The sequence below is a fragment of the Cibotium barometz genome, chromosome 5 (genome assembly GCF_041138505.1).
Source record: "Cibotium barometz isolate CiBa-2024 chromosome 5, ASM4113850v1, whole genome shotgun sequence".
Lineage (NCBI taxonomy): Eukaryota > Viridiplantae > Streptophyta > Polypodiopsida > Cyatheales > Cibotiaceae > Cibotium > Cibotium barometz.
Window position 1 is genome coordinate 56,789,728 of NC_141050.1, and position 144,179 is coordinate 56,933,906.

A 144,179-nucleotide genomic window follows, 5' to 3' on the forward strand; every position below is an offset into this window, starting at 1 on the left:
ATAACGCGAGACTAAGAGCCAGTCAAATCAAAATAATCCTCCTCGCGTTATAGTGAATCGATCTACTACAACGGGAGGAGGGTTCTCCCGAATCTCTTACCTTTCCGTCTAGCAGTTTGGTGAGTCGATTCACCATAACACATAGAATAGTATTGAGATTCTAATGACTCGTCGTCTGCTTTACGCTGAATCGAATCACCATGACGGAGGGCAAACAGTCGAAGAGAAAACAACGGCAGGGGCAAACAGTCGAAGGAAAAACGAAACAATCAAGTATTATACAAGAAACACAAAACAATCAAGTAATACACTTTCATCACATTCTATGAGTGGGAATGGATGGAGACTGTCGTGTAGGAGGTGATTTAATTGACACCAATAAGAGGTGGATTATCGTGAATCCTTTGCCCTTTGGTCATGCGTTATGGTGAATTCACCATAACGCGAGTCTAAGGGCCAGTCAAAGCAAAACAATCCTCCTCGCGTTATAGTGAATCGATTTTCGCGAATCTCTTACGTTTGCCTTCTCCCTTGGTGATTCGATCCACCATAAGACATGGAGCTTATTGAGATTCTAATGGCCCGTCGTGTGCTTTAAGGTGAATCGAGTCACCACGGCAGAAGGCAAACAGTCGAAGAATAAACAATGGCACAGGGCAAACAGTCGAAGAAAAAACAAAACAAACAAGCAATATACAAGAAACTTACAAAACAATCAAGTATTATACAAAAACTTACATTTCTTGCTTGTGAATGGATGGAGACTGTCGTGCAGGTGTTGGAAAGTCGGCTCAGTACTGTGGCGGTAGTCGGAAGTCAGCTGGAGGCAAGCAGGAGGACGGACAAGGCAAAATCGATAAGAGGACGAAAAGGTGGCGTGATTAACGGCTTTGATTAGTCTTTAGAGCGAACACACGTGCTGGCGGGCTGCCAGGGCGACTAGGCGGCGCTAACGTGTCGTATAGCATTAAAAAGGGCTTTGATTAAACTTTATACCTTGTACACGTGCTAGGTACACGGCGGGATGCCACGTGGCATTCATGGAATGGCGGGTGAAAACGCGGCGCTGACGTGTCGCGTAGCATTAAAAGCGGATTTTGTAGGATACTCATCTCATTTATTGCCTCTTTTGCTAGGTACACGGCGGGATGCCACGTGGCAGTCATGGAATGGCGGTTGAAAACGTGGCGCTGACGTGTTGCGTAGCATTAAAGACGGATTTTCTAGGATACTCATCTCATTTATTGCCTCTCATTTATCCCACCAACGGCCTTCATCTCCATCAACGACTGACTATCTCCTCCAACCCTCCTTCATCAATCATCCTCCTGTATCCAACGTCAAAGACAAACCTCCAACCTCCTTCATCTCCATCTCCTGCGACGATTGTGTACAATTCGTTTTCCTGGTATTTTTATCTCCTTTGTGCTTTTTTCTTCTTTTGTTATTTCGTTGTTTTGGTTTCAGTCGTGGAGAACTTCTTGCTTTGTCTTTTCATCGCGTTAAGGTGAATTGAAAACCTATGACTCCTCGCGTTATGGTGAATTGACTGCGAAGTAGAGTATTTTAATTCTTTCGACACCTCCTCTCTCAGTATGGGTACTGGAGAACTATCTTTATTTTTAATTCAACATAACGTTAGAGGCGTTGCCAAAGGATGATAAAGTCGTCATATTGCGGTGAATCAATTCACCACAAAGCGAGCGAAGGTCCCATAGGAAGCACAATACTCCTCCTCGCATTATGGTGAATCGATTCACCATAACGCGAGAAGAGGTCCTTGACTTAGCTGCAATTTTATTTGCGTTAGGGAAAATAGATTCACTACAACGCGAGGAGGAATACCTGGATTCCTCTGGCATCTCCTCTCGCGTTATGTTGAATCCATTTACATTTTCTTCTTTTGTTATTTCGTTGTTTTGTTCAGTCGAGGAGAACTACTTGCTTTGTCTTTTCATCGCGTTAAGGTGAATTGAAAACCTATGACTCCTCGCCTTACGGTGAATTGACTGCGAAGAAGAGTATTTTAATTCGTTTGACACCTCCTCTCTCAGTATGGGTACTGGAGAACTATCTTTATTTTTAATTCACCATAACGTTAGAGGCGTTTCCAAAGGATGATAAAGTCGTCATATTGCGGTGAATCAATTCACCACAACGCGAGCGAAGGTCCCATAGGAAGCACAATACTCATCCTCGCATTATGGTGAATCGATTAAGAGGTCCTTGACTTAGCTGTGATTTTATTTGCGTTAGGGAAAATAGATTCACTACAATGCGAGGAGGAATACCTGCATTCCTCTGGCATCTCCTCTCGCGTTATGTTGAATCCATTTACACCACAGAGATTTGTTGTTTAAGATCGACTGTCTCTTGATTCATTGCCTGCACTAATATTTTCCATGTCTTTTCTACAGACTTGAATTCAGCCATGTCGCAAGTTCAAGTCGAATTTGATGTGGACGAAGAGATCAAAGAAACTCCTACAACTCTATTATATGACTTCCTGTACAAATGTCGACATCATGATTTGCACCCTGCAATTTCGTTGATGTTCAATAGCGATTTTTCTCTGGAGGAAACATTGTCTAGCCATCATGGATACTTCGAAGAGGCAAAGCAAGAGTTTGACGAGCTCACAAATGAAGAACCAATGATGATTGATGGGAAAAGTCACATTCATTTTAATCTCAAGGTTTCGCCGGATAAGAAGCAGAGGTTAAACAGGGATTGGCACAAGGTGCCATGTGACAAGAAGAGAGCCTTGCTTTGCCCTTTTCACAAAAGAAAGTGCCGCTTGATGGAATACTCCTACGCCTTCTTATGCTTCTTGCACATGAACGTGCAATTAACAGATGAAGAAGGTACAGAGCCGCTTGCAAAAATTGAAAGTGAAGACACGATTTCTCGTCAGGCAAGTCCCACCGCTGAGGATGCTGCTGAAGAGGAGGACACTCCTCATGTCATTGAGGAGTTCAATGTTGAAGAAGAGAGGAAGCTTAGTTCGGTGGTTGATATTGAGGCAGTTAGAGAACAAAACAGTGATGTAGGTCAGCTTGTGATTGAATCAGATGACTCCTCCCCCATTCCAACGCCATTACTCCCCTCCTACCAAGTAGGAGATTCAGAATATATATTGCTGACAGACATACAACGTGTATTTAACTTAAGGGAAGATCAGTGCATAGCTTTCATAGCCCAGAATCTGGAGGTCGATGACAATTTTGTAGATGATGATGGTATAGACAAGTACCTACTAGTGGATAGCCATATAAAAGACACTGAGTTCCTTTCTGCTGCAGCAACACTAAATATGATCTATGCTGATGCCCTTAGATATGAAGGAAAAGATGCCACAGAGGAAGAGCTACAAGAAGCAAGGGACAGATTGAATATCACCAACATGGGAGGGTGTAGGGATGTGCCAAACAAGTCAGCGGAAAACGTTCCTAGTTCGAGCACTAATTTATGGCAAGACGCCTTGCTTGAAGCAGATGAGAACCAAGAGGTTAGTTTTTTTTTGTTCTGGATTTGGCTTTATCAACTTTGTCCTGAAATGTTTGGTGATGTTGTTTCTGGCTAATGCTCCTTTATTTTTTCAGTTGGAAATATATGAAGACACATTCCTCAAACGTGCTTCAGGCAAGCGTATGGCGGGATTGGGCCACGATTCGACACTAGGAACATATATACACCGCCTAAAATTCCCTCAAATTGTGATATTCCACGCTAGCTACTCGAAGGACAACGCCAGTTTTCCTCTGATGGCGATAAAGACTTTATCCAGGTATTTAGGTGGCTACCACGTAAGGCTGAATGCAAACAAGGCAATACTTCTGGAGCGGCAAGCAGCTGTTCGAATTTTTGGAGAGGGACCTGGAGTATATTCGTTAAGATGTAAATATTATTTAACATATGCTGCTTACGGGTTGGCATGTGGAATCACAGATCCCAATCTGTTGAGTGATTGCGGGAAGAAGCATCTTCTTAGAACAGCAAGACCAATGGTCCCTCTTGTGCCATTAATAGAGGATGAAGAAGATGATGCAGAAACGTCAACAAAAAAGGCTCGGCTGGGGGAAGTCTCTGATCAAGATTAACAAATTTAGATTGTTCCAGTTTCTCAGAAGTTTCGTCATATTTCTCAATACTCTTCTTGTTTACCATTGCAAACTATGAAATGTATATATATTGGAAACATTTATATGGGACATAGATGAAAGCTTTTGTTCTTTTAAAATCTTTCTCAGTTACATCACTGTTTTACAATATATATTTCAATGATCAATTTTCTTCCACACTCTGCCCTGTCTTTGTCGTTGTCTTAGCCATTCAGCATGATTCTGCTTTCCCTGTGAGGAGACATATATTGAACGTCTCCGTTCAGCCTGAACCTTTCTTATTGCACATGACACAGCTGATTCAGCATGTTTGATCTTCACACGAGCCCTCACTTGAATCCGCCTATACCACCACTGACATAGTTGCTTCATGGGATTACTTTTCTTTATTCCTCCTCCATGTTGAGTGGCCCTTTGATAGGCACAACGTGCTTGCCAATGAGATCTTTCCATGCCTTGGGTAGACCAAATCCCAAGGCTTCCAAACTCTTCCGCAAAGAAGGTTCCATGTGCATGCAAAATGTGCTACAAATGCTCAACAACAACAAGACATTTAGTATCGTACAATATTTTTTGAACAACAAAAAATACTCAAAGCTGTAGGTTTTCAAGTAATAACCATGTATTGTGTCAAGTTTGTCGCACCCCATGCCTTTTCATAGCTAGTGTAGAACTCTGTCACAACTGCCTCAAATTTCTCAACATCCCCATCTTCAAACCTTGCTTTTTGCAACAAAGGTGCTAGGCGATCAAGCGCCAACCACGCTTTGGCCTTTGCCACCCTTGCTTGTCCTGAAGAGCCTCGGTCAGGTACAGCTGCATGAAGCTTCCTCCACACCTCAAAATCTGTACCCAGATGACCTCTCTGGGTATGATTAGATAAGAACTTTCTGGCTTTTGCACCTCCAAAACATGGTTTGCTAGGAACATTTCCGGTCTTCCCTGATCTTCTCAAGTCCTTCTCAATCTTCACTTGACCACAATGTAAACCTGCATCTGAAAGCACTTGCTCTATTTTTTTAATAGTTCTTTCACTCTCTACTGCTGGTTTCATATTCCATGAAAATTCGATGTACATGTAGACTAGTTTCTCAATTATTCTAACCAGCGCATGCAAAACACAAATATGAACTCTGATCAAAGGGATAGGAAGAATTGGATCCCAAGTAGGATCCACTCCTGGAGCATCACGATTTGGGGGTTCACGCCTATTACTGATTGCATTTGGGCATTTCCATTCTCTCTCTTTTCCTCCTTTGGAGACACCTCGTTCGGTCATACAATACAGGCAAGGATACTTGGCCATTGCTCCTTGGGAAATACCAAACATGCATTTCAAGGTTTTAAGATCTGCAGCCAGGTGCCATTCAACCTCATATTCACCATATCCTTCTACATAAAGCTTTTCGCCATTCGACTGCTGCTGGATAGTGGAAGGAAGCTCAGTCTGGTTGAAGTACCACTTCAGAATTTCATGGGTCTCTGTTGGAACCTGTTAACAACAACTATTAGATTGTCTACAACATCATAACAAGAGGATAGCAACATAATATTCTTTATTTAAAAATGGATAGCACGTCACCTCAAATGCAGCCAGCCACCAAATCTCATTTTCGGATTGTACACTAAAGTGCTTCTCATCAGCATTACTGATACTTGCATCCAAAGCTCTGTTCATTAAAGTAATGCTAACCCTTTCCAGCTTCTGTCCTTTGATCACCTCACTCTCATCAAGTTTCAAAACAAATTTCAGCCTTCCATTGCACTCATGTACACTGATGTCATAAAATTTCACCATAGCCATTTGTAATTTACGAACATCCATGATGAAATTGTTGAACTCAGTAAGCTCTATAATTTTCTGTTCCCCGCTCTTTTTAGTCACTGTCAATGTGCTAGACACGTGACAAGGCTCTCCAACAAGTTCGACCATTCCCAAGTTGAGAATATTTCGAGCTTTGTTTACGTGAAATGGTTTTGGAATGGGAATTACTGTCTTTTTTCCAAGCTTGCAATTGAAACCCTCTTTTACTTTATTAAACAACATCCTGTAAGACTTTGTGCTTATACCAGCCATGTCACATATACCTTGTGCATCTGCAGGCGTGAATGCTTCACTCACCTCTTGCAAGGATTGCTTTGCTATGTCTGATCGAAGTCTTGCAAACTTAGGATGCTGTATTGCTGACTCCATGATGTCTCTTGTCAGAACTTTGCCAAATATATCAGAACCTTGCTCTTTTGGACCCACAACATCTGTTACCATCCTGAAGCAACAACGATAGCTATTTCAGTCCACCATTCATCTAACTATACCACCCCCACACCCAATCCCTCATCTCCAAGAAAGGAACTAAAGATGAAAATGAAAGTGAGTGCTCAAAGAAATTTAAGCTCAAAGAAATTATAGATCCCAATACCTGCAAGCTTTTACACGACGCTTCCATTGGCCACCTCCAACATTGAGTTCTTCCAATGGTTTGATCTTTCTCTTGCGTAATCGAGCACCTAATGGCGTGTCTTTCAAATATTGCAATTTTCTGTTGAACTTTTCAAGTTGTTTTCGAAGGTGTGCATTCTCACTCTCCAATGTGAAATTGTTGATTTCTCGAACTGCCAAAATTTCATTCTTCTCCTTTATAGTGTCCTGCATCTTACAAATAGTCTGCTGCAAATGATCAAACTCTTTTTGTAACCCAGCACAAACTTTTGCCTTGTCCTCGTTTGAAGCTTGCAAAGCTGTTGTGATCGATGCCAAGTAAAAATTCGCACCTTCAAGCATTTTTATCCTGGCATCTCTATCACTCAAATGTCTTTCAAAGATACTTTGACATTGGCCAAACAGTCTTTTGCAATACCCAAGCAATCCATTTTCACCCTCACACACAAACTTGAAGAAACTTGTCAACCCAAAGAATGATGGAGATTGAGAGGAGGTTGGATCTGGTGGGTAAATACTACCATCCAACCAAAGGTCCATGTTTTTCTTTCCTTCATTTCGAAGCTCAGTAATGCGGGCTTCGCATGCTGGCCTAGACCAATTTCTTTTACAGCAGGGAGCATAATCGGGTTCTACTTGGAAGTGGATGTCCACCTTTTTCCTCTTTTGCTGCACAGGTTCCATTGCATTGTTCTGTGCTTTAACAACACCAAAAAGCATAATGAACTCACACTTTAACCAAAAAAAACCTTAGATATTACACTTATCTCCCGTGAAGAAGATTGCTTCATTAAAACCAAAAGACAACATCACTAAATAATACCTCCTTGTCCATCAAACAAACTTGTTGGTATCCTGGATGAACCCAAATGTACAGAGTACTTGTAAGCACAACCCTCACTTGAAAAAGGTAAGAAATGGAATTGTTATTCATGCACATGCAGGTATGGCGCATGAAAAACAAATACTTTTCCATCCTTTTTCAAAACTTGCCGCCTTGAGAAGAAGAGAAAATCAAAAACCTCCCGCTCAAAAAAACTCGGATTTGGAGTGGTAGTGGTTGTGCAATCGGGAAGACAATGAGGGAGACAATGCAAGATGATGGGTTGCAGGGACTAAGTTCGGTTAGCAGAGTTGGCTTCGTTACATTCAAAAGTGTAATGAAGAAAGAGAGTGGTGTCTTTTTTCAATAAAATAAGGCACCATAGTGGGAATAAAAAACTATACTCAAGATGCATTGTTTTGAATTAAAAAACACCCTACATGTCAGTTAATGGAATAAAGAACTCAAAAACGACGCACGTGCCCTCCAATATTATATGTGGATTTATTGGCTTGCTTTGTCCACATCACCATCCCAAGGGATCTCTTACAAGGCCCCTTTTTGAGTCCAAATTTTCCCTAATGCTTTTCCTTATTGGCCTATTTTACATACTTTTACTAAGCCTTCCGGATAGCCTCTTTAACTTGGTCATGAATAGAGCTAAAGTCTCTAGTAAATTCATCAGCAGCTTCTATAGTGTGGGAAAGACAAGTCATCGGAGTGGGAAGGATCTTTCCATACACTTTCTCAAGCAGTGCCTTTGTAGTGGCAGAGTGAGGAGTGTTATTGTAGGCAAATTGGAGAATATGTAAATATTTATCCCATTGCCTAGGCTATGATGAAACATAGGTTCTAAGAAGGTCTAGGATAGTGCTATTGGTCACTTCAGTCTGGCCATTGGATTCAGGGTGAAAAGCAGTAGAGAAATCTAATTTTGTGCCTAAATTATCAAACAATGTTCTCCAAAAATTGCTATAAAATTTAGAATCTCTATTTGACACAATGACTTTAGGCAAACCATGATGCACAAATATATGCTTTAAAAATAAATGAGCAGCTTGATGAGCAGTCAGTTTCTTTTTACATGCAATGAAATGAGCCTGTTTGCTAAATCTATCAACTACTATCCAAATCATGTCATTTTGATTAGCAGTAAGCGAAAAACTAGTTATAAAGTCCATTGAAATTTGCTCCCATGGTTCATTGGGAATTGGGCGTGGCATAAGTAATCCTTGAGTTTTCCCCTTATAGCTTTCAATCTTCTGGCAAGTCAAGTATTTGGCCACTAAATTGGCTATATCTTTCTTCATAGATGGTCAATAAAAGTCTTGGGAAACGGTCTCTAAAGTAGATGATACTCCTCTATGCCCTGTATATGGGGGTTGGTGCAACTCCTCCATATAACAGACTGTCTAAAAGGTCTCGTGATGCATAATCTCCTCTGAAAGAAGAGATATCCATCATGATAAGAGTAATCGGAGTGGGAAGTCCACCCATTATCTCTCATTTGGGTCCAAGTGTCTGAAAAGTCTGAGTCTTGATCATAAGAGTCTTTCATAGCATCGAAAGTCGAGCTATCTACAGCTGTGATGTGATGAACAATTGGTCGTCGACTAAGGACATCAGCTCGACTACTTTTTTTTTAGGCTGATAGAAAATAGTAGACTAGAAACTCTGAATAAAAGCAGCCCATTTGATGTGTTTATCAGATATCAAAGGCTGGGTGAGTAGGAGCCTCATCCTCTGCTGGTCTGTTTTAATGATGAATTTTGATCCCATCAAATAGTGTTTCCAAATATTTAGGGCATGGACTACATCAGTCAATTCTTTGTCACAAGTGTTGTACTTGCGCTTGGGGATCTAAGTTTCCTACTCTCAAATGCTATGGGGTGACCATCTTGCATTATTACTTCCCCTATGCCTGTACCACTAGCATCAGTCACACAACAATAAAGAAAGGTCTAGCAAAGTCTGGTAATTACAAAACTAGTGATTTAGTGAGTGCCTCTTTTAAAGCATTAAAAGATTTTTCCTATTTATCAGTCCACACATACTTGTTTGTTTTCTTTAAAAGAAAAGTGAGATAATGAGAAATGTAAGCAAAATTCTTTACAAAACGTCTATAGTAACTGCACAAATCAAGAAATGATCGAAGTTCATGAACATCTTTGGGTCTCGGCCAAGTCACTATAGTCTCCATCTTTTTGGGATCCACACGAATACCATCAGCAAAAACAATGTGACCAAGGTATTCAATCTCTGTGTCTCAAAGAAAGAGCTCTTCTCAGGATTGAGATACACCTCATTCTCTTTTAAGAGATTAAACACTATCTCCATATTTTTCTCATGCTCAACAATTCTATCAATGAATACAAGAATATCATCGAAGAAAGCTACCACAAAGTTCTGATATTTGAGGAAGATGTGGTTCATCATGCGGCTTAAAGTAGCCGGAGCATTAGTGAGTCCAAAGGGCATCACTAAGAACTCATAATGACATGTCTGCGTCCTGAAAGCAGTCTTGTATATATCTTCCTCTATCATCCTCACTTGGTGGTATCTGGATTTTAGGTCTATTTTACTGAATACCTTTGCTCCTCACAATCTATCTAGAAGATCGTCCTGAAAGTAGTCTTGTATATATCTTCCTCTATCATCCTCACTTGGTGGTATCTGGATTTTAGGTCTATTTTACTGAACACCTTTGCTCCTCACAATCTATTTAGAAGATCGTCCACTCGAGGACTAGGATATCTATTTTCTATTGTGATTTTATTCAGGGCTTCGGAAGATTGTCGATCTTCTTACTTTCTGATTTGTTGCTTTCTTTGTTCTTGAATCGACCAAAGTTACGGCACCATCCTTGAGTCCTATCAAAAGATTTAGATGAAGAAACTTGCTTTTGAGATTTAAAAGGACGGAATTCCTGGGTAACACGATTCTCCTTCAGAACATTATTCTTTCTCTCACAATTAATGGCTAAAGAGATTGTGGAACTGAGAGAATGCGGATGGAACATGTTCACTTCGGCCCTAATGTGAGGTTTCAATCCCACTATAAACTTTCTCTTCTGGTCCTTCTCATGCACTTTCTCAATGGCTTTAAGTTGTAGGAGAACCTACCAAAACTTGTCCACATACATTTGCACGGTCTCTTTCTCCAACTGACATAAGCCCCTACTCCTGGCCTTGTATTGTGGTGGCAAAAAGTTTTTCTTAATTGCCTTTTGAAATTCTTTCCAAGAACGAGGCTTATGATGACCTGTCTTGGTAGCATTCCACTACAACGCAGCTCCTTCTATAAGATGATTAGCAACACATTTGACTTTATCTTTTTCAGAGAAGTCTTCCCCAGAAAAGTAGTCATCTAACTGACTAAGCCAAGAGAGAACTAACTTGGCATCCTTCTTCCCACCATAAGTTTGGAAGGAAAAGGCCTTCCGACTAATCTTCTTCTCCCTTCTAGAATCCTGGGCACTCTAAGGGTAGCCTCCACCGTACGCCGGATTTCAACAACTGAGAATCAGACTCCTCCCCTCTACTCCTCTTTCTCAACTTTCTCTCCAACTTCTCCCTCTTTTCCCTCTCCTGTAAAATACGAGCTTGAAGAGCTAGCAACTGTTCCTCCACAGTTGGGGGTTGAAGATTCATTGTAACAGGGGTAATGAAGTCGAGAGATAGAGAAATTGATTAATTTATGATAGAAATAATTTAGCAAAGATGATAAATGATGATAATACTTATCAATGAACCTAAAATTTGCAAAGAGTCAAGTTGATTCGAGATTCAAGCGCACCGATGATACTCGTATTCTCTCGAACAATACCATCGAGAGATATCAGTAACCACACACACTTGCTCGGCTGCTGCAAAGAATTTGTTAAAGCTTTTGATTTGTCCAAAATTGCCAAATGAATTTTTGAAAGCTTTGACAATTAAAATTTTCTTTTTCCCTCGGGGCGTTGCGGAGAGCCTTGGCAAGAAGAAAAGATTAATTTTCAGCAAATCTATAATTCTGCAGACCTTTAGAAATTAGCCTGAAGCCTCCATGTGCATGTGCTCTCTTGGTTTGGCTTGGAAAGCTTTGAAAGGGTTGAAATTGGAAATATTTGAAAACCTTAAGATTTGAATGGTGTGAAAAGACTTGAGGTGATAAAACCTTAAGATTAGCTTTTAGCTAATTTTTCCTTCACGAAAACACCGCAGTGCAGCCATGAGGATGGAGAAAAACAGCCGGCCCTTAATTATGCGTTTATCTGATGCTGGAGCTCTTCAATTTTTGAGAACAAGAGCTTGGGTTTTGCTTGATGTTGATTAGATCTGTACGGTTGGATCAGTGTGAGATGCACTACTGAAGAAAACCGCTTATTATCAAAGAGGCGTGGTTTTTAGGCTCCCTCTAGGTGGTTTTGCATGTATTCAATGCCTTGCCCAAACCATACAAGCTTGAGACCTTTGATTTTCTTCTTTCCACCATATACAAAGCCTTTGACCTTCATGAAATGCTTTTGCCCAATAAGATACCTTCTCTTTGAGTGTGGTTGGCTCTAATACCACTGTCAGGAACTTGCCACACAAAAGAGAATCAAAGTACGAAAATTGCACATAATAATCACGAATAAATATTCAACTCCAAACAAATAACACATTTAGACATATTAAAAATTGACATGGAAATAAACATGGAAGATAAAGCATAGACTTGAAGACTATGCGTAAAATAAACATCACCATCAATCAACAAGGATTGGGTTAAATCTTCCCCTCATGCATGCTGTTGGCTCCTTGCACGACATGAGTATTTTATCATGTATTCCTTAAAACAGCCCTTGAGCCAATCGTGAAGCTTTTGCCAAAAATAGGGCTCTTTTTACAAAAATAATCAATCCTTCTAGAGGATGTTCACACACATCTAGTGTGTACCAAAAACAATAGTGAACCTCTAGTTCACACGCACTACACCCGTGCACATCGGGGTGCATAAATATATGAGTACAAATAAATGGCACAAGGCCAACCAACAATAATGAAGTATAACTCATAAATGTTGAGATGATGTAAACGCCCACGCACATGACAAAATTCACACGACACCTCATTTGGTGACCCTCGCGCGTGCAACACCTCGTTGTTCGGTGACCCTTGCACACTCATGCCTATGCAACACCTCGTTTTGTGACCCTCGCACAAGTACAACGCCTCATTCGGCATTCTCGTACTCATCACCTATAGTCAACAAGTCAACATGTTAGGTGAGGCAATCAAACACCAATATCAACAACACTAGCATGCGTACACATGGCATCACCCAATCACAGCATACATAGCATAGACCCACAAAGCATATGCCAATCACACTTACAATGTAGTATTTAATATGACATCACTCATGATACTAATTGCAAGCATGGCACAATGGTGGGATGGGCATCCCCAGACCATAGAGGGCTTATAATGTAACATCCCTCTTGCTTGGGTTAGCAACTGACCTCAGTTGCGTATTTGATACGAGTGTATTAATTCATTACATGTGCGAAAAAACCGCTCAAGCATCCAACGAGCATCTTCTCTCGGATTGGTTCTTGAAGGTCAAAAGATATCTGTTATAAACATTGCCATTTCTAGTAGTAGTCTGCTCTCATGGTCAATAATATCATCACGTATTAATTGCTCTTCAATCATCATTAACTAGCTCTGGAGGTTCTTCATAAACAGGATGAGTAGGGATTGGTCCTTTAAAGGGTCTCAATAGACTAATATAAAAAGAGTTATTGTTACATGCTCGTAATGCCGCTACATGCGTTACCACAGGAGGGGACGGCCTCTGGCTCACCACCCAACCATAGAGGAAGAATGAGGATTGCCCCTCATCCCCCACGCTATATAGTGTGTGGCCTATCGTCCACACTAGCCTGGCCGCCCATGACTCCACATGGGCGTCCTCTCCCACTGAACCCCGGACATGGCCATCCGGTCTGCCGTCGGTCATCACAGGCATTACAACCTACGTGACATTACCCCCCCTTAAGAAGAGTTTTCGTCCTCGAAAACAAACAGGGAAAATCGCTTGGAAATTGCACTACGGTGTTCCCAAGTAGCTGATTCCTTGTCTCTGTCCTTCCATTTAACTAGTACCTCAAGGTACAGTGTATGGCAGGTTTTGTCGATCTCGATACCCAAGAATCCTTTCCGGTTCATGTGGTATCCTTGGTGGAGTGATCAATTCCACCAAAATATCTAGAGAAACTACGTTCTCTAACCCGTGAACTGATTTCTTCAGTTTACTAACATAGAAGACAGGATGAACTTGAGAACTCTCCGGTAACTCAAGTTTGTAGGCTACGTCCCCAATCTTCTTAAGGACCTTGAAAGGACCGCAACATCTAGGAGAAAGTTTATCACACTTTCCCATTTTCATGGTTTCTGATTGCGCAGGAACCTTGAGGAATACAAAGTCACCTTCTGCAAAGGTCACCTTTCTACGTCCTTTATCCGCATAAGTTTTAGCGCGATCCTGAGCGCTACGAATGCTCTCACGTGCGGCTCTGAGCATATCATTCATATCTTCAAGGAAATCCTTAACAGATTGAATCTTCTCCTTTTCTAGGCCTATAGCCATCGGAGATCTCGGCTGAAAACCATACATCAACATGAATGGTGTAAAGCCAGTTGTTGAATGCTTGGAGCTGTTATAAGCAAACTCCAATATGGGCAAGTACTTTTCCCAATTTGATTTCTTCTTACTTACATAAGAATGCAACATATCCTCGAGTATTTGGTTAACCCTTTCCGTTTGACCATCAGACTGTGTATGGTCCGCCGTACTCATACTCAGAGTAGTATCCAACTTTTTGAAGATTTCCCTTCAAAAATGACTGTTGAACTTTCTATCTCTATCCGACACTATATCTGCGGGCAAGCCACATAGCTTGTAGAGATGTTCAATAAAAAGTTTTTCCAACTCTGGCGTTTTTACTGTTTTCTTGGTGGCAATAAATTTTGCCATCTTGGTTACCCTTACACACTACTTAGACCGAGTCATTCCCTCAACTTGTCGTGGGTAAACCGGTGATGAAATCCATGGAAATGCTTTCCCATTTCCCTTGAGGAATGCTTAAAGGATGGAGCAAGCCCCTAACCTTTAGCCTTTCATGCTTATTGACCTGACACTTATTGCATTGCAGCACATAAGTCTGGACGTCCTTGAACAAACTAGGCCAATAAAATTGTCGTTTGACTAGTGCATAGGTCTTTTGTATCCCAGGATGACCCACACTTGGACTATCATGACTTTGTTTAAGAATTTGGACCCGAAAGTCACCAATAGTTGGTACACATACTCTACCCTTGTAAAGTAAGTACCCGTTCGTCAATGGAGTAATTAGCATATTTCTCCCACGTGTCCGGTCGAGCTCGAGCTATGGGCAATCCGACGTGCCATTACAGGATAAAGAGTTTCCGTCCTCGAAAACTGGGGAAGTTAAGCAAATGTCTAGTAGTACTCACACGCAAGCCGTGATTTGGTATTTCAACCAAAACCCCAAGGCAAATTTCATGCCTTGATTTTGCATTATGTCATTAGCACAGAAGCTAATGTACTGGAGAGCACTCTAGTAGCGCAAGTTCTCAGACTATGCTACTAGATATTTGTAGACTACGCTACCATGTTGCATCACCAACTTGTTAAAACTTCTCCTTGGAAAGCTCTACGGCCATAGGAGAAATAAACTAGAGCCAATCTAATCATGCATCACAAGGATTAGTTCCAAAGTTGAGAGATACTTTCTCTCTTAGAGTAACATCTTTGCACAAGCATATGCTCTAGAATCTTGTTGAGTTTCTAACTACCATCAATCTACGGATGGTTAAACTCCACTCTAACTTAGAGTAAATGTAACTTTTTGAAGATTTCCCTTCAAATATAACAATCAAACTTCCTATCTCTTATGCCATACTATATATGCGGGCAGACCATATAGTATGTGGAGATGTTTGATAAAGATTCTTGACCACTACGGGTGTTTGGAGTTAATCCAATCACTTACAACTCTTTGTTGCTATTACCAGACACATCCCTTCAAGTATTGTCTGGACTCACACAACTATTCGAGTTTATGTGATATTTGAGGATATTTTCCTTTCCCTCAAGAAAGGTTTTTGTCCTCAAACACTCGACTCTCAAGCGGACTACGCGCTAGTGTCATAGGTCCAAGAACAAATGTAGACCGTGTTTAATATCATATGTTATATTCTTGAGTCCTTCCAAGAAAATTTTAAACATCTTGCAACGAAGATGTGGTATAGTGTCTACGCACATATGGTGGTACTATTGATAAACTGCTTTGCAACAGTACAGTGGTTTCACACTTGTAACAAAATGCTTCATTGTTGCATATTATTACCCTTCATAAGCGGTTACACACTTATGAATCTTTTGGGTGGGTTGTACCATCTATCAAGAAAAATTTGAAACTACTAATAACCACATTATCAATCCACAGATAATGACTGAGCTTGCTACGAAGCCATAGGTTGCTAGATAATTGATGGTAATTACACAAGTCCAATGTCTCATTACATCATACATTCAATATAAATGCAAACATCACAGTACTTCGTGATGATGAACTTAGGAATTTCATCCTATCCCTGTTTGGTGTTGGTATGAAGTATAACTATGAGAACATTGTTTGCTGCCTCCTCATTATAGCGGCAAAGCTACCTACCCATCACAGGTGGCAATCTCTACCAAGCTATAACCAATGACAAGCAAATAACGAGTACTCTTGTAAGAACTTCATAACCATATCTCACACCAAACTCATAATCACTACAGATTAAATGCCAGGGCTTGCAAAATTGAATGTTGTCTGATAGGTAGAGGGGATCATCAAACTACGGATGACCTTGACAACTCACTAGGACTAGTGATGTGTAACTTTTAAGTTACTCCACTCTCCTTGCTTATTCCATACCATCGAACAAATCGGTCCCTCGATTTGAGCAACGTCAACATATTTATGAGTACCTCGATACTCATGGATTATGGTTCAGTAATTTAAAATGTTGATCTAGAGTATCTTTCACTCGAGGATCTTAATTTTATTAGCAGCTATGTATTAGTAGTGAGTAACTACGTACCCACTATCATCCCACTAGTAGCTCCATACTAGTCTGTGAGTAACTCCCTACCCAATGGCGTACCTCCCCCGAGTAGGAGTACCATATACAACCATCTATAACAAGATGCTTAAGTCACTTGCTGCTAAGAAGTGACTACACAAATTGACCCCTCCATTGCACATTGCAGTACAATCTCTAGTATTACAACACGAATTTTTGGACGTCCTTATCATAGAGGTCAACTTAAAAACTAGTGCATAGGTCTTGTGGAGTCTCGGCCGGCTGACCTGGTGACTTCCTACAAAAAATGTGGCGCCGAAGTCACCACCTATGTACTTTAACTCCGTAAAGTACATGGTCTTCATCTATCATCTATGGAAAGTTGTAAAACATTCCTGCGATGGATTTTTATCACCCTAAAATTATTGTGCACTATTTTAGTGTGAAGAGCTTTTTTCCTGGGTACCATGGTTCACCCCAAGCTCATCTGTTGCTAAATTCTCTGATTTAACAAAAGATATGTCTGCCTCCGAACACTCCAGTTCAGCCCCAGACTTTGAGTTTACTTCTTAACACTCCGGTTAAGCCAAAACTCACCAGATACAGTAGGATTTTCCACTAAGCTCTCCGGCTTAGCCTCCTATCCTAACTCAGCCCGAGTTTATGTACACTACATAAACTCAGCCCGAGTTTATGTACACTACATATGTCGGATCCGATACTAACAACAACCAGGCTCGTCTGGAGTGAGATACTACTCACTATTGCCATGTAAAACCTTATTAAATCCTAGAAATGCTCCACTCATTCCCCAAGGGTCATACGATTTATAGGGTTTACACGCATATGAACTTGTAAGCAAAATAGCCTGTCATGCAATATTACAATTGCTTATGTAGGAAAGTAATATATTTCCCAAATTCATATGGTAGCAACTAAAATGTGCTCACAATTGCACACTTATGTTGAACATAGGTAAGACTACGCTTGCAAAATGCTATAGGACGTCCCCCATGCATGAAACTGTCCAACCAAACTAGTCTTACTGCTGCTAACCTCTAGATTTAGATCACTCCGAAACTAAATCACTCTGTTAGCACTAGTACACCATCATGGTCTTGCTACCTAGAGCTTCTCCAAACTCTGTAACTGGGTTTTATCCCAACTTATGGCTATATTTGGTAACTTTCAAAGTTCAAATTTTATCTTGCACACTTTATCACTACAGACAAGTGTACATACAGACTTGCCAAAGAGTCAAGTTACATGCATAAGCCTTGGCATCCCATTCCACCAAGACTACAATCGATTCCGTGAGAATTTGATGTCCCATACCATCAAATTACCACCAAACCAATTGATGTGACATATCAAAAGACTCTTTCCCCCCTCAAAAGATCACCACAAACTCTCGAGCAGTGGGATGTCGACACATGGCAATAAAAAGAAGAGAAAACCATGCTAGTAAGTTTAAGAACAGTTCTCTTCGTCGATCAACTTCTGTAAGGGCATTGAGCATTACATCTCAAGACTATACCCCTTCAGATTTACCTTTGATTTCTACAAATCAATCCTAAATCTGCTATTATTATCTAGGCGTATACTAATCCCTCAGATTAGTACTCCTAGATAAACCATTCAATTAAGTACTGCTAGCAGCACTACTAGCCCCTTTATCCCAAGTAATACACACCTTAGGGATTACTTTGACAAGGCAATCTACATGACTAAATCAAACTAGTCACCACTCTCTAGGCCCAAGTAGTGACACTATTTTGTTACTACCAACAAGGGCCAGCTTGCCTCTACGGGCCAAGGCTCTCTTGTTGCTACAAACAGTAAGCAACTTGTTTGGACACAAGGCCTAACCACATCAAGACTACGCTTGTACATGGTTCTCATTTGCCAAAGTTTATCACAATCTTCTAGTAGCAACTGTTAAAAGATTGTGAAGAGTTATGAGCACTACTGCTCAATTAGGCTTACCTTGATTTCTCGTGATAAGCACTTCGTCTAATTTGGGCACAACTGACGCCACTACCGGTCCTCTTAGCCCAAATAAAACACACCGCAGTTTTAGATTTACACTATAGCCAAACTACGTGACTTTGATGGTCAATACGAAGTCTATGCTCAGCTTAAATTTAGTCTCTCTGAACCAAATGTGTGATCACCACATGTGCTACCCTCAATTCACTTCGAACTAGGACCAAGTCACTCCGGACTAGACCTGAGTGGTGACACTGAGAGAAGGTGTGGCTACAGAAGAACACATTTGTTTGTCACTACAAAACAAACACAAATTTGTCCGAACAAAAACTTTGACTCTAGCAAGACGACGTTCGCAAAAGTGTAAATTGAAATCTGGCGAGGCTACGCTCCCAGAGTCTTCATAACAAAAATAAAAATGATCGAGAGGTTGTGCCTTGTCGGGATTATTTCTTGCGGGGATTATCTTTCCTCCCCTTCCGAGAGAGGATTCGTTTGAAATTTTCTCATTTTTAATTTCATAAAAATGAATAATGAAAATATATTTAAAAAAATAAATGGTTTTTTAACCCTTTTTTTTTCTTTTTCTGGCCGCCTGCAGCGCTGTGGTGGCTGGCCGCCACTGCCCCTGGCTGGCCGGCGTTGTGGCTGCTTTGGCCGTCGTCGCCCCTAGCTGGCCGCCTGGCCGCCTGGCCGCCTTGGCCTGGCTGGCCTGGTAAGGCCTAGCCGTCGCTCGCAGGCTTTTCGCCCCCCCTCAAACGAGGGTCGCAAGTTTCCAGCCCAGGCTCTTCGCCCCCCTCATACAATGCTTGATCCAGCTCTTCGCCCCCCTCATACAATGCTTCAACGAATCTTCGCAGACAGTGGGGCTGGTGCCGCCCTTCCCACACACAGTAGAGACGGGTCGTGGGCTGGTTTCGCCCCCCCCACACCAAACCAAAAATTTTTGCACACAAGCTTCAACGCAGAGAGAAAAAAAAACGAGATCTTACCTGCAATCGCTTGTTGTGTGTGACGGGGAGAGAGAGAGATAGAGAGTGAGAGTTCTTCCCTTCCAATTCTGTCTTGGCCGCCTCCCTCCACACCCTCCATTCGAGATAAGGATGAGGAGATTAATGGTTGAAAACCATTGAGTGGCTTCAGTCCTCCGATCACGCACGGACCCTGACGACCCCATCGAACCACGCTGTGATACCAGTGTTACATGCTCGTAATGCCGCTACTACGGGTGTTACCACAGGAGGGGACGGCCTCTGGCTCACCACCCAGCCATAGAGGAAGAATGAGGATTACCCCTCATCCCCCAGGCTATATAGTGTGTGGCCTGTCGTCCACACTAGCCTAACCGCCCATGACTCCACATGGACGTCCTCTCCCATTGAACCCCGGACATGGCCATCCGGTCTGTCGTCGGTCACAGGCATTACAGCCTACGTGACAGTTATGAATCCTCCAATGGGATGGAAGATCTAGTCTATAAGCCAGGTCATTGATTTTGTCTACTATCTTGAAAGGACCATAAAATCGAGGTGCTAGTTTGACAACAGGATTTGTTTCTACACTTTTAGGTCTCCTCTTTTCTATCCTCAAAAGTACATGGTCTCCTTTTTCAAAAATCATGGGTTTCCTTTCCTTATTGACCTGTTTTACATACTTTTCCTGAGCCTTTCGGATAGCCTCTTTAACTTGGTCATGAATAGAGCTAAAGTCTAGTAAATTCATCAGCAGCTTCTATAGTGTGGGAAAGACAAGTCATCAGAGTGGGAAGCGTCTTTCCATACACTATCTCAAATGGTGCCTTTGTAGTGGCAGAGTGAGGAGGACTAAGCCAAGAGAGAACTAACTTGGTGTCCTTCTTCCCATCATAATTTTGGAAGGAAAAGACCTTTCGACTAATCTTCTTCTCCTTTCTAGAATCCTGGGCTCTAAGGGTAGCCTCCACCATACGCCGGATTTCAACAACTAAATCAGACTCCTCCCCTCTACTCCTCTTTCTCAACTTCCTCTCCAACTTCTCCCTCTTTTCCCTCTCCTCTAAAATCCGATCAATTGTTCCTCCACTGTTGGGGGTTGCGGATTTATTGTAACAGGGGTAATGAAGTCGAGAGATAGAGAAATTGATTAATTTATGATAGAAATAATTCAACAAAGATGATAAATGATGATAATACTTATCGTTGAACCCGAAATTTGCAAAGAGTCAAGTCGATTCGAGATTCAAGTGCACCAATGATACTCGTGTTCTCCCGAACAATACCATCGAGAGATATCAGAAACCACACACACTTGCTCGGCCACCGCAGAGAATTTGTTGAAGCTTTTGATTCGTCCAAAATTGCCAAATGAATTTTTGAAAGCTTTGACAAATTAAAATTTTCTTTTTTCCTCAAGGCGTTGCGGAGAGCCTTGGCAAGAAAAAAAGATTAATTTTCAACAAATCTATAATTGTGCAGACCTTCAGAAATTAGCCCGGAGCCTCCATGTGCATGTGCTCCCTTGGTTTGGCTTGGAAAGCTTTGAAAGGGTTGAAATTGGAAATATTTGAAAACCTTGAGATTTGAATGGTGTGAAAAGACTTGAGGTGATTAAACCTTAAGTGTGATTAGCTTTTAGCTAATTTTTCCTTCACGAAAACAATGTAGCGCAACCATGATGAGGATGGAGAAAAACAGCCGGCCCTTGATTATGCATTTATCTGATGATGATGGAGCTCTTTAATTTTTGAGAACAGGAGTATGAGGTCCCTATCCCCACCGTGCAACGAATTCAGGGATTCTAGTAGCAGAAGTAGCACTTCTTGCACAGGGTAGGGTCTCACACTCGGGGCCTCGCCCACGGATATCTGGACAAGAGACTAATCCATCGGTTCTTCCAAAACTGATTCCAAAAAAACTTCCCTTGTCCGAAAAGCAAGAGCGATTCCTCCAGGATAACTTTTCTCTAACGTAGTCAAAAGCCTTAACTAACTGAACTGATCTGACCAAACCCGTAAGTCCCAAATCAGATCAGGGAAAAGATTGCACTTGGATTATAGAGACCAACACTTTTTTCCTCATTGAGAGGCACAACCGTTGATTCGTTTCCATATTTTGTCCGGGATTTACTTCATCTATTGTACCATAACAGAATTGAGTCTCAATTTAAGGATCCATCAGTCCAGCCTAACCCCATCTAGTCCCGTGGGTTAGCCAACCATCCCAACCATTGTAGTGATGGGATCCAATTAAGAATTTGGTTAGGTTTTGTCTCGGGTACCAAGGAAAAGAGTTCCCAGGTCCCCTAGCCGGATATTCATGCAAACTTAAAACTAGTCACACCACTTACACACCCAATATGAAATTGCCTTTTTCTCAACATCAACTATCTTTAAAGCAATCATTTAATGAAACCATTGTTGTCACTGATCACAATCCTTAAAATCTCCGGTTGAATCCTTGTTTCCAATCATTCCTTCATCGGTGTACCTATGGCATCATTGGCAACCAGAACGCTCACCACCTGTTCACTCAGGGGCCTTTTCGATAGTTCCTAGCTCATAGTAGTAACCGACAATATATTCACATATCAAAATGGAATCTCCGTTGAAGATCAGCAGGATCAAACCAACAGATCATATAAAAGAGCCATGGACTCATCCGTTGAGGACCAGCAAGGTCAACCAACCAGATCGATGCCTGAATTTAGAAAACAACTCTTACTCCTTGTTCCAATATCTTCCCCAACATACGTGTGGGCATCTTCTGCGACCCAGAGACCGAGCACCATATGGTCAGCACCCTCTAGGATCCTTCGTAGGTCACCTAGAGCTTCACTCATAGGTTGCTTCCTTGGTCCCTCATCCACAATACCGAAAACTCACCATGTAAATCAAACCGAGGTTGGTCAAGACCTTGGCCAATCTTGCTACAAGAGACGTCCTCCATTGACTCTCGGTTGTCTCAGTTGCAACTTTAACAGATAGGTCTCCACGACCTCATTCACAAGACGGTCAAAATGCTTCCCAGCATTCTTGACATAAAACAGTCATTTAAAAACAGATTTCACATACAAATACAGCTCCAACAATATTTCCATTTTTTCTCATCACTCCACATCCTTTCACATTAGTCCCCATATTTTCTCATCTTCCCATAATTTTTTTTCTCCATCGATCCCTATCACATCATATCATTCCCACATCAAATCAATCCAATCGCATCATCCACACATCAATCCACATCATCCATACATCCATCCACATCATCCACACCAATCTACATCATCCATACATCCATCCACATCAATCCACATTATCCACACATCCATCCACATCTTCCATACATCCATCCACATCAATCCACACGTCAATCCACATCATCCATACATCCATCCACATCAATCCACATTATCCACACATCAATCCACATCATCCATACATCCATTCACATCAATCCATTATCCATACATCCATCCACATCATCCACATCAATCCACATTATCCACTCATCCATCCACATCAATCCACACGTCAATCCACATTACCCACATATCAATCCACATCATCCATACATCCATCCACATCATCCACATCAATCCACATTATCCACTCATCCATCCACATCAATCCACATTACCCACACATCAATCCACATTCATTTCATAAGTATTCCCATTCTCATCTAATCACATCTTTTTCTAACTCATCACTTATTTCCTCATTTATCCCATCAGATCACATCTACTTGCATCTACCCATACATCTCATCACTTCACATACATTAACATTTATCCACTTTACATCGCATCTTATCACATCCATTTCACATCACATCTCATTCATTCACATCCTGATTCACATGCTAACACATTCATTCACGTCTCTTATCGTTCATTCACATCCCGATTCACATGTTATCACATTCATTCACGTCCCTTGTCGTTCATTCACATCCCGATTCACATGTTATCACATTCATTCACATCCTATATCATTCATTTGCATCCTGATTCATATGACATCACATCTCATCTATTCCTTCACATTTATCTGATTCGCATCACATTTATTTACCTTTCATTCTCATCACATCCATCCATCCATTCTTTCCCATCTATCTGATTCGCATTACATCTCATCACATCTATTCACCTCACATTCTCGTCACTCCTATTCTCATCGCATCCATCCATCCATTCATTCCCATCTATCTGATTCGTATTACATCTCATCACATCTATTCACCTCACATTCTTGTCACTCCTATTCTCATCACATCCATCCATTCATTCCCATCTATCTGATTCGCATCACATATCATCACATCTATTTACCTCTCATTATCATCACTTCTATTCTCATCACATCCATCCATCCATTCTTTCCCATCTATCTGATTCGCATCCCATCTCATCACATCTATTTACCTCTCATTCTCATCACTTCTATTCTCATCACATCCATCCATCCATTCATTCCCATCTATGTAATTTGCATCCCATCTTATCGCATCTATTTACCTCTCATTCTCATCACTTTCATCACTTCTATTCTCATCACATCCATCCATCCATTGATTCCCATCTATCTCATTCGCATCCCATCTCATCACATCTATTTACCTCTCATTCTCATCACTTCTATCCTCATCACATCCATCCATTCATTCCCATCTATCTGATTCATATCACATCTTATCACATCTATTTATAGAATGTAAGAGAATTCTTATTTTTTATATAAAGATTCTTTACGTATCTATTTATGCATAAGAACAACTTCAGTGGGAAATAACACTTTTATAAAAATTCGTTTATGCATCTATTTATGCATAAATTTAATTTTAAGGAGAATAACTCTCTTGAAATAAAAATAAATTTCTTTATGCATCTTTCTATGCATAAAATCAAAATTGATGAGAATAACTCTTTTGAAATAAAAATAAGTCTCTTTATGCATCTTTCTATGCATAAAATCAAAATTTGATGAAAGTAACACTTTTATTTTAAAAAAATCTTTTATGCATCTATTTATGCATAAATTCAATTTTAATGAAAGTAACACTTTTATAATCAAAATATTCCCAATATGCATCTTTCTATGCATAGAAATTAATTCTAATGAAAATAACATTTTTATTATAAAAATATTTCTAATATGCATTTTTCTATGCATAGAATAAAAATAACATTTTTAGAATACACAAGCGGTGGGGATTAATCTTTTTAAATAATAAAAGATAAAACTTATTTCACAAAATTTAAGAAAATTTTATCATAACCTCCTTCGTATGGCTGACCATTTTTTAATTTTTTTCATTCTCAAGTTACTTAGAAATTATCCCAATTGGTTTAAAGCATTTTAAACTAATCAAATCACACTTTTTAAAGAGAAATAATATGAAAAGTTTAATTCTAACAATTTGATTACACATCTAGGATAAAGAAAGACTGAATTCAAGAATGAAGAGAGGGGGAAAGCCTTTCCAACAAGGCATAGCATCATTTTTCATTTTAAAGAAAATAAAAATTAGAAAACCATTAAATGAAATAAAGAAAAAGTAGGATTTCTAGCATACATGAATTTTTGTGAGCTTTCCTTTGGCTTGATGGTTTGAGGGATCTACTCTTGTTTGCAACAAGATTGGCCACCAATTCTTTTGAAGAGGAAATGGTCAAAAACTAATGAATTATCAATAAATTCACTGTTTTTGGCTCTGGGGAGGAGGAGTAAAGTAACAGTGCATAAAACGCTAGTAACCATTTACAAAGAGGGAGGCTTCATTTATAGGAAAAAGTGAGCCTCGAACTAAGCAAACTGATTGTAGAATTTTTCAGATCAGTTTGGTCAATTTTTGACCATTTTTAGGTCAGTTTAGCTTACTTTTTGGATCTAGTTGAAGCAGGAGAGATGAAAATATCTCATTATTTGCGAGTTTAAAACTCAACCACACATGTGAAATAGGCGCCTCCTTCATGAGGGGAATTCCCCCACACTGAGGTGTCAAAAATGCATCATGGTGCATTCCACCACAATACAGCTCCTTCTATAAGATGATTAGCAGCACATTTGACTTTATCTTTTTCAGAGAAGTCTTTCCCGGAAAGGTAGTCATCTAACTGACTAAAGCCAAGAGAGAACTAACTTGGCATCCTTCTTCCCATCATGATTTTGTAAGGAAAAGGCCTTCCGACTAATCTTCTTCTCCTTTCTAGAATCCTGGGCTCTAAGGGTGGCCTCCACCGTACGTCGGATTTCAAAAACTGAATCAGATTCCTCCCCTCTACTCCTCTTTCTCAATTTCCTCTCCAACCTCCCTCTTTTTGCTCTCCTCTAAAATCCGAGCTTGAAGAGCTAGCAACTGTTCCTCCACAGTTTGGGGTTGCGGATTCATTGTAACAGGGGTAATGAAGTCAAGAGATAGAGAAATTGATTAATTTATGATGATAGAAATAATTCAGCAAAGATGATAAATGATGATAATACTTATCGTTGAGACCCAAAATTTACAAAAAGTCGAGTCGAATCAGAATTCAAGTGCACCGATGATACTCGTATTCTCTCGGACAATACCGTCGAGAGATATCAGAAACCACACACACTTGCTTGACCGTAGAGAATTTGTTGAAGGTTTTGATTTGTCCAAAATTGCCAAATGAATTTGAAAGCTTTGACAATTAAAATTTTCTTTTTCCCTAAAGGTGTTGCGGAGAGCCTTGGCAAGAATTTTTTTTTTTTAGCAAATCTATAATTCTGTAGACCTTCAGAAATGAACCCGGAGCCTCCATGTGCATGTGCTCCCTTGGTTTGGCTTGGAAAGCTTGGCTTTGAAATTGGAAATATCTGAAAATCTTGAGATTTGAATGGTGTGAAAAAGACTTGAGGTGATTAAACCTTAAGTTTGATTAGCTTTTAGCTAATCTTCCCTTCACGAAAACAGCGCAGCGCAGTCGTGAGGATGGAGAAAAACAGCCGGCCCTTGATTATGCATTTATCTGATACTGGAGCTCTTCAATTTTTGAGAACATGAGCTTGGGTTTTGCTTGGTGTTGATCAGATCTATATGGTTGGATCGGTGTAAGATGCACTGCTGAAGAAAACCGCTTTTTATCAAAGAGGCGTGGTTTTTAGGCTCCCTGCTCTACAGGTGGTTTTGCACGTATTCAATGCCTTGCCCAAACCATACAAGCTTGAGACCTTATATTTTCTTCTTTCCACCATATACAAAGCCTCTGACCTTCATGTAATGCTTTTGCCCAATAAGATACCTTCTCTTTGGGTGTGGTTGGCTCTGATACCACTATCAGCAACTTGCCACACAAAAGAGAATCAAAGTACCAAAATTGCACACAATAATCACTTTATCATATATTCCTTAAAATAGCCCTTGAGCCAATCATGAAGCTTTTGCCAAAAATAGGGCTCTCTTTACAAAAATAATCAATCCTTCTAGAGAATGTTCACACACATCTAATGTGTACCAAAAACAATAGTGAACCTCTAGTTCACACGCACTACACCCGTGCACATCGAGGTGCATAAATATATGAGTACAAATAATTGGCACACGGCCAACCAACAATAATGAAGTATAACTCATAAATGTTGAGGCGATGTAAACGCCCATGCACATGACAAAATCCGCGCGACACCTCGTTTGGTGACCCTCGCGCGTGCAACACCTCGTTCGGTGACACTCGCACAATTACAATGCCTCATTCGACATTCTCGTACTCATCTTCTATACTCAACAAGTGAACATGTTAGGTGAGGCAATCAAACACCAATATCAACAACACTAGCATGCGTACACATGGCATCACCCAATCACAGCATACATAGCATAGACCCGCAAAGCATATGCCAATCACACTTACAATGTAGTACTTAATATCACATTACTCATGATACTAATTGCAAGCATGGCACAATGGTCGGATGGGTCATAGAGGGCCAATAATGTAACATCTCTCTTGCTCATGTTAGCAATTGACCTCAGTTGCGTATTTGATAGGAGTGTATTAAGTTAGGGCATGTGCGGAAAGACCACTCGGGCATCCAATGAGCATCTTCTCTCGGATGGTTCTTGAAGGTCAAAAGATATCTGTTATAAACATTGCCATTTCTAGTAGTAGTCTGCTCATGGTCAATAATTTCATCAAGTATTAATTGCTCATCATCATTAACTAGCTTTGGAGGTTCTTCATAAATAGGATGAGTAGGGATTGGTCCTTTAAAGGGTCTCAATAGACTAATATGAAAAGAGTTATGAATCCTCCAATGGGATGGAAGATCTAGTCTATAAGCCAGGTCATTGATTTTGTCTACTATCTTGAAAGGACCATAGAATCGAGGTGCTAGTTTCACAACACGATTTTTTTCTACACTTTTAAGTCTCCTCTTTTCCATCCTCAAAAGTACATGGTCTCCTTTTTCAAAAATCATGGGTTTCCTTTCCTTATTGGCCTGTTTTACATACTTTTCCTGAGCCTTTCGGATAGCCTCTTTAACTTGAACATGAATAGAGCTAAAGTCTCTAATAAATTCATTAGCAGCTTCTATAGTGTGGGAAAGATGAGTCATCAGAGTGGGAAGGGTCTTTCCATACACTATCTCAAGCAGTGCCTTTGTAGTGGCAGAGTGAGGAGTGTTATTGTAGGCAAATTGGAGAATATGTAAATATTTATCCCATTGCCTAGGCTATGATGAAACATAGGTTCTAAGAAGGTCTAGGATAGTGCTATTGGTCACTTCAGTCTGGCCATTGGATTCAGGGTGAAAAGCACTAGAGAAATTTAATTTTGTGCCTAAATTATCAAACAATGTTCTCCAAAAATTGCTACAAAATTTAGAATATCTATCTGACACAATGACTTTAGGCAAACCATGATGCACAAATATATGCTTTAAAAATAAATGAGTAGCCTGATGAGCAGTCAGTTTCTTTTTACATGCAATGAAATGAGCCTGTTTGCTAAATCTATCAACTACTGTCCAAATCATGTCATTCTGATTTTAGCAGTAAGCGAAAAACTAGTTATAAAGTCCATTAAAATCTGCTTCCATGGTTCATTGGGAATTGGGAGTGGCATAAGTAATCCTTGAGTTTTCCCCTTATAGCTTTTTCTGGGGCAAGTAATGTATTCGGCCACCAAATTGGCTATATCTTTCTTCTTAGATGGCCAATAAAAGTCTCAGGTAATGGTCTGTAAAGTAGATGATACTCCTCTATGCCCTGCATATGGGGGTTGGTGCAACTCCTCCACCAAAAAGGTTTTCTTAATTGCCTTCTAAAATTCTTTTCAAGTACGAGGCTTATGATGGTCTGTCTTGGTAGCATTCCACCACAACGCAGCTCCTATAAGATGATTAGCAGCACATTTGACTTTATCTTTTTCAGAGAAGTCTTCCCCGAAAAAGTAGTCATCTAACTGACCAAGCCAAGAGAGAACTAACTTGGCGTCCTTCTTCCCATCATAATTTTGGAAGAAAAAGGCCTTCCGACTAATCTTCTTAATTTTTCTAAAATCCTGGGCTCTAAGGGTAGCCTCCACTGTACGCCGGATTTCAACAACTGAATCAGACTCCTCCCCTCCTCTTTCTCAACTTCCTCTCCAACTTCTCCCTCTTTTTCCTCTCCTCTAAAATCCAAGCTTGAAGAGCTAGCAACTGTTCCTCCACAGTTGGGGGTTGCGGATTCATTGTAACAGGGGTAATGAAGTCGAGAGATAGAGAAATTGATTAATTTATGATAGAAATAATTCAGCAAAGATGATAAATGATGATAATACTTATCGTTGAACTCGAAATTTGCAAAGAGTCGAGTCGATTCGAGATTCAAGCGCACCGATGATACTCGTATTCTCCCGGACAATACCGTCGAGAGATATCAGAATGCACACACACCTGCAGAGAATTTGTTGAAGCTTTTGATTTGTCCAAAATTGCCAAATGAATTTGAAAGCTTTGACAATTAAAATTTTCTTTTTCCCTCAAGGCGTTGCGAAGAGCCTTGCAAGAAAAAAATAATAATTTTCAGCAAATCTATAATTCTGCAGACCTTCAGAAATTAACCCGGAGCCTCCATGTGCATGTGCTCCCTTGGTTTGGCCTTGGAAAGCTTTGAAAGGGTTGAAATTGGAAATATTTGAAAACCTTGAGATTTGAATGGTGTGAAAAGACTTGAGGTGATTAAACCTTGAGTGTGATTAGCTTTTAGCTAATCTTCCCTTCATGAAAACAGCGCATCGCAGCCGTGAGGATGGAGAAAAACAGTCGACCCTTGATTATGCGTTTATCTGATGCTGGAGCTCTTCAAACTTTTAGAACAGGAGCTTGGGTTTTGCTTGGTGCTGATCAGATCTGTACGGTTGGATCGGTGTGAGATGCACTGAAGAAAACCGCTTTTTATCAAAGAGGCGTGGTTTTTAGGCTCCCTGCTCTCCAGGTGGTTTTGCATGTATTCAATGCCATGCCCAAACCATACAAGCTTGAGACCTTTGATTTTCTCCTTTTCACCATATACAAAGCCTTTGACCTTCATGTAATGCTTTTGCCCAATAAGATACCTTCTCTTTGGGTGTGGTTGGCTCTGATACCACTGTTAGCAACTTGCCACACAAAAGAGAATCAAAGTACCAAAATTGCACACAATAATCACGAATAAATATTCAACTCCAAAACAAATAACAGATTTAGACATATTAAACATAGACATGGAAATAAACATGGAAGATAAACCATAGACTTGAAAACTATGCGCAAAATAAACATCACCACCATCAATCAACAAGGATTGGGTTAAATCTTCCCTTCATGCATGCTGGCTCCTTGCACAACATGAGTATTTTATCATGTATTCCTTAAAATAGCCCGTGAAGCTTTTGCAAAAAATAGGGCTCTTTTTACAAAAATAATCAATCCTTCTAGAGGATGTTCAACATCTAGTGTGTACCAAAAACAATAGTGAACCTCTAGTTCACATGCACTAAACTCATGCACATCGATGTGCATAAATATATGAGTACAAATAAATGGCACACGGCCAACCAACAATAATGAAGTATAACTCATAAATGTTGAGGCGATGTGTAAACCCCCATGCACATGACAAAATCCACCCGACACCTCGTTTGGTGACCCTCGCACGTGCAACACCTCGTTCGTCGGTGACCCTCGCACATGCAACATCTCGTTCGGTGACCCTTGCACACTCATGCCTATGCGACACCTCATTCGGTGACCCTTGCACAAGTACAACGCCTCATTCGATATCCTCGTACTCAGCACCTATACTCACCAAGTCAACATGTTAGAGAGGCAATCAAACACCAATATCAACAACACTAGCATGCGTACACATGGCATCACCCAATCAATCACAACATACATAGCATAGACCCGCAAAGCATATGCCAATCACACTTACAATGTAGTATTTAATATCACATCACTGACGATACTAATTGCAAGCATGGCACAATGGTCGGATGGGCATCCCCAATATACCATAGAGGGCCAATAATGTAACATCCCTCTTGCTCGGGTTAGCAACTGACCTCAGTTACGTATTTGATAGGAGTGTATTAAATCAGAGCATGTGCAGAAAAACCACTTGAGCATCCAACGAGCATCTTCTCTCGGATGGTTCTTGAAGGTCAAAAGATATATGTTATAAACATTGCCATTTCTAGTAGTAGTCTGCTTATGGTGGTCAATAATTCAATAGACTAATATGAAAAGAGTTATGAATCCTCCAATGGGATGGAAGATCTAGTCTATAAGCCAGGTCATTGATTTTGTCTACTATCTTGAAAGGACCATAGAATCGAGGTGCTAGTTTGACAACAGGATTCTTTTCTACACTTTTAAGTCTCCTCTTTTCTATCCTCAAAAGTACATGGTCTCCTTTTTCAAAAATCATGGGTTTCGTTTCCTTATTGGCCTGTTTTACATACTTTTCCCGAGCCTTCCTCATAGCCTCTTTAACTTGGTCATGAATAGAGCTAAAGTCTCTAGTAAATTCATCAGCAGCTTCTATAGTGTGGGAAAGACGAGTCATCGGAGTGGGAAGGGTCTTTCCATACACTATCTCAAAGGGTGCCTTTGTAGTGGCAGAGTGAGGAGTGTTATTGTAGGAAAATTGGAGAATATGTAAATATTTATCCCATTTCCTAGGCTGTGATGAAACATAGGCTCTAAGAAGGTCTAGGATAGTGCTATTGGTCACTTCAGACTGGCCATTGGATTCAGGATGAAAAGCAGTAGAGAATTTTAATTTTGTGCCTAAATTATCAAACAATGTTCTCCAAAAATTGCTACAAAATTTAGAATCTCTATCTGACACAATGACTTTAGGCAAACCATGATGCACAAATATATGCTTTAAAAATAAATGAGCAGCAGCCTGTTTGCTAAATCTATCAACTACTGTCCAAATCATGTCATTCTGATTAGCAGTAAGCAGAACACTAGTTATAAAGTCCATTGAAATCTACTCCCATGGTTTATTGGGATTGGGAGTGGCATAAGTAATCCTTGAGTTTTCCGCTTATAGCTTTTAATCTTCTAGCAAGTAATGTATTCGGCCACTAAATTGGCTATATCTTCATAGATGGCCAATAAAAGTCTCGAGAAATGATCTGTAAAGTAGATGATACTCCTCTATGCCCTGTATATGGGGGTTGGTGCAACTCCTCCATAACAGAGTGTCTAAAAGGTCTCGTGATGCATAATCTCGTCTCTGAAAGAAGAGATATCCATCATGATAAGAGTAATCGGAGTGGGAAGTCCACCCATTATCTCTCATTTGGGTCCAAGTGTCTGAAAAGTCTGAGTCTTGATCATAAGAGTCTTTCATAGCATCGAAAGTCGAGCTATCTACAGCCGTGATGTGATGAACACTAGGTCATCGACTAAGGGCATCAGCGACTACATTCTCTTTTCTAGGCTGATAGAGAATAGTAGGCTGGAAACTTTGAATAAAAGCAGCCCATTTGATGTGTTTATCAGATATCAAAGGCTGGGTGACTAGGTGCCTCATACTCTACTAGCCTGTTTTAATGATGAATTCTGATCCCATCAAATAGTGTTTCCAAATCTTTGGGGCATGGACTACAGCAGTTAATTCTTTGTCATAAGTGCTGTACTTGCACTCGGGGGGTCTAAGTTTCCTACTCTCAAATGCTATGGGGTGACCATCTTGCATTAATACTGCCCCTATGCCTGTACCACTAGGAGGTATACTACTAGGGATAATGTCAATCTTATGGTCTTCACATCTAAAGCCAGGGGGTAGGTGATCAAGAAAACAATAAAAAATTTGAGAAAGGAAGGAATCATGCGAGGTGTCCTTTGGGAGGTGGTTCATGAGCAGTAATCTCATTCACAAAGACAAGAAATGTCTTCTCCCTCTTCCTTAGTGCTCTCTTAGCCTGGGTATGGCTAAGGAAAGGTGCACTCCTGTCTTTCATCATTCCCCTAATACACAAATGCTAATAATTGAAAATACAATGAATGTGTGTCATAATCAATATATGGATTATACTGGTCTCGCCATGGCATGCCAAGTATTACATCTACACCTTGCAGTGGTGCAACCAAAAAAGTTTGTTTTTCCTCATAAGGTGAAAGTGATATTGTTAAATTCCTTACTTCTTTGGTGCAATTATATTTTTGATTTTGAAAAGCAGACTTAACCTTATAACGAGATGGAGTGATTTCAAGATTAAGTGCCTTTACCATCTTTTCAGAAATGAAATCATATGTGCTCCTGTCATCATGTAAGACTGTAATAAATTCATTCTAAAGCATTCCTTTCATTTTCAACAACATATGTGGTGTGGACTTAGGTCGTGAAGATTTAGACTTAACCTGTAAAGATTTAGGCTTACCTCCTGGATCTGAGAGATCTTCGTCTTCAGAGTTACCCTTTTGCTCGGGTAGATAGTCGTTGTCCTCCTCGTCGATCATGTTGACACTAGCTTTTGGTGTATTCTTCTTCTTCTCCGGGCACTCAAATGCCACATGGCCTTCCTTGTTGCATTTGAAACACCGGATGCGGCGCTTGGGCTCCTCATTGTTTGTCTTCGGAAGATTGTCGGTCTTTTTACTTTTCGATTCGTTGCTTTCTTTGTTCTTGAATCGACCAAAGTTACAGCACCATCCTTGAGTCCTGTCAAAAGATTTAGATGAAGAAACTTGCTTTTGAGATTTATTTGATGCTGGAGCTCTTCAATTTTTAAGAACAGGAGCTTGGGTTTTGCTTGGTGCTGATTAGATCTGTACGATTGGATCGGTGTGAGATGCACTGCTGAAGAAAACCGCTTTTTATCAAAGAGGCGTGGTTTTTAGGCTCCCTGCTGTGCTGCAGGTGGTTTTGCATGTATTCAATGCTTTGCCTAAACCATACAAGCTTGAGACCTTTGATTTTCTCCTTTTCACCATATACAAAGCCTTTGACCTTCATGTAATGCTTTTGCCCAATAAGATACCTTCTCTTTGGGTGTGGTTGGCTCTGATACCACTGTTAGCAACTTGCCACACAAAAGAGAATCAAAGTACCGAAATTGCACACAATAATCATGAATAAATATTCAACTCCAAACAAATAATAGATTTAGACATATTAAACATTGACATGGAAATAAACATGGAAGATAAAGCATAGACTTGAAGACTATGCGCAAAATAAACATCACCATCAATCAACAAGGATTGGGTTAAATCTTCCCCTCATGCGTGCTGCCTCCTTGCACGACATGAGTATTTTATCATGTATTCCTTAAAACAGTCCTTGAGCCAATCGTGAAGCTTTTGCCAAAATAGGGTCTTTTTATAAAAATAATCAATCCTTCTAGAGGATGTTCACACACATCTAGTGTGTACCAAAAACAATAGTGAACCTCTAGTTCACACGCCGTGCACATCGGGGTGCATAAATATACGAGTACAAATAAATGGCACACGGCCAACCAACAATAATGAAGTATAACTCATAAATGTTGAGATGATGTAAACGCCCACGCACATGATAAAATTCGCGCGACACCTCGTTTGGTGACCCTCGCGCGTGCAACACCTCATTGTTCGGTGACCCTTGCACACTTATGCCTGTGCGACACCTCGTTCGGTGACCCTCGCACAAGTACAACGCCTCATTCGGCATCCTCGTACTCATCACCTATACTCAACAAGTCAACTTGTTAGGTGAGGCAATCAAACACCAATATCAACAACATTAGCATGTGTACACATTGCATCACCCAATCACAGCATACATAGCATAGACTCGCAAAGCATATGCCAATCACACTTACAATGTAGTATTTAATATGACATCACTCACGATACTAATTGCAAGCATGGCACAATGGTCGGATGGGCGTCCTCAATAGACCATAGAGGGCCAATAATGTAACAACTTGCTTTTATTAAGGTATACTTATAAGGATTTTTTCAACTATATCTAATTTCCAAAAAACAAGGTGTTTTTCGTTGAATGTAAAGACAAGGTTAGAATCAGAAAGATTTATGATTTTACTTAAGAGCAAAAGGAAGAAACCATATGAGCTTATGAATTGTTTAAGAGCAAAAGGAAAAAAACCATATGAGGTTACTTGGCAAACCCATAACTTGACAATGAACGAGGTCATTATTGAATCTCATAGTCTCCTAGTACAATGCTAAATCGCATTGCATCCTTGTGTTGAAGAGTGTCTATGAAATAATAAAATTTCATTAAAGTATTGGTTTATCTTTCATTTATGAAAATAGAGTTTGAATATCAAGTATTACCTTTGTGACATGTCTCTGGCCTCCAACTTCCAAGGTAGAAAGGATGAAGACACCTGGTCAAAGTTGTGTCTCTTCTCTCATGCGTGTTGAGGTGGTCTTACATGTGATTGCCTCTTGGTCGGTGTAGGCTACAGCTTTGCAAGTTGCACCATGCACATTTGCAACAGCTAGAGCCAGTGGCCAAAGGTTGATCTTTGCTTAATAATTTATATTATGCTGCATGCCCATTGCCATTGGCCAACGTGGATGCTGCAAGATGCTACTTGTAACTTGTGTAGCATGGAGTGAGCTTGTAGGCTACACGTAATACTAATAAAGAGATTATGCTCATAATTATAAAGATTTAGGATTAATGGTCATCAATGAGGGTGGTTGTTTGCAGCATCGATAATTGAGAGTAAGAAATGCTAACTTTATATTTTAACTTAAGTTTATAATTTATAAAGGCTAAAAATAATATGTTATATAATTTATACAACATAATTGAGAAATGTTAACTTTATATTTTAACTTAACTTTATAATTTATGAAGGCTAAAAAAAACTATGTTATATATAAAATGAGTCAATGTTTATTGAAGGGTTTTTGGCTATCTTTGCCTTGGTAAAAATTGACCATAAATATGATGGTATATCATTACTGTTTGCCTCTCAAGGTTGACAGTTAAAACCCAAAGTAAGGAGAGAAAAATTTGAAAGAAAACCTACTTTGACATTAAGGTTGAGATACTGTGTATATATTTTTTGTAACTAGAGTCAGCTTCATTACTGACTTGCACGGTCGCAACCGTATTTGTTATTTATTTGTGATTCCTTGTCTGTCATGACGTGGCGTCAGTCATCACGGACAAAAAATGCCAGTCGCCGTACTCAACAAATAAACAATTTCTACCGTGGAAATCCTGTAGACCAAATAGGCGTTTTGGAGCTCCATCCCTGCTGAACAACGCGTCGCCGTGGAGCTCCATCCCTGCTGAACAACGCATCGCCGTGGAACTCTTGCAGGCAATGTAGACGTCCATCTCGTCTGCAAACCCTGCTGCAACGCAACAGAGCCTCACTCAGACACCCAAGCAGAAGGTCGCTTCTGTCTTTAGGGCCAAACGACGCAAGTAAGCACACCATCACCGTAGCCAGTTACCAGACCTTTTCTTGGTTGCCCTCGAAATTCAACAGTTCATAGTCTTTGATCTATCTCATTTCTAGATCTGTGCATGTTGCGGTTGTAGCTCCGTGATGCATTCTCCAGGAATCATATTTGTCTGGAGCAATCAGGGCTTCTGAATTCTTGGTTCTTCTGTTTCAAGAAAAACCAGTCAGAGGAGAGATGGTGGAATAGTTCAAGATATTTTGGTCATAGGTCACTTCCTAATCGTCCAAGAAAACCTTTACTGTTTTTTATAATATACGTAGTAACATTTCTCCAAGAGCATCTTTTCTTGCATCATCATAGCTTACAGCATATGCTGGAGTTGATGTCCCTGTGAGAAGAGATGTCTCCACCAGATCAGCACCGGCAAGAATAGACTTCAGAGTCAGCATTAAGTTAACATTTTGATGAAGTGTGGAAATGGATCGCAGATGGAATTTTACTACCCCTTGACCAAAAACCAAGATGAATTGGGGAGTGGCCACTCATTGGGAACGTTGCTGTGGAGAGTCTATGTAGCATTCAATGGGTATGATCATGTAATACGCAGCGACACCTTCTCTATACCTTTATTTTTGAGTGAGTTTAAGGAATCCACCTTAATCTTTGAACAAGGAGATAGAGCTGGAGAGAGATAGAAGAGTCGACACCAGATTGGGTCCCAACTACCCACTTAAGGCCCCCCTCCCGCAAGCAAGCAGGAGTATTTGCTTTTATTACTTTGGAGAACAACTTCACAATGCAGACTTTACCAAGAAGTTACAGACAATGGTTGATTGTGGAATGCCAAATGCAAGGATGAGGTAGACCAAACATCAGTTGAACCATCATACGGTCTGTAGGAAACTTAGAAGCCACTTCGGGAGCCAATGTGCACACCCAGATCTGCAGAGGGGATGCGGGACTGATGGCTGAATGCTGAAGATAGCTTCTGGCTGCCTTGAACTGTAGCACACTAAGGTGCCCTGCCGTAGAAATGTATGCACAAGTCAGAAGATTCAAGCACACATGTGATAGCTGTTGTGTTTCACTGCTGAATTATGCAAAGAATGAGATGATTTATGAATGGGACTGGGGCTGCTTATATATGCTTCTCCACTTCAAGTCGGCTATTCATATGATGTCAGCCTCTTCAAGTGGACATACCCGACTTACTGAAAATGACATTTGTGCAGGCGGCTTTCACATGTGGCTCTACTGCTGGCTGATTGGATGCTGCTCTCCCATGCTTGGCCATGCTGTCCCCTTTCTGGCTCTTGGTGGCCCTTGGTAGCTTTTGTGGGAGCCCACCGAAGACTGAGCCTATGCCTCCTATGATGTCCAATGCTTCTACAATGCTTGTTAGCACTAGAATGACCTAAATGTTGTGTTCTCAAGTGGGTTAAGCGACACATACCGACACCTAAGTCTTTAGATGTTATCTAGGTAGCTCGTGCCTAACATGTCCCTGGACTAGGGCTCGCAATGGGGTCACGTTATAACGTAGCACCTCAGTGAATGGGTACACGTGGCATTTCCTCCTGCTTAGCTTGGCGATAGCTGCATAGTGTCCAAATAGTCCGCCAAAATCTGGAGGTACTCTTGGAATTTTTTTTTTGTCGAGGCAAATTGCTTCGTGAATGCCTCAGTTCTTGAACTTGGTGTAGAACTATTTGAGTTTTCGACAGGAACCATGCTTCCACTTGTGGAGGAGAATCTGATCGGGCTCGATTACGTCTACCTTGTCGACCACTTCAGGCTGCAGCACATCCAAACCTCGTGCAAAGATGGTCTAATGTAAGGCTTCAACCATGAGACGTGGAAGACATCATGCATAGTCTAATTGTCTTGTAACTTCAACTTCATCAAGACATCGCTGAGCTTTCTCACAATGGGAAATGGGACGAAAAAAAGAGAGCTTGGAACAATACTTACCCACTTACTTTAATAGTTGCTTCATGATACGGAGAAACACCCAATCTCCTTCTTTGTAGTTGACATCTCTTCTAGACCCATTGGCTTGCTTGGTGTAGGCTTCTCGTGCTTTGGATAGGGGTTCCTTATTGGACTTAAAAATCTCTGAAAATGTTTCTGAAGTTTTGTAGGCCTCCAGTGATGGCGACGCCATCCTCGGAAGAAGAGATGAGAAACGGCGGCCAAATGCCGCTGCATATGGAATGGGTGTTGTTCAAGATAGCATGCACCAATGGAAGATATTGTTTCCATTTCGACTATTGGTCATCATGACAATATGATTTGAGAACATCAAAGGCGAGCTGATTATAAATCCTCGTTTGACCAGCTGTCTGCGGTTGCAATGCAATAGACAATTGTGACTTAGTTTCAAAGTTATCAAATAATGCTCTCCAAAAATGTGAAGTGAACTTGGGATCTTTGCTTGATGTGATTGTCCATGGCAAACCACAACGGGGTACCGAAGTTGGATAAAGAGGCGAGCAATGTCTTCTATTGTGGCCGACCATTTGCTTACAAGGAATGAGCATGCAAAACTTGCTGAACCGATCAAACAATGCTCATACATTGCATATTCCTGGTCCTACAAAGTCCATGTTGATATCGTGAAAAAGGCCTCTCAGGAAGAGGTAAAGCTGAAGCAACACTACTTGCATGGTTTTTAACCATTTAAGTGCTTGGTATGCTTTACTATGAATTCCCTCTCGTAAAGAAAAAATTTCCAGTGCTTGAGTGTTGTGATCACCCCCAATAGCTCCTGGAGTAGATGTGTCACATGCATCCTGCACTTGGATGCCACATGGACATATCTATACAGCAGGTGCAATGTCAGTGGTTATTGGCCCTTTGTGAGCCCTTGTTTGGGACGAGCCAACCAGGAGTTCACTAGATAGTCATGGTTAGGTGTACAAGTCCCGTACATGGTCATGGTCAGGTGTGCAAGTCTTGCACGTGGAGCAGCGCAGTGCGTACTGTGAGTCACCCTTTGGAATGATGTAGAGGTGTACTAGGCCTTGCCTGGGACACCAGCGTCAGGGTTAGGAGTCTTGTTGCATTCATACGTTTGTATGTAGGCATGTAAGCAAAGGAGCAGCTGGGGACGATAAAGCTAATGACAAAAGTGTTTCTTTGTTCGAGTCTTAGAACGAGTCCTTTCGTCTCTAACCCCAGCTCAAAAAACAAAAACAAAAAAGCAAAGGGGCAGCACTATGGGCCACCCCATAAGGCTTCAAGGCCTTGCCTACAAGGTGGGCAGCCAGGCACTTCCAGCTAGTCGGACGGCCCATAGGGGCTAATGCCATGGTCGGCCAGCCCATGGGAAGGGCCATATCTCGGTTGGCCAGCAACAACAGCTTGTCGGTCAGCCCAAGAGGCCATGTGTGAAAAGGCACCCCATTTATGGTGTTTATCCAGGTCGTGGACCTTCAGAAACTGGCCGACAGCTGGATATGCAAACCGACCAGCAGTAGAGTATCATATATAAGCAATAGGCAGCATAGGGATTTAGCGAACAAAGTGCTTAAGACTCCAAGGCCAAGGACAGCCAAAGGGAGGCTAAAGCAAAGGTGAACTTGAAGGTCAAGAATAGGACATCTTCAGGCTGCTGATTTCCAGCCAAGTAAGGTCTCTGAGAAGTCAATCTTTCACATCATTCAATAAAGCAAGTACACCAATCCTTGGTGGGGGCCCATCACAGGTTATTTGGGACCCAATCGGATGTACTTCTCTCTCTCTCTCTCTCTCTCTCTCTCTCTCTCTCTCTCTCTCTCATCTCCGCTACATTGTGCTATCGTCAAGAACCAAGGTGCCGAATATTCATTATCAAAGTATAATCCTATATGTAAGCTTCTGCATGTTATAGGATGTGTGAGACATGCTGCAAGGTCAGAAAACTTGGCCATATGTGTACTATAGGCTTGGTTGAGACCCACAAATTACTTGAATTTTTTGAGCAGTCTTGGGAATATTAGTTAACTTGCACCTTTTGTCACCACTTGGCCACCCAAATGGTCTTCTCCAGTTTCTTGCCAATTTACGGGGGCCAAACAACCTTCGTGCCACCTGTATTGAGGCCAATGTGTGGATCCGAGTTTCTGTGCCCATTTGTGACTAGTGTGTGGATCCGAATGTCCGGGATCCTAGTTTCACGCTTTTCAATGTGACATACTTGTGCTTGGAAATGCAGTGTTGTGTACATATTCCATGACCGAGAGATTTGTTCATGACAAAGTGCACATGCATACATGTTTGCATGTTTGAAATTGTTTTCGTGTGAATTGTTTTTGTGTGACTACTTACTATGAATGTCTAGTTCACGAGCATAGGATGCCTATCCCGTGAACCGTGCGAATGCCTTGTATTTTGATGTGTTTTGTGGCATGTGAACAAGTGGTCAATGCACTCTAAACCTTTGTTTAATCTATTAACATGCTTTGTAATGTTTATAACCTTTGCAAGTTCACACTCATTAAAATTTGAGTGGACACTTTACAAAGTGCCCAGGGCCCAAATCGTGTGGGCATCCTATTGGCCAAGATGTGTGGGCTAGACACCCCATAAGTAAGGGGTGACCACCCATGTGGCAAAGGGTTGGTATGGACACCATAAATTTCATGCAGGACGACTCCTCTCTTTGGAAGCTTCATTGTTATCTCACACAAGCTCTCCATCATTTTTGCTCATAGAGGAGGCTACACTCAACCATTTGCAAAACCGAGCACATATCTGTGATCCTCATTGGAAGGGCGCCCTGCGGCACCTATCCGCGCCTCCTTGTGCTGCCTTGATCAGCTCATGCTATTAGACAACCTATTTTGAGTTGGTCAATTCCTTATGGGGGCAGGTCGAGCTGACTTAGGGCTGTTCCAAGCGTCCATAGTGCCTGTTTGTGCTTATGGGTGGCGCTCGTGACAAGCCATTGATGTTTACACGACATAAATTGACTCCGTTGTTGCTTGGACTTTTGCTTAGGAGTGACCTCCGGTGCTAGTTCTTCATTTTTGAGCATTCGAGGCGCTAGTACGGGCACACCAGTAATGTGTACGGACTTGGCAGACCAATTTCGAGATTGCTTCACTCCAGTGAGAGAGGGGGAGTTGTTGGGAAAGCTCTACATCAATGGAATCATCACCAAAAATATTGTTTGGTACATATATTCATTTCTTGGTTCATGGCAAATTTGGCTTAATAGCCTGAGGAACATTGTACAAAACAAAATACTTCAATAATATACTTAGTATTGAAGGGGGGGGGGGGGGGGGGGCGGGAGGGTTGTGTTAGCAGTCATCTCCTGTCTGTACATATTTTTCAGTGAGGGCCTTTGTTGTGGGTGTGTCCGCCCCAGGAGTTTTTTTCCATTTTTTCCATTTTTTTCATTTTTTTGTTTTTTTTCTCCCTGTTTTTGGTTGTGGGGACCGTTTGGTGCTAGCCGACTTGATCTGGTCCTGGCTGACTGTGTTTCTCTTCTAGCTGACCATATCTTGTCCTAGCCAACTGCACGTGTTGGCCGACTGGTCATTTTCTCAGTCGTGGACATGTGTGCGTCCAATCGGCTGACCAACAACCTAGGGTGGTATAAATACCACCCTTGCTTCCCCACTTCCTTTTGTACCGGATCTTGTCTATAGAGCAGGCTCCTCTCTCTCTCTCTCTCTCACGTTTTGCTCTCTACTGCATTTGTCTCATATTTCCATATGCATTCCGACATCGTATTAGAGTCCCAGGTGGCTTGAAGCTTGGAGACAGTGGGAGCTTCAGGGTTTGCTGATTTGTGGTGCTGATTGGAGATTGCTTGGGCTGTTCGGGACTTGGCGATCGGGTAGAAGGCGGCTATCACCGTTGGACAGCCACCTTGCAGCCTCTTCTCCAATTTTATTCCCGCCCACTCTCCCTTCACAAGACCTTGTGAACCCTTGAGATGGTAGACTTGCTTGAGATGGCTGAGAAGCACGTGAAGAACCCTACTCTCCCAACATTCCCGGTGGATTGACAGTTGGACGGGACCAACTATGGCATATGGAAGGTAATGATGGAGTCTGTGTCTTGGAGTCTTAGGACTTGGCTGATTTCATTGTGGTTGGTGTTCCATAGCCGGAGTTGGAGGACAGGGAGCTTTTACCCTCTACTCGGAAAGAACGGGAGGCTCAGACATAGTTGTGGGATCGTATCAATGTCCGTGTGCGGCAAAGGGAAGTCTTCATAGGAGAAGTCTTCTGAGCAGGAGCCCGATTTAAATTGTGACGCCTTGAAGGTAGAGAGGACATGTAACAATTGTGGTGAGAAAGGCCACTATTGGTGGAAATATCCTAAGCGGAGCATCGAGAAGGGTGTAGATTCCTCAACAGTAACCGTCAAGACTCCAGCTTTTGTGCACTTGGAGATTATGGACACAAATGCTTCATCTTCTTCAAGCAGGGAGGCGGTTGGGACTTACCGCTAGGGACATTCAGGACTGGATTCTAGACAGTGGTGCTTCAAGGCACATGACTCCTTCTTGAGAGTTATTACAGGATCTTAGAAGGCAGGTAGGTCACATCTTGATTGGTGACAAGTCCACTATCCCTATTCACAATGAGGTCAGGTTAGAGATCGTTCCCGATGGCAGAGGGGGGAAGCATTCCTCCCAAGTTCTTTTTGTCCCATCCCTTGGTTTTCATCTGTTGTCAATGCATGAGGTTTGCAAGATTGGTGTACGGGTGGAGTTTGATGAGCATTTTGTTGCTCACCGGGACAAAGCAACAGGCCAGATTGTATGGGAAGGCGGAGTGGAGAATGGGATCTACAAACTCTTAGCACTCTCTCTTACAGGTTCTCAGTTAGGTGATTTGTGGCAGTTTCGTCATGACCACTTGAATGTGGATACGCTGTGGCGGCAGGCTTTCCAGGACTAGATGGTGGATGGCTTGCCAGATGATTGTAGCAAGTAAGAACATTCTAGTTCTTGCATTTGTCAATTAGAGGAGCCTTTACAGGTGAACTATGCTTTGATGTCTCGTACTATTCGGGACAAAGAGCCTATTGTAGTTGAGGAAGCTCTTTCCCAGGGGACTTTTAGGAAAGCCATGCAAGTGGCAGATGGTGACTTGCGACGGAGGTGTCTTTTGAGCAGCCTCTAGAATTTCAGGTTCCGGGATCAAAGGGGGTGGTTTACAGGTTTCGGAAGGCCTTGTATGGTCTTTAGCAAGCTCCCAAGACTTGGCATACCAAAGTTACAACTGATGATCCTTGTGAGTAGGTTGACGCCTCCTTGTATCAGAAGTGGTTGTTGCTGAACACCAGATTGGACTTGAGCTTTTCCGTGGGACTGTTGAGCTCATTTATGCAGACGCCTTTGATAATTTATTGGGACGCATGTTGTGGATCTTGGCGGTATCTGTAGGGTACGAAGGATCTTGGACTCTTCTATGACACTAGAGGGGGAACGATGGATGGAGTCAGACTCCACGGGTGGAGTGACTCAGATTGGGGAGTAGATCCATACATGAGGATATCTACATTAGGCTACGGATTTACCCTTGGCTCAGGAGCTATTTCATGGAGCAGCAAGAGGCAGCGAACTTTTGTCTCGTCTATAGAGGCAGAGTATCGGGTTACTTGTGGTGCTACTTGTGAGGTGGTGAGGTTGCAGAGTTTACTTGGCGAGATTGGGTTTCCCCTGGTGGAACCCACGGTCATCTAGAGTCACTTTGTTCATGAAAAGTTTTTTGCTGATGACATCTTGCTAGAGTTTTGTTCGACGGAGGACAATGTGGCGTACCTCTTCACGAAGTCTCTACCTCAGGCGATGCTCCGGCAGCACTCCAGCTCACCGGGCTTGGTTCCACATCCAGGAGCCGAGAGGGGGTGTTAGCAGTCATCTCCTGTCTATACACATTACTCAGTGAGGGCCTTTGTTGTGGGTGTGCCCGCCCGGAGTTTTTTTCCCATTTTTTCGTGTTTTTTTCTCCCTGTTTTTGGTCGTGGGGATTGTCTGGTGCTGGCTAACTTGATCTGGTCCTAGTCGACTGTGTTTCTCTTCTGGCCGACTGCACATGTGCTGGCCGACTAGTCATTTTCTGAGTCGTGGACATGTGCGCACCCAGTCGGCTGTTTTTGGGCTGGCCGACCAGCAGCGTAGGGTGGTATAAATACCACCCTTGCTCCCCCACTTCCTTTTGTACCGGATCTTGTGTATAGAGCAGAGTTTATACAGCTTCTCTCTTTCTCTCTTCTGCGTTTTGCTCTCTACTGCGTTTGTCTCATATTTCCACTATGCATTCCGGCATGGTGGTTCCAGCTCCACTGTGGTTTCATTGTGTAAAGTTTCATTTTCAGCATTGTCTTGTTTTGTGCTATTTCCATTTCATAAAGTGTTCAAGTGTTAATCGTTTATTACGAGACATTGTCCAAATAGTGTTCACACTCAATTGGGTGAATTACATTGTGTCACGTGCATCCCGCACTTGGATGCCATGTAGACATTTCTGTAAAGAAGGTGCAGGACCTGGGATCGTGAACTGGTCCCATGTGAGCCTAGTCCGGGACGAGTCAGCCAGGGATCCATCTCAGTCGTCCGAGGTCAGGTGTGCATTGTCCTGCACATGAGTCCAAGGTCAGGTGTGCACTGTCCTGCACATGAAATAGTGCCAGTCCGCGTTGTGAGTCTCCCTCTAGAATGATGTCAGTGGTTCTGTGTATCTGGTATGGTACCGGATGCTAGATCACTGAGTAGTTAGTGTTTAGGACAAGGGGCCAGCCCATAGGGCTAACCCGGATCTTAGTGTGGGCATGGGAATGGTGTGGAACCACCCCCATGAGGGCCAGGAAGGCCCAGGCTGAACCCACCAGCCATGGAGGGGCTGTAGGACAGCCCTAGGGCAAGATTAAGGCAGTTTCCAGGAGATTACAGCCTTTATATGGCTGTAGGGCATGTATGGGGCAGCCCATACAGGCTGCCCAGCCCTTGGATTGTGGGCAAAAGTTGTGTCCAGCCAATCAGAAGCAGGCGCATCATGTCCAGCCTTTTAAGGAAAAAAGACAGCATTTTATGTGAATATTTTCAGCATTTATTGCTGAATTTTCACCAGTCGTGGGACATTTTTGCTGGCTGCCTGTTTATCTACTGGCCGACTGCTGTTGGGAAGTAGTATAAATAGTGGAGGCCACAATCCCATTCATTCATCTCATTTTTCACCTAGAGCTCAAGCAAATCAAGGGCTAGATAAGCCAAGGGAATTGCCAAGCAAAGGGGTGGAGAACTGAAGGTCAAGGGCAGGGATTTTCTATCCAAGAAAAGGTCCAAGATTGTTGTATTTTCTTTCAGATTTCTCATCATTCTAATAAAGCAAATACACCATCCGTGGTGGGGGCCCTACAGAGGGTAATTGGGACCCAATACTGTGTCCTCTCCACCTCTCCCTCTCTCTCTCTCTATTTTCTGCACTTCTCCTTTCAGTCTGTGCGTTAATTTCCGTCGTGAAAAGAGTGCTGAATTCTGAGTATTGAAGTTACCGATTCTTCTCCGAAGCTTCCGCATATTACACATTGGTATCAGAGCACGTTTGTTTCCCTCTCCTCGGGAGGGGAAATGCTCTTGTGGCGTGGACACCGCGGAAATTTTGCACTCGGCATTATGGGCAGCCAAGCAAGGAGTGGTGAAGAAGGCGACTGTTGCTGCGAGGATTTGGATGTCCGCTTTAGAAAAAGACAGTCAGGGAGGGGCGGCCTAAGTCGGGGTTGTCTAGTGTCTGCCGTGGAGTCCTCTTGAGGGAAAAGACCAAAGGTGGCGACACGGTGACGCAAAAAGAAACAAGGCCTTGCCTTCATGGTGTGTGAGAGAAACAGGAATTAGGGTTAGGTTAATTCATGTGTGGGAGACATACACAGAGAAGAACAACAAGGGAGAGAGAGAGAGAGAGTTGTGGGGATAAGTCAACTCATGAAGATATGAGTGTGTGACTCCCCTATCACACATGTATATTGCACTAGTACACATAGTGCACTTAGTACATTAAAAGTACTAAGTGTACTATGTACTATAACTTATGGGCTTGTACACACTATAAGGGTGGGCATAACGCCTTTACCCCAACAACCTCCCACTTAAAGGCAAAGTGCCCTTAAGTAAAGGAAAAGAAAAATCAGCATGTACATGATAATATACAAGGCCATATCAAGGCTGAAAATGGCCTCATCCAATGCCCATCAAGTGTCTGCAATGAGCAAACCGCTCCGGAGGCAAACTCTTTGTCAACAGATCAGCCGGGTTGTCATCCGTATGAATCTTAACAAGCTGAATTTGCTTGTTCTCTATCACCTCTCTGATGAAGTGATACTTCACATCCACATGCTTCGTCTTTGCATGAAAGACAGGGTTCTTTGCCAACTGGATGGCACTCTGACTGTCACAATGCAACAATGGAATATCCCCTGTATAACCCAAATCAACCACTAACCGAGATAGCCATAATGCCTCCTTGCAAGCCTCTATGGCTGCAATATACTCGGCCTCTGGCTGTAGTAGATAAGGCTGTGCACTTCTGCATCCTGGATATCCATGACACAGCACCTCCTGTGAATGTAAACACATAACCGGTAGTAGACTTCCGGTTATCTGGATGACCGGCATAATCCGAATCCGTGTAACCATGCACTAATGCATCCTGTTTGCCAAAACATATGCACATATCCTGTGTGCCCTTCAGGTATCTCATGACACCTTTCACTGCTTCCCAATGCTTCTTGCCAGGGTTGGCCATGTATCTAGAAACCACTCCCACTGCAAATGCAATGTCCGGCCTAGTAGCAACCATGGCATACATGAGACTGCCACAAGCTGAAGCATACGGAACCTTGGCCATATCAGCCCTGTCTCTATCTGACTGTGGGCTGTCCATAGCACTGAGTTTCACATATGGAGGCAAAGGAGTACTAGTCTTCTTCCCCCCCGTCCATATTGAACCTCTGCAAAACTTTGCCAATGTATTCCTTCTGAGACAAATACAACACATGCCGATTTCTGTCCCGAAGTATCCGCATACCCAAGATGTGATTTGCATCACCCAAATCCTTCATATCAAAGGTTTGATGCAGCCTCTGCTTCAAGGTATCCATCTCCTTACGAGATTTCCCGGCAATCAACATATCATCAACATACAAGATGAGGATCAATAGACTGCCATCCAAAGCTTTCTTGGTGTATAAGCAGTGATCTATGTCACTTCTCCTGAATTTCTGAGATTTCATGAATGTATCAAATTTATGATACCATTCTCTTGGTGCCTGTTTGAGCCCATAAAGACTCTTTTTCAGCTTGCATACAAGCTTCTCCTTTCCACTTACTGCATAACCCTCTGGCTGCTGCATATATATCTCCTCATGGAGATCACCGTGAAGAAAAGCAGTCTTCACATCCATCTGAATCAAGTCCAGATCATCATGTGCAACCAAAGCTAACACAGCTCTAAGTGTGGTCATTTTGACCACTGGAGAGAAGATCTCATCAAAGGTCCACACCATATTCCTGCTTGAAGCCCTTAGCCACTAACCTGGCTTTGTATCTTGGCTTTGCATCTGGTGCAACTTTGAGCCTGTAAACCCACTTGTATGGCAAAACCTTCTTGCCTGCAGTCAAAGGCACCAACTTCCATGTTCCATTTTTGTGCAGAGAATCCATCTTTGACTTCATGGCACGCTCCCAAAGAGCCTTGTCTGCCCTCTGTAAAGCCTCCTTGTAACATGAGGGCTCCCCACAGTCAGTGAGCATCAAGTAGTCAACCCCTGGAACAAACCTGTCAGGGGCTCTGGAGGGTCTAGTGGACCTCCGTACCCAATGACCATCATTTGCAGGTTGCTGTCCAGCCTGCATATCACCCATTGGTGGCTCCTGTTCCATGCCATAAGGCTGAAAAATCATGCCCGGTATCTCCTCTAACTGTGGTATATCCATAGGGATATCTTCTGCCATCTCTGGCTGTCCATTTGGACCATTTTCAGCACCATTTAAGGGCTGGTTTTCCTGCTGTAATGGCTGATTTACAGCCCTTTGTTGTTGTCCATGATGTCCATCATCATCAAAGATGACTCTGCCAGGCTCCTGTTGCCTTGCAGGCTCCTTATACATGCATGTTTCATAAAAAATGACATCATTGCTGCGTATGATCTTTCTATTCATGGGATCCCAAAGTCTATACCCCATTTCACCTCTGTCACCATATCCTAGGAATATGCATTTGTGAGACTTAGGATCAAGTTTGGTGCACATTTCCCTGCATATGTGCACGTACGCAACGCAACCAAACACTCTCAAGTGCTTGTATGACGGAGGCTTCCCTGTCCATACTTCCTCTGGCACTTTCCCACCAAGCCTCGTGTTAGGTGACCTGTTTATAAGGTGAACGGCTGTCATAACAGCTTCAACCCAAAAACCATGAGGTAATGCAGCATGTGACAACATAGAACGGACCTTCTCCTGAATGGTCCTGTTCATCCTCTCTGCTGTCCCGTTTTGTGGAGGATCATAAGGAGTAGAGAGCTCCCTCTTGATGCCTTTAGCATCACAAAAGTCCTGAAACTGTTTGGACATATACTCTCCACCATTGTCGGAACGCAAAGCCTTCAGTGTTTTGCCAGTTTGATTCTCAACAAGAGCAACAAACTTCTCAAACACTGAGACTGTATCACTCTTCAAGCGAAGAGGATAAACCCACACCTTGCGTGTGGCATCATCTATAAAAGACACAAAATATTTTGCCCCTCCCAAAGAAAGCTGAGGCATCTCACATACATCTGTATGCACAAGCTCTAACTGAGCATCTTTCTGTCCAAGAGCTTTCTTGTGGGGGCACTGTAGTTGCCTACCATATATACAATGCACACAAAACTGAAAACTTGAAAACTTTAGAGAAGGCAAGTAACCCAAACGAGACAATTGCTCCATTCCTTTGACACTCATGTGTCCCAACCGGCTATATGCCACAGAGAAATTTCCGGCAGCTCGGTTGCATTTACATTAGCATGGTGACAAACACCTGCATGCATGAAATAAAGAGTGTCCACCTTAGAGCCTCTGGCAACAACCAGTGAGCCCTTACAAATCTTCCACTTTCCACGACCAAATGTGGTAACATAATCAGCATCATCAAGCTGTCCAGTAGAAAGCAGATTCTTCTTGATCTCAGGCACATGCCTGACATCATGGAGCATAAGCTGTGAGCCATCTGAAAACACAAGCCTCACATCACCTCTGCCAAGAATCTTGCATGCATGGTTATCACCCAAATAAACCACTCCTTCATTGCCAGCAGTATACCTGACAAACAAGTCTCTGCAACCTGTGACATGAAAGGAGGCACCTGAATCAATGATCCATGAGTGCATACCATGACCACCTGTAAGAAGTGAATGGGCATCAAGTGAAGACGTAAATAGGACCTCATCCTCACTGCCACCTGCATGTGACACATTGATTTCTTCAATCTTGACTCCACTTTTGCCCTTTGGCTTTACATCTTTGGCTTCATCTTTCTCTTTGTCTTTGCCTTTTCCCTTTTCCTTTTGATCATTTTTCCATTTGTAGCATTGCTTTTTAATGTGTCCCTTCTTGCCACAATAATGGCATTCCAAATCCTTTTTGGAGCGAGACTTGCTCCTTCCCCTTTCTTGGCTTTTCCCCCTTTGCTGGGATCTCCCACGTGCATTCATTGCATTGGACTTTCCAACAGAGTTGTTTTTCCTGTTCATCTCTTCTTGAAGAAGAGCACCCTCAACATCTGCATATGACAGCATAGCATGCGAATTGCTAGTGGCTGTCCTGAATGTGTCCCAACTCTCTGGCAAAGTGCATAAGAGAAAAGTGGCTTTGAACTCATCGTCCATCGCCAACTTTTGATTTATAACTTGGCTGACAATACCATTAAACTCATTTAGATGGGCTGTCATAGACGCCCCTTCCTTCATCTGAAGACCTATGAGTTTCTTCAACCAATACACTTTGCTTGAGGCACTTTGTTGGGCATACAAGTCCTGCAATCTCTGCCACATTCCCCAAGTTGTCTTCTCTTCACGAATGCTGAAAAGTAACGAGTCTGACACAGACAACATGATAGTAGATCTTGCCAGCTCATCCATATCTTCCCACTCTTCAGCAGTAAGAGAAGCGGGCCCGCATCACACCCCTTTCTTTGATAGGCTTGTGCTGCTTTTTCTGGAGCAACACATTGTAGCACTGGGTTTGCCAAATATCATAATTATGCGAGCCTTCAAGCTTCTTGATGTGAAGCAATGAAGAGCTCTCACCTGTGGTTGCCATAGCAATATGCAACCTGTCAATGCCTGACTCCCTGCAAAATGTGCAAACACTACACCAAAAGCACACAAAGTGCTCACAGTTGTTCTCCCAAGCTTTATCTCCCACTGCGGAAGCACAAATGCAACTTTTCTCCCACTGTACGTGATGAAATCACCAAAATCTGGTTGCTGCAGATTTTGGACAGCACCTTAAATGTGCTCTGTTGCCCTTCCAAAGTACTGTACAGCAGTACCAAGTGCTCGCCAATGATGTACCAAACCTGTACCGGCAAGTACAGCAGCTGAAATTGAACCTTTTGGTCACTCAAAACAGTGTACAGCCATGCCAAAACTTGCACAAAGCTGTGCCAAATCTGTACCAGCAGGTACAATAGCAATAAATGCTCTCCTGGCTGTCCAAATGAGTGAAAATCAGACTTTTACAGTCCTGTACACTGCATACAACAGTCCCGAACAGAAATTGGGCAAAAGCCCCTTGACTGCAAGCTGATTTTTTGAGGATTCAAGGCATAAATGTCTTGCCTGCTGCTTTGCCAAGCTCAACAAGCATACGAACTTGAAAAGCCCCTTGATTTAAGATCAATTTCTGATCATACATGGTACATGCTTCCCCCTGGCCACATATACATCAAATACATGAAAGCCCTTTGATTTACAGGCACATTGAGTGCTTGTAAGACATCAACACATTATCCACAGCATCAAATGCGATCGCCTGCATGCAAATCAACCAAATCGGCACAAAAGCCCCTTGATTTGCACTGCAATTTGCTGCAATTTTGCCCAAATGTGCGATTTCTCACATCATACAGCATGTATGAGTGCTTAATTGCACAATTACATCAAAAGCCCCAAATTTTGACATCCAATTTCTTGCAAATTGATCCTGATTGTGACCAATGTCCTGCAAATTGATCCTGATTGTGACCAATGTCACCCAATTTTGCCAATTTTGCTCAAAATTGAGCAATTCGACACCTGTATCTGCTCAATTGTTGATTGTACTTGCTCAATTGCAAATCCCAAAAAAAAATTGAGGAAAATACCTTGTGATTTTCTGATTTTTCTCTGATTTGCAGGCGGGTTTTTTGTTGTTGCAGGAAAAGAGGGGTTGATGATTGCTGTTGATGCTGCTGTACACACTGACTGTGTGTATGTTGAAGGTATTGCTGATGTACCTGCAGCTGTACGGATGGCTGGGCAGCGTAGCTTTCCTCAGCAGGCAACGTGTTGCTCTTCTTGGGCGTGGCTATGAGAGGCGCCGTGCTGCTAGGTGGCCTTCGCACTACGGGTTCGCTACAAGCTTGCTAATGATTCAACGCTGTTGACGCCCGCCTGACGACTTCGTTCGCCTAGCGCCAGCCTTCGCCGTGTAGCGCTATAGTTGCCAGCGCTTGTTGACGTCGCCTTGTGGACCAGCCGACGACTAACGCCTAGTAGCCTTCGCTCACTTCAGTTCGCTGCTCCACGCTCGACGCCTGGCTTTTACGTGGACCACTACCCTGCTTACGAGCTCGCCTCCAGCTTCGCCTTGTTAATAACGATCAACGGCTGCTACGCGTAGCTCTGATTGTCAACCCCTAGTCGACCAAAGCTGCCGCCTGGGTTCCCTTCGTAGCCAGCTATCCTATGCTGTCAACCGACGCCTTGTCTGCCTGCGATTGCTGCGGGCAAGCTTCACTGTTCGATGCTGGCCGAAGGAGGTGTGAAACGAAAGCTATTTGTAAGCACCTGTTCCACAGCCTGAAATGTAGTCTGAGATGCTATCAAGAGGGAGGGGAGAGAATGACCATAGCTCTGATACCAGTTGTGTGAGAGAAACAGGAATTAGGGTTAGGTTAATTCATGTGTGGGAGACATACACAGAGAAGAACAACAAGGGAGAGAGAGAGAGAGAGTTGTGGGGATAAGTCAACTCATGAAGATATGAGTGTGTGACTCCCCTATCACACATGTATATTGCACTAGTACACATAGTGCACTTAGTACATTAAAAGTACTAAGTGTACTATGTACTATAACTTATGGGCTTGTACACACTATAAGGGTGGGCATAACGCCTTTACCCCAACACATGGGAGGTGCGCCAACCGCCAGAAAGGGGGGGGGTGAGGAGCGTGAGGAAGAGGGTTGGACGAAAGCAAAGGCGAGGGCAGGGGTAGCATGGGTCAAGGTGCACAAGGGAGGAAGAGGCGGTGTAAAGAAGGGGGAAAACAAGGAAATGAGGAGGCGGTGGAAGGAAGAAACGGGCCTGAAGGAAGCGCGTGAGCAGCCGGGGTGGGTGTGTGTGGGAGGGGGGGGGGCTGGTGAATGTCAGGCGGCAGTAGGGGAGGGTTGGCGAGAGCAGGAGGGGGACAGAGGAGGGGGGGTCTCCAACTGGGAGGGCGTGTGTGGGTGTGTGTGGGAGGGCGGGCGGCTGGTGAATGTCAGGCGGCAGTAGGGGAGGGTTGGCGAGAGCAGGAGGGGGACAGAGGAGGGGGGGTCTCCAACTTTGCATAGCATTATTGCTAACGATAGGTGGTTTATGAGAACATGGTCCTAACATTGGTATCAGAGCGAGACCCGATGGTATGAATCATGGGGAACTCTAGAAGGAGAGAGGAGTGACTTTGTTGCCAACATCTCCAAATCTGGCCAAAGGGCTGCTTCCCATGACTGTCAAGGTCTAGGTGGGCCTTATGACGACTAGGACGGAAGGGGGCAGGCTGTACAGTGTGGATGACCGAGTGCATGTTGCATATGCGGAAGCCTTGCTGTACTGATCCACAGCCCTAAGCATATATTTAAGAACTTTGATGCTAATTAACATGAGATTAAGACAGAGAGGAGAGAGAAGAAGAGAGAGGCTAGGTATCAGGTTTTCTTTATTCATATGGTACAAAAAGTTACTTATGGTTGTAACTTGTACATGGCTGAGGCTTGTGGTCAGCCCCATAGGGGTTGACCCTAGCCCTTCTACATGAATGCTATGCTTGAATGATGACTTAGGAACTGAAGAACTGAATGTACTCTGGGCTGAATGCCGATTTATGCTTATATATGGGAGTGGGATGCCAGTCGGCCAGCACTAAAGATGTCGGCCAGTAGCATGGACAAAACATGGCTTAAAATCCTGAATTAAATGCTGAGTGTGTCTTCTGGTTCTGCCCATACTCGCTGCCCTTCCTGTACCCCCTGGCTGGCTGCTGCACAAGGGCTGCTGTCAGCCGACAGCCCCTTGTGACCTCCCATGAGGTGAATGATGTTGATCATGATGTACTGCTGCTGCTGCTCCTGATGATGATGATGATGATGATGATGATGATGATGATGTAGATGTGCTGATGCTGATGCTGAATGGTTCTGATGCTTGGCTACTCATGATCTTAATGATGATGCTGATGTGAGGCTAAATGCTTATTTGACCTACTGCACTAATCAGGGATTAAACCAGTTCATTCTGAAGATTAGCCATGGCACGGGCGTGCACGTGACAGTGCAGGCCATACACAGTATGCACAGCCCTTGGCACAATCCGTACGCTGTGTGGGCTGAACTGTATGGGCTCCTCAAGGTGTGGACATGGTCAACGGGTATGTCTGGGTCATGGTTGGCAAGACTGGGAGCTTGGTGCTTATGCCCGATTTAGAAAAAGTGTGGAGGTGAAGGTTCTGAACCTCCTATTTTGAGGGGGTTGAGAAAGCACATGCATGTAGAGTCTCTATTTGGGGGTAAAAGACATGGTTTGAAGGGTTGCCTTGGTTGCCCAGTTTGAGTTAAGTGTGGTAGAAAAGGAACCCTAAAAGTTCCTTTTTTGTGTGAGCACATGTGCATGTGCTTAGCTTTTTGTTAAGTGGCCACTTCAGACCTCTATTTGTGGAGGAGGAGGGGCTACTGGTTGACCATACGGGGAGCTTGAAACCAAAAAAGCAAGAGCAAATTCGCACATGAGCTCGTGGCGGATAGCATCTGAAAGAATGGGTACAATGCTGTGATACCCACAAAGAAATGCTGCAAGAACTCTACAACACTGTATATGGACAGCAAGCATAAAGGAGAAAAGAAGATCACTGCTGAATATCACCAGAAAAGGTAGTACATCATGTGGAGCAGCATGAGGGAGGTCCCATAGATGCTGCCTATCACTGCAGAAGTTGAAAAGAGAGATAATAATGATGCTAAGCCTAGCCACCTTTATATAGGTGGGAGAGGAGCTGGTCCGCCAGTAGAAAAACAGAGGACTGTCTGACTATGCAAAAAATGGTGAAATAATGTCTAAAAATAGGCAAAAAAATGTAGTGCCTAGATGCATATGCAGGGCTTCATATGGAGCCAGATACAAGAATGAATGTGCATGGAAAAGTCCATCTGGGGATGAAATAATTTCCAACACCTCCTCTTCAGCACCAAATGGGTGGACCATGTCTGGTGCGCTGCAGAAAATCCTCCAAAGAGTCTGAAGGAACAACCTCCTTATAAAAGGCACAAAGCTCGTGAAGATATGGTACATATGAATACCGAGAAGGTCTCTGGAAGAAGCCACGAGAAGATCGAGAAGATATCGAAGACGAAACACCAAGATCAATTTGGAGAGAGAAGCCCTCAGGAGATGGAACCATAGATGGCTCCGAAAAATGTGGTACCTCCTCTGCACTGCAACAAGTATCAAGACCGAAGTAGAATCCTCCTCTGAAGAAGAAGGAAATGAAACAACCACTGGAACAAACTGATCATCAGTGATAGCTGAATTTGCCAGGTTCGAAGTAGGGACATGCTCCGAGATAGTGGAAGATGCCTCCTCTATAACATAAGAAGGAGAAGCAACTGCCAAAGTAGGAAGCTCCAGAATATGTGAGGATATCTCAACAAAATCATCCACCTGCTCTGTAGAAGAACCACTATCCTCCTCTGAAAGAGGAGAGAAAATTTGCAATAATAGCATCAGCATGAAACAACCCAAGGGAAGGAAGATACTCATCCAAAGGGATTAGAGGAGTTGATAAGGTCTCTATCAGAAACCCTTGTAAATAATCCTCTTTTGCGGAAAGGGTACTGACTTCTGAATCAGAAGTCTCCTGTGTGACCACCAGGATGGACTCATCCTGCTCCTATGAAGATGAAAGAATAGGGGGATCATAGATAGCAAGAAAAGCCATCTTAGCATGAGACTTCGTACTCTCCTCTGTCGTTGGTGAAGTATCTGAGCCATCTGTCGTGGGTGAAGTGTCTGAGCCATCGGAGGAGGACTCCTGTTTTGCTTTAGCTTGTGGGAGCAGCCTGTCAGGCAAAACATTTGGCCTTTGTATGACCAAGTCGGCCACAAAACTCACAAGAATCCTTCATCCTGGAACCCTTGATGGTGTTAGAATTGTCGTCGTCAGAAGATGACTCTGTGATGACTTTCTGCTTGTTGTTGTTGGAGTTCCCTTTTCCGCCTTTTCCTTTGCCCTTGTCCTTGTCAGAGGCAACAAAAGCAAACTCCGACTTGCCTTTTCCGCGAAGCATGCACTTGTCACGGAGATAACTCACGACTTCGAGGGGAGAGGATCATGGAAATAAATATTATCCCTGAAAGAATCAAAGGAAGCAGGCAAGTTACCAAGAAGTTTATGGATGGGATTGTTGATGGTGCTCTCGTACTCGTCAAGTTGCAGCTTGATACGGGAGAACTCTCCAATCTTCTCAATCAAGTTATTCGACTCAGAGATGGTAAGCTTCTCCAGATCTGACTCCAATTTGGCAATCTTCACTGTCGAAACTCTCCCATACCCCCTCTGGATCTTTGTTCACATTTGATGAGCATTACTCTGGGAGGAGACAAACTATGCCTGTATGGATGGAGTCATGCAATGGATGATGATAAGACGAGCCCGAGCATCCAATATGCTTCGCAAAGCAGGCTCCACCAAGTGAGGTGTGGAGATAGCCATCCACAAACCGGCTCCTTCCAGCAACAAGTGAGTGTAGAAAGACCAAGTATGATAGTTGGTTGCAGTAAGCTTCATGGAGTCACTGATCTGGGAAGGATTGTAGGATGGTATGTGGGTAGGGGTGGGAGCAAGACCTGGATGAGAGAAACTCTAGAGAGGAAAGATTGGGAATAGGAACCACATGTGGAGCGGTGGGAGTAGGGGATCCAGGCTGTGATGGAGCGGGAGAAGAGATAGGAGAAGGAATGGCTGTAGAGAAGTGGTCTCCTAAAGCCATGTCTGCAGACAAATAATCCTCCTCTGTCTCAGGTGGTCGGCTGACAACCTCCTCTCAAGCTGTGCACAGCAAGAGAAAGAAGAAAGAAAGGGAAGGGAGGGTGGGAATCTGAAAATAGAAGAAGCAGAATATCTCAGGGTTCCAATCCTCAGCACCAATGAAGAGAGTTTCAGCTAATAACAGCAAAATGCAGAATCTATGCAGAAAATGTAGCATGAATAGAATAACACTCTAGTGGTAAAGGCTGTAAAGCAGCTCTGTAGAAAGAAATTGCAGCACTTGAGGCAGCCCCGAGTGAAAAACGCAGCTCCACAGAAAAAAAACGCAGGTTACTGATGAAGAAACGCAGCAGTAAACAGCTCCTATATGCTGTAAACAGTCAACAGCAGCATGGGAAAAGAAATGCAGGTCCGTGTAGAGGTTTCCCGCTCTGATACCATGAAAGAATGGGTACAATGCTGTGATACCCACAAAGAAATGCTGCAAGAACTGTACAACACTGTATATGGACAGCAAGCATAAAGGAGAAAAGAATATCACTGCTGAATATCACCAGAAAAGGTAGTACATCATGTGGAGCAGCATGAGGGAGGTCCCGTAGATGCTGCCTATCACTGCAGAAGCTGAAAAGAGAGATAATAATGATGCTAAGCCTAGCCACCTTTATATAGGTGGAAGAGGAGCTGGTCGGCCAGTAGAAAAACAGAGGACTGGCTGACTATGCAAAAAATGCTGAAATAATGTCTAAAAATAGGCAAAAAATATGTAGTGCCTAGCTCCATATGTAGGGCTTCATATGGAGCCAGATACAAGCATGAATGTGCATGGAAAGTCCATCTGGGGATGAAATAATTTCCAACAGCATCTGAGCTCGTTTCCTTCATCCCGGCCAACATCTGGTCATAGATGACTAATCTCATGGCAGGGGTCCTTTGGGGAGCCACTTCGGGATTCGGAGTGATTTGGCTTGTCCAGGTAGGTCCTGTGTGTGTCAGATTTTGTTTTGCCCCTAATAGTTTGCTATTCTCATGCTGCCATTTTTTCTAGATTAGATGCTGCCTGTGTATTTTATCGGATTTCGGATTTTGGTTTCTTGCAGTTTTAGGATTTCATGGCCCGCCTGTTTAGGGTTTATTTCATAGTATTAAAGTCCCATCATGCCAATCCTAGCACCAATTTTCCACGTGGGAAAGATGTTGGCTGGTGACAACAACGTCCTCTAGCAGCCTGATTCAATCTGGAATAGCAGCAAGGAAGGAGCATAGATGAAAATAGAGACTACCGTTTTGGCTAGGGTAGAGCTCTCAATGAAATCTGCCAGCTCATTTATACAGAATTCAAAAATGCAGGGGAGAGGGGACAACCGTGATTATGTTGTATGTCGGCTATGATAGACCTTGCTTTGTGCATATGTGTCTAATGACCTGCTCATAGAGTGTGACTGGTCCAAATGATCTCAGCATCTACTTAGCCAGCTGATTGCAAGAAGATTCTTCTTTGTCTCATGTGGATGACCACCGCTAGCTTTTCCTTTTAGACTTTTCTTTGCATGACATATAGAGACCTTTACTGTAAGTATAATATTTTGATCTGATATCTATTGTGGGTTGCAGATTCCAACTTATCATGCAGGTAGTGGCACAAATAACAAGAAGTTGTGAAACATGGGATTAAAAATGATGTGCACTTGCTCAAGTGAGCAGCTCAAAGCAGATCAAGATCCATCATATGCTATGGTGGCAGCTGAAGAAATTGCATCCACTAGTGGTCTTTCTGCCAAAACTATCGAGGGTGAGACAAAGCTCGATGAAGGCAATATTGAGGAGGCAGAATCGACACTTCGTGAAGCATTATCACTTAACTATGAGGTATCTGTATTCTCACTCCCTTGTTTGAACTCTGTTGCCTGCTGGCTGTTGCTGAGTTCAGTAGTATGTACTCCACGAAGGCTAGAGACTCGAGCACTCTCTATGCTGGGTGCATTACACGTTAGGGTGGTACATCCCCTTTCTTGGCATGCAACCTATGTGAGATTATCTATTCTCAATGTTCTCTGGTCACCTTTCCTCCCTTTACACATGCATGTGTGGAGTGATGCATGTGATTATGGACACTTTTCAAGGACACACAGCCTGTGGTAGAAGTAAAGGTATTCATCTTAAGTAGATAGTGCGATAACCTCTGCGTTGAGAGCACCAAACCAAACACACCCTTCTAGTCATGTTCTTGTTTTATGTATTTTTTTTTGGGGGGCTCTTTCCTCTTTGGGTTGTTTTATCATTTGGACAAACTTGATGCTTGTCTAACTGCATCATTTTACAGGAGGCTCGAGCCCTTCTTGGACGATTGGAATACCAAAGGGGTAACGTGGAGGCTGCCTTGCAGGTGTTTGATGGGATAGATATCAACACTGTAAGGTCTCGGATGAAGTCTTCTATTACGAGCAAGGGTTCTCATCGACGAGGGAGATCAAAAAATGAACTCTCCCAGCCATTATCTCTACATGCTGCTAGCTTGCTACTAGAGGCTATTTACTTGAAGGCCAAATCATTACAAAAGCTTGGTCGTTTGATAGGTACAATTCATACCTAATTTCCAACTTTGCAGCCTTTATTGATTTGATTTGGTATCTCTTCTCTTCTAAAAATGTAAATGCTTTTTAATGAGCTAGCATGCAGGGATCATTTGTTGCACATTTCTACCGCTAGGTTCATTTAGCAATTGGGGTACCTAAGGAGCCAGCTCATGACTTGATGATTGGTATACCCCATATCAGAGTCCCCTCACACCACTTTGTGATGTTGGAAATGTAGAAGCACTACCATCTCAGATGTCTTTTGTGTTTCTGGGCAAGTAAGGAGCGTAGCATTGCTGCCGTGTATCAGGTGAGGGCACTCTACATGAACCTGGCTGGCATCCTGATCCTGCCTCAGTATCATGCTCTGGAAGTCGGAATCGAAAAGCATGGTCACCAGACAAATGCACATTTTTCCCCATGTACTGGAGTCTTATCAAATTGTTCATGCAAGACTCACATAGTATATGGCTCTTATACTTGAGTCTTATCACATTGTACATGCAAGACTCATGTGGTTCATGGGTCCTGTTCTTTGGGGGCTAGCTAGTTTTTTCTCCTTTCATGTTTTGTTGACATACATACAGTTACCCACATATCACATGTATTGCTTTTAGCCTCCTAGACCCTTTGAGCCTTTCATAGGTGTAAAATACAGCTACCCACAGATCACATGTATTACTTTTGGTCTCCTAGACCCTTTGGGTCTTTCATAGGCGTAGAAAAAATCTTTCTTTCTTTCTTTCTCTGGGGCTTAATGTGTCTCTTGTAGGACCATAGAGGTGTGGAGGAGGAGATGAGAGGGGTAGAATAAACGCCTTTTTACATCCATACTACACAACAATGTCCTTCAATCTAATTAAACATGGAAGACAGCCTTTTAAGTTCTCAACACATGGAGGTTTGCACTTGAGGTTCCAACCTTAGCATTATCCAACATCCTCTTTCAAACCAATGAGGTGATGAGCCTAAGAACTACATATATATACTTAGTTGTACCATCATTGTACTTAAATAGGGGTTTACTAATTTATATTTTTTTTGAGATGTTTCATGAAGGACACAATGCTTGAAGGAGATTACGTTCACTTATTTTCAGCCTTGCAGATTTTAGATAAAGATCTGCCTAGTAGTTCGAGCGTGTGGAGTATTTTGTAGGGTTCCATGTTTCATCAGTGGTGGATACTCATCAAGAGCTTCATATCGATATATAGGATGCATTTGCTATTCTCAATAGATGGGGAATTTTAATGTTTTACCCAAAGGATAATGTAAAGTCAGCTGAACAATGATTAATAAGGCTAGTGTTAGACATATACATTAATTTCGTCCGAGGCAATTAGGCCTAGACCGGACATTATTAGTGTGTGCACGGGCAAGGGCCTAGTGGGCCCATAACCCACTAGGCCCTTGCCCGTGCACACACTAATAATGTCCGGTCTAGGCCTAATTGCCTCGGACGAAATTAATGTATATGTCTAACATTAATAAGGTAAAAGTGCTCTCTTAGCGCCCATTCCCGCGCTCCTTGGCTAACCCCCGAGCTACGGACCTTGGCCCACTAGGCCCTTGCCCGTATACACACTAATAATGTCCGGTCTAGGCCTAATTGCCTCGGACGAAATTAATGTATATGTCTAACAGCTAGTGCAAATGCGTACATTCCAACCACTGGATTTTTGTAATCAAGATTGTGCAAGAAATAAAAGAAGCTTCTTTTCTATTAGAGCATTCAATCTGTGGCGTGTGGGAGACGATCAAGAAGAGCAGAAATTGGAAGGGGAAAGCTGAGGGAAAGAGAGATGCCCTGTGCCAAAGGCAAGTGGAGACGAGAATGCTCTATATGGTAGGTTGTGCACGTGGGATGATTGACCAAGGAGGCACGTACCCATCGTCACATGCACTGTGCACTGGGCTTTACATCAGTGCAACCTTTCTACAGTAGGGATACCTTTTTAGGAATATTTTGTCGTATGCCATGGCCCCATTGTGAGCCCCAATCCGGGACATGTCAGGCATGAGCTGTGTAGGTCAGTCTCCAAAGCCATAGAGCGTCTGCATGTGTCAGTCCTCTTACCCACTTGGATAACTCATCAGATAGGTGCATGTAGAGGTCAACCCTAGCATTAGGCATTACATTAGCAAGCATTATAGGGGCATATGCACATGGGCCAGCCTATAAGGCACCCCATCATGGGGTCTGCCTTGCATATGGGTCCAAGGACCCTATGCCATCTCTCCTTGGCAGATCAGCCAGCATAGCCAGCCTAGCTAACATATTCAGTAGGTCAGCCATCAGCTAGCACCATGGATGGCATGGGCAGCCAGTGGGTGTATAGAGGCCTCCATACTGGAGTCGGTCAGCATAATATGCTTACAAGCATTAGTCGACCAGCATAAAGGACAACATTGAGAAAAGTGCGCAGCATTTAATGCTACTAAAATAGCATTTTCTCGTCCAATAAACAGGCCGACAGCAATCAGTGAGAACCGAACAGAAACAGAAATCATATATAAGCATGCGTCAAATTCACAACATAAATCATTCATTACAAATCTGTCTACAAGCAGTAAAAGAGCAGTGATGAGTGCCTAGAGCCTCCAGCCTTGCGCATACATTCAGCATACAACACTTTACTGTGCTACAGTCCCAAGGGCTCCATGAAGATCCTCTTCAGCATTCAGCCAGCATATGTGCATCCCTCAGTTCTGGGTTTGCATAGTGGTCATTGAAGAGCTATTCAAGGGAGCTTGGACAGCATATGTTTCAGCCTATGTTTGGTCTACTTCATCCTTGCGTTGGGCAGTCCTCAGTCATCTTTCATTCTCATTGTACAAAGTTCTCCAAAGAAATACAAGAAAATACTCCCGCTTGTAGGGGGGACCTTCAATGGGTAATTGGGACCCAATACTGTCTCTATCTTCTCTTCTCTCTCAAAATAAAGTGGAATTGCATAAACTCACAGGTTTAAAGAAGGCTTTGTTGCACGTTACGTCGATCAATCTACTGCATGCCACATTGGTATCAGAGCTGCAGGTTGTGACCCAACTTGGCCGCTCAAAAGTGAGAGCATTTCGTGGATGGTAAAACTATGGTTAGGGAAAACCACCTAGGCCTCCACCCGTTCTTGTTTCTCAGTGTCTTTGCAGGATTTGGAGTGATATTATTCACACCATTATGGCTACCTGGGCCAGAATCCAGGGATCTTCGAGGGCTGCGGAGAGGAAGCACGCCTAGTTTATGAGAGAGTGGGACATTGGTATCTTTTTCACATCCTCTCATTTGGGACCCTATTGGCAGCACAGGGCTCCTGATTGGTTTAGATCTCCACCTTGCTTGGTGTGAAATCTCCATTTTGTAAAATTTTTCATCCTTAATAGAAGGCTCCTTTCTGAAGAAAAAAAAAAACCTCTTCCGCAATACAATGAAGACTTTATCCAAGCAACCTTGGAACAAAACAGATTGCTAAGGCAACAGATAGATCTAAAGAAGAAGAAGCAGCCAAAGAAAAAAAAAGAAGCTAAGGAGGAGGTTGAAAAAGCCAAGGAAGCAGTTGAAAAGCCAAAAGAGCTCTTAGAATTGGAAAGATTGTTCCTCATCATGAAGCAACAAAGGCAAAAAGAAGACGCCAAAAAAGGTGGAAGAACGATAGGACAGAGAAGACCGACGTGAAGATGAACGAAGGAGCGAGGATGCCAAACGTAGGGCTGAAGAAGACCAAAGACGAGAAAATCATGCAACCCGAGAAAGGCTTGAGCGTGAAGCTATGCAACTCCAGATTCAACAGTTGATAGCCGGTATGCAGGCAAACATGTTGTCTCGTCTCCTTACCCTGGTGCACCAAGGGCTGAGTTTCTCCACCACCCCAACCACCATCGTCAGATGAGATCAACCAAATTTTAGTAAGTATGATGGTAAGTTTGATCATGTTGCAGTTATGCAATTCCTTCATCAATTTGTAGCATATTTTCCTTTGGCTACGCTTTCAGATCCTCAAGGTTGTGTCCACCTGGCAGCACCTCACCTCTCCGGTGAAGCGCTTACCTGGTGGCAACATTGGTCGAGTCTACATGTAGATCCGATCACAGGGGCTCCTTAGTATGTATGGGACACCTTCGTGTCCGACTGCAAAAAACGGTTTCTACCTCCCCAATATACAGGACCAACCTTGAGGATGAGTTCTACAGATCTCCCAAAACGGGTCTCCAAAACTGACATACTCTAATAGAGTTATCATGTTAGCACAACAGTTTCGTATATCTGAGGAGGATAAATTGAAACAATTCATTAGAGGGTTGGATACTAACATTAGGCTTACCGCACATAATTTTGACCCACAGTTATATGACAAGGCTCTTCCTCTTGCGCAAAATTAGGAAATGATGCTGAATGGAGGTAAGCCCAAGCAAATCTAGGCTAGCTCCAAACTCTGGCAGCAGTCATCCATCACCCAACAATCATCATCCCAAGAGGGGAAGGGAGCTCCGAATAGCAAAGATAACAAGAAAGATTCCTAGAGTACCTCAGGAGGCAAGAAAGATAAAGAATTCAAGCCTAAGAAAACACCGGAGGAAAAGACCAACGAGGGCATTACTGGTGGATATTTCCAACTGGAAGAGTAAACGTGGTAAAGGGGGAGAATAGATGTTTCTTTCGTGACACCGTGCGGCATGGTAAGAAAGATTGTACCACGTGGCAGGCTATACAAGCCTCCAAGACCTCTACCTCCACAATAGCCACCGCTACAGCTGCATCTACACCTTCCACATCGGCCACTAATGCCGTTCAACTCTTACCTACCTTAAACGCAAAACCCACAGTGGTATTTGACGACAACAATTCATTGTCCCCTTCGATATGGGCAGTTTTGAGGATTTTATTTCTCTTCAGTAGATGACTATACACTTGTAGCTCATCATTTGGACATAGACGGGTTCACATCCGGTCTTTGCACTCACATATCTCATAATTCTCAACAGTTCGAATTCATGGTTCAAAAGGCCACATTTCAGCGAGACTTCACTGTCTCACCTCTTTCTCGGCATTTAGTGGTTTAGAGGTTATGCACCCATTCCTGATTGGAGGCTGGACACTTTCACTATGGTTGATGGTATTCTTGAGTCTGTCTTGATTCATGGGGATGGGAGCATTCCAGGTATTCCACTCATCTCACACATCCAAGCCCAAAGAGCTATCAAAAAAGGAGCCGGGTACGCTTTGATTTATGTTTGTAGCTAACAGTCTGCTGTTCAACCAGCAACCCCTTTAACGCAGGTTGGATAGTCTCCTAGCATAGTTTCAAGGCATTATGATAGAGAGAGAGAGAGAGAGAGAGAGAGAGAGAGAGAGAGAGAGAGAGAAACGCAGGTGCATACCTGCTCTCAATATCAACCAAACAAGATGAACATGCTGGTACAAGTCCTGAGCACGAGGGGGAAGACCACCTCGTATGTGGGGGACTGCAGCAAGCCAAAAAACGCAGAGGCACAATGCATGTAAGTGGCGAATACAGCGTGTGTGAGGAGGGGGAAGCGCGGCTATATATATGCCCAAAAAGGGGCAGCCGACCAGCACCACAAGACTGGGCATAAAGACCCACAACTCCATAAAATGGGGAAAGAAGGTGGGAAAAAGGTGTGAGGGTTGACCAGCCCCTCAAGCTAACATGGTCAGCCCTATAGGCTCAAATAGGACACCAACGAGAAGCCAGCAGCAAGAGGATGATAATGTCTAACACAAGCTCGCTTGGATAGCTCTTCAATGACCACTATGCAAACCCAGAACTGAGGGATGCACATATGCTGGCTGAACACTAAAGAGGATCTTCGCGGAGGGCTTGGGACTGTAGCACAGTAAAGTGCTGTATGCTGAATGTATGTGCAAGGCCGGTGGCTCTAGGCACTCCCTCACAGACAAAGTGATCTTCCCCCTCCTACATGGGACATGTACCAGCATGTTCATCTTGTTTGGTTGATATTGAGATTAGGTATACGCTTGCATTTTTCTCCATCTCTCTCTGTCTCACTCTCCCCCCTGCGTTTCCACTTTCCCATCTTCCGATGTGCATTCCTTCAACTTGGACATCATAGGGTTCAGCTTGCGTTCTGTCTACTTCGTCCTTGTGATGGGAAGTCCTCAGTCATCCTTCATACTCATTGTACAAAGTTTTCCAAAGAAATACAAGCAAATACTCTTGCTTGGGGGGAGAAGAGAAAGGTTGAGGAGCTCCAAGACTGCTTAGTTAAAAAAAGGTAGGGTTTTTCATTGGATCATGCTGAATGGCAATAATTCAACTAGTGTCATGCTCAACTTGAGTCTTTGGAGACCCAGAGGGCTCAATCTTATTTAGAAAACTAATGTTCATTGCCACAAAGGCAACTTCCAAATATTTTATGCAAGGTATCTAGATACATCTATATTCCTATATTGGTAGATTTCTGGACTCAGGGGAATGTTGAAATATAGAAGTGAATGGGTGTGTGCAAAAACAAGCCCTTAGCAAGAGGCTATAAAAGAGAATCTGTAATTGAGTGAGAAGCAGTGAAAAGGTGAGGGGTATCTACTGGGAGAGAATAAAGGGTAGCATGAGAAGATTTAGGATGTGTGGAGATATTCTGGGAAAAGTGAAGAGATGGAGAGAATCAAAAGAGGTGGAGTGAATCAAGGAGAGATCAGTTGTGCTGTCTATTCTCTGCACTGTGCTTGCTCTCGTGTTTCCAGATTTTGTCATCTTCTCCGCTGTGTATTCTGACAGGCAGAGGAGGTTTTGGAGGGGAGGATGGGGGAGAGGTTAAGGGTGAGGTCGGAGGGGGGAATCAAAGGAGGGAAGCACCGGGGGAGGGGGGAAGGGAGAGGATCCTAGGGAGAGGGGGAGGATGGCATCTGGGGTTGTTTTTCCGAAAAATTAAGAAGACTGGCAACAAATCACTCTATGAGACCGGTCTCTAGGCTGGACGTGACGCTGGGACCCCGGGGGGGCAATTGGGGCCTCCACTCCAGACGGATGATGAGATGAATGCTCAAAATGGTTCTCTGACACAACTGTTTCCGCCTGTGTCCGCCGTCCCTTTGGGCTGTCTCGGCTGGGAGCAGCGTGCTGCTTTGGCTTTGTGCCGGTGTTGCCTCCACCCTCTTGTTTGCCACCTACCCCCATCCTCATCCTCAAGGGTAGGGTGCTGGGGCTCTGTCTCACTGGAGGGAGGAGGTGGCATTGAGTCACTCGGTCCGCTCTTGTCACCACTTTGTGGGAGGGAAGGGGTTGGACTGGCATGCGGAGCTCACTTGGTGATGAGGGCAAGCTCTGTCAAGGCGATCCAGTACGCCACTGGTTGAAGGATGGGGTTCCCCATGGAGACACCAAAGAGAGATGACGTGCGCTACTGTCTCGGAGAGGAATGCTGATGCAGAGTGAAGGAATCCCAGCCACCCGCGCCAGCATCGAGGCGGCTGTCGTCGGGGATTCCAACACTTGCCCTATCATTCTCCCAATGAGAAGTGGAAGGTACTCCTCCTTGAGGCGCCGCGCCCGAGGGTATGGATATCTATGATCTTGCCTGGCTCGCCAAGGAGGCTGGCCTGGAGCAAGTCACGAAGCTGGCTGCACGTTGGACAGCTACCCACAATCTTGCAAACCAATGTAGAGGCTTTGAGGGAGGCTACTGTTGATGCTAGGAGCTGGAGGTCTGCTTTGGAGAAGAGGCAGGGGTGCAGTGGCCTCGATCGGGGATGAGGGAGCAGTTGCCATGGAGTCCTCCTGAAGGGGTGAAGACCAAAGGAAGCTGACACCTGCCGAAAGAAAACAGCCCGAGCGCAAAACCTGCAGTGAAGAAGCATTGAAGGGGAGGAAGTGAGGGGGGGGCATGGAGAAAGGCAAGGCGAACGTTTAACGGGGTGCTCACAAGATGGGAAAAAGGAGGCGACAGAGAGGTGGGAGAAGGCGGAGAGGGCGAAGATGCGTGGAAGTGAACAAGAGGAGGGAGGTGGGGGCAGCACGAAGGAGGACGGGATAGGAGGCGCAGGTTCGCAAGACAAAATCATGATAAAAAAACATGATAGAAAAACCCAACTAGAGCTGAGAGAAGAAACAACGGCCCTATACGTGCCACTGGTACAATGCTACAATAATACAATGTGAGGGGGTCGGCATCAATGATTGTATAGAGGCTCTCCACTTCGAGTGCCTGTGGAGGGGTACTCCTGTATCTCTGGAGGATCTCTTGGATCTGAAGCTGTTGGGTGGAGCATAAGTCTAATGTCATCATGACATGCCAGCTTAGTCGTCTTTTGGGGACATATCACCAACCTGCAGACCAACAATAGGCTTTTTTTAATTGGGGGGCGTGGGGGTGTCTTTCCTGCAAATAGGTTTCTTCACCCCCTTTGTACATTCATTCCATAGCAGGAAGCCCATGCACCCCCTTACTGCACAGGCCACCGTATTGTGATAGAGGATGTGATTTGTGAGTAGTGAGATAAAGTGTTGGTTTATTTTATACACTCTTTGAGTCGTGATATATGATGTGATTACCTTGCCTCTTCGTGTGTGGAATGAGCTTTGAATATATGACAAGCTTGTCTAGCATTGTGTGTGCAGATGCTGCCCAAGAATGCAAAAGTATACTCGACACAGTGGATTTGGTCTTTCCACAAGGCATGCCTGATGCTGTGGGTGAGAGTAAACTACAAGAGACTCTCAGCAATGCTGTGGAGTTGCTTCCAGAACTTTGGAAACTAGCAGGTCTTTATCATGAGGCAATGCCTGCTTACAGACGTGCCTTACTATACCAGTGGAACCTGAATCCAGAATGCTGTGCTCGCATTCAAAAAGAGTTTGCCCTTTTGCTCTTGTATGGTGGGGTGGAAGCAGGTGCACCTAGTTTGGCTTCCCAGGGTGAAGGCTCATTTGTGCCCAAGAATAACCTAGAGGAGGCTATCCTGTTGTTGATGATTCTGTTGAGAAAAAGTTCATTGCGCAGAATTTCTTGGGATCCCACCGTTATAGAACATCTTACCTTTGCTTTGTCAATGTGTGGGCAGACTGCAACATTAGCAAAGCAGTTTGAAGAGGTGTTGCCTGGAATATATAGCAGGCCTGATCGGTGGTATAACTTGGCTCTCTGTTACAGCGGAGCAGGCGAGAAAAAAACAGCATTGAATCTCCTTGAAAAGTCCTTGCATCAGTTAGAGAAGCCAAATGACATTTCAGCACTCCTACTAGCAGCCAAATTATCCTCTGAAGATTGCGATACTGCTAGTGATGCAATCCAGTATGCACAGAGAGCAATAGCCAACATGAAGGAGGATACTTCTGATAGGAGATGTGTTGCTTACCATATCCTTGGAGCTTCCATGGGTAAGCAAGCTAGGCTTGCATCTTCAAACACTCAAAGGACTTGGTTACAGACAGAAACGTTGAAGGCTTTGCAAGATTCTGTTGTGTTGGATGGAGAGAATGCAGAGTCTTATTTTGAGCTTGCTGTAGAGTATGCAGAGCAGAGAAACATGACGGCTGCCTCGGAGTGTGCAAAGAAGTATTTGGATTTGACTGGTGGTTCTGTAGTGAAAGGTTGGAGATTGTTGGGCCTTGTCCTTTCGGCTCAGCAACGATACTCTGATGCTGAAAATGTGATAAATGTTGCTTTAGAAGAGACTGGTAAGTGGGACCAAGGGGAATTACTGCGCACAAAAGCCAAGTTGCAGATAGCACAGGGCACGTCAACACGTGGCATTGAAACTTACATGCTTCTTTTAGCCTTGGTACAAGCACAAAGAAAGAGCTTTGGTGCTGGTAGTTCAAGATCAAAGGTTTGGACATTTCTATCATTGTTGAATTTGGTACTTTAAAATTTTTTGTGAGATCACTGAATTCATAATTTTATGCTTAGTTTGGAATAATCAATGGACATGATGTGCAACACGCATCCATGATCTTAATCTTCCTTGAGATCACCTCAATATAGTGCACACATAGCATGCACACATTGTGCAGTTGCTTGTCTTTGTATTGGATTAAGCCTGAGATAGGCACAAAACTGTCTCGGAAAAGGCAATGCTACCTTTCCCAATAGACATCGCATGCTGAAAGTAGTCCTCTATCTCAATGGCATATTAAAAGATAGAATTGAGAGAGAGTGATCCTCACGTGATTGTGGATTCTTATATAGCCTTGTCTCACATCCCAAGCAGTGTGATTGAACTCTTACCCAATCAATGAGAAAGAAAGAAAGAAAAAAGATATATTAATACCTTCGGAAGACCTATAGGGTCTATGAGACCAAAATGTAGTACTATGTATCCATGATGAATATTGAACCATGGAAAATAAAAAACTGTACGAAACTTCCTCTACATCACCAGTGGTGCATACACTGCATATACGTGCCTCTCATGGGATGCCCTAGGCTTTGCTAGACACAACCCTAAGGCGGTGGGAAGACACCCTCAGCTGGTCAATCGCCTTCTGCATGGCATGCGAATGTGCATCTGTAAGTACTGTGGGCCCTCAATGAACCCATCCTCAGAAAGTCTTAAAAAATGCTCTGTAAAATGGAGGTTTTGTGTTGAGCAGTGGTGGGACACCCATGTCCAGCTGGTGTGGAGCCATAGTTGGTCTAGCCCAATGAGATGGTTGATCTCTTGCCATGAGAGATCCAGAGACGGAGAATCTAGGCTGTACTTGAAGGGAGGAAGGCAGGCCTTCCGAAGGCCATGCCCATCAAACCAATCAGCCACCTGAGATTACCATGATCTGTCATGTCCATTGGATGTAACTACATTCACGACTCTTAAGGGTTAATCTCAGGAGGTGCTCACTGTCAGTGTGTATACATGATGAATATGTATGAAAGATGACATCTATGACCAAGGGGGAGGCTCCAAACTCTGCTAGCACAATCTCATGTGGCACGAGTGGCTTGCTCCTGATCATGTGAGAGCATCATCATGTGGAGTCTCTCTATGCTCCTTCAAGTCCCCTTACTGAGATCCGGTTCCCAGATGGGAGCCAAATTCATCACTACAAGGCGCACCAAGGTATCAAAGAGGCATCATTTGGTGTGCGGGTTTACGGGAAACAGGCCTGGAAACACTGCCTCTCTAGGCAGGCTAGGGATGAATATCCTCTTGCCAAACGTGCATCGAAGAGGCAATGGAATCTCCCCTGGATCTCATAAAATACCTGGCAGCATCTGCATATGCAGTCTCCTATCTCAACCTTCGTGGAGCAGAGTTTGCAGATCCCATCCTCTTTGGCAATGCCCTTTCCTCTCGTTGACTCCAGTCTAAGGCGGTGGGATGAGACCCGAATCTGTCCAATCGCAATTCGCATGGCATGTGACATGTGCAAGTGCAGGTATCTTGGCCTCTCGATGAATCCATCTTCTGTGACCCTCAAGAAGTGATCCCCAAATCAATTTTTGAATTTCCGCCTCTCCGCCTCCGCCGCCATAGCAGTGCCGGCTTAGCCGCCGCCTCATCCCACCGCCGCCACCATTGCAGAGCAAGGTTTCTAGACCGATTTTCTAAACTTGTTTTTGCACACTAGTATTTCTCATCATTTTCTGAGTCTCCCAAGCCGAAGAACACCTAAATCGGAGCCCGTTTAGTCCATTGAATCCCCTCTGCAAATTTTTGGCTTCTTCAAAAATAGAGCTGAATTGAGCCCTGACGTTCAACATTCCAACACCCATTTCTGGGGTCTATTTTGGTCATCGAGCCTCTATTCAAATAACTTTTCTATTCCTACACTTTGTCATCTCAATACACTTCCAGGTCCTTGTCATTAGTGAATCACTGGGCATCACAAAAGGCTGCTTTTCAGTGGACATTAAGGGTTTGCAGTGCATTGTGTAGCGACATTTGCTTGGGACAGATTGTTAGTTTGCTTTGAGACGTGGCTAATAATGATGTATTTGGGATGCTCTCTGTCGAGGACAAGCTTGATGTGACTAACTATCCCATGTGGGCATATATGATGAAGTATGTATTGGTTGCAAAGAATTTGTGGGTATATGCATCTGGTGCTGAGTTCAGGCATGCTGGTCTCACATTTGCAGCTAGCACATCAGGGGGATCCACTGGAACCAGTGATTCTAGTTCCAGTGGAAGTGCACTGCTTGCACCTGTCCCTTTGTAACATGCAGCGGAAGTATTCGTATTGGAGGATCCCGTCACACAAATGCTCACACCGTCTTCTGTATCCTGAGTTTTGCGAGTTTAGCAATCCACTTTAAGACTTAAAACTTTTAAGAGATTTGACAGAGAGAGAGAGATGGAAACTGTACACCGTATGGGGTTCCGAATTACCCACTAAAGGGTCCCCTATCCCATTACCGGAATAGTATTTGCTTTATTATCTTTGAAGAGACTGACTGTGTGATTGATGATGAGCCAAATGCAAGATCTCTGAAGACTAAGAGTCGGGCTGAACTGCACACGGCTGTAGAAGCACCAATGATGTCCAATCTCGAGCCTATGCACTCTTCCCAATGGAATGAGGAAGGGATGCAAAGCTGAGGTTGAGAGAGGGGCTGTTTGGGACTGTTCTAGACTATGTATGAATGCTGTAAATGAATATGAATGCTGCGTTTTACCTTAACCAAGTGGCTGGAGCAAAACGATGAATAGATGAATGCTGAAAACTGTATGGATGCAGAAAACGCAAGGTTTACTGATGACTAAATGCCGAAAATTGCTGTGTTTGCTGATGGAGGGCTGGATGCACAAGCGTTGATGCTCCTCTAGCTGTAGGATGACACGTTTCTCCAAAACACAGATGGCTGAGGTGAATGTAGGGCTGAAGACTGAAAAACTGATGCACCTGAAGGCTGATTGCTGAATTATGAGATGAATGAGTGAATGAACCAAGCATTCCTATTTATACTATCCCTGATGCTAGTCGGTTGGCACAAGAGGCTGGCCGACTGCATAGTAAATGCTACATGATTAATAATGATGTATAAATGCTGAAAATTGTGGGAAAAATACTAGAAAATTTATAGTAAATATTCTAATAAATACTAGATGATATCTGAGGGTTCTGCAACGGTCTAGATGCAATGAATGAATGCTATGCAATATGCAGAATGCTTTCTAATGCAAACCCTAAGGTTTCTACTTACTTTACATGCATGAATGCGTCTCTTCAAGTGGATTAAGGGACTTGGACTGACTGACTGACTTGCTATGGCTGAGAATGACCTACGTAGCTCGTGAACAAGTGGTAAGTATCTTCATTTTGGCCTTTTTTAAAAGGTAAAATCCATAAACTATGGTTAACTTTAATGTTTATAAGCTAATGTGTTCACACACATTTAAATTTGGGCTGGACATTTACTTTCTAGTGTGGCTGCCTATAAACTAACCTTTGATTAGAGTTTAATAATTCTAAAAGCAACTATTGCATGGAAGACTAGTACATATTTCCCACGTGGGTGGTGGCTGGATTTCTCTCTCCATTGCCTGCTCTGTTCTCTCCATCGCCTGGTATCCTCCATGCTGCATCGGCTTGCAGGGTTTCCCACGCCTACTGAAGCTGCTGCTGTACCGGCCTTCAGGGCTGCGCACGCCTACTGAAGCTGCTGCTATACCCGCTTGTTGCCCATGCCTATTGAAGCTGCAGCTATACCTGCCTGCTGGGCTGCCCATGCCTCCTGTACCTGTTGCTGTACAGTACCCGCCTGCTGTACCAGGCATGTACTTGTTGCTGTACAGTACCCGCCTGTTGTACCAGGCATGTACTTGCTGCTGTACAGTACTCGCCTGCTGTACCAGGCCTGTACCTGTTGTTGTATAGCACCCTCTTGCTCGTTTATTGCCTTGTGTACTTGCTGTACCTGCTGGCTGTCCATGTGTACCTAATGTATCTGCTCTGCAAGTATAGAACCTGAATACCACCCGGTTGGCTGTACTTGCACACATGTGAAGCACCTGATGTACCTGCTGCTGCAAGTACAGAACCTGAATACCACGCGGCTGGTTGTACCTGCACACGTGTGAAGCACTTGATGTACCTACTGTACTTGCTGCAGTACCTGCATAGTACTTGGCTGGTTGTACCTCCACACGTGTGAAGCACTTGATATCCTGATTGTACCCACTACAAATTGTACCTGTTGTACTTAGATTGTACTCATCATACCAGGTGCCCTCATGTTTTCTCATTTGTGTAATTCTGAAATTTGTTAATTAAAATTCAGAGAATTCTTTAAGTTGTGTAGTGCAGAAGCAAAGCATGTATATGTTGACCATGCTCAGGAATGTTCTTCCTGGTGTGGTCAGTATATCTCCCTGTGTGGTGTTGTTAACCGCGCTCTCAGAGCTTATGAGAGCCAGTGAAGGTTTAACTCACTGGGGAATTTGGGAGCAAAGCTCATTAGGGAGAACCAGGCCACATTCCCTCCGCGGTGTATCCTTGGCCTGTGTTAGTACGGGTGTGCCTGTTGGTGCACGGTTCCGGAAGACCAGTGAAAGGCAGGTGTCCACCCAGTGAAGGTGGGAATGAGCCTGTGATTTGGGGCTACTCCGACCAACATCTCTTCATCGACTTGAACCAGTTTTATTTGGTTGTTTTCACTCCCTTGTGGAGAAATCTGGCCTATTAGGCCCGTGACACTTGTACAAATATAAATACTCCAAGAAATACAAAAAGTATTGAGGGGGGGGGCGACCCTTTCCGGCCCCAGCGCTGGTGTCATTTGTATTTTCAGTATTTCCAGTATGTGTTGCTGATGTTGTTTCCATTGTTTAATAACAATTAAATTAAGTGTTCTAAATGTGTGTATATTGTCTTCCAATCTGTAGGTCTCCTGTAGGGAGCGGTCACATTGGTATCAGAGTCCGGTCGTCTCTCTTTCTCAAGAGGAGACACGGAGTTTTGAGATCGGAAGCAAGCACGAACACTTAATTCAATGGACAGCTAGGGCAACCCATTGGAAGTGCCGAATTCGAGGGGCCAATCAAGTGCTTCACGGGATTCCGATGCATTGCATGGAAGGCATAAGCCTCTTGAGAGAGTCTATGACAGTGCATACATGGGACAACCATCACGTGGTAAAGAACCCATGCACGAGGAAGAGCCCAATGCATTGAGGGCTGAGTTGGAGCACATGAAGAGGCTCTTGCAGGCAAAAGAGCAAGAGCTGAAATTCTTGCATGAAGACCCTCATGTACAAAGTGTCATAGAAGCCAAGAAAGCTGATGCTATGGTGGACATGACTATTGAGTAGAGGATGGAGAGCTTATGTTCAAGAATCCACCCCGTTTGCAACATGGAGACCCAGCCTCTCAAAGATTGAGATCATACTTGCATAAAGAAGAAGTTTTGGTCACCTCTCACCATGCATCCACTCCTCATGGCACAGGAGGAAACAGATTTATGCATGCTAAAGGCCATTTGGATTCTAGGTATGTACTTCATGGGGATAGTGGTCGGCATGCAAGCCGGAAGACTTTGCCCATTGAGTTGTCTCGTGGTGAGACATTGTATCATTTGGGGAGGTCAGATGCATCGGGGCCACAAATTAATGATGCACATGCCACCGTGCCTTTTGAAACATCTTTGGTTGCCCATGAAGCCCATGCAGAGAAAGCTATTCCGTTGGATAAGGGGAAGAGAAAAAGAGAAGAACATGTACCACATCCCAAGAAGCTCAAGGAGTTCAAGGCAGGGGACAAGTCCGTGAAATTTGATGCCTTTCATGGAGAGTATGATGCCTCTAAGGTGCTAGCTTTTGTGGCCCAGTTTGATATTGCTTTTAGTGATGCGGACTTCACTGAGAAGTCCAAAATTCGTCATGCAAGCATGTTCTTGAAGGGGACAGCTGCCCATTGGTGGATCACTGAAAAGACTGCCAAAGACCCCATTTGCACTTGGAAAGAGTTTAAGGACAGATTCTATGCCTAATTCTTGCCTCCTAATGCGGAGCAAACTCTCACCCAAAAGTGGGATAGACTTGAGCAAAAAGATAATGAAAGTGTGCAGCAGTATGTCAATAAGTTTTGGAAAGTGTTGCTTGAGGTAACTCCCTTTATGCAACTCTCCGAGGATGAAAGAAAGAGGAAGGATTGGAACCAGCTTATCGTTCGGGCATTGAATTGTATCCGAAACACACTCTACAACAGCTTATAGCCTCTGCTCTTGCTACGGAGCAATTGGTGCTCAAAATTCAGCAAGATCAAGGGGGTTCTAAGGGCAAAGAGAAGGCTATCCCAAACCTGCAAAAAGGTGGACAGCCACCTAAAAAGAGCTTCCGGGATGTCCAGAAGTGAGGTAAAGCTGAAAATATCTCATCCAAGGATCATGGGCCAAAGAAGAACAAATTTGGTTTGACCCTCGAGTAAAGGGAGTAATATGCAAAGGAGGGGAAATGCTTTTCTTGTGGCAGCAAAGAGCATATGTTGCATGTTATTGATGCTGGCAAGGAAGGGGATTCTATCCCAGTTGTGTCTCACATCCAGATTAATAAAGCAATGAAAAAGAGTCTTTCTGCGTACTTGGTTTTTGTTCGTGATAGCATTGAACCAAGTCATCAAAATGTGGATGTTTTGACTCAGGATAGGCTGAATTTTCTTCATGCATACAAAGATTGTTTTGCTGATGCATTGCCTGGTGAACTACCTCCTCAAAGGCCCGAGGATCATCGCATAGATCTTGTGCCAGGTAGTTCTCCACCTAACAAACCTGCATATCGTATGAGTGCCGCACAAGAAGAAGAGATCATGAAGCAGGTTAATGAACTTTTGGAGAAAGGTTTGGTTCAGCCAAGTTCCTCACCTTATTGCTCTCCCGTGCTTCTTGTTCAAAAGAAAGATGGGTCATTCCGCATGTGTGTGGATTATAGAGCTCTAAATAAGCTCACCATCAAGAATAGATTTCCAATCCCGCGTATTGATGACATTTTGGATAAGCTTGATGGTTCGGCTTGTTTCAGCCGTATTGATTTGAAGAGTGGTTATCACCAGATACGAGTGGTGCCATAGGATGTCCACAAAACTGCATTCAGGACAGCTTTTGGATTGTATGAATTTTTGGTGATGCCTTTTGGTCTCACCAATGCCCCAGCCACATTCAATCGTATGATGGATAAGATATTCCGACCCCATCGAAAATTCACAGGTGTATTCTTTGATGACATCTTGGTTTTCTCCAAGAATGAGCAGGAGCATAGGACTCATTTGGCCACAGTGTTTGAAGAGTTGCGGAAGCATAAACTCTTCATTAATGCCAAGAAAAGTGAGTTCTTTCTTTCAGAGATACACTATTTGGGTCATATTGTATCCGAGGATGGTGTAAGAATGGATCTTGCCAAGATTGAAACCATTCGGAATTGGCCAGAGTTGCAAAATGTACATCAAGTACGTAGTTTTCTGGGTTTATGTTCATATTACAAGCGCTTCATAAGGCATTTTGCTATGATTGCTACCCCTCTACATGATCTCACGAAGAAGAAAGCCACTTTTAAATGGACCCCAAAGGAACACGATGCCTTCTTGCAACTCAAGAACGCTATCATATGTGGACCCGTACTGAGGAGATCCTTCAGCGAGAGCAGATTGTATTTCACAAGGAGAGAAAGTTACCACATGGGAAGCTTTCCAAGAGATACCTTGTGAAATTTAAAAATTATTTACCAATTGATGCAAAGTGGGTAGATGAGGATTATTTTGCTGACTACCCTCAGCTTCTACAGGCATATCTTGAGGCTTTTCAGTTGAGGTCAACTGTTTAGAAGCCCGGGGGAATGTCACCATTTGGTCCATCTCCATTTTTGGAGCCACTTCTATGGGACTGTCACTCCATAGAGCGGCCAGATTTGTGCCATGTTCACATGGGGCTAGGTCAGTGTCCCATGTGAAAGGGCGAGTTTTATGGTGTCACATGGACGGGAGCCAGATCAGTGCCACCCGTGTGCAACCAGTGCTGCGTCACATGGACGGGAACCAGTTTCGTGTCACCCGTGTGATTTGCTTCGTGTTGTATGGACGGGAGCTTGTTGGTGCCACCCGTGTATGGCTAGGATGGTGTCTTACCTATGGGACTCTCACTCCATAGGAAGACCACGACATATTTATTTATATTTGTCGCGCCAGTTTTGTGCCCGACAGGAACCTGTTGTACAAGTTTCATGAAAGGGAGATTTCGTCCATTATTTGTGCACATGCATTTATGCCTGATGCATAAATTTGTTTTTGCATGACTTGTTTGCGTGTGTCTGCCTGTTATGCCATGCCAGTACACTAGACGGGGACGCCCCCAGTGTACCGTGGAATGCTGTTTGCTGACTTGGTGGTGTGGCGTGTGAACAGGTGGTAAGTATCTTCATTTTGGCCTTTTTTAAAAGGTAAAATCCATAAACTATGGTTAACTTTAATGTTTATAAGCTAATGTGTTCACACACATTTAAATTTGGGCTGGACATTTACTTTCTAGTGTGGCTGCCTATAAACTAACCTTTGATTAGAGTTTAATAATTCTAAAAGCAACTATTGCATGGAAGACTAGTACATATTTCCCATGTGGGTGGTGGCTGGATTTCTCTCTCCATCGCATGCTCTGTTCTCTCCATCGCCTAGTATCCTCTATACTGTACCCGCATGCTGCCCACGCCTACTGAAGCTACTGCTGTACTGGCCTGCAGGGCTGCCCACGCCTACTGAAGCTGCTGCTGTACCCGCTGCTGCCCACGCCTACTGAAGCTGCAGCTGTACCTGCTTGGAGGGTGCCCACGCCTCCTGTACTTGCTGCTGTACAGTACCCGTCTGCTATAGTAGGTCTGTACTTGCTGTTGTACAGTACCCGTCGGTTGTAACAGGCCTGTACGTGTTGCTGTATAGCACCCTTCTGCTCATTTACTGCCGTGTGTACCTGCTGTACCTGCTGGCTGCCCACATGTACTTGTTGGCTGTCCATGTGTACCTGATGTACCTGCTGCAAGTACAGAACCTGAAGAACACCCGGTTGGTTGTACCTGCACACGTGTGAAGCACTTGATGTACCTGCTGCAAGTACAAAACTTGAATACCACTCGGTTGGTTGTACCTGTGTGAAGCACTTGATGTACTTGTTGTACTTGTTGCAAGTACAGTACTTGCATAGTACTTGGCTGGTTGTACCTCCACACGTGTGAAGCACTTGATATCCTAATTGTACCCGCTACAAATTGTACCTATTGTACTTGGATTGTACTCACCGTACCAGGTGCCCTCATGTTTTCTCATTTGTGTAATTCTGAAATTTGTTAATTAAAATTCAGAGTATTCTTTAAGTTGTGTAGTACAGGAGCAAAGCATGTATATGCTGATCATGCTTAGGAATGTTCTTCTTGGTGTGGTCAGTATATTTCTCTGTGTGATGTTGTTAACTGCGCTCTCAGAGCTTCTGAGAGCCAGTGAAGGTTTGACTCACCAGGGAATTTGGGAGCAAAGCTCATTGGGGAGAACTAGGCCACGTTCCCTCCGCGGTGTACCCTTGGCCTACGTTAGTACGGGCGTGCCTGTTAGTGCATGGTCCCGGAAGACCAGTGAAAGGCAGGTGTCCACCCAGTGAAGGTGGGAATGAGCCTTTGATTTGGGGCTACTCCGACCAACATCTCTTCATCGACTTGAACAAGTTTTATTTGGTTGTTTTCACTCCCTTGTGGAGAAATCTGGCCTGTCAGGCCCGTGACACTTGTACAAATATAAATACTCCAAGAAATACAGAAGTATTGAGGGGGGGGTCGGTCCCAGTGATGGTGGCATTTGTATTTTCAATATTTTCAGTATTTCTGTTGCTGATGTTGTTTCCATTGTTTAATAACAGTTAAATTAAGTGTTCTAAATATGCGTATCTTGTCTTCCGATCTGTAGGCCTCTTGTAGGGAGCGGTCATAGATGCTACAGTTGCATCAACTTCACAAGTTATGCGTGACATTGAGTTGTGGCATGCTTGGTTTGGTCACCTTAATTTCCCTTCTCTTATGCGTTTACAGCGTCAGTCTATGGTTCATGAGTTGCCACCTATGTAGCTCCCACACAAGCATGTATGCGAGGGATGTATATTGGGAAAGATGCATCGCCAATCCTTTCCAAAAGATGGTATTGTGAGGGCTACTCGGCCATTGTAGCTCGTACATAGTGATCTATGTGGCCCTATGAGGGCACCATCTTTTGCTGGACATTTGTACTTTATGAATTTCATTGACGATTACACTCGTTTTTGTTGGGTGTATGGTTTGAAAGCTAATGCAAATGCATTTTCAGCTTTCCATCAATTTCTCCCTATGGCTGAAAATGCTTGCACCATAAGCTTATGTCATTGCGTACAGATCGAGGGGGTGAATGTTTGTCACATGAGTTTACGGCTTTTATGCAGTCACGTGGTATTTCTCATCAGTGTACTACTTGATTCTTTAATTCCTTTGTTTCAGTCAACGGCTAATCACATTGAGCCTGTTCCGGCTCATTTTTAGCCCCCTATAGCTGCTGAAAATCAGCCAAACATTCCCCATATTACTCCAGATTTGCCACACTTTGATCAGGATGCCATGGATGATGCATTGGTTGAAGAGGATGCAACGATTCGTGACCCATGAAGAGTTCCCCGCTGGCTCATTGACACCTTGCGTGATAGCAAGATGCCTAATGCCAGGTCGTACACACATTGCCTCTCGGCATGCATCTCATTTTGTTGATACAACGCATGTAATGAGGAGCCACTTTCTCAGTTTGATGCATTGGAGAGTGATAACTGGGTTACAGCCATGTGTTCGGAGTTGGCCTCCATTGAAAATAATGCTACATGGAGGTTATGTGACTTACCTACAGGCAAGCGTGCCATATGCACAAAGTGGGTGTATAAATTGAAACGCAAGCTTGATGGCTCGATTGATCGCTATAAGGCTCGTTTAGTCACCATGGGGTATGCCCAACGAGAGGGCATTGAGTATGAGGAGACTTTTGTGCCTACTTCACGTATGACTACCATACACACTATTGTTGCATTGGCTGCGCATAAAGGTTGGAATGTGCATTAGTTGGATGTCAAAATTGCTTTCCTAATTGGTGATTTAGAGGAGGTTTAAGTATCGCAGCCTCTTGGCTTTGTTCAGAAAGGTGCAGAGCATAAAGTATGCAGATTGCGTAAAGCACTTCATGGCCTTAAATAGGCCCCTCGTGTTTGGTATCAAAAGATTCATGCGTACTTGATCTCTCATGTTTTTCAGAATGGTCCTATTGAGAGTACCCTCTATGTTTGCAGACACGGGGATGATTTCATAATCTTGAATCTTTATGTGGATGATTTCCATGTGATTGGCCCTAATGAGAGAGAAATTTCAGCTTTCATAGCTGAATTACAACATGCATTTGATGTTATAGACATGGGGCTTTTGCATTACCATTTGGGTATTCAATTTATATCAATTGAGAGGGGTATCATGCTATCTGAGCGGAGACACATTGAGCAGCTCTTAGAAAGGTTCCAAATGACATATTGCAAACTTGTTTCTACTCCTATGGAACCAGGCTTATAACTAACACTTGAGGACTCTTCCGAGCCATTTGATGTTGCTACTTATTAGCAGGCTATGGGATGCCTTAGTTACCTATGCACTACCCATCTTGATATTCTCTATGCGGTGTCATAATTGAGCAGATTTATGCATTGCCTTGGCACTAGGCATCGGCAAGCCGTGAAGCGCGTCTTTCGTTACCTTAAAGGCACTGTGAACTTTGCATTGTTTCATGGCAATGCGTCTTCTTTATGCTTGACTGCCTACATGGACAATGATGCTATGACACTAGAGTGTCAACCAGTGGTAATTGTTTCGTTCTTGGGATTCATGCATTTCGTGGCTTAACCAGGGTTGTTTCCGTACGAACGTATTCGTACGGTACGGTTTGTACCGTACGATACCGTACGGTATCGTACGGTCGGCAGTGCTCATCTTGTCCAGTTTGAAAAACTAGCCGTTTTTGACCGTTTTTTATTGTTTTTGACCGTTTTTTTTTTACTGTTTTCAGCCATAAGGCCTTATAAAAAAGGCTTCTTATCCCTCATTTGAATTTTGTTCAAGTCCTTGGTTGCTTTCATAGTCTCTCACTCCCTTGCAAGGCTCAAGCTTTCCCCCCAACGTCATTCTACATTACCCCCCTCTCCCTCTCCTTCCCTTTCTTCCTCTCCCTCCCTCTCCCTCTCCCTCTCCCTCAAGCTATTCCCTCCCTCTCTCTCCCTCTCCCTTTTCCTCTCCCTCAAGCTTTCACCCTCAAGCTACTCCCTCCCTCTCTCTCTCTCTCTCTCTCTCTCTCTCTCTCTCCTCCCTCTCCCTCTCCCCCTTTCCCTCTCCCTCAAGCCTTCACCATCGGGTTTCAAGCTTGAAACTACTCCATCTCTCTCTCTCTCTCCCTCTCTCTTTCCCTCGGGTCTCAAGGCTCAAGCTTTCATCCTCAACCTACTCTCTCTCTTCTACTCCCCCTCTCTCTAAACTTCATCATGGTGAGAGAGAAGAATCCTGCATGGGAGCTTGATACCTCCCATTATGCCCCATCCACAAACAAGAGCAAGTCCTATGATTGGGTTTGCAAGTATTGTGGCAAGGCCACCTCAAGTAGGCTCACAAGACTTGAAGAACATCTTGCTAAGGTGGGAGGGAACATTGCGCCATGCCTGGGTGTCCCACAAGCAATCGCCGATGAGGTCTTCAAGAAGATTTCAAAGCAACCCACGAAGGAAGAGGAGTTTTGTAGAGATTGAGGAGACCATCTCCTCACATGCTCCTCCACCACCACCACCAAATGCACCTTCTCCAGCGGTCTCCGGCTCTGCTTCTGCTCCCGATACGTCCACTTACGTCTCCGAGTATTCTAAGCGGCCCATCCACATGAGGCAAGCCTCTCTTGCCGAAGCCTCCGGTGGGAGTATCCAAGTGAAGTCCCACATTCAAAAATTGCAAAATGAGGCTGAGGGAGAGATTGAATGTACGATCATCGAGTGCAATCTTTCATTCCATGTGCTCAAGGCAAAGCAATGGAAGAAAATGGTGAAGGGAGCTAAAGAAGCTCAGCTGAAACAATTAGGGTTTCATGTGGGAGACACACACAGAGAAGAAGGGAGAGAGAGAGAGAGAGACTTGTGGGGATAAGTCAACTCACAAAGTATGAGTGTGTGACTCCTCTATCACACATGTGAATCTTGACAAGCTGAATCAGCTTGTTCTCTATCACCTCTCTGATGAAGTGATACTTCACATCCACATGCTTCGTCTTTGCATGAAAGACAGGGTTCTTTGCCAACTGGATGGCACTCTAACTGTCACAATGCAACAATGGAATATCCCCTGTATAACCCAAATCAACCACTAACCGAGATAGCCATAATGCCTCCTTGCAAGCCTCTGTGGCTGCAATATACTCGGCCTCTGTAGTAGATAAGACAGTGCACTTTTGCATCCTGGATATCCATGACACAGCACCTCTTGTGAATGTAAACACATAACCGGTAGTAGACTTCCGGTTATCTGGATGACCGGCATAATCCGAATCCGTGTAACCATGCACTAATGCATCCTGTTTGCCAAAGCAGATGCACATATCCTGTGTGCCCTTCAGGTATCTCATGACACCTTTCACTGCTTCCCAATGCTTCTTGCCAGGTTTGGCCATGTATCTAGTAACCACTCCCACTGCAAATGCAATGTCCGGCCTGGTAGCAACCATGGCATACATGAGACTGCCACAAGCTGAAGCATACGGAATCTTGGCCATATCAGCCCTGTCACTATCCGACTGTGGGCTATCCATAGCACTGAGTTTCACATATCGAGGCAAAGGAGTACTAGTCTTCTTCCCCCCTTCCATATTGAACCTCTGCAAAACTTTGCCAATGTATTCCTTCTGAGACAAATACAACACATGCTGATTTCTGTCTCGAAGAGAAGGTCTAATCAAAGTCCACACCATATTTCTGCTTGAAGCCCTTAGCCACTAACCTGGCTTTATATCTTGGCTTTGCATCAGGTGCAACTTTGAGCCTGTAAACCCACTTGCATGGCAAAACCTTCTTGCCTGTAGGCAAATGCACCAACTTCCATGTTCCATTTTTGTGCAGAGAATCCATCTTTGACTTCATAGCACGCTCCCAAAGAGCCTTTTCTGCCCTCTGTAAAGCCTCCTTATAACAAGAGGACTCCCCACAGTCAGTGAGCATCAAGTAGTCAACCCCTGGAACAAACCTGTCAGGGGGTCTGGAGGGTCTTGTGGACCTCCGTACCAATGATCATCATTTGCAGGTTGCTGTCCAGCCTGCATATCACCTATTGGTGGCTCCTGTTCCATGCCATAAGGTTGAAAGATCATGCCCGGTATCTCCTCTAACTGTGGGACATCCATAGGGATATCTTCTGCCATCTCTGGCTGTCCATTTGGACCATTTTCAGCACCATTTAAGGGCTGGTTTTCCTGCTGTAATGGCTGATTTACAGCCCTTGGTTGTTGTCCATGATGTCCATCATCATCAAAGATGACTCTGCCAGGCTCCTGTTGCCTTGCAGGCTCCTTATACATGCATGTTTCATAAAAAATGACATCATTGCTGCGTATAATCTTTCTATTCACTGGATCCCAAAGTCTATACCCCATTTCACCTCTATCACCATATCCTAGGAATATGCATTTGTGAGACTTAGGATCAAGTTTGGTGCGTATTTCTGTGAGATCCCTGTTCCCACCGAGCAATGGATTCGGGTACTGGCAGCGGAAGTAGCACTTCTCGCGCGGGACAGGGGTCCCACACTCGGGGCCTCGCCCACGGATATCCGGATAAGAGACTAATCCGTCGGTTGTTCCAAAACCGAACCCGAAAAAACTTCCTTTACCGGAAAGCACGGGCGATTCCACCAGGATAACTTTTTACTCTAACGTAGTCAAGATCATTTCTGATCGAGATGATCCGATTACATCTATAAGATACTTAGTCAGTTCAAGGAAGAAACTTGCACTTGGATCATTGGGATCAACGCTTTTTTCCCCATTCAAGAGGCACAGCCGTTGATTCCTATCCATAGAACAGTTTCTGTCCGGGATTTATTTTTATTTTTTTCTATCGTAAAAACAAAAGTTTGAGTCTCGATTTACGGATCCATCAGTCCAGCCTAACCCCATCCAATCCCATGGGTTAGCCAACCGCCCAACCACTGTAGTGATGGGATCCAATTAAAAATTTGGTTAGGTTTTGTCCCGGGTACCAAGGAAAAGAGTTCCAAGGCCCCCTAGCCGGATGTTCATGCAAAATAAAACTAGTCACACCACTCACACACCCAATATGAAATTGCCTTTTTCCAACCAGATTCAACCAGTTTAAAACAATCCTTTAATAAAACCATATTATCACCATCTTCCAATTTATCCAATTGATTCTTAATTTCCCATCATTCCTTCATCAGAGTATCTATGGCATCATTGGTAACTAGAACGCTCAGGAGCCGTTTCGATAGTTCCTAGCCCATAATACTTGGCAATATAATCACTTAACAAGATGGACTCTCGTTGAAGATCAGCAAGATCAACCAACAGATCCATATAAGGAGCCATGGACTCATCCATTGAAGACCAGCAAGGTCAATCAACCAGATCCATGCTCGATTTCAGAAAACAACTCCAACTCTGTTCCAATATCTTCCTCGACGCACGCGTGGGTATCCTAGGCAACCCAGAGCCCGAGCACCGTATGGTCAGCACCCTCTAGGATCCTTCGCAGGTAACCTAGCGCTTCACGCATAGGCCGCTTCCTTGGCCCCTCATCCACCGTACCGGAAGCTCACCATTTTAATCGCACCGAGGCTGGTCAAGACCTCGGCCGACCTTGCTACGCGAGACGTCCTTCATTGACTCCCCGTCAGCAGTTGCAACTTTACCATCACGACTTTAATCACAAGACGGTCAAAATGCTCCCCCCAGCATTCTTGACATAAAACAATCATTTACAAACAGCATTTACAAACAGTATTTACAAACAGTTTACAACACAATTTCTATTTTAACTTTCATTTTTCCACATTATCCTTCATCAATCTACATTACTTATTCCATATTCCATTTATATGTATACTCATCCCATCACATCATTTCTATCTCATCACTTCAGATTCCCTCACATCGCATATCGTATATTCACATCCATACATCCACATCTATATGTGTACATTCACATCTACATGCATACATCTACATCTCTATGCATACATCCACATCCACATTCACATTCACCTCCATACATCTACATCTACATGCATACATCCACATCTCCATTCACATCTACATCTATACATCTACATCTACATGCATCCATCCACCTCCACATCCACATCTACATCAATACATCTACATCTACATGCATACATCCACATCTCCATTCCCATCTACATCTATACATCTACATCTACATGCATCCATCTACCTCCACATCCACATCTACATCTATACATCTACATCTACATGTATACATCCACCTCCACATCCACATCCGTATCTATACATCTACATCTACATGTATACATCCACATCCACATCTATACATCTACATCTACATGCATACATCCTCATCTCCATTCACATCTACATCTATACATCTACATCTACATGCATCCATTCACCTCCATATCCACATCTACATCTATACATCTACATCTACATGCATACATCCTCATCTCCATTCACATCTACCTCTATACATCTACATCTACATGCATCCATCCACCTCCATATCCACATCTATATCTATACATCTACATCTACATGCAAACATCCACATCTCCATGCATAATAAAATTCTTTTAATTAATCTAGGATGATAGTTCCTAGAATATGGTAGGGAGTCCTCTTTTTATGCTTTGAATGAATTTATTTTATGCGTAATTTCTATAAAAATTTTGCCATAGCTCCGCTACTATGACTGATAAATCTCAATTTTTTTCTAAGGGATAAAGCTCATTATTAAAGAAATAATTAGAATGGTCTCTAATTGGATCATCAATCCATAATGGTCTCTAATTGGATCATTAAGAAAACAATTAGAATGGTCTCTAATTGGATCATCAATCCATAATGGTCTCTAATTGGATCATTAAGAAAACAATTAGAATGGTCTCTAATTGGATCATCAATCCATAATGGTCTCTAATTGGATCATTAAGAAAACAATTAGAATGGTCTCTAATTGGATCATCAATCCATAATGGTCTCTAATTGGATCATTAAGAAAACAATTAGAATGGTCTCTAATTGGGTCATCAATCCATAATGAATTGAATCATCAATGTGCATAAACTAAAAGCATAGCAAAAGTCATTAATTTGGCCTCAAGCATAGCTTAATCTTGGATTAAGGAAAAGCTTTATGAAAAGCTTCATTTGGATTGAGAATGGGTCATGAGTATGACCATTTCTTGAGTGAGAGAGAGAAATTATAAAAACCATTAGAATTTAAATATAGGTGGAAATTAACTTCTATAGCATTTATTAAATTATGTAACTCTTCACTACTATTCACCAATTAACTTCAATAGCATTTAAAAAAACCATACCAATTAAACTTCTCAAGCTTGAGAGGGGTTGAGAAGAGAGAATCATTGAGAAATCATAGAAAAGATCAAAATTCAATATACTTACCTTATGATTTGCTTGATTCTTTATTCACGGTAGAGGCCCCCAACCAATCAATTGGTTTAGTATGTTGATGGAGCCACCAATGGGGATTGAAGAAAGAGGGAAGTATCAAAAACTAGTGAAATATTAAAGAATTCACAGTTCTTGGCTTAGGTAGAGTAGAGTAACAAGGCATAAGACACTATATATTTTAGCTTAGGTGGAGTAGAGTAACAAAGCATAAGACTCTATCTAATTTGGCTTAGGTGGAGTAGAGTAACAAGCATAAGAGACTATATATTTTGGCTTAGGTGGAGTAGAGTAACAAAGCATAAGAGACTATATTTTGGCTTAGGTGGAGTAGAGTAACAATGCATAAGACATTATCTTTTTTTCAACAAGGGGAGGCTTCTATTTATAGGAAAATTTGAGCTCCTAACCAAACAAACTGATTCTAGAATTTTCCAAGTCAGTTTGGTTGAATTTGGACTAGATTTGGACCTAGTTTGGTTACTTTTTGATTCGGTTTGGTTCCATTTTGATTTGGTTTGGTTCAAGAGAGATGAGAGACAAAAATATCACATTATTTTTGAGTTTAAAACTCATTCAAGCATGTGAAATATGCACCTCCTTTAAAGAATTCCCCTTCCTTACATATGTGTCAAAATTTTATTGCTCATAGTTTTTTACTAATAAACCTTGTACATTTTCAACTCTTCATCTTATGTGAAATATGCACCTCCTTTAAAGAACTCCTCTTCCTTACATATGTGTCATAGTTTTTTTTTACTAATAAACCTTGTACATTTTCAACTCTTCATCTTATGTGAAATATGCACCTCCTTTAAAGAACTCCCCTTCCTTACATATGTGTTTATTTACTAATAAACCTTGTACATTTTCAACTCTTCATCTTATGTGAAATATGCACCTCCTTTAAAGAACTCCCCTTCCTTACATATGTGTTTATTTACTAATAAACCTTGTACATTTTCAACTCTTCATCTTGTGTGAGCATTTACTCATTTTTGGGTATCTTCTTTTACAAATTGGATTTATCTCCTCCCTACACATGGATTGATGCTATTGGCCCATAGGAACCTTAATTGGACCATAGTCTAAAGATTTATGAAAATCTAGACCCTTAGGCTAAGGTTCTTTATACCAATTTCCAATTAATTCCAATTGCACATTGGAAAATTCTTTTTAAATTTCTGTTTCAGGGGAACTCATCTGAATTATAAGAGATATTTTTCTATCCAAAAATATTCAAAATCTGAATATTCTCTCTCTAGAATATTTTCTCTCTCTAGGTTAAAACAGCCACAAACAAGATCTCTTATATTTTAGAAAAGGAATTGATTACAGGGGAATATACTAGACATCAAAAAGGGGTTGGGGGAGGAATCTTACATTCTACCCCACTTAAAAAACGCGAGATGTCCTCATCTCGCAACTTGGAATAATTTCGCAAGATGCACGAATATGAGACTTAGAGAAAAATTTTAATCACGATTAACCACCAAGAAAAGTCTTAAAGAGAGCAAGATTCAAAATAAGAACAAGATTTAAACTTTATTCATTCACGGGACTTATACAGTAAAGATAGAAGAACTCTTTACACTTCCATAAGCCCGTCCATCATATGGTCACAAAAGCAGTCCTCACAAGCTGCACAAGTATAGGGTAACTCATCTATGGGAATGATTCTGCTGGTTATTGCCGCACCTATCTCAGTGGTATGAGGTGATCTAACAAAAGGACCTCTGAGAGGCAAGCCAAAAACGGGATAAAGGCATATCTTCTCATGAGGAAGAAAACACGCCAGTAAGAAGACCCGCTCAGAAAACCCAAGATGCCTTGATCTCATGACGCAGTAGTATCGAGGACCCAAACCCAAAGCTTCAATAACCATGGCCAAGCGGACATTGTTACGAAAGTGCTGCTGACCCCAGGGTGTTACCCTAGTTATGTTTTGATAGGTCCGCCATTTGGTCTGCGCTACAGAAGTTCCTAGGTGAGGAAGAAGTGAGCGCTCATACTGCTCTATAAAATCTTTCTTCACAGACTCCCTTGCGTCTTGAAGGTGAGAAATCATCATGGATAAAACTAATTCTTGTTGCCAAGCCATGAAGGAGATTAAGAAAGAAAGGAGATTGATGGGAGTAAGATTACTGTGAGCGACAAGTAAAAGTTACGACTTATATAAAGGAAGGAGCTAGCGTAACCTAGAAGCCAACGGTAACTTGCCACTGAAGTTTTACCGTCTTTCCATGATTTGTGTTTGACACATTTTTCCATAGAAGGCATTAAGAATTTTGAGATGAGGAGATAAAAGAAACTTGTAGGCTAAGTCACCTACTTTCATTGAATTCAGATATAAAGGTCACAATATCTGGGGGATAACTTCTTATACTCCCCAAGAGATAAAGAACTTCTTTTGGGCCATACTCGAATGAAAACCAAAACCTTGGTATCCAAAACACCGATTCTCACTTCTAAACTCATTGTTCTAAATCCTTAAAATAGGCGTGACTCCTGAGAAGTATTTTAGGAAAAGGGTATTCCTTTTTTTAAATAGAAACTTTCTTTTATTTTAGAGAGGGAATAATTATAAGATCCGAAAGGAAGATTCTTACTCCTATATACCTCGAAGGCTGGAGAGGAATCTTACATTCTACCCCACTTAAAAAAATGCGAGATGTCCTCATCTCGCAAGGTAGAGGACAGCTCTTATTCTTAAGATCCAATTTTATTCTGGGGTTCCTTATATTCTGGTCAACCCAACAGAACACTGGGATAAATATCCCTTATATAGAACTCATCATTAAATAACAATTCATTCAGATTATATCATTCATATCTTTAACATGATAATGGTCCATTAGACCGAAAAGTTTCCTTCGGAACATTCTTCCACACGAAAATTTCAGTCAAGCAAGTTCTCAATTTGACATCCCTTAACTTGATCTACCGGTCAAGTATTAACAGTAGCAATCTGACAGCACAACCTTTTAATCTCATAGTGATTTGCTGAATTCGTTATCATTATTCTAGTTATGAATATCATCACAGGGACTCGTCCCATTCCCCCTCATTGTAGTTTCATTATATTTCAACTAATTTTTAAAAATCAACATTTTTCAATCAGCATTTTCAATCAGAATCCAAATCAATTCATCCATTCTCAAACAGAATTAAAAATCATATCAATCACATTCAAAATCATCATCTGGATAGCATTAATGCTTATAATTTCAAGTCTTAGATTTACTCGTATATACTGTCAGTAAAGAGCTGCAGTATACTCTCGGTATATACGGGTAGTCACGGTCCTTGGAATTATAAGGTAAATACTATCATGTCTAGGCCTCAAGCAAGTCAGGGATTCTATATAATTGCGGTACTTCCATCTGAAGACCCAATTACCAAAATTACGAGTTTCAGTTTGAATATCAAATTGTATGAATTATATCACACAATTATAACCTTTTTGTGTTTCTTGATAAATTTTTGACATATTTGTCTTCTCAGTTGATCTTTATTAACCAAATGCTCTGATACCAACTGTGAGATCCCTGTTCCCACCGAGCAATGGATTCGGGTACTGGCAGCGGAAGTAGCACTTCTCGCGCGGGACAGGGGTCCCACACTCGGGGCCTCGCCCACGGATATCCGGATAAGAGACTAATCCGTCGGTTGTTCCAAAACCGAACCCGAAAAAACTTCCTTTACCGGAAAGCACGGGCGATTCCACCAGGATAACTTTTTACTCTAACGTAGTCAAGATCATTTCTGATCGAGATGATCCGATTACATCTATAAGATACTTAGTCAGTTCAAGGAAGAAACTTGCACTTGGATCATTGGGATCAACGCTTTTTTCCCCATTCAAGAGGCACAGCCGTTGATTCCTATCCATAGAACAGTTTCTGTCCGGGATTTATTTTTATTTTTTTCTATCGTAAAAACAAAAGTTTGAGTCTCGATTTACGGATCCATCAGTCCAGCCTAACCCCATCCAATCCCATGGGTTAGCCAACCGCCCAACCACTGTAGTGATGGGATCCAATTAAAAATTTGGTTAGGTTTTGTCCCGGGTACCAAGGAAAAGAGTTCCAAGGCCCCCTAGCCGGATGTTCATGCAAAATAAAACTAGTCACACCACTCACACACCCAATATGAAATTGCCTTTTTCCAACCAGATTCAACCAGTTTAAAACAATCCTTTAATAAAACCATATTATCACCATCTTCCAATTTATCCAATTGATTCTTAATTTCCCATCATTCCTTCATCAGAGTATCTATGGCATCATTGGTAACTAGAACGCTCAGGAGCCGTTTCGATAGTTCCTAGCCCATAATACTTGGCAATATAATCACTTAACAAGATGGACTCTCGTTGAAGATCAGCAAGATCAACCAACAGATCCATATAAGGAGCCATGGACTCATCCATTGAAGACCAGCAAGGTCAATCAACCAGATCCATGCTCGATTTCAGAAAACAACTCCAACTCTGTTCCAATATCTTCCTCGACGCACGCGTGGGTATCCTAGGCAACCCAGAGCCCGAGCACCGTATGGTCAGCACCCTCTAGGATCCTTCGCAGGTAACCTAGCGCTTCACGCATAGGCCGCTTCCTTGGCCCCTCATCCACCGTACCGGAAGCTCACCATTTTAATCGCACCGAGGCTGGTCAAGACCTCGGCCGACCTTGCTACGCGAGACGTCCTTCATTGACTCCCCGTCAGCAGTTGCAACTTTACCATCACGACTTTAATCACAAGACGGTCAAAATGCTCCCCCCAGCATTCTTGACATAAAACAATCATTTACAAACAGCATTTACAAACAGTATTTACAAACAGTTTACAACACAATTTCTATTTTAACTTTCATTTTTCCACATTATCCTTCATCAATCTACATTACTTATTCCATATTCCATTTATATGTATACTCATCCCATCACATCATTTCTATCTCATCACTTCAGATTCCCTCACATCGCATATCGTATATTCACATCCATACATCCACATCTATATGTGTACATTCACATCTACATGCATACATCTACATCTCTATGCATACATCCACATCCACATTCACATTCACCTCCATACATCTACATCTACATGCATACATCCACATCTCCATTCACATCTACATCTATACATCTACATCTACATGCATCCATCCACCTCCACATCCACATCTACATCAATACATCTACATCTACATGCATACATCCACATCTCCATTCCCATCTACATCTATACATCTACATCTACATGCATCCATCTACCTCCACATCCACATCTACATCTATACATCTACATCTACATGTATACATCCACCTCCACATCCACATCCGTATCTATACATCTACATCTACATGTATACATCCACATCCACATCTATACATCTACATCTACATGCATACATCCTCATCTCCATTCACATCTACATCTATACATCTACATCTACATGCATCCATCCACCTCCATATCCACATCTACATCTATACATCTACATCTACATGCATACATCCTCATCTCCATTCACATCTACCTCTATACATCTACATCTACATGCATCCATCCACCTCCATATCCACATCTATATCTATACATCTACATCTACATGCAAACATCCACATCTCCATGCATAATAAAATTCTTTTAATTAATCTAGGATGATAGTTCCTAGAATATGGTAGGGAGTCCTCTTTTTATGCTTTGAATGAATTTATTTTATGCGTAATTTCTATAAAAATTTTGCCATAGCTCCGCTACTATGACTGATAAATCTCAATTTTTTTCTAAGGGATAAAGCTCATTATTAAAGAAATAATTAGAATGGTCTCTAATTGGATCATCAATCCATAATGGTCTCTAATTGGATCATTAAGAAAACAATTAGAATGGTCTCTAATTGGATCATCAATCCATAATGGTCTCTAATTGGATCATTAAGAAAACAATTAGAATGGTCTCTAATTGGATCATCAATCCATAATGGTCTCTAATTGGATCATTAAGAAAACAATTAGAATGGTCTCTAATTGGATCATCAATCCATAATGGTCTCTAATTGGATCATTAAGAAAACAATTAGAATGGTCTCTAATTGGGTCATCAATCCATAATGAATTGAATCATCAATGTGCATAAACTAAAAGCATAGCAAAAGCCATTAATTTGGCCTCAAGCATAGCTTAATCTTGGATTAAGGAAAAGCTTTATGAAAAGCTTCATTTGGATTGAGAATGGGTCATGAGTATGACCATTTCTTGAGTGAGAGAGAGAAATTATAAAAACCATTAGAATTTAAATATAGGTGGAAATTAACTTCTATAGCATTTATTAAATTATGTAACTCTTCACTACTATTCACCAATTAACTTCAATAGCATTTAAAAAAACCATACCAATTAAACTTCTCAAGCTTGAGAGGGGTTGAGAAGAGAGAATCATTGAGAAATCATAGAAAAGATCAAAATTCAATATACTTACCTTATGATTTGCTTGATTCTTTATTCACGGTAGAGGCCCCCAACCAATCAATTGGTTTAGTATGTTGATGGAGCCACCAATGGGGATTGAAGAAAGAGGGAAGTATCAAAAACTAGTGAAATATTAAAGAATTCACAGTTCTTGGCTTAGGTAGAGTAGAGTAACAAGGCATAAGACACTATATATTTTAGCTTAGGTGGAGTAGAGTAACAAAGCATAAGACTCTATCTAATTTGGCTTAGGTGGAGTAGAGTAACAAGCATAAGAGACTATATATTTTGGCTTAGGTGGAGTAGAGTAACAAAGCATAAGAGACTATATTTTGGCTTAGGTGGAGTAGAGTAACAATGCATAAGACATTATCTTTTTTTCAACAAGGGGAGGCTTCTATTTATAGGAAAATTTGAGCTCCTAACCAAACAAACTGATTCTAGAATTTTCCAAGTCAGTTTGGTTGAATTTGGACTAGATTTGGACCTAGTTTGGTTACTTTTTGATTCGGTTTGGTTCCATTTTGATTTGGTTTGGTTCAAGAGAGATGAGAGACAAAAATATCACATTATTTTTGAGTTTAAAACTCATTCAAGCATGTGAAATATGCACCTCCTTTAAAGAATTCCCCTTCCTTACATATGTGTCAAAATTTTATTGCTCATAGTTTTTTACTAATAAACCTTGTACATTTTCAACTCTTCATCTTATGTGAAATATGCACCTCCTTTAAAGAACTCCTCTTCCTTACATATGTGTCATAGTTTTTTTTTACTAATAAACCTTGTACATTTTCAACTCTTCATCTTATGTGAAATATGCACCTCCTTTAAAGAACTCCCCTTCCTTACATATGTGTTTATTTACTAATAAACCTTGTACATTTTCAACTCTTCATCTTATGTGAAATATGCACCTCCTTTAAAGAACTCCCCTTCCTTACATATGTGTTTATTTACTAATAAACCTTGTACATTTTCAACTCTTCATCTTGTGTGAGCATTTACTCATTTTTGGGTATCTTCTTTTACAAATTGGATTTATCTCCTCCCTACACATGGATTGATGCTATTGGCCCATAGGAACCTTAATTGGACCATAGTCTAAAGATTTATGAAAATCTAGACCCTTAGGCTAAGGTTCTTTATACCAATTTCCAATTAATTCCAATTGCACATTGGAAAATTCTTTTTAAATTTCTGTTTCAGGGGAACTCATCTGAATTATAAGAGATATTTTTCTATCCAAAAATATTCAAAATCTGAATATTCTCTCTCTAGAATATTTTCTCTCTCTAGGTTAAAACAGCCACAAACAAGATCTCTTATATTTTAGAAAAGGAATTGATTACAGGGGAATATACTAGACATCAAAAAGGGGTTGGGGGAGGAATCTTACAATTTCCCTGCGTATGTGCACGTACGCAACGCAACCAAACACTCTCAAGTGCTTGTAGGACGGAGGCTTCCCTGTCCATACTTCCTCTGGCACTTTCCCACCAAGCCTCGTGTTAGGTGACCTGTTTATAAGATGAACGGCTGTCATAACAGCTTCAGCCCAAAAATCATGAGGTAACGCAGCATGTGACAACATAGAACGGACCTTCTCCTGAATGGTCCTGTTCATCCTCTCTGCTGTCCCGTTTTGTGGAGGATCATAAGGAGTAGAGAGCTCCCTCTTGATGCCTTTAGCATCACAAAAGTCCTGAAACTGTTTGGACATATACTCTCCACCATTGTCGGAACGCAAAGCCTTCAGTGTTTTGCCAGTTTGATTCTCAACATGAGCAACAAACTTCTCAAACACTGAGAATGTATCACTCTTCAAACGAAGAGGATAAACCCACACCTTGCGTGTGGCATCATCAATAAAAGACACAAAATATTTTGCCCCTCCCAAAGAAAGCTGAGGCATCTCACATACATCTGTATGCACAAGCTCTAACTGAGCATCTTTCTGTCCAAGAGCTTTCTTGTGGGGGCATTGGAGTTGCCTGCCATATATACAATGCGCACAAAACTGAAAACTTGAGAACTTTAGAGAAGGCAAGTAACCAAAACGAGACAATTGCTCCATTCCTTTGACACTCATGTGTCCCAACCGGCTATGCCACATAGAGATTTCCGGCAGCTCGGTTGCATTTACATTAGCATGGTGACAAACACTAGCATGCATGAAGTAAAGGGTGTCCACCTTAGAGCCTCTGGCAACAACCAGTGAGCCCTTACTAATCTTCCACTTTCCACTACCAAATGTGGTAACATGACCAGCATCATCAAGCTGTCCAGTAGAAAACAGGTTCTTCTTGATCTCAGGCACATGCTTGACATCATGGAGCGTAAGCTGTGAGCCATCTGAAAACACAAGCCTCACATCACCTCTGCCAAGAATCTGGCATGCATGGTTGTCACCCAAATAAACTACTCCTTCATTGCCAGCAGTATACCTGACAAACAAGTCTCTGCAACCTGTGACATGAAAGGAGGCACTTGAATCAATGATCCATGAGTGCATACCATGACCATCTCCTGCATGGAGTGAATGGGCATCAAGTGAAGACATGAATAGGACTTCATCCTCACTATCACCTGCATGTGACACATTGACTTCTTCAATCTTGACTCCACTTTTGCCCTTTGGCTTTACATCTTTGGCTTCATCTTTGTCTTTGTCTTTGCCTTTGCCCTTTTCCTTTTGATCATTCTTCCATTTGTAGCATTGCTTTTTGAAATGTCCCTTCTTGCCACAATAATGGCATTCCAAGTCCTTTTTGGAGCGGGACTTGCTCCTTTCCCGTTCTTGGCTTTTACCCCTTTGCTGGGATCTCCCACGTGCATTCATTGCATTGGACTTTCCAACAGAGTTGTTCTTCCTGTTCATCTCCTCTTGAAGGAGAGCACTCTCCACATCTGCATATGACAGCATAGCATTTGAATTGCTAGTGGCTGTCCTGAATGTGTCCCAACTCTCTGGCGAAGTGCATAAGAGAAAGGTGGCTTTGAACTCATCGTCCATTGTCAACTTTTGATTGATGACCTGGCTGACAACACCATTAAACTCATTTAGATGGGCTGTCATAGACGCCCCTTCCTTCATTTGAAGACCTATGAGTTTCTTCAACCAATACACTTTGCTTGAGGCACTTTGCTGGGCATACAAGTCCTGCAATCTTTGCCACATTCCCCAAGCTGTCTTCTCTTCACGTATGCTGAAAAGTAAAGAGTCTGACACAGACAACATGATGGTGGATCTTGCCAGCTCATCCATATCTTCCCATTCTTCAGCAATAAGAGAAGCGGGCATTACACCCCTTTCTTTGATGGGCTTGTGCTGCTTCTTCTGGAGCAACACATTATAGCACTGGGTTTGCCAAATATCATAATTATGTGAGCCTTCAAGCTTTTTGATGTGAAGCAATGAAGAGCTCTCACCTGTGGTTGCCATAGCAATATGCAACCTTTGACACAGTCAATGCCTGACTCCCTGCAAGATGTGCAAACACTGCACCAAAGCACACAAAGTGCTCACAGTTGTTCTCCCAAAGTTTATCTCCCACTGCGGAAGCACGAATGCAACTCTCCTCCCACTGAATGTGATAAAATCACCAAAATCTGGTTGCTGCAGATTTATGACAGCACCTTAGATGTGCTCTGTTCCCCTTCCAAAATACTATACAACAGTACTAAGTGCTCACCAATGATGTACCAAATCTGTACCGGCAAGTACAGCAGCTGAAAATGAGCCTTTTCCTCACTCAAATCAATGTACAACCATGCCAAAACTTGTACAAAGTTGTACCAAATCTGTACCAACAAGTACAGTAGCAATAAATGCTCTCCTGGCTGTCCAAATGAGTGAAAATCAGACCTTGACAGTCCCCACCATTGCATACAACAGTCCCGGACAGAAATTGGGCAAAAGCCCCTTGACTGCAAGTGGATTTCTGAGGGTTCAAGGCATAAAAGTCTTCCCTACTGCTTTGCCAAGCTCAACAAGCACAAAATCTTGAAAAGCCCCTTGATTCAAGATCAATTTCTGATCATGAATGGTACATTAATGCACATGAAGGCATCCAGAGTCTTAACAATGCTTCCCCCTGGCCACATATACATCCAATACATAAAAGCCCCTTGATTTACTGGCACATTGAGTGCTTGACAGGCATCAACACATTGCCCAAAACATCAAATGCGAGTGCCTGCATGCAAATCAACCCAATTGGCACAAAAGCCCTTTGATTTGCACTCCAATTTCCTGCAATTTAGCCCCGAATGTGAGATTGCTCACATCATACAGCATGTATGAATGCCCAATGGCACAATTACATCAAAAGCCCCAAATGTTGACACCCAATTTCCTGCCAATTTTCCCGGAATGTGACCAATGTCACCCAATTTTGCCAATTGTGCTCAAAATCTGAGCCATTTGGACCTGTACCTGCTCAATTGATGAAAATGGACATGCAAATCCCAAAATTGAAGCAAATACCTCTGAAAATTTCTGATTTCTGTTGCAGAAAAGGGGGGGGGGGAGGCGGGGCGTCGTATTTCAAGTTCTACGGGCTTCTGATTTCTGTTGTAGAAAAAGGTTTCTTGCAGGGCTCATGCGTGCTCCAGGTGAAGCGCGGGTGCGCGCGGGTGACCTGCCGCAAGGAGAGCATCCACCCCAAGTTCTACGGGCAGGCGACGCTGGGTTTGTTTGTTGACTGCTTTGTCCACCGCCTGCTGGAGAGCATCTCGTCCGCCAACGAGCAGCTGGGCGATGATCTCCGGGTCCTGCTCGAAGCGGGCCTCCTCGAACTCCTTGCGCGTGCTAGCCCGCAGCACATCCCTCCACAGCACGCCCTGTTCGTTGGGCCACAAGAAGAAGCGGGTGGCTTGCGCGTGCTGGTGAGGCGCCGCTGCCCTTCCTCCTCGCTCGCCGGCTTCTTGCTGCCTCCCGCTATCACGTTTTTATCCAGCAGCTCTTCCAGGTTGTCCGGCCCACTGTGCACCAGGCAGCGGCATTGGTCGCCGCCAATCCTCCTCCTCCTACACAACCCAAACCTACGCTCCACAGAGCACAACAGTAAGACCTGTACACGCACACCTATAAGCGCACACACACGCGCGCACAGACACAACTGCAGCTCTGATACCAGTTGAAGGGAGCTAAAGAAGCTCAGCTGAAACAATTAGGGTTTCATGTGGGAGACACACACAGAGAAGAAGGGAGAGAGAGAGAGAGAGACTTGTGGGGATAAGTCAACTCACAAAGTATGAGTGTGTGACTCCCGTATCACACATGTATGTTTGCTCTAGTACACATAGTGCACTTAGTACATTAAAAGTACTAAGTGTACTATGTACTATAAAACTTATGGGCTTGTGCACACTATAAAGGTGGGCATAATGCCTTTACCCCAACAAATGGTGGTTGCCATTGCAAAGGCGGGCTACCAAGAGGGGTGGACCGGTCTCTCCTACCATGACATGCGTGGGAAGAGACTTGAAGAAGAGAAGATGCACATCAATAAGCTACTTGATCCCGTGCGAGCAGGATGGGAGAAATATGGATGTAGCATCCTTTCCGATGGGTGGAGTGATCGGAAGAAAAGAGGTCTCATCAACATTCTTGTCTCCTCTCCACTTGGCACATACTTTGTGCGGGCCGTTGACGCTGCACAAGGAGGGAAGAAGACCTCGGCCGAATTTATCTTCCACCACATTCGTCGAGCTATTGTTGAGGTAATCTCAAGACTCAAGAGTCAAGCCTCATCATTCATGACATATGTATTTAAGACTCAAGAGGTTAACTATTAAGTAGTGACAAGTCTGAATGATTTTTAACTTCAAATTTTATGTCCATTCATAGGTTGGTGCGGAGAATGTGGTACCAGTAATCACCGACAATGCCTCTAATTGCCAAGCCATGGGCAAGATGGTTGAGGCGGAGTTCCCAAACATCGTGTGGACTCCATGTGCATCACATTCCCTTGACCTCCTCATGGAGGACATGGGCCATTTGCCATGGATCAAAACCATCGTGGATGACGCTCTCTCCATTGTCACCTTCTTCACCACCAAGCATACGGTGCTTTCCATGTATCGGGCGCATTCCACGCTTGAGCTCAGCACCGATGCGGCCAAGGATATGCAACGACAATGCCTCAATGAGGAGTTTTGGAAACGGGGCGGACCATTGTTGTTGCCATTACGCCATTCTACCGCACTCTCTGCAGGACCAACATGGAGGGAGCAAGCTTGGGGCTTCTTATCCACTTCATGAGAGAGGCAAAGGCGGAGTTGCAAGCATGTACACTTCTCTCCCACGATGAGCTCGCGGATCTTTTGCAAATTGTTGACACAAGGTATGAGTTCATGAGGAGGCCCATTCATGGTTTGGTGGCTTTGTTGCATCCCGCGTACAAATCACCCGCTATCGCAGAGGATCCGGAGTTGCTTGCCGATAGAGATGCATTCTTGCCAAAGGTATTGCCATCCAACCTCCACATGAAGTTTTTACAAGAATTGATCTTGTATAATGATAAGAGCGGTGGGCCGGCATTTGCCAATCCAAATACACGGAAGAGGGAGTACCTTGTGAGGCCCCTCTTTTGGTGGGAAACTTATGGATATAGCCACCCCAATCTTCGAAAGGTGGCCCTAAGGTTGCTTGCTCAAGATTGTTCCTCCGGCGCATGTGAGAGGAATTGGAGTTCCTTCTCACTCATCCATCCCAAGATACACAACAAATTGAGCTCGAGACAATTACAGCGACTAGTCTATTGTCACTCTAATATTCGTATGTTGCAGGCAATGCAAACAATGGATGAAGCAAGACAAGTAAGTCTTCAATGTTCATCACTAAAGTGTAAAGTATAATGTCGTTATGTAAAGTTTAAACATGTTGCATCATGCATGTATAACACGGGTTTCTAACATATGTACATTGTAATGTATTATGTTACATGTAGGTCATGTAGATGAGTTCAAGCTAACAGGAAACACTCTCAAGAGTGTCAACAAAGAGGTGGACGAGGAGGAGGAGAGAATATATGCCGAGCTCTATAGAGAGCTAGAGGAGACGGATCGACGCATATCTCGTACTCGTCGTCGTCGTCGTCGTCGGCGACCTACTACAACCAAGGATAGCGGCAAAGGAAAGGACAAAGGCAAGGAGAAAAGCAAGGGGAAGGACAAGAGCAAGGGAAAAGGTGCTTTCCGCAACTACCATGGATGAGGATGACCTTGTGCCTTCCATTAAGGGGCTTAGAGAGCCGGAGTATGATGATGAGGGTAACCTTCTTAGTGAGGGTGACTTCATTTTTGATTCAGAGACAGAGGAGTATGCCTTAGAGGATTTCCTTGCATCGGATCATTCCTCTGATGAGGATATCTCCCCTTAGCCCACCTAGTACGTGGGTCGTGTCACTAGTCACTTCTTTTTTTGTTCTAGTCTCGACTCTCTAGATATGTATTTTGGAAATTGGACCTCTATGCTCTAGCCTCTCATTGTACTTTTTTTTGTTCTAAATTCAATGAGACTTGAAAGCTGGCACTTCTAAGTTTTTAAGTTTTGTGACTTGCCTACTCTTGAGTCTTCATACTTCCAAGTCACAACTTTGAACTCTCGACTTGTATTGCTCTAACTTGAGAGTCAAGACTTGAGTCTTGTGCCTTGTTTCAAGATTTAAATGCATGTGGATGATGTTTCAAATGACAATGCAAGTGGTTTTCAAGTTTTTACGTGTGTTTTTAGCATCTTAAAAAACACACACCGTATTTATCGTATCGTACGATACGAATTATATCGTACCATAAGTACACCGTACCATACGCGTACCATATGACAACTATGGGCTTAACAAGAAGCAACCGATAGTGGCCACTTCTAGTTGTGAGGTTGAGTATAGGGTAGCATTCACAGCTACTCTGGAGTGTGTATGGCTCCGTCGTCTATTGGCAGATCTTAGTATTAGACAAGAGCCTTCTACCACCATTTTCACTAACAGTCAGAGTGCATCAGTAGTGGTGCGGAATCCGGTTTTTCATGTGCGGACGAAGCACATTGAGGTGCATTATCATTATGTTAGGGAGAGACTCCATGCAGGAGAGATAGCCTTGACCCACATGCCTACACATGCCAATGTGGCAGATGGGTTTACAAAGCCCCTTTCCAGGGAGAAGTTTGAAGCTTTGTGCAAAGCTTTAGGCTTACTACCATTTTCAGGGTGATCTGTCGCACACCTCGTATACATTCACACCATTCACTTCAGGGGGGTTTGTTAGCCTTTGGTCTTCAAGGAGTCCTACACACAGACACTTTTTACCTTGTGCTGGCAAGGGTTTTTTACCCGTGTGAACACACTTTAGTGTGTTAGGCCTTTTAGGCCTTGGGACAGGTGTAAGTGTCTTTTTACTTACACCTTAGTACCTTGTACTTTCATGATCTCTATCGTGTAATTTTTCAGCATCAAGCTCGCTCTCACATTTTCTCTGTTCAAGCTTGCTCTCTGCGTGTGTGTGTGCGCGTGCGCGTGCGCGTAGGAGTGCTCCCACTCCATCCAACAACTGTGCCATCCTGTTATAAATAACGAGACCATGCTGAGAACCCAACTCCAGGAGGTGCCGTGCCTCCCATATCTAGTGATAGCTCCAAGGTCTTGAGAAGCCCACTGCAATCTTGTGCCGTCTTGGTGAAGTGCCTGTAGTCTCATAGGGTCCTCAAAGCTATATAACTGAGACTGCTCACTCTTGATCCTAGCGTTGAAGTCCCCAATGAGGAGAACTTTACCTAGTCCCAACATGGCTGAGATCTCATCAGACAATGATGCATAAGGGGACTCCTTCCTCTCCTCTGCCTGAGTGGTTAGGCTGTCCTGGCTAACGTGTATAGCATATCGCGAAGTATCTGGTGCAAAGTAGCAAACCGCCACATGTATGTATCTGGTGGGTGTAAGCTCTAGCCTAACCCACATGTAACTGGCATCCTCATCCTGCCTTACTATGCTGATCATACCCTGAAGGTGCGACGTAAATAGGACTGCTGCTCCTCCTGAACCCCATACTACTGTCCTGTGGGTATGCCCAAGGTAAGCCGACTCCCACTGGTATCCGGTGACATGAGGCAATTCCCCTCTCCGAGCTCTCGTGTGTCTCCATATAGAAGATGATATCTCGTCCTGTAAATGTCTCCCAGAAGCCTCCCACATCTGACTAGAGAGTCCCATTACAGTTCCAGGCTGCCATCTTGATGCATGTAGAGAGAGAGAGAGAGAGAGAGAGAGAGAGAGAGAGAGAGATTATATAAATGTCTACTAGAGACCCAAAGAGTCTATGAGACCAAAAAGATGTTACATGTTATCCATGTGTAAACTAGAACATGAAAAAGAAAAAAGGCAAGGTCTATGACGTGCAATGCAGAAGGCCTACGTGTGTGTGTACTTTTTTCCTTTATCCTTAGGTTGATTAGGCACCGCCAAAGAAGAAACAACTTGTGGAATAACTTTAGCTTTTCCTTTCTCTTTCTCCTTTTGAGTATTTCGAGTGGCTTGATTTGTTGGTATCTCCTTAATTTGAGTTGGCTGCTCATTCGCTGAGATGGGAGGTACAGCAGATAACGGCGGAGGATGCAGCAGAGAAGGACATTCAGAAGCCATATGCCCAAACTTATGACAAGTGAAACAAGCACCTGCAAAGACTCCCCAATTTAATTTGAAGTAACGTGCACCCATGCCACGCATTCCAGAGACCTTCTGGACAAGATCTCCTATTTTTTATCTCTCAGATTTCCTGCACACAGGTTCTACAGGTTTTTCTGGATGTTTGGCACGTTATCAGCTTCTTTGTCATAGTATTCTCTTTTCTTCCATTGGATCAGATACTGGGCCTTATGGACCCTCTGGCTACAGCGAAATCATGCATATCTGAATTCACCCCTTCAGCACCCTTATGAGTTCTTCCGAGCCTCATTGCGGCAGTCCTTACATGATGCCTTACATGAGGAAGATTTGGATGTTTCTTGTGTTCAGCTTTTCTTTTACTGTTTCTGATGGATAGGGCATAGGCTCTTTTCTTGAGCACTGTTCTGATGTAAAATGGATGTTTTATAATATAGTTTCTTCGTTTCACAAAAAAAAAAAGTGTGTGTGTGTGTGTGTGTGTGAGCGAGAGAGAGAGAGAGAGAGAGAGAGAGAGGGGGGGGGGGTTCACTTTTGTTTTGATATTCTCTTAGGTTGGAAGTGTAAAAGTTTCAGAGGTTGAAGTTTGGCAAGACCTGGCTGGAGTTTACACAAGCTTGGCATTATGGCATGATGCTGAAGTGTGCTTGGAGAAAGCTCAAGCCTTGAAGTTGCATTCTGCCGCAACATGGCATGCCATTGGTGTGAATTATTTTCTTGCTTTCATGTTCAAAGAAGTACAAGATATTTCTTCACAATAAGAGGTTTGGAACGATGCACTTAAAGCTGAAAAAGCACTTAAAATGTAGTGTTTGTGTTGCACGCAGGAACCCTACACGAAGCTCGTGGTCAGCTGCAGGAAGCTTCAGCTTCTTATAACAATGGGCTTGCAGTTGACCCAGACCATGTGCCAAGCAAGGCATCCTTAGGTGCATTGCTGCGGCGTAGTGGTGGCGATTCTTTACCTGTTGCCAGAAGTTTTTTAACAGATGCACTTCGTCTGGATCCAACAAACTGCACCGCTTGGTACAATCTAGGGATGGTGCACAAGCTTGGGGGAAGAGCTTCTGATGCTGCTGAGTGTTTTCAAACTGCTTTTGTACTGGAGCAGTCATCTCCTGTAGAAAAGTTCAGCTCACTTTTCTGATGCCATGAAACTCTGCCCTGGAGGATGGTGGGCCTCTTATAATGCAAAATGACTTAGCAGTTGGCTGCTTTCAAAGCCTCAACTTTTTTTTTGTGTGGAGGTTGCTGTATCATCATTTTTCTTGTTTGATCATAGACCGAGAAACATTGGGTTTTTGATGATCCATTTTCTCATTGAAATTAAAAACATGATACTATTTTTGTCAAATTCTCAAAATCTAATCAATGAATTATGTTTGAAAGTCGTATAAATCTTTTGTTAATCAATCTTTATTCATCGGGGATTAAGAGTTTGATGCTTCATTCTTAGTGTTACTATGAAGAAACATAGATAGCTTTATGGAACAATAAGTATTCATGAGTTTGATGCTAAGAATTCAAGTATACCTCTTAGAATTTTAAGACTAATTGTGAGGAACAGAGTGGATGCTTTAATTATTGAATATAAAAGGAGGAGCCTTCCACACAATCCTTGTATAACATGTTATCCCACAACATTTCTTTTGTGTATGTGTGAATGGAGAAAAAAGAAAGTGACCACACAGTATGGTGGAGAGGTGGCACAATTCTCTCTTTAAATTTTTAATCATAGGAGAACCTGTCCTTCCAATCACTTTCAGGGACAGTTTGTGTTCACATATTTCATATTTTTTGATATATTGTTTGAATTGGTAGCTTAGAAGCATGCAAAAGCAATAAACAACAATAAAAAAACATACATAACCATCATTAACTAAGATTAGAAACCTTAATCACCCCTATCAAGTCCAAGAAAACTAAAAAACCAAGTTGAAACTAGCTCTCGGCGAGTTGGGAGACGTGAGTCCAGAGTCACACGAAAAAAGAAGTGAGTCAACACATGTGAGCTTGAAGATGTGACTAGTGAGCCTTGAGAAGAATATGGGGGAGAGGGTGAGATTGAGCTCCTTACACAAGAAAACATACACACAAGAGTAGAAAATACTCTCCTACTAAAATATACAAGATCAGTCCAGTGAATATGACTACATGAGCAACTATGCCATAACTCTAGTAAACCAAAATGGCTATCACATGGGCTGTAAACCGTTGGTGGTGGTGGTGACATATCACCCATGATATCACCAAACCATGCTAGTGGCATAACTATGGAGTTGTGATCCTGGCATGTCACACCCATATTCATACTAGTTGAGCTTGATACCTCAAGAGTCTCACTCGAGCTCAACTCCATATCTTGCACTTTAAGTAAGCTCCTGAACGTAGAGCTTCTCTATACCCAATACGTTTGTGAAGATATCAAGCTGCTTGATCCTCTGTGGTGCTGACATATACTAAATCCACATCGCCTGCTAGAATCTTCTCTCTCACAAAGTGATAATGCACCTCAATGTGCTTCATCCTAGCATGATACAATAGGTTACTTGTTGCCAATTGTATGCTGCTAGCATTGTCATCATAATAAATAACAATAGCAATATCCATGGACTCACCCATATCTTAGCTTTTATAAGCAAGCTACCTTAATTAATAAAGAAATAAAAATGCAAATAGCATAAAGTGCGATTATTATGGTAAACCAGGGCACATGGCAAAGGACTACTATAAAACGTAAAATGATATTAAAAGAAAAAGTTACAGTAAGGCAACGATGCATTATCAAGTAAACATGGTAGTATGATAATATAAGCGAGCATCTATTTATGATACAACATATGCTCAATTTCACAACAAGAGATATGTCAAGATCTGGAGATGCTTGGCATGTGGAATTTGGCACCTCTAACCATATGACCAATCATGGTGAGTGGTTTAGAGACATATAAAAAATAGAAAAACCAGGTTATATAGAAACATGTGATGATACTGCACATGTTGGTAAAATGTCATTGTCTATGCAGGATGGCAAAATGAAGTACTTGACAGATGTACTTCATTTTTTAAATATAAAAAAAAACCTAGTTTGTATGTGGAGCAGGGTCTACAAGTGAGATTTAATCGTCAAGGATGTTTTGTGGAAGACTCAAAAAATCAGTGCCACTTAGTAGCAGGGTAATTGAGATAACATGATATTTACTTTAGATGTGGACATGCTTGAGGTGAAGGCAGCCATGATTACACATGTGGGATAGGTGTCATTGCAGATATTGACATATAACACAAGTGCATCTAGTCATGTGAATATACAGCGGCTAAAGTCTATGTAGGCCTAAAATATTATTGCAAGTTTGATGGTATGCATAAAGTATGTGAAGCATGCCAGCTTGGTAAGCAAGCCAAACATGCTTTCTCATATGAAAAGCATGTCAATACAAGGCCATTGGATGTTATACATTTGGATGTATGAGGATTGTCCACCAAGACTATCACAATTATAGGTTACAGTCATGTTGTAGGCCATTGGATGTTATTATGCATTCGGATGTATAACGATTGTCCAAGACTGTAACAATTACAGGTTGCAGTCAAGTATTATATTACATTTATTGATGATCACACTAGAAAAGTGTGGATTTATTTCATGAAGGATAAAAGTGAGGTGTTTTCTCACTCTCAAAGACTTAAAAGCCTTGGTCAAGAAGGAAAAAGGCATGTAAATAACATGCGTGAGATCAGATGGTGAGAAAAACTATTTTACGCCTGTAAATAACATGCGTAAGATCAGATGGTGAGAAAAACTATTTTTCCAATGAGTTCAATGATTTCTTGATTGAGAAAGCAAGGGATCAAGAGAGTTTATATTTAGATATACTCCGTAATAGAATAGTGTTACATAAAGGAAAAATCAACAGATTATAGAAGTGGCACGTGTCTTGATGTTTAAAACGTATATGCCGGATTATTTTTGGGTAGAAGCAGCAACTACTATTTACATTATAAACAGGACCCCAATGTAGCTGTTCATGGTATGATGTCTAAACAGAAGTTTATAGGCATAAAACCACGTGTCTTACTTGAAAGTATTTGAATGCATTACATATGTGCATGTTCCTAGTGAAGTGAGAACAAAGTTGGATCCAAAGCGAGAGAAATGTATCTTCATTGGTTATGCTTTGGAGAAGAAAAATTATAGATCTTTATAACCCTACCACACTCGTGAGATTTGAGTAAGCATAGATGTCTTTGATGAGATGAATAATTGGTATGCACTAGTGAAGGCAACAAAAGATGTAACTATCTCTTTGTTTTGTGACACTTGTCATCAAACCCTTGATAGGGTCCACACCAATATGGTCCACATATACCCTATGGTCCAAGGCCGGATTATCATTGGAAAAGAGTGGATTAATGCCACTCATTGCCAAATCAATTGGCGATAAGAAACGACCACCATGGAAGTACAACGACAAACAAATCACTGCCCTCTTGTGTCCCTAAGAGGAAATCATCCGCACCCTCTCACCGTCGCCGACTGCCCTTTCCCCTCAAGTCCCATCCTCATCACCGGCAGTCTCCCCTGTTACCACACCCCATGTGTGTTAAAACCCTAAGATCTCTCTAGATAATTGTTATGCATAAACATGCATAAATCAGGCATAAACTCAACCACCCAACCACCCCCGAGCCCAAGGGATGCACACATGAATCATAAATGAAATACATCATACCTCTACCTTGATGTCCCATACCATCAAGAGGTATAACTCCAATCCAATAGCATGTAGCTATAGTGTGAAATGGTAGATGAGTAGATATGGATCTCTACACAAGAGACCATAGCATAAGCCTCAATCTTCCTAGCCTCCAAGCCCCCAAGCTCCCTTGAGTGTGCCCCATGCCCCTATTATATAGGAGGGCCCTCAAGTGACTCTTGACTTTCCATTTCTCATGTGTGACCCTTGGATGCCTGACCCTAACCTTAAACCTTAAGGTTAGGCCTAACCCATGCTCCACTAGAGCTTGTTCCCATGCTCCCATGCTCACAAGCCTAATGTGGGTTAGCCTCCTAGTATATGCACACATAATGTGTATATAACATAGCACACATAATGTACATATAACATACTTCCCCTCTCTCAAAACATTGCACTCTTGCAATGAAAAGAAGGAGAACTGCGCTGAACAATCTCAACCGACTCCCAAGTTGAATTCTTAATTTCCCTATCTTTTCACTTTATTTTAACCTCAGGGATTAGTCAACTACAAAGTTTCCTTTCCCTGAATTCAAGTACCTTATCAGGTTCATGTGGAACATAGGATAATTCATCGACTTCAACGAGTTCTTGAGGAGTAACTGTGTCATCCTCACCTCCCAGTTTTCCTTTCAATCTATCGATATGAAATACTGGATGAACCCTAACAATTGGAGGTAGTCTTAGTTCATACGCAACCATGCCAATCCGATATATAACTCGAAATGGACCACAATATCTAGGAGATAAATTTGAGCATTTTCCCATTGACAAAGTCTGAAAATCTTTAGGAACATTAAAATAAACCAACGCTCCTGGTTCAAAAGACCGAGATGAGCGTCCCCTATCAGCATAAAACCGTGCCCTATCATGAGCACTCCTGATAGAATCCCGAGCTTCGATCAGAATTTCCTACATATCTCGCAAGAAATCCCTCGATGCATCAAGCTCGATGTCCTTAAGACTGACATCAATAGGTGCCCTGAGTTGATACCCATACATAAGTATGCATGGACTAAAATAATAGCCGTAAATTTAGAACTGTTATAGGCAAATTCCATCATTGGAAGATATTTCCCAATATGATGATTTTCTAGAGACATGCACGAAGCATATCCTCTACAATCTGATTCATACACTCTGTTTGCCCATCAGACTACTGCGGATGATCAGAACAATTCACATTCAAAGTAACTTTTTCGTTGTAAACCTTTCAGAATAAAGTAGGAAAGCATGGCATTATACTAGCAGAAACTAGGGATTAATCGGTGCCCCGACATACCCACATCTGCATATGGAATAATCGACGTCTCGAGTTACCCATATCAACATAGAGAGTCATCAACGTCTCGATGAGACACATATGTCCATCCGTAAACCTATCAGGTTGATTGTGTAAATCACCTAAAGTACGGAACTAGAGAAAGAAATGCCAACAAAGGAAGAATCCAAATTTCCTTATCCGAACACAACAAGATAAACTTGTTTGAACTCTAAAGAAAGAGATTTCAATAAGTGAAAATGCCGATGAGATTGCCCTCATCATAACATGTAGGCTATAGATAAAAGAAGTTTATCTAGAGAATGCCCACACTATAACTTCTAGTGAATTTAGAAAATAAGATTGTCTTTGAATGTTGAGGTCAACATGCTAAGTGATGTAAGCAAAGCAACAATCTTGAGCCCAAATTATCCCATAAGATAATATATGTGAGGGATCCCTAGCGTCCCATACCACCATGATACCACCCATACATACCTTAATAATTTGAAACTCCCTAGTATGCCGTCTAGGAAAATATGAATAAAATCCTGTGTAAAAGGAATAAGATGGCCTTATCCAGACTTTCACATACTAAACCTGTCTCTATATACTTGAGACTACATCAAGGAATAAATCCTTCTGAGTACATCATTTAGAAAAGAAATTTGAATTATTGGCGTCTTTCTAATGATAACTACCCAAAACACAATAAAGTTAGGGTAGAAAAATAACTCACCTAGATATATAAGCAACTAGGTATCCGAGTTGAAATATATACAAGAGTATAAGAAATATACTCCAAAGTTATGTGCAAAGAACGAAGGCAAATGCTACCTTCAAAGCACATGTAAATATTCAAAAGATCAAAAGATCCTTATAAAACCATGGATAAAAGCATAGAAGCTCCTTCAATCCATAAATAACATAGTTGATCATAAGAATCAATGCATACCATCTAATGGACATTAATCATGCCAAAAGAAGCATTAAAATTGGTGGCCAACTCATCAATCCAGAGTATATGAACGTTGTGTTGTTCAAATAAGACTCCAAAGTAAGAAAGTGAAACACATGTGTGTAGCACTCAATAAGAAAACCCTAGACATAAGTGATCTAGGCAGAACTTGATGAGTCCATATAAAACTTGGAAAATATCCAAAAAAAAATCCACCAAAACAAACCGATCAACTAACCCATGATAGAATTTGTCTTAGGCTTAAGAAATTAAGCACAATCCACACTTTTATAAGTGCAAAATAAATTATCATGGAAAAGTGTCAAAGGTGAAATACACTTTGAACGAAAATTATAGCCATCAAAAGAAATTAAGGAACATGTCCAAAAAGAATGGCTAAAAAATGGTAAAAAATTATGAATATATCGTTTAGAATTAATCTAAACATAAATATCCATTAATACGAGATATAATCATATTAATAATATGCGAATAACACGCATCTATCTAATGTCAGCACGAGAAAACGTACTTCAACATTAAATAACCCTCGAAAATATTAAATTCTCGAGAAAAAAAATTAACATGATTTTTTCCAAATTTTTTCAAATTTTACAGGGCCTCAAAATATAATAATTTTGAATTCCACCAAACCTATCTCATGGCATTCCAAACCTATATTTTTCCAGAAAATTTTTAGCAATTTAATTTGCCAAAATACCATTGATATTTTAAAAATACCAATTTTTAGGATTTCTAAATATAATATCTAGAATATTCCTAATTTTCCCTGAGAATCCCATCGTTCACGAAATTTCTAATTCCGCCCGACAATTCTCAAATCCAATGAAAATTTTCAATTTTAATGGATTTTTCTAATTTTTTGGATCAAAAAATATAATTTTAAAAGAATTTGAATGGTCACGGGTGCCCGAATGGACACACCACATGCCAAACCACATTTTTTCAAAATTTAAAATAACCTTTGTCTAATTTTTCACTAATTTTCAAGAATTTTTTGAAATTTTTAAATTACCCCGAATGCATTTAGAATACGAACGGTCAAAAAATTTCGGAATTCCAACGGTTTTCCCAAAATACGGAAAGCCAAAAGTTTTGGGAAAATGAAAAGACAAAAAAAATCGAAATGTGAAAGGTTAAAGGTTTCCGGAATACGGAAGGTCAAAAGTTTTTCCGGAATTCGGAAAGCCAAAAGGTTTCGAGAAAACGGAAAGCCAAAGGTTTTCCGGAAGTTGAAAAGCCAAAAAAATTTTCAAGAAGAAATTCTCAGAGAATTTTCAGAGATTTTTATGTCAAATTTCACATTTTCTGGCTTTTTTTTCAAGCTTTTCCAAATGAAATATCTTGAAAAATACATCTTTTTCTAAAGAAAAGTTTTTTTCTAAAAAAAAAAACTATAAAGCTTTTAACTTAAAGCTTTTTTTTAAAAAAAATTATAGAGGGGGGGCGACTTTTGCCCGCCGGCTGCTGCGCAGCCCCCCGCCGGCTGCTGCGTGCAAAAATCAGAGAGGAGGAGGGAGCTCAATCCTCTCCTCTCTCTTCTCTTCTTTCTATCCTCATACCCACTCCAATATCTCCTTCCCTTGTGTACTCTTCTCTGTTGGAGATTAGAGAGATGATTAATTACTTATTAATTATAATTAGTGTTTAATTATGATTAATATTTAATTTAATTATCTTCTTTAAAATAAATTCCCACATATGAGAGAGAAATGGAGGTAAAAAATTCAGATTTTGAGAAAGAGAAGAACTTTACGCACACGGGAGAGCAATTCATGCATCAACACGCTGTCCCCTACTGAATTTCAGTAGCAAATTGACAGAAATTTGTTCGCATTCCCACGGAAAAAACCCGCAAAAAAATATATAAAAATACATTTTTAATCATAAAAATGCTCAAAAAATTCCTAAAAAATTAGGAAAAAATTTCTAAAAATTCTAGAAATTCAGGGAATCCATCCTACAAAAATATCCACCATAAACTTTATGGTATTTTTGTAAAAAATTCCATTAATGCTCGATTTTAACCATAAAAAATAGGAAAAAATAGCATTAACTCACGGTATTCCCCTCGTCCATTGAATTGTAGTTACACATGTTCCAATCACCAAATCGATGATCCACGTGCAATTCATCAACACAAATCAACAAAAAATAACATTTTATTAGTAAATATTAAAATTTACTTTAAAAAAATCAACAATTAAATAGAGATTGCTCTGATACCACTGTTAAAACCCTAAGATCTCTCTAGATAATTGTTATGCATAAACATGCATAAATCAGGCATAAACTCAACCACCCAACCACCCCCGAGCCCAAGGGATGCACACATGAATCATAAATGAAATACATCATACCTCTACCTTGATGTCCCATACCATCAAGAGGTATAACTCCAATCCAATAGCATGTAGCTATAGTGTGAAATGGTAGATGAGTAGATATGGATCTCTACACAAGAGACCATAGCATAAGCCTCAATCTTCCTAGCCTCCAAGCCCCCAAGCTCCCTTGAGTGTGCCCCATGCTCCTATTATATAGGAGGGCCCTCAAGTGACTCTTGACTTTCCATTTCTCATGTGTGACCCTTGGATGCCTGACCCTAACCTTAAACCTTAAGGTTAGGCCTAACCCATGCTCCACTAGAGCTTGTTCCCATGCTCCCATGCTCACAAGCCTAATGTGGGTTAGCCTCCTAGTACATAGCACACATAATGTACATATAACAATGTGCCTAACCAAAGCTGGTCGAAAGGGCACTGTCAACACCCTCCAACAATGACAATCAAGCCTCGTCATTGACATTTCCCCTCAACTCTACATCCTTGGACGACCCACACCGCAAGCACCCCGACCACTTACCTTTATCTCATGACAATCAATGGTGGGTTCCCAAGAATATTCTTATAGCTCATGCATTCTACGATGGCTACTACACAGAACTCTCGATCCCAAAATGGCCATCTTCAAAACACAAGAGCAAGAAGAAAACCAAGCTAACACAAGCTAACCCTAAGCCAAAGCTTCAACATTGGCTAGTCCCTGCTACAAGCACAAGGCTACTATGAAGGTAACACTCACCTTTGGCTACCAAACAATGCCTATGATCATCCACCACAACAACTCCCCAAGAAGCTACGACAAAAGGCCCCACGGCCAAAGGTTAGGCAACCCCAAGCATAGTGAAGCCAACAACGATGGGTGTCTACCAACATCCTCAACACTCTAGGCTTCCATGAAGGAAACACACACGTGTGGCTCCCAAAGCCACAATCAAAAGCCTTTCCTCAGCGTCAACAACCTACTCGTAGCTCAAAGCCTCATCAACACAAAACCAAGAAGCCACATCAACCATGAGCCTTCATCAACGATGGGTGCCCAAATGTCTCTTACAAGCCCAAGGCCGCCTGAATGATGGTAGCTCCATCATTTGGATCCCAAGGCATTCCCCTTAATAGTTGGCCAAACCACACCAACCAGGCCAGTACCCGTCCAATCGACGCAGATGGTTTGGCGACCAACGGGCAAGTAAGTCTCCCCTCTTCATCAACTAAATCCTACGGACTTTCACACACCCAACCAATGGGCAATCAAAATCTCAATTCACCTAGCCCTTTCCAACCAAAAGGAGCCTTATCCACGATGCTCCACCCCGCCCCTTGACTTCGTCACCAAACCAAGGGGCCGTGCTATAAATGTCAGAGCTTATCCAACCCCTCAAAGAAAAACTCAAGGCTAAGCTCACAAATCTAGCCAAATAGGCTAATCAATACAAAATCCTCTTTAGGGGTGCTGACCAATAAGCACATGTAAGTCCTCACCCACATGAGGACCAAAAAATATAAAAATAAAAAATAAAGTCTCTAGGTGATTAGAAATATCTAGGTGATTACGACCACGAGCACACCTTTTTCCCTCGCCTATGCAAAACACCTGCAATTCTCATTGGGCTCTATCCTATGTGCACACACTACACAAAGCCTCATCATCGACAACTATCCAGGTACATCTCTGGATGGGGGAACCATGGTGGATTCAGGTACATCTTTGGATGGGGGGACCATGGTGGGCACAAGCCTAGTCAATGGTATGACCCATTGCCTGGATCTTCTTAATCACCCCTATTTCACCTAATAATTGTGCTTCATGCCTAATCCATCCTACCCATACCCTCTTCTTATGCTCAAGATCTCTAGATCCTCGCCATCAATTAACACTCTTATCAACACAGGATCCCAGTTCCATGAGCTACAATGACAAAAGAAGACATATCACTAAAAGAAAATAAGAGAAAATTGCACCCCAATCACTTAACACCTACATGAGGCAAGATACCCATTACGGTGTCTTGATGAAGATGCTCGAGCTTCATGTACATTGCCATCGAAATACAAAATCTCGGAGTGCAAGTAGTTTCCATGCAAGTTACCTCCTTGTCCCTTTGGAATTCCCCCCTCGCCACTTGCTTACTAGCACCATTGTTTTACTAACCCCTCCTTAATACCACCACCTACCACTTGGATACTAGTCATTAAGTATTTTGTGCTCGTATACTCATTCAAGTACTCTGACTCCTCTAATGAGGATGTCTAGCTGTAAAGGCAACAAAAAACAAAAACTACCAAGAATAAAATAAAGAGTACTACTGGGAACATACAAGAAAATGAATTCATAAGAGCCCATAAGACTAGCTGGATACTTAATCGCCAGTACTCCACTAACTTCTTTCCATCTTACTGACTCCCCCACCTCCTCTCATTTCCAGAGAGGCAGGAGAACCAACCAAGTGCGACAGTTTCTAGTGTCCCTTGACAACCTCTTACAGATCACAAGGACGCCGTCGAGTTTAGAAAGGGAAGTATGTTAACCACATATTGGTTATGTAATGGACGCAACTATATTATAAATCTCGTCATTTCATGAGGGAAACGCCCTAAAGACTCTATTGAGATTTGAAGGACAGACAAGATGATCTCGGTCAGTTGGCCAAACCATAGAGAAAAGCCTTGTAACTATGTTTTGGGTGCCTCAGGTCACTTACTCCTAGGCGGCCTAGTGGGAAAAGGCTTGGAACTATAAAAGCCAATTTCTCTTTTCTGTAACTCATGCTCCCATTTGTGCAATTGAAGTGGAGTGCTCTCTACCTCTATCTTGCAACTCTAATCTATAGCATGTGTGGTGTGCTTAGGGTTAGGGTTTGGGAGGGATTAGTGCTGACTGTTCTCTCTTGCTTGAGTGATTAGGCTATCACTGTGATCGTCTTCCACAAAGATCCCACATGATCTTCGCAAGAGAGGTTGCACCACCCATTGGATTAGTAACCGCCTCGGTGTGACAATGAGTGCGAGAGGATAACGGTGATGAGTGGCTATGGTGGAGCTCCTGAGCATAGCTCAACCTCAACAGATCGTAACTTTCTATGACACGTTAGGGTTTGCTTAATAGGAGCTATAGAAAGCTCTACCTCTACCTCAATGCCTTCATGTGTGCAAGGAGGGTGGAAGAGAGAGGCATAGAGAGGAAGGAAATGGAGAGAAGATAGAGAGCATCACCTACAAACACACACCCACAATCAAGCAAGTAAGCATGCTTAAGCACACAAACCCACAACCATCACGACAAAAGAGAGAAAGAGAGAAGAAGAAGAAGACTCAAATGTGGTAATGGGATTGTATCCTTTCGTATTTCTTCAAGTCACTCATATACAAGAGCTTGCTTTTTATAATGGCCAATGCCCATTTGGCAATTAGGGGCCCAAAACTAGTTATCTAGCTCTATATACATCTAGGCTTTCTAGCTCATGGCCGACATTACACATGTCGTAATCTCGGTCAACCCATATCTTTTTTCATGAAGTGCTTAGCATGATTTTACATAAAAACATATTACATGAAGTGCAACCATGATTTGTTCAAAAATAGTAGGAGTAATGTTAACCATTGTGGTTAACAATGAAATAGTTATATAGTTCTACATAAAAAGGTTATGCAATAGTTCTATAGTTATGTATAAAAAGATCTATGCATATAGATCTATGTATAGTAGTGATGAATCTAAATTTACATTCCTAATGGAAAAAATGTCACAATATGTAAATACTTTAATGCAAGGTGACATAACATTTAGAATCCTTAAAAGTTGATGCCTATAGTAGTGCTAACTTTAGAGAAAATTCTTCAAACCTAACATTTATTAGATGTCACTGCATTTAGAGTGAATCCTTCAAATATTTAAATACTTTAATGCAAGGTGACATTATAGTTAGAATTCTTAAAAGTTAATGATTATAGTAGTGCTAACTTTAGAGTAAATCCTTAAAACCTAACATTATAGTTAGAATTCTTAAAAGTTGATGACTGTAGTAGTGCTAGCTTTAGAGTAAATCCTTCAAATCTAACATTCTTAGATGTCACTCCATTTAGAGTGAATCCTTCAATCTTGACACTTATTAGATGTCACTGCATTTTGAGTGAATACTTCAAACTTAGAATTTATAAGATGTCACTGCATTTAGAGTGAATACTTCAAACTTGACATTTATTAGATTTCACTGCATTTAGAGTGAATCCTACAAACTTGACATTTATTAGATGTCACGGTATTTGCATGATTTAAAGCTTATTAGATGTCACTACATTTAGAGTGATGACTATAGTAGTGCTAACTTTAGAGTAAATCCTTAAAACCTAACATTTATTAGATGTCACTATATTTAGAGTGAATCCTTCATTCTTCACACTTATTAGATGTCATTGCATTTAGAGCTCATTTAGAGTGAATCCTTCAATCTTGACACTTATTAGATGTCACTGCATTTTGAGTGAATACTTCAAACTTAGAATCTATTAGATGTCACTACATTTAGAGAATACTTGAAACTTGACATTTATTAGATGTCACTACATTTATTAGATGTCACTACATTTTGAGTGAATCCTACAAACTCGACGTTTATTAGATGTCACTACATTTAGAGTGAATACTTGAAACTTGACATTTATTAGATGTCACTACATTTTGAGTGAATCCTACAAACTCAACATTTATTAGATGTCACTACATTTAGAGTGAATCCTACAAACTTGACATTTATTAGATATCACCACATTTGCATTATTTAAACCCTTTCCTTTCATTTGTATACAGCATAGTGTTTTCAAATCTTAGCATTCCCATGACAGTAACCTCATGATTGACTAATGGCAAGATCACAAGTTGTGGGGGATTGTAATATTGTAGTGGTTAACATGTAACAACAAAAGATAAGTTTGGGAGAAATAAGATAAAATGCTATTCTCTGTGCATAAGATATATCTATAGAGCTATGCATAAGCTTTATCAATAGAGCTATGCATAAGCTATATTGATGGAGCTATGCATAAGATTTATGGTTAATCTATGTTGTATGCAATAAGTATATCCATAGAACTATGCGTAGGCTATATGTATAGGTTTCTTTGCATAAGCTAATATATGCTTAGATATATATAGGGAGTTATATGCATAGATCTACACATATAGTTATGTATAATGCCATATGCATATATCTTTTATTTATAGCTATGCATGAGCTATATACATACATAGAGAACAATGACCATATACTTTCCCTGCTCACAAAAGATATACAAATTTACATTTCATTGGGGGAGATAAGGACTACAAAAGGCCCTTTTTAGGATCCCTTTTGGTCAAGTTTGGACCAAGAGGAGAGGGGGGGGGAGTGCATATTCTATCCACTATCTTTAGGGTCTAAAGGAGGGGTATTTATTTGTCTACTCTAGCTTTTCCCCCTAGTAGCCCCAATCACATCACCTTTTTTATCTAATAGCCCCACTAGTGTCCTTAGGGGTCACATCCACCCTTTTCACCTCCCTTGGGCCCCACAATATTTGCTCGGCCAAAAAGTAACTCTAAAAATTGAAAATTTTAGTTTCCCTCTAGAAAAGCTAATTTACCTCCAAAAAGACACTCCCATATTATTGTATAATGAAAAAATGTTTTTTCAAACTCTCTAGCCTCTTTCTATGGTCTCTAATTATTACACGTGCAAATCTTTCCTTTAGTCCTTCTAGAGCTGTCTAATGCCTCTCTAATATGTGTCCAACCTTTTAACCTCTCTCTAATCTTGCTCTGACCTTCTAACCTCTCTATAATCTTGCTCCAACCTTCTAACCTCTATATAATCTTACTCCAACCTTCTAACCTCCTTGTAATCTTGTTGCGACCTTCTAACCTCTCTCTAATCTTGTTGCAAGATTCTAACCTCTATCTAATCTTGTTGCAATATTCTAACCTCTCTCCTTAATCTTGCTGTAGGTTTTTAACCCTCTTGCAAGCTGCAATATTTGTGTATCACTCTCTAACTTCTTCTAAATCTATCTATAGGCTTTCTAAGCTTTTCTCTAATCCTCTTGTATCTAACCTCCCTATTCCTCCTCTACATCCACTCGAGTCACTGTATCCTCCTCTAAGCTAGTTCTTAGCCCAGCAAGCTCTAGTAGGAGACCTAATGACTCCATCTTTGAGTATCTTCTTCACAACTCTAGGGATGAGCAAGGTGTGTGGGTTGGAGAGAGATTTGTGTAGGTTGGAGAGAGATTTAAGGTTAATGATGATTGGTTTTTTTTTATAGCTAAGTTCAAGAGGAGCCACACAGGGTCACAACTTATGATGTTTTAGGCCCAGACAAGGATCCTTGTCTAGGCCTAGATCACCGCATGTGCTAGCCTGGGCCCTTTGAGCCCATCTACCCCCCCTTTGAGGCCTTGGGGAGGGTTTCGAGGCCTAATAATGTGTCCAAAAAATACTTAAAGGCTTGAAATTAAACATTTTAGTCGCGGTAAAAAAATACTTGAAGGCCATTTAGGGCAAGGAGGCTTTGGGGTACATGCCAAGGCCCAAGAAGAAATCATAGATGTCATATTATTTCCTCTTTTTCTTGAATATATATTTCAAACCTATTATTAAAAATGACTCTCACATCATGATTATTTATGTGCAAATAGACCAAAGAACAAAAATATATGATCATTGTATTAATCAAGAGCAAACTTTACATGCCAAAAACATTCTCTATGATCATTACAAGTCATCACAAAGCACAAGTCATGATAATTTTAAATCCTTCATCATTATTGTAACCCTCTTTGTATAGATAGCACAAAAGTTTGCATCCTTAAAGAAGGACAGCAAAATAGCCTTCGTAGCTTCTTGTAGAGCTCCCAGGGTGAAACTTTGAAGATACAACTCCTAACGAATAGATATGCAAGATCTACTAATAACATGTGAGAAAGGGGCCTTGGGAATAATGAGATTAACCCCACTATCTTTCAAAATTGATGTATCTCATGGACTGCCTTTACCCCATTTCTTCTCCTCCTCCTTGGTGCACATAAACGGACCGTCGGGTTCTGAGGCCTAGGGGAATGAGGTGCCTGCCTCTAATCAAGTCATGTCTTTTAGAAAATGACCACCCACGACAAGGTTGTGGTAGAGGTTGTATGGAGGTGGAGGTGCAAGTTGAGCCAATGATGGAGGCGTGAGGGTCTTCATGCCACGTTGCCTTGGTAGAGAATATTATGTCCCATCCATGGTGGAGGAGTATGTATAATCTCCTACTCGTGCTCTTGCTTGCTCTTGGTTGAGGAGCATGCTGTCACGATCATGATGTCACCTTCTTAGTACTAATGCTAGTAGCAGACAGGATTAGGGGGGGAATAGTTTGCATGCAACATTGTTAGTTTGATCCATGGGCAAGATAGTGAGGAGAGTGAAAGTGAAATAACAAAAATAAGGCTATACATAATTTTTATAGGCACTTATTGGGAAAAAATGAAGAATCAACTTTTATAGTGAAAACCATAGACTTCAATAGGTACTTAACTTATAGGAAAATTTTAAAAATCATCTTTCTATAGTGAAAAACCAAAAAAGTACAATGTACATTATGAACTAATGTTCTTTCATCCAACGTTTGCCCTCTCTAATCATTGTGGCATGCCATGAAGCATGGCATGTTGGCCCACTTCTTTGGCCCTATTTACCCTTCTTGATCTTGTTAGTGCGGAGTTGCACTGTTTTTGCAATCTCATATGCCCTAGCTTTCTCCTTTGACAAGCTTCTACTTAATGTGTATTGAAAAAACCAATCAAACATTTCAATTATGTAATTGGTTTTCGTCACCAATCCACCATGACAAGTGTTCTTGAAGCAGATTCCCTTTGCCCTATAATGCGACTTCTCCATGCCTTGGGTGCTCCACAAGTTGAGGGAACCATATTTTTCCAAGTAACATGACCCAAGAGCATTAACAATATGCTAAAAACAAGTCATTATGTAAGAGATTGTAACTATATATATATATATATATATATATATGTATGTATGTATGTATGTATGTATGTATGTATCTATATCTAATATATATATATATGTATGTATATATATATATATATATATATATATATATATATATATATATATATATATATGTATGTATATATATGTATATATATATGTATATATATATATATATGTATATATATATGTATATATATATGTATATGTATGTATATGTATATATATATGTATATGTATGTATATATATGTATATATATATATATATATATATATATATATATATGTATATGTATATATATATATATTTGTATATGTATGTATATATATGTATATGTATACATATATATGTATATGTATATATATATATATATGTATATGTATATATATATATATATGTATATGTATATATATATATATATATATATATATATATATATATATATATATATATATATGTATATATATATATATATATATAATTGTACAAAAACCTACCATGTTATGGTTGATGGATGTTTCTCCCAAACTATTAATGACAAGTTGAGTGAACTCGATGACCATTTCCTTGAATATGCTTTGTTCTTTAGTGCTGGTAGCACTTAACATCATGATTGTCATGACCTTGTCAAAACAAGCCCAAACCTTCGCATGCTTATTATGAAGACTTACAATCTTGTTACAATCAATAGTGCACTTGCATAGATCTTTCCACAACTCCTGCCTTGCTTTAGAGCTTCTCCCCAACATATTGTGCAAAAAAACACCTACGTTCGCTCCACTTATTGATACTTGTTGTGCCGTAATGTGATTTTCTCTAGACATCTTTATTTCTTTGATTATTTTGATATTGCTTCCATACACCCCTAGAGAGTTGAGTAGATCCTTCACTTTGGAAATTGCTTCCATGGATTGAGCAGTGAACTTTATAGTGAATGCAAAGTCAATGTGCAATTTAAGCAACTTATCAAATATTCTCATCATGGCATGTAATGTGCAGAAGTGTAAAAGAATGGAATAATTAGGTTCCATGTAGAATCCTTGGTGACCCTATCTGGTGGTGCTTTTAAGTTGTATTCTAAGTTAGAGACTCCATTAATCCTCATAGTGAGTCTTCCTTCTTGCACCTGTGCTTTGATTTCTTCATGCATAGAGGGCGAGGAAGTAAGTAGGTAGCACTTGTGTCACAACCAAGCATACATTTTATTTTTTTTCAAATCTCCCCCTAAATGTAAATCCACTACAAAGTTACCCACACATAGAACTTCAAGTTATTCACCATTTATCTATTGCTTGATGATTGTAGTAATCTAAATGCACCTTTTAAGGAATTCAATCTAGTTTTTCATTATTCTCCTTTGGCACCTCAAAAGCTCCTAACCACCAATTATCTTACAAGCACTCTACACCAACAAAGGCACAAAAGAATGCTACCAGTGTGGAAGGAAAGGCCACTTCTTCAAAAGCGAGTGCAGACTCAAACTCAAGCCAAAATTTGGACATTGCAACAAACTCGAGCATAAGGAAGAGGAATATAGATTGAAGAACCAAGAAGCTAACTACGTGGAATCTTTATCAAGAAAATAGAAGACCCCCGACGAGCATCTCTTCTAAAACCAAAGCTACACCGATAATCCTCACCACCTTAGCCCATGATTGTAAAAGGTCACCAAATGAGTAGATCTAGTCTTTTGTTTGTTATCACACCTGACCACCTGAGAGTAGCAACTTTTTCACCCAAGGGAGGTAGTAATACCACACTTGACCACCGTAAGTAGCATGTTGCACTAAGGGGGAGTGATGGATCTTTTGTTTGTTATCACACCTGACCACCTGAGAGTAGCAACTTTTTCACCCAAGGGAGGTAGTAATACCACACTTGACCACCTTAAGTAGCATGTTGCACTAAGGGGGGGTGATGGATCTTTTGTAACTCACATACAACCAACTTGTAGTAGCCTATACATCATGACACCAAGGGGGGGTGTTGAGATTTGTGGTACCATTTAGGGCAAGGTATAAGTAGAGGACTGAGATTAGGAGCATGTAGCCACATCACATGTGGACACATTATCCTACAGGAGCATATTTGTAAGAGGTGTACCCTCGTCATATAAAAGGGATCATTTTTAAGCAATGAACACAAGCTGCTCTCAAGTCTTTCTATGAGTACAAGTTTCCATCTTGTAACCTAACTGAACTTGAGTCAAGCTTGATTATTTCAAATAGTTCATCATTATGTTTGCAATGAGGCTTCATACTCCATACGATTAGATTAACTTAATCAATGTGATTAGGGTTAACTTCCATAGCCATTGATTAGGGTTCCATAAGTTCCATCATGTTTTTGGATTTTTAGGTGTACATGTTCCAGATGCTCAAAGGACCAAATTGGATGCTAAAAGCTAGAAATTCATTTTCTTTGGTTATAGCATGGAGTTAAAGGCATATTGGCTCTATGACCCTTAGGCAAAGGAGATCAGCAAGCCACCATGATATGGTATTCCTAGAACAACCACATTGGATGGAGGAAATTACTTCTTTTTCATCATGTAACAAGGAAATCACCAAAGCAACATGACCTCCACATGTAGCATAGACTTCCTTGCATTTTGATGCAGGGTAGGAGAAGTTTACCATTTCCTATGAACATGGATGAAGGAGGAGATTACTTCTTTTTCATCATGCAATAAGGAAATCACCAAAGCAACATAACTTCTACATGTGGCACAGACTTCCTCACATTCTGATAGAGGGCAGCTATACCATTTCCTATGGACATGGATTTTGAAGTTGAAGAAAAAGAGCATGATGTGCCACAAAAAATTAAGCCATTGCCGAAGTGGTATAACTAACTTTCAGATAGAGCAGATCAAGGAGCATCTCAAGGTGTTTATAGATCCACAAAAACTAAGCCATTGCCAGAGTGGTACAAACAACTTTTGGATGAATCAAAACCTTTGGCCACCATCAAGGAGAATTTCAAGGTGTTCATAGATCCAAAAGGTTAGAGTAGAAAAATAGGGCTTGGGAGAATCTTGTGAATTTTTCTCTCATGATAGAGGCACTCACAAGATTTAGGAGCTTACCATCTTCTTTGAAGCATAAGGGGATCCAAAGTGGATCCAAAGTGGATCCACTTTGGATGGCAGTAGCCATTCATCCTTAAAAAACCACAATTGGAATCTTACAGATCGTCGTCCAAGATGCAAGGTATTTGGCAAAAACCAAAATACAGATCTAATGGCACTTTAAAAAAGTATAAAACTTAGCTGATCATCACCAAAGGTTTTGCACAGGTTGAAGGTTTAGATGTTTTGGAGACTTTTGCTCCTACTACCAAGTTAACCATAATCCACATTGTTCTTCCATTAGTAGCATAAGGGGGTGGCTTATTCTTAAAATGGATGTAAATTTTGATTTTCTTAATAATAACCTTAAGAAGGAGGCATATGTGGAATAGTTACCTGGGTTCATGGTTTTTGATTCCAATGGAAAAGTTTACAAGCTACAAAAGTCACTCTACAAGTTAAAATAGGCCCCACAGCATGGTACAAGAGGATTGATGCTACTTACTTTATGAGTATTTGTCTCTTATAGATTTATTTCGATAAAATGTTGTTAGATTCCAACCAAGGGAACTCTTGGTTAAAATTGAGATTATGCAACCCTTCCATTAGGGAAAATATGGACTGCAAAAAGGGCCCTATAAGGATTAGCTTAAGGTGCTAAAGTTTTTGGGCCTAAAATGCTAAAATTGGCTATGTTAATGAGTACCCTTCTTTTGGGTCCCTTTTAAACTTAGTTGATATTCTCCTCTCCTAGATTCCCCTCCTATTTTTACTCTAGAGTCTACTTATCTTTTTTAAAAAGTTACCACTATTTTTAGAGCCCATTTGCCTTTTTAAAAAAGTTATCGCTATCTCTAGAACCTGTGAGAAAGAAGAGATGAGAGAAGAGACAATGTACTCAAGAACTCGTCAATGAACCACTAGCTAACTTGATTAGAAATGAACTACAATGACTCATATATATAGGAAAGTTCCTCCATCCTTTCCTCCACCCAAAAATGTGTATAAATAGGAAAAAATAAAAATGAATGCTATAAATCCCAAAAATGCCTAGAGGCTAAAGAGTGTGCCACTAGCGTGACACCATCTGGAGATGACACCTATCCAACACCTCCTCTTCAGGTCCAGATGGGAGGACCAACGCCAACGCGCTGAAGAAGATAATCCAAGGTAGGTCGAGGAAGAGGCTTAGTAAACAAATCAGCAACATTATCTTTGGTAGGACAATACTCAAGCTGAATGCGACCTTCAAAAATCCAATCACGAACAAAATGAAAATGAACACCTATAATGTAAATAATTGAGTGTCGAGCGATTTACATTAGAGTTCTACAACTAACACTTTTCTTCAATGGTTTCATGAATTAGTTGATGCATTGGAGAGAGCTCAAACTTGCACTCAGATTCTTTTGAAAGCTTGCATTAGGAAGAAAGATATGCTGGCCATTGTAACCAATGTCAATTACAAGAAAAAATCATGATGTTTTTAGGGAAAAAAATCATGAAGGACATTGAGGGACTTTTTGTTGAGAAATGTGGTGCCATTGAGCACAAGAAAGGTAGGGAGTGAGTATGAGTAGCCCAAATGAACTACAAGCCTAGCAAGTAGAAGCCACAATCAAGCAAAGCATTTTCCCATAAGTCAAGCCAAGAAAATCCATATACGTGGCCATATAAAAAGGATCATTTTCAAGCAATGAAATGTGAAGAAAGCCTCAAGCCTCTTTATGAGTACAAGTTTCAATCTTGTAATCTAATTGTGCTTGAGTCCTCTGCTTAATTGGTTTAGTAGTTAATCATCATGTTTATACTTAGGTATCACCCACCTTAGCTTAGCACTAATCACATTGTAATTAATATAAGATTAATTCACCCTCATCATAGTTATGCACATGACCAAGATACCCATATTTCTCAACATGGCATCAGAGCGTCCCCTTGCCCCTTGAGCCTCTTCATTAGGTGCACATTAGTTTAACACTTCTTAATTTGCACTAATTCTATAATTAGTAACCCTAATCACATCTTATCCATATCTCCCTCTTTGTGGCCAAGATTTGCTAAGCTTCATTCTCTCAATCCATAGCTTCATTACCCAAACCCTCTTAGCAGCACTCATAGGGCTCCACCCTCTCCATGTCATTTCACCAAATTTGTGGTCCCTCTTTGTGGCCAAAATTTGCTAAGCTCCATTCTCTCAATCCATAGCTTCATTATCCAACTCCTCTTAGCCATACCTCAAGCACTCCTAGGGGTCCACCCCCCTCTGCACACCATTTCGCCAAATTTCTATCGTATGGCCAGAAAACGACACCTCTCCCAACTGGTCTTTGTCTCCATTCTCCCAACACACACATAATTGGGTCAAGCCCTCTTAGGTGAAGCGTCTCCATAGCCTAAGGTACCCACAAATCGAATCTTGTGTAAAATGATCTATTGAGTAAGTTGTAGGAACCACAAAACCAGTCGCTTATTTTTTCTTATTGTTTCATCAAATTTGTGGTTTTAAGCTAGGTTTTTTAGGACAAGACATTACTCCTCATTAAGGGCAAGAAGGCCATGCAAAAAGCCCCATCAAAATTCCTTTGGATTTGCTCAATTGAAGCCTCCAAGATTCAACCTTGTTAATCACTATGTAATATTAGCACCTAATTAATATTTGCACCTAATTAATCACTGTGATTCAACCCTGTTAATCACTATGTAATATTAGCACCTAATTAATCACTATGATTCAACCCTATTAACCACTATGATTAGCACCTAATCACTATCATTAAGGGTTGATTTAATCGCTATCATTAAGGGATGATTTACACAAATTAGGCCAAATTAATGTCAAAATCAAAAAATTAGGGTATAAATCTACTATGGGAAGCCCTCACTTGCATCCAAATCCATCTCATCCATTTGCATTGGTCAATTTGAGTGATTTTTCCCCGCATTTAGTTCACTTTTAGCATATAGTTGCATTTTAATCACTTGGATCAGCTTGAAATCATTATTGCAAGAAAATCTAGAGCACATTGCAAATCTTGTATGATAGTATACACTACCAAAACAGTGAAACAAAACACAAGCTCATTAGGGTAAGACCTTCTCAAATGGCATGCATTTTTCACCTCAAAGCATCATTTAGGGAGGGGTTAATCCTTAGGAAATCAAACATGGGAAAACACGTGCATAAGCAAGAAAACAAAGAAAAGGTGCATTAAATACTATCCTAAGCATACTAAGAGCACAAATATATGGAGTGACCACATCACAAAGCATGGCACTCACACACAAAGCATTAAAGGAAGCAATATAAGCACCAAGTGGCAAAAGGCATAAAGTCTACACCGAAGGCACAATGAAGAAGATAATTCCAAAAGGTGGACACAAAGATAAGCAAGGACAAGCAATCAAAAGCCAAAAGCAAAAGACCGAGAGCAAAGGAAGCAACAAGGGATATTCATTAAGCAAAAGCAAGGAGATCTCAAATAAGCAACACCACTAAGCGACAAAGAAGCTACCAACCACAACCCTAACCTAATCAATTCATATGTTATAAGCCGCCAAATGAGTAGGCAAATCTGTGTGTTTGTAAGCATGCTTTACCACCTAAGAGTAGCTAGTCAAGCATGCAAGGGGGGAGATGTTCCATGTCCAAGTCCAAATGTTAATCCACCTACCACCTACATTAAGGGGGGGTGAAGTATTTGTAAATCTCACATCCAACCACCTTGCAGTAGCCTAAGAATATGGCACCAAGGGTGGGTGTTAAGAAATGTAGTACCATTGAGCACAAGAAAGGCAGGGAGTGAGTATGAGTAGCTCCAATGAAAGCCTAGCAAGAAGACATAATCAAGCAAAGAATTGTGCCATAAGTTAAACCAATAAAATCCATATACCTTGCCATATAAAAAGGGTCATTTTCAAGTAATGAAATGTGAAACAAGCTCTCAAGCCTCTTTATCTGCACACATCTCAATTTGTAACCTAATTGTGCTTGAGTCCTCTGCTTAATCAGTTTAGTAGTTAATCATCGTGTTTATACTTAGGTATCACCCACCTTAGCTTAGCACATCACCCACCTTAGCTTAGCACTAATCACATTGTAGGAATAATTCATCCTCACCATAGCCATGCATATGACCGAGATACCCATGTTTCTTAACACTTTTGTGTGCAAATGGTATTCAAAATGCTTGTGATGAAGCTGGTATTAGTAGTAGCAAGGGCTATGAGTTGATCCATGCCATTGTAAAAAATGGTCTTCATAAGCGAGGGATCAGAAGCCACTTTCTTCCACCTCCATACAAAGTTTCATTGGCAAAGAAGATAAATAATATAGACGTAAGATTCCTTATTGGTGAGTATTTCCATGTAGAGGGAACGAAAGTTTCGACAAACAAATTAAAGGGTGAAATCAAAGTAGTATATGATTCCTTCAACAACATTTTCATGGATTTAAAGGGGCTTTAAAACAAGCAGTGATGAAATTTTACAAAGTCTCTCATGAAGGTTGGTATGATTTTAACTTTCTTATTGATCATAAAAAATCAAATAACATCCTTCCCCAAAGAACTTCTCAACATTTGTGTTAACCCGTACTTTTATCCTTAGTCATTCAATACTTATCCATCGAATAGCTATGAGAATCCAACCAACATACTGAATGTATGTGATGCTTTGTACCACACCTATTTTAGCATCTTAAGGCGCAAAGTGCACTGCTTATGTATTCACTCATTCATTCATTCATTCATTCAGAGTAGCAGTAATATACGCAATCCACTGATGGTTTGCCAATTACCTATCTTTTATTTACTTGTTTATACTATTATCTTTTAATGTTCTATATCTGTTATACGTTAACATGAGTATTTCTGTGCGTTGGCTTTCCGCCAACACTTTGGCAATCCTGTTGTGTTCGATTTCCTTTTGATTCTCTTGGTTATGATTGTTTGTTAGCATAATCTTTTCCATGCATGGATCTATCACTAGTTGAGGCATTACCTCTCCCAGCAAAGCCCACGATCGTTTCTAGCCTTTTAGAGACCGGTAATATAGAAATCATCCATCACAATGTGGCGTCATCAGGTTCTATCCTCGTTTGTGTCTGGATTATGGTTGTCGACGCGTACGTACTATCATACATTGATCATCACTGTCCCATCGAATTCATTGATCATCACTATCCCATCGAATTCATCGCTATGGTTGGCGTCATCAAGTTCTATCCTTGTTTATGTCTGGATTATGGTTGTCGATGCGTACGTACTATCATACATTGATCACTGTCATGCCAAATTCACCGCTATCCAATTAGCTATCATTGGTGTATTATTGATCGCATTGAATTCAAAACCATTCATTTGTCAAATGGATCGGGTTATTATTGCCATCAATTGTTACATTGTATTCCCCATGCCATGTGTTTTGATGATTTTCATCAATTTTTTCATGCCTGTGCTTTTTGATCCAGATACTAAACAGGAACTAGATGATCTGGAATCTCTTTGAGATGAGCAAGGGTATGATTCCTGATCTCAGCGTGGACCACATTACATCGCTCGTCAGGCGACGCTGGCTGACAACAATCCTCTGGACAACGCGAGTCTCAGTATAATTAAGATCCCAAATATGCTGCTAATCCATTCTTAGGGTTAACAAGAGCAGCTACCATTATCTTACATCAAAGAGTCAAGGTGGACACACCAAAAGGTCATACATTCAAGATATAAAGCAATGGTGTCCAAATCTACAACTTGGACAGGCGCCCGTAATGGTCCTATGGAATACTGATGGCGATTTTCGCTTCAAGAGCATGTGGTAGTAAGTTAGGATGAAGTCCCAAGTGATGTACTTCATGGATATATTATGAGAGTAGTCATTGTAATAGCATTAGGCCTCTTATGAGCCTAAAGTGCCGATCGACCATAGTTTAAGTGATGTACTTCATGGATATATTATGAGAGTAGTCATTGTAATAGCATTAGGCCTCTTATGAGCCTAAAGTGCCAACCGACCACAATTTAAGTGAGTGTGAACACGTATGGCCATGTATATAAGTGAATCTCTCTCATAATACAAAGGACTCTTCTATTGTGCAATAGAGTCTTGCTCTTGCTAATCTCTCTCTCTCTCTAATGCATGCTAGTGAGTGTGTGTGAGTGAAGTGAGGTGAGAGGAGGGACAAATACACGTAGTGCAACGCGTCAGTGTGTCAATGCTCGTGGGAGGCACAATGGAATTACTTCTCAAGGAGTTGTAGAGCTTGGAGACCTTAAGTGTTACGAGCTCGGCCATTGGAAAGATCCTCATGACAATTGCAGTTCACCACGTAATCTCTTATTGGATGTGTTTCAAGGGGGGTTTGGGTGAGCCATAACAGATGCCTGGGGAGGAGAACTCCACTGACAAAGAATCTGGAAGTGAGCTTGACTGACCGGATGGTCTTGTTTGTTACAAAACATATTAGTTCTCTAGTCTCCTCCTCGCAGGTCTTGGCGTTGCCACTCCTGCTTTCGTTCCGTTGGACCTTGGTACTGCCACTTTGCCACCTATCAGAATGGCTCATCGGGTCTCCTTGAAGTATCCGAAGTTAAATGGCAAGAAAAAGGAATATCTAGATATCCATGTCGCTAATTTTGAAGATATCTGGCGTGCTAATGGTATGCCACCCACTGTTCCTATAGTTACCTAGCAGAATGCTTTCAATGGCACTTTTGATGACGAAGCCACCAATTGGCATGCTCAATATGGTCCAAATCATTTTCTTACCTTTGAGGCCCTTTGGAATGCTTCCTTCATCCTTTCTAGAAAGACAAGACCTCTTCTCAGGTGTTGGATAAGCTCCGTCAGTTGGCATAGAAGCAGTTGCCCGTGGAGGATTATGCAACCCGTTTCCATACTCTTTGAAGTTGGATGAATCGTGCGGATCGGCCTACTAAAGCTTTGATGGGGGAATGGTTTGTTCGTGTATTACGCAAGAAGATGAAGCTTGCATTGCTTCGATAGATCTTATGGTTGGGGGATTTGATGCATTAGTGGAAGCTGCCCGATGTGCTGAGTGCAAGTAGGACTTCTACAAAAAAAAAGCATAAGCACAACTTGGATTATGACCTGGAAGCAGACATTCGGATGTGGACTCAGATTTGAATTCAGATGAAAATTCAGAATCGGAAGTAGCAGAGCCAGAAGCTAGATAAGGAAGTCGATGACCGATTGTTGGTGGTATTGGCAAAGTTTACCAAAGGAAGTGCGGGTGGGACTGGATCCGGATTTCTTCTTGGAGTTTGGTATACCAAGTGCTCCCAATGAAGCTCATACCCAAGGAGAGGAGTGCAAGCTGACCCCATATTGTGCAATTTGCACAGCCAACACACATAGCATAGAAGCTTGCCAGTACAATATTCGTGTTTATCGTCCACCATGAGCCATAGGACCAGGGCAACCCAGTGTTTCCGTCCAGCAAGTGGCACCCATCAATCCAGCGTGACACATTCACAGGAGTCAGTGAGACAAAAGAAAAGAATGTTTTACCAACAAGGACAAAGGACAAACCCACAGATTGGGTGGACCAAAAGCGTGTCCGAGACCAGGTTGCCAAGTTAGTGCAAGAAGCGGCGGTCCGGAATGATCATCAAGTCTCGTCCCAGATTCAAGTGGCATGTCCGACTTTGCCACCATGAGTGAAGCACAACAAGGTAAGTACAATTATCGTTCCTTCTTCTAGAAAGCCTGATATCAATCTTAAGGAGGATGCCATTCTCGTCAAGTAACAGGGGTATCACAACCCAAATTATGCAAAGCAAGTTAAGGAGGAAATTGATAAACTCTTCAGAGTAGAGTTCATATATCCAGTGGATAAGGTGACCTAGCTGTCACCAATAGTGATTGTATCGAAAAATTTTGGAAAGCTCCGCATCTGTGTGGATTATTGGAATCTCAATGCTACAACACAGACATATGCTTTTTCGTGTTCGTTCACAGATTCTGTGTTAGATGATGTCCACATGCTATGAAATTTATTCTTTCTCGGAATGCTTTCATTGGATATAATGGATATAATCAAGTCCTAATGGCTCCAGATGATTGAGAAAAGACAGCTTTTGTTATAGAATGGGGAGAATTTGCTTCCATGACATTTGGTTTAAAGAATGCTCTAGCAACATTTCAAAGAATGGTTTAAGGAATTTTCTATAATTCCTTAGTCACATTTATGAAAGTATTCTTGGATGATTTTAGTGTCTTTAGCAAAATGATGGAGGATCTCTTGTTTTGAAACTCTGTCTCTGGAAAGGTGTCGGACCGCCGCCCGTTCGAGTCTCAATTCGGCTAAATGTGCATTTGCAGACACCAGTGGAATCCTGTTAAGGGCATGTAGTATCAGCAACCAAACTTGCGGTAAATTCCAAGAAGGTGGAAGTAATTAAAGATTTATTGGCACCCTGCAGTATCAAGACAGTGAAGGCAAGATAGGGGAACTCCGAGGATCAATGTAGGTGTTGGCGAGGGAGATACAGAAGTGCTCTATCTGTATACTGGAGATAGTGGAAACACTCCAATCCAATAATTTTCCTCTTCCCTCCAATTGGCGAATAGTGCAAAAAATAGTTACACATTTCAGTAGAGATGTACCGCCCCATTAAACCAGCAAACAATCATAGGACCAACACACGACAGTGTGCAAAGCAACCTGGAAGATTCAAAGAATCTGCAGTCTTCCAGAGGAGCGGGTTAGGCACAACGCAGAGGTGTCGTTACCTAACTATATGGTCAGAGTAACCAGCCAGAAGCAGAGGAGCAGACAAAAGATGAACAGGAAGTTGGCAATCCAGTTAATCCAGATAATCCTTCACATTTTTTTTTCAATTTACAATCTCAATTTCACTCTTATAGGCAAGCACATCCATCAGCCCATATTATAAATATAGATTTTAGAAACCCTTTAGACAGAACCGGATTAGGTTTTCGGGAGGATTTCTTTGAAGAAGTTACAGAATCCTTTTTTACTTTTACATATCCTCTTCATTAAGTGGGTTCGACTTTCATCCGCGAGCCGCCAACCAGGTGTGCCAAGTGTTAACCCATAGTTTTATCCTTAGTAATTCAATACTTATCCGTCGAATAGCTATGAGAATCTGACTGACATAATGAATGTATCTGACGCTTTGTACCACACATGTTAGCATCTTAAGGTGCAAAGCACATTGCTTATGTATTCACTCATTTATTCATTATGAGTAGTAGTAATATACGTAGTCATATCACTGATAGTTTGCTGATTACCTGTCTTTTAATTACTTGTTTGTACTATTATCTTTTAATGTGCTGTATTTGTTATATGTTAACATGAGTATTTGTGTACGTTGGCTTTCCGCCAACAATTTGTGATAGTGCCTTATGCCGGCAAAGGTCTTACTTGAGTTTGACTATTGGCAATGTCTAATTGTTGTTTACAAATTGGCAATGCAGTGGAATTTTAGATGATGTGATTTGAATGCATGTGAGTGTTTGCAAGTGTCAAATGTTACCCCACTCATAAGTTACAACATCAAATTTTGCTTTAAACTATTAATTACACTAATTAGGTCTTAATTCTTGATTAACAATAGCTAATTTTGGAGGATTAAATTGCGCATGTATAGGGCAGATTTGATGGGGGGTTTTCAGCACAGCTATATTGGCCTTGGTTGAATGAAAGTCCCCAAGCCCAACAACTCCTCCAATATGGCAGCTCAAATCGACACAAATCGATGACTTACGACTGGTTTTTTGCAAACTGTGGCTCAACCCCAGTGGACGGTTTGAGCTCAGCTTTAAGATGTGGGTAGCTTAAGCTATGGCTAAGCTTTCCCTAAGAGGGTTTTGACCATTTGCAAGCGTACAAAGAGAATGGCGTGGTTCTGCGCAAACTTTAGGCCATAGATGGCGGTTTGTGAGGATGATTACTCCAAGGGCTAGGGTCACCTACGATTGAGTAAGAAGCTCCTAAAATTTGAGAGCCAATGGTGGCTTGTGCAATGGGAATTTAGCTTGACAAATTTGAGCCACAAAGGGGATGAGAGGATAAGGTTAGGATTAGTGCCATAATGACATAATTAGTGCAAATGATGCTAGAGAGATACTAATGAGAATCTCAAGGAGAGAGGGAAGGCTTTGATACCACGATGAAACTTATGGAACACTAATCAATGGCTATGGAAGTTAACTCTAATCACCCTAATCAAGGAGAGAGGGAAGGCTCTGATACCATGATGAAACTTATGGAACCCTAACCAATGGCTATGGAAGTTAGCCCTAATCACATTCGTTAAGTTAATCTAATCCTATAGAGGATGAAGCCTAATTACAAACATAATGATGAACTATTTGAACTAATCAAGCTTGACTCAAGTTCAATTAGGTTACAAGATGTACTCATAGAAAGACTTGAGAGCAGTTTGTGTTCATTGCTCGAAAATGACCCCTTTTATATGAGGAGAGTACACCTCTTACAAATGTGCTCATGTGGGATAATGTCCAAGTGTGATGTGGCTACGTGCTCATGATCCAAGTGTGATGTGGCTACGTGCTCATGATCATGATCCTCTACTCATACCTTGCCCTCAATGGCACCACAAATCTCAACAAAACAAACTATCCCTTTGATAACCATTCTTGCACTCTTGTTAAGAATATACACATCTCTATGTTAACCTCTTAGGCTAACATGGTTTTACCCACCCGGCCTTTTGTAAGGTGCTTTGCCATATTATGTACTTGAACATGCACTTATCTTTTCTAAGACGTTGTTGGAACATATAAAATGGCCTTACCTTGTGCTTAATGTCAAATAGGGAAAGTCTAAGGACTTTGTATACATACTTACTTGCTTAAGATTAGTAATAGAGGCCAAACCATTTTTAAGTTGGTGTGAAAACTAGTCACTTGTATATAAGTCATTTTTCACAATACGCAATACACAATCATTCCCTTACAATAGAATACTTGTGGGCTCTTCTCTTCTCTACTTAATCAAAGCAAGCAAGGTTTAATTTTATATATATTAAAGTAAGTACTTGGAATGGTTAACATTATAACCTTACATTAAGATTCTGCATTTATTGTTTAAAAAAATGAGGAGTTAACAACATTGTATGCTCTAATTATATGTACAAGGAATCCACAAGAAAATGTTTAATCATACAATGATTAAAAATTGAGGAGTTAGCAAAACTGTAGGCTCTATTCATATGTTCAAGGAATATCCACAAGAAAATGTCTAATCATGCAATGGTTTATTTAATAAACTTTTGCAATTAAGCACTTACACAAGGTTGAAATGCAATTAAGCACTTACGCAAGGTTGAAATGAAATTAAGCACTTATGCAAGGTTCAAATACATTCACACAAGGTTCAAATGGGTTTCCCCCTCATGACTGTATACATAAACTTGAGAAATCTTGTTTATAGTGAAATCTTAAATGTGAGTAGCTCAATCTCATGCAAGGTTCAAATGGGTTTCCACCTCATGACTTGCATGCATGACTTTCTTGTTTGGAGTGAAATCTTAAATGTGAGTAGCTCAATCTCCCAACACGATATCTGTGTGTGTGAGGTAACATGCTCTATTCTATTTAAATATCCACCAATTCCACTAAGGCAACTTGTATTTGTACAATAATTTGAGTATGTCAATATAGAATTTGATTGATTATTTGAACAATCTATACAACATCGCATTTTAAGATGTTTAATAATTTAATGCCATAAAGCAATTAAATCTAAATCTTGCTAAGGTTGCTTATTAAGTATTTCAAGAGCTTGATAATGTTATGCCATAAAAATGATTAAAACTAATAGTTCTCAATGGTAATCATCCAAAGAAATATGCACTTTCTAAAAACTAACACATTTGTATGAATGATTTAATTTGTTAAAAATAATATAGGTTCTCCAACTATGAGAATATAAGTATCTAGTCACCACAGTACAATCATGAAAGTAAAGAGCCTTTGAAAGCATCTCTCTCTCTCTCTCTCTCTCTCTCTCTCTCTCTCTCTCTCTCTCTCGTGTCTATAGGTTTGCTCATTAAATGTGCTTGCATGGATATGTTATGTGGACTCTAATTGAGATTAAGAAATAGTTCAAAATGCTCATACAAAAAAGAGAACAAAAATCTCAATCGCTTCTTTTACCCTCCCCCCCCCCCCTCTCTCTCTCTCTCTCACACACACACACACACACACACACACACACACACACACATACACACACACACACACGCACGCACACGCACACGCACACGCACACGCACACGCACACGCACACGCACACGCACACGTACACGCACACGCACACGTACATGCACACACGCATGCATGCACGCACGCACGCACGCACGCACGCATGCACGCACACACACACACACACTTGTGTATAGTTGTTGTCATTAAATGCACTTTCATACCCATCTCATGTGTACTTTAAGAAAAGATTCAAAAAGTTGTGTGTAGTTGCTATCATTGAATGCACTTGCATACCCATCTCATGTGAACTTTAATTGAGACAAAGGGAGGATTCAGGAAGTCCATACAAAAAGCTTTAAAAGAGTAGATACATTTTCAATGCATGCCAATTAGATAAAGCACTATGGAGCTTTTTCAACTAAGGGAGGACTTTGCTAGGGGGTGGTTTTCAATGCATGCCAATTAGATAAAGCACTATGGAGCTTTTTCAACTAAGGGAGGACTTTGCTAGGGGGTGGATCAAAAACACTTTTCAATCCATTGAAGGTAGCATACCTTGCACTAAAGCCACAAAGTGTCATTCACATCTTTTAATAAACATTATTTAGCAATAAGTTAAGGCCAAAAACTTATCAGTTGGTAATTTGTTCATTCACATCTTACAACTTTGTTGTATCATGCATTTGCTTATGTACTTAGTGTGAGACAAATACTTTCTTTTTAGATGGAAAAACTTTTTTTAGGAGTTTGGTGTTTTTTTTTGTGGGGGTGGGTGGCATGTTAAGATATAATTAATGTTAGAATTAAAGGAAATACCATCTATCACAACTTTCTTACCTCATCTTCTTTTCCATCTTTAGTTTTATCTTTTAACTTTCTCTCACTACTCTCCTCGTATTTCCATTTCACTTCCTCTTAAAAGGGCAATTAGCGAATAAAGTAGATAATTTGTGGTGAAGGTAGGTATGGATGAAAGGAAAGCTTTCTTTCATGCTTCTTTTGTGGGCATCCTTATGTGGGGGAGTGAGTAGCATGTACCCCACATATTTAAGTTAGTGGTGTAGAAAGGTGACATTACATGGACGAGGTGGCGAAATGGGTCTCCCACATAGTATCTGAATTTAACACACGACCTTTAGTGGTTAAAGCCTAAGAGGCTCTAACAATTGAGGACTGTTTTTTAGTCTACACATTGAGCATGAGTGGGTAGGAGGCATAGGAAGAGTGCTAAAGCATGATGGAAAGGGGGTTTCATGAAGGAATTTATAGCATCTAATAATGACTAGATCATAGAAGAGTGCATATAATAGAAGTGGAAAGAAAATGCTCTTATGATTTGGCAAAGTTGTGATGATATAAGTAAACTTCCTCAGCTTGACTCCAATGGATTTGAGTGCAAAGCAAATACAATGAACAAGTGCCATAGAATACACCTCCTCATCCATCAAGTAGGCCCATGCATCACCTTATGCATTTGCACACTATCATGGATGAGTGGATATGCAAGAAACTAAGAGGGGTCCATGATCCATATAGGCCAAAATTGTTGGATAGAAAATAACACATAAATTAAAATGTCATAATCAGGATTAGGTAGATAAGCACTAAAGGCCCATTGGCAGGTGCCGGTAAGGCGACCGGCTTGTGACGTTATAAAAAGCCCCCGCGTCCATTCCATTTTTCTTGGCGAAACCTTTCGCTTCCACACGGCGCGCATTTTCACAGAACGCAAAGCTTCCTCTTCTACGCCATCGCCAGGTTTGATCATTGTGTTTCTTTCGTTGTTCTGTTCGTTTTTGCATTTTCCTTTGCGTCAGAGATCTGTAGAGCTGGCTTGGTGACCTTGTATCTTTCTCTCTGGCCAGCAAGCCATGGCGTTCCCCCTCTATTTGGAAAGTAGAATCGTAGATGAGCCTTTTCTGCATTAGCTCAGGACTTTTAACCCTCGTTTCACTGTGCTTCCGTGGCTGCTTGCATCTCTACTTGTTTGTTGCTCATTATGACTCCATGGCTCTGCTTGTTTGTTGCTCATTATGGCTCCATGGCTTTTTGCACCAGAAAAGCAGCTCCGCGAGAGCCTTTCCTCTAGCAAGGGAGAAATCCTCTCACAGGGCACGGATTTTTTTCGTAGAAACTCTCATTAATTGAATCGATGGCTTCCTTTTCAATTTAAGAAAGGAAGCATCAGATATGTTTTCGTTTCTTGGCCTTCTCAGAGATGAAGATACGAATTCAAACAGGATATGGTTATTAAATCCTACCTTGCCATCATGTATCCATGCTGCCTTAAATGTTCGATGAGGAATCTAGTAGGAGTCATCTTCATCTTTTATGCTCATTTGTTGGTCCATCTTACATCTGGTGCATTTTTCGCCGGCCTCATGATATGTGCATGTCCGTTTGGACATGGTCGTGTCCATTAGTTTCTGTGATGTTGTTTTTGTGATAACTGCATGAGTTTCCCTTGCACACCTCCAGCCTCATGATGTGTGCATGTCCGTTTGGACATGTTTGTGTCTATTAGTTTCTGTGATGGGTTGTTTTTGTGACGATAACTGCATGAGTTTCCCTTGCACACCTCCATCAGCTATGCTGCTCTTCGATCCGCCACGGCCATTTTCATGATGGATTTTTTTGAATATTCTGATCCTGTTTGTCTGTCTGATGCCTTCTCGGAGAGAGTTGCGATCTCTAGTCCCAAACATCGCACAGGTAAGTACAACATTTCAATCATTCCTTTGCAAAAACTCAAACTTATTCCTATTTGCAGTAGAATCTATGAAGCTTCATCATAATCTAATACTTTGCAGGTTTGATGGATCGATTTGGTGGTGGATAATGTGGGATTGAATGCTGCATTATGTGTTGTTTTTGTATATTGATTTTTGCTTGAATGTGCAGATCTTGTTTAGTTCGAACTGGCTAACCTCTCAGAAACACTGGAGCAAGAGAACTGGCAAGTAGTACTTGCCTTCTACGAGGCGCTAGCTGCAGGCGATGCAGGAGCTGTGCAGCGTCTACTAGCCTCGGATGATCTAGAGTGGCGGTTTTATGGTCCTCCATCAGACCAATATTTGATGCGATCACTAACAGGAGCTGCAAGGCATGACAGTTACCTTTTCAAGCCAGTCTCCTTGCGTGGAATCAGTGACAGGGTCTTTGCAGAGGGGCAAAGTGAGACACTTGACAGCAGCAAGTGTTGGGTGCATGTGTGGACTGTGAAGGCAGGGAAGATTACACAGCTTAGAGAGTATTTCAATACCGCTCTTACTGTTGTGGAGCCTTCTACAGTCAACACTGCACAGGACTACCTGTGGCAAAGCCAGTTGGGAAAAGGCATCAGGAAATCTATTCCGTCCCTCATCTTGGCAATTTGACCTGATTTTGCAGCTTCAAGTTGTTTTGGGTGTCAATAAAAAGCGGAGATGTAGACCCTAAGTCGGCCCGTCACGAGAGACTTAGTGGCGGTGGCTTCTAGTTTGTCTTTTTTAAGTCTATGTAGGTCTGATAGCTGTGTGTGTATGACATATCTATTTCAGCAAATAATGGTGTTGAAGGGTTTAATTTGTATCCACCTTATGGACTTATCTACTCTGAACTTATCTACTATGAACTTTATAGGAGTCTTGTCTCTTTATTGGTCTTTTGGTGGTGTGATTTTATGAAATGATGGTGTGGTCTCGGTGGAGCCAAGCAATGGTTGCCTACGGTTGAACACCTATCTCTATCTTAATTGCGGCTCTATGCAAAGTTGTGCAGTAGCGGAGTGATAGCTATTAGCTACAACTCTTTCAGCATGACAGTGCCAAGCATCTTCGTGGCACCATTAGTTGTGTGATGGCTGTCAAAGAATCAATTCATTGAAACACAGGAAACTCTTGATTGGGAGCCTGATGCATAAAACGCTACTCCAGCACGAGAGAGAGAGAGAGAGAGAGAGAGAGAGAGAGAGAGAGAGAGAGGGAGGGAGGGAGGGAGGGAGGGAGGGCCCTCCCTCGTGTCTAAATCACACGGTGCATTTAAGACGGGGTTCAAGTGGGATCGACAGCTGAGGGGGCCCGATTTTGGGCGGGGCCGATCTGGGCCGTCGGATCCCCGAAAGTAAACTAGGGCCGAAAAAAACTCGGCTTGCGAAGTAAACTAAGGATCCTAGTTTACTGCGAAGTAAACTAGGGATCCTAGTTTACTTCGCAGGCCGAGTTTTTTTTTTTGTAGGATCCCTAGTTTACTTCGCAGGCCGAGTTTTTTTTGTCGGGGGCTTGCCAAATTGCCTAGTTTACTCCAGTTCCCGAGTTTGGACTTATAATTTTTTTGCCTAAGTCTCAAATTGCAAAAGAATGATTTGAACCCACGACGTGCCGTTAGAGAGGCCATAGTCTTACCATTAGGCTATAATTTCTGCTAGCTAGTGTGTTCGGCCTTTATTAATATATGTGCGAGGCAGCCCTAGTTTACTTTCGGGGATCCGACGGCCCGGATCGACCCCGCCCAAAATCGGGCCCTCACAGCCATCGATCCCACTTGAATCCCCTCTTAAATGCACCGTGCCTTTTAGACACGAGGGAGGGAGGGAGGGAGGGAGCGCACTCTTGAGCATTAGGTGAGGAGAGAGTCTGACATTCTCAGGCCTCTCTCTCCTGTCAAAAATTTTGTCCCTGAAACTAAATTATTACAACGGTTAGTGCAACGGTTAGAATGGAGTTTTAGAGAGTTTGGAGCAATGGCACTTGTGTGTGGGGGTGTGAACATGTGCACTTCCTTCTTTCAAGCCAAGATTTTAAAAAAAGAGAAAAGAAAAAAATAGCTGTACTTTTCGAATACACACTTCCTCTTAAATAGCCATACACATTTCCTCTTAAAAAGCTATACTACTTAAATAGCCATACTTTTTGGAAAAAAATTGCGTTATTACATTTTTTCAAGCTATTGATTCAGAATTATTTGATATGTATCAGACAAATTATTTGACATGTATTATTTGATATGTATTAATCAAATGCCATGTGGCATTTAATTATTACAACCTTAGAAGATGAGTTTTTCCCAACCCTTCCCTCTCCTCCTCTCTCCTTCCCTCTACTCGTTGAGTGAGTCCTTTGAGGCTTTTTATAGAGAATTATGGTGCGTAAATAGAAAGGATATGGGTGAATGCATGCAAATGGAAACTATATGGGGGGTCATCATTTTATTGTCTTAAATAGATAGAATTGCAAATAGAAAGCATATGGGTGAATGTATGCAAATAGAAGCGATATTGGGGGGTCATCCTTTTATTGTCTTAAATAGAGAGGAAATGGGAGTCATCATTTCATTGACTTTTCAAGCATTAAACATTACGTATTAAAACGAAACCTTAGAAAAACACTTTTATTCTTGAAAATCTCACATAATATATTTAATAACACATCTATCCCAAGAACAATCGAGGAATTGAGAAGGATAGAAAGGTCTATAAGGGATAGTCATCGAATAATAGACCTAAAGCACAAGACTTTAGGGCCAAGTGAAGTGAGGGCCTCTCTTGAGGAAATCACCTCGAGACTAGGAAGCACAAAAATAGTGAGGATAATTTTCTTTCCAATACACAAGTGGAACGACTTGTATACCCTAAGTTGAAGTCAGGCTTCCCTCCACATGAGACTTGATAAGGGAAGAACATTCAGCTTCCATAGGGATGAGAGCCATTCGGTCCAATTGAACCAATAGTGCCAATATAATTAGGATGGGGGAATCGCAATGGGTTGAGAGCCACAAATATAGGGCCTCAAGTGTACCGCTAGCTCCTAAAGCAGCGGTATAAGGATTACCCAATGACACATTCGGGCTTTGTGTCCCTTGAACAACCAAGAGAAGCATCTTTTGGGGTGCCAGCCTATGGAATAAAACTCACGTAACCCAAGAAACAAGAAGAAACATAGATGTTGATTCAGCACTAATAATTATACCTACCAAGGGATTAAGGGAGGAAATGGAGTATGGCCACCCTAGGATAAGACCCTCTCTCATAGCCAAGCTAATTTTAAAGTTTGATGAAATGGGAGATCCCTACAACTATTTAGCTCCTTTCAAGCAAGTATGTACTACGGAAAGCGTGACTAACTCTTAAACAAAGATAGATGCCTTTGGTTTAATCTTAGAAAATAACACTTTACTTTGGTTTTAATTACTAGAAGAATTCCAAAGAGAAACCATGGAATACTTGGAGATATCATTCACGATAGGATTCTCTAAGATGGGTGTCAAACATAGTTGAATAACTCAGCTCTATCAATTCAAGTAGCTTGAACATGAAATAATGAGAGACTACATTAATTGTCTCTCAAGAACTTAGACAACATGTGCCTTGTTGAGAAAAACGTGAGCAAAACTAGGCTAATTTTGTAGTTCTTGGAAGGATTGAGAATCAAGCAACTACATGATGATGTGTTCTATGCTAAAAGGTATCGAACACTACTAGAGTGGTGTTGCTTGGATGTCATAGACTTTGATGATAACTTTATTGGCATCCCATCCACAAACAGCCTAGGGTTGGAATGATTGACCAAAACTAAGCCTAGCATTAAAAGCTCTGATTCATTAAAGGCAGAGGCACCCAAGAGTGTCGAAGGCATCATACCAAATGTTGTGAGATCAAAGGACTAGAAGACGTACGTAAAGCTGTGGACCGAGAGAGTCGGGCCATCCTCATGTAGATCCTAGATGTGACATGGTGTGTTGTATGTAGAAGAAACCACACAACCATGAATACCACAAAATATGAGGAACCCCTTTCGAAGAAACTATAAGAATACCCTAGCTCAAGAGAGGAGATCTCGGGGTTGAGTAAAGCATCAGACTCAGTACAATTGACCCAAATAGAAATAGAGGGACCCTTGGCCAATCATTATATTTCCACATTAGAACAAGTGGGTGGATGCATGCTGAACTTCCACATTAATGATGGCCACACAGTGTGTGGTAGATATAGGTGGCAAAGCAATGCGTGGGCAAGAAAGTGGGTAAGCACAAGTGCACTGATGAAAATAGAAAGTGCATGGTGAACTAAGGAAGACATGCGACAAAGTACTCTAGAATAATTGAGGTCGCCAGCCAGCTCAAGACAGGGGAAGATAGTTTCTAAGACATAGTCACATGCGGGAGGGCTTGAGAGACCATCAGAGTTGAGATTGTAGTGAAGAGAGTTCTTGGGAAGTTTGGTTTGGTTACATTTAGAAGGATAGAGTTCTTGCATATGTTGAAGGATTATAGAAAGAAGGTTGAAGTAGAATGAGAAGGTTTGTTTAAGCCAGAGCGGAGGGAAAGCAGAAGATGGAGAGAACCTGCTAGGAGAGGTGAGTTCCCTAGGGTCTCCGTGCAACGCCTTCATTTGAAACTTGGCCCAGTCCGGATCTTGCTCATCTACACTTGTTGTTAGTAATTCTTAAGCTAGTTTGTTGTTGCGATTGGAGATAATGTAGTGAAGAACTGCACTGAGGTCTACTTGTGGAGGACCCGCCAGTTTATTGTGTTTTTTCTTCTTTTTCTTTGAGCCCCAAGTCTCACGGATTTTGAGATAGTGTTTTTTTGCCAATATGAAGTAGACAAAAAATTTAGGTTGTATTGGTTATGAATAGATGAAAAGTCTGATGATTTGATGTTTTTATTGTGATGAGAGAGTTGTCTAGGTTGAGATCTTAAGGATGGAGTTCCTATATGTGTCAATATGATGACTAGTGAGTTGCTATTACTGACACAGTCATAATTAGTTGAGGAGGTACAAGGTCATTTTTGTTTTAGTTGGACATCAAAACCATCAGTTGAAGGTGTAGGGACCTTGCCCAAGTTTGCCTGAATATGCGAAAGGTGTTTGCGGGCCAAGTTCGTATGTCAGAAGTCAGAAGTCAATCAGATGTGCTAGTGGGTAGAATGATGGTTCTGAGTCAGCAATCAAATGTGCTAGTGGGCAGAATGAAGGTTCTGAGTTAGCTGAGAGTCCAATGAGAGTCAATTGAAGCTAGCTAAGAGCTTAAAGTGTTAGATCTTGGGTAGTTTTGAGTGTTTTGAGGGCCTAAGGATGTCAGAGGACACTTGAGGAAGGTTTCTGTTTCAGCAAGGCTTCTAAGATAGTTGGTTTTGCATCAGACTGCTGAGACAATTTTTAACCAAGTTCAATCAGAGGGATGAGACGAGGGTTAGCAAAGTGTCTAGGAAGGCATTGGAGATGTGGATGTAAAGTCAGCTGATGATAGACGACAATAGAGGACCTTGGAGGAAAGGTTTCTGACTGGAGTCAGCCATCAGCATTCAGAGGCAGAATCAGATTGTTTTGAGGGAGCTGGGGG

The 144,179-nt window shown here is 41.8% G+C and overlaps 1 protein-coding gene and 1 pseudogene across 7 annotated transcripts; both read left to right on the plus strand.

Annotated features, from left to right (window-relative positions):
- Positions 1 to 36,093: 36,093 nt before the first annotated feature.
- On the plus strand, positions 36,094 to 104,560 carry LOC147638676 (protein NPG1-like). 6 transcript variants are annotated; one of them, XM_086798627.1, is made up of 7 exons: positions 36,170 to 36,377; positions 36,847 to 36,954; positions 58,453 to 58,707; positions 59,162 to 59,414; positions 68,009 to 69,219; positions 103,761 to 103,908; positions 104,034 to 104,560. In XM_086798627.1, exons 3-7 carry the CDS (start codon positions 58,504 to 58,506, stop codon positions 104,351 to 104,353), a joined length of 2,136 nt encoding a protein of 711 aa, XP_086654753.1. In that variant the 5' UTR covers positions 36,170 to 36,377; positions 36,847 to 36,954; positions 58,453 to 58,503; the 3' UTR covers positions 104,354 to 104,560. The 6 variants fall into 6 exon arrangements, with proteins under 6 accessions (XP_086654750.1, XP_086654751.1, XP_086654753.1 ...); XM_086798630.1 differs by having other exon boundaries at positions 36,261 to 36,377; positions 36,847 to 36,944; XM_086798628.1 differs by lacking the exon at positions 36,170 to 36,377 and adding an exon at positions 36,500 to 36,625.
- A 34,226-nt stretch (positions 104,561 to 138,786) lies between these two features.
- LOC147638677 (wound-induced protein 1 pseudogene) lies at positions 138,787 to 139,481 on the plus strand (annotated as a pseudogene). Its single transcript, XR_015265956.1, has one exon. The product of XR_015265956.1 is annotated as a wound-induced protein 1 pseudogene (transcript).
- The last annotated feature ends 4,698 nt before the right edge of the window (positions 139,482 to 144,179 follow it).

Coding starts and splice junctions, on each gene's coding strand:
- LOC147638676 (XM_086798624.1), top strand. CDS start 58,504: ATGGGATTAAAAATGATGTGCACTTGCTCAAGTGAGCAGCTCAAAGCA. Junction 58,708..59,161: donor CATTATCACTTAACTATGAG/GTATCTGTATTC, acceptor ATCATTTTACAG/GAGGCTCGAGCCCTTCTTGG. Junction 59,415..68,008: donor AAAGCTTGGTCGTTTGATAG/GTACAATTCATA, acceptor TTGTGTGTGCAG/ATGCTGCCCAAGAATGCAAA.